Below are 119236 nucleotides of genomic sequence, written 5' to 3' on the forward strand. Positions count from 1 at the left end.
GTGTGCAAAGCACTTCAAACAGTACCTAGCCTATAGTAAATGCTCAATAATGTTAGCCATTATTATTGTTATAATACAATAATTAAATCTTAGGTGTTGCTAGCTGATGATGTCTTAATGTTTTGGTTTTTAAAAATCCTCACCCAAGGATATGTTTTTATTGATTTTTAGAGGACAGGGAAAGAGAGAGAGAGAAGCATCAATCAGCTGCCTTCCATATGCTCCCCAACCAGGGATCGAACCTGCAACCTTTTGGTATATGGGATGATGCTCCAACCAACTGAGCTACCTGGCCAGGGCAGCTTAATGTTTTCTTGTCTCATAGGTAGTATTCACATTTTCACAGGAGCCTTTAGTGCCTTAAGCAAACGAACAATGAATCTATCATGATGTGGTGAGTGGGCGAGATTATGGGAAGCCTTTTGTTAATACCCGTCAAAACAAACTGGGTTTATTTGCATGGTGATATTGTATTTTTGTATCTGCAGCCTGAATGCATTATCTAGAGCAGGGGTGGGGAACCTTTTTCAGTCTAGGGCCACTTGGGGATTTATAACATCATTCGAGGGCCATACAAAATTATCAACTTAAAAATTAGGCTGCACCCGGCCAGTATGGCCCAGTGGTTGAACATCGACCCAGAAACCAAGAGGTCACGGGTTTGATTCCAGTCAGGGCACATGCCCGGGGTTGTGGGGTTGATCCCCAGTAGGGGGCTTGCAGGAGCCGCCAATCAATGATGTTGTTTCTCTCTCATCGATGCTTCTATCTTTCTCTCTTCCTTCCTCTCTCTCTAAAATTCAGTAAAAATATTTTTTAAAAATTAGCCTGCTGCCCTGGCCAGTTTTTCTCAGTGGTTAGAGTGTTGGCATGCAGACTGAAAGGTCACAGGTTTGATTCAGTCAAGGGCATGTAACTTGGTTGCAGGTTCAATCCCTGGCCCTAGTCAGGGCATGTGTGGGAGGCATCCAGTCGATGCGTCTCTCTCACATAGATGTCTCTGTGTGTCTCTTCCCCTCTCTTCTATTCTCTCTAAAATATCAATGGAAAAAATACCCTCTGGTGAGGATTAACAACAAAAAAATTAGCCTGTTATATTTGGTCAAATATTTAATTAACTAACCCTTAATGCCTTGACAGGGCCAGACCAAATGACTTTGCAGGCCCCACCCCTGTTCTGGAGGTAGAAAGAGAAAAGTAAAGGATTATTTCAAGTGCTCCTTATGATCTAGGCAAGTCCAGCTGCAATCAAAGTGGGCAGCAAGTACCCCCACTCCCAGCTTACTCTCCTTCCTCCTTCTAGACCTAGATTCTGGTGTTGTTCAGTGTGCTCTTGAGCTAATGCCAAGGGTGAGCAGTGAGTCAGGTTCCCATGTGTTCTGTGTGTGCCTGTCACAGCCATTCTGTGTCTGTGCCAGCCCAAACAATTTCTCAGAGTGTTCCTTCTGGTCTTTCTTCTAGCCAACTCCCCACTTCAAGTCATTCAAAGTCACTTGCAAAGGACCCCTGGGGCTTTGGGCCTGGATGGTGTTGAGAAACCCTGAAAGCTGCCAGCGTTAAGACTGGGACTGAGACTCAGGGCCAGGCCTGGGTGAGGCTGGCTGGGTAGCTAAGAAATGCTCTGTTGAGGGTGTGAAGATTGAGAAGCCGGATGTGCTTTCAAAAGGCCCTTCACAAATCAAAGGCCCTTTCTGCGACTGCATGGGGGCCTGGCTGCTGCCACTTTGGCCAGGCAGGAGGGGTCACTCATGCATCTCTGAAAGCCAAACTTGGGAGAAGGGGTAGTTGGTTCCCATTTTGTTTGTTTTTTAAGAGATCAGGCCTGGTCGCTAACCTTCTACTGAAACCTGCAGCTAAAGTTTTTAAAATTTCCTCTCCAAAGAAAACACACACACACACACACACACACACACACACACACACACACATACTAGTTATTATCTGGCTGAGAGTTTCCCATAATAGTACTACTACTACTTCTAGTAATATTAATAATAATAATAATAATACTCAGTCCTTGCAGATACTTTGTAAATACTAATCCCAGGTTCTTAGCGCTGGGAAGTATTTTTTGTTCTAAATCCCAGTGCCATCAGAGTTTATAGACTTTTTAGAGACAAATTAATAAAGTTAAGCAACCAAATCCCAAAGCAGTCTGTTTCTCTCTCATACGCACACCCTGTTCTTGGAAAGAATGCTTCTCTTATCCTTTGCCCTGGCCTGGAGTTTCTAGGGCTTCAAATATACGTATGTTTGTGTAGGAGAATAGAGATGGGAGCTTTTTGACTGCTATCTGCCCATCCATCCATCCATCCATCCATCCATCCAATTTATTCATCCCACAAATATTTAGTAGGTAACCTACTGTGCTCTGTAAAGGGATATAATCCCCTCCATCCTTTTAGTGGCTTCACCCACGTCTTTCAGGGTGTTTGGAGCTCCTATTTTCTTCTCTCTAACAGGGTAATAGTGAAAAGAGTAAGGGCTAGTATGAACAGAAGGAGAAAGAGTGAGTGGGGTAATTGTTGAAGGAAAGTATGGAGGAGCTGCATTTTTTCAAATCATTCAAGGTCCATTTTGTTTCCCTCATTGTTTAGGCTTTTTCTACATGTAGCTCTAAGAGGGGGCAAGAACGTAATTTAGGGATGACTGGCAGAGCCCTGGGCCCAAGACCACACCTTGGGTACCAGGGCTGACTCTAGGACTGGATGTTTTAACCTTCAACATAAACTAACTCCTGGACTGGCTACTGAAGGGCCTTGCCAGCAGCTGGCTCTGAAGTTGGCTTTGGCTCTGAGCTAGATCTGTGGAAGTTGGGGCCCAGGCTCCTCACTCAGCAGCTTGTATTGATCTCCAGGCCTCTTTTGTCTCCCCCTCCTCCTCCTCCTCCTCCTCCTCCTCCTCCTCCTCCTCCTTCTCCTCCTCTCCCTCCTCCTCCTCCTCCTCCTCCTCCTCCTCCTCCTCCTCCTCCTCCTCCTCCTCCTCCTCCTCCTTCTCCTCCTCTCCCTCCTCCTCAGTGGAAGCCTCTCCCCCTCTCCCTGGCTGCCTCTCAGCCTCTTCCGCTTTCCTCCTCTGCTTCTAATGAATTAGAATTTCTGAGAGCCGCCAAGGCTCTGGGAGTTTGACAAAACTGTCCTTGCTCTTTCTGCATTTGCCCAGTCAAGGGTATCTTAGCCGGAGGTTGGAGTGATGCTGTTAGTCCCGGTGAGATGATTGCATAGCAACACAGAGCGACTCTGAGAGGGGAGGAGGAGAAGGAGAAGGAGGGCAGGGAGGTGGGAGAGACAGAGGGAGAGTGTGCATACAGCAGCTGTCAGCATCCCTGTCTCAGGGACTTCTTTGCTGATTCACAGAGGCAGTCCAGCCCCGGGCCTTCTAGCTCCCAGTTACCGCCTGCTCCTCAGACCTGACGGACTCAGAAGGTAGGCCACAGAGAAATTATTTTTAAGCCTCACCCTTTTTCTTCTAGCTGAGGGGAAAAGACTGAGGGAGGGGAAGCTCCAGAGGTGTGGTGTATGTGTGTGTGTGTGTGTGTGTGTGTGTGTGTGTGTGTGTGTGTACGCACATGCACGCACGCAGACACACACACACACACACACATGCCTGCCTGCTGCCTGTGTGTGCCTTTAGGGAAAAACTTGCATTAAAACATACCCACAATGAAGTGGCTACTGCTTGGATTTGTCGAGGGGGAAAAGATGCCTAGGAATAGAAACTCAAGCCAATTTGAGCAACTAATGAATTAGAAGACGGTCCAAGAGGAGGGGGGTATTATTTGTTTGTTTGCTTGTTCTCAGTGACATGCTTTTTGTCCATGGGTGGAAGGACAAAAATCGACGGGTTTGGATTTCCTGGTGGGAGGGAAGGGGTGTGGAAAGAATTGGCTGAAAAGGGAGGAGAGAAGAAATTGGTTCCCTGAACAAATGAGTGTCTTGTTCACAGATAGGACACAGGAGTGCCTCCGTGGAGTAAACTGGACTCTGACCTAGGCTCCTGGGGCAGAAGGCGCATCCTCATCTCCACATTTACTATCTGGCTCAATCTGTCTTCCCTATTGCATTTCCCCCCTTGCTTTTCCCTTGGTTTTCTTTCTACACTCTGTAATCAGGAAGCGCCTCTCTACTCTTGGGAGCACAGCTTGGAGTGCTTTGAAATCAGGCTTACCTTTCCTGAAGTCAAGCACCCCATTCCTTTTGCTCTCCTTACCCTTCTCAGGCAGCAGGCCCAATGTCCCAGCCTGGTAAGTTGACTTGAGACTGTGTGGGGAGTTAAAGCTTATCCTGTCTTTAGTAAGCAGGTGAAGCCAGGCTGCCCAGGTGTTGGGTCCAAGCAGGTTGCTGGGCTGGGATGGAGTGAAGTAGAGAAGGAGGGAAAGCAGCAGTGACAGCTGCCTGCTTCTGCTTCCATTGAGAGCATGGTGTATGCTGTCTGGGAAAGAACATACTTTTCTCTTATGTTTTCTTTTTGATAGTTCAAAAGAACAAAAGTCTTTAATAAGCCCTATATCTAGTTCACCTTAGCTCCTGACTTTTCCAAAGGAATCCTTGTTTCTAGATGAAAGGCCCTCAGGTAAATCCCCTTGGGGGCCCTGTGGGGATGCCAAACCTCAGGAGATTTTACCTCTGGGATCTGGGTGGGAGCTGGTTCCAGACAACCTTGGGGCCTTTTAGGAATACCCCTTCCCCCTCCTGAAAAGGCCATGCTACTAGTGGAAGTGATAAGTGTCCTGACCCTGAAAGAAGACTGAGCCCCTCTTTTCCTGGGTAGGCCAGCCTCCATCCTACAGTCCTGCTTCCTGCAAACTATTGCTGGGGGATGAAGGCACATGGAAAAGACTCCTCTTTCTATGAGATTTGTTCCATGGGGCATTCCTCCCTTGTAAAGTATCTCTGAGCTCTGGGCCAGAGGACCCTTTAGCTCCGCAGTCACCCAAAAGGAGGGGAGCATGGCTTGAAGCAGCAAACTTAGCAAAGACCCAAGAGCCAAATACAGAGAACACATCTGGGTTGCAGAACTTTGAACCATAGATACACAGAAGTTTCTCATGTTAAATCTGCCACAGTGACAGATAGGGTGGGCTCTCACTAACAAAACCCAAGAGATATCCTTCTAAACTTGCCATGGACACTCACTCCAAGGGAACCCACACTCAGAAATTATAATATGAAACCGCATTCCTCCTTTACCAGGGATTCTAAACACACAGCAGCAACTAAAATAGCAAGCGAGATAAATCCTCCCAGGACAGCATTTATCAAACCGATATTCCACAGAACATGGTTCTGAGAGAATGTTAATAGATTCCATTTTAAAATAAGGAGTGGTGGTGGTGGTAGTGGTGGTGGTGGTGGTGGGTGCATTCTGCGGTCCAATACTTTTTTGAAAATGCTTTAAAACAGAATTCTCCTTGGAGACTCACAATGCATATAAGCATATTAAAGGTTCTGATGACTTGGACATGTACAATAGTGTGGTGATTGTGTGGGCAGAAGTGAAGATGGAAGAGGGCATAAAGTTGATAAATGATGATGGAAAAAATAAAATAAAATAAAAATGGCTCCTAAGGGGTCAATGATAAAAAGAAAAAAAGCTGAGGAAGACTGCTCTAGTTGCATTCAAAGGCACCAATTTAAGGTAACTATTTGTAACTTCTCAGGCTGATACATAGCTGCAAAGTTGTCAATAATGTTTAGTACCACAATTATTATTATTATTGGGTTGTTATTTTACATTCTTTATGTGGTGCCTATTCTGCCAGCTTGACCTTTACTGTTTAGCTGTGATAACAGTAGTTCAAATTATCTTTCTGTAAATTTGTGTAATTATGGATTGATTTCAGAAATCTCAATTTGTTACTTAAATATCTATAACTTAATTTAAAGCTCATTTTAAAACAAAAGATAACAAAGTATGTAATATTGTACATATAAAAAAATAAATAAAGGTTCTGAGTACTGTTATAAATAAATCTGTTTAATTGTGTTTAACCCAGTATAGAGAAGGCCCTCAGGTAAATTGGCTTTTAAAGGGCCCTGATTTGCAGCACTTAATCGAAAACTGATTTGACCAGGGAACACTTTTCTACATGGGAAACACTTTAACATCTTCCAGACACAGTTTTGGGAATTGCTACTCAAAAATTAAATAAATAAATAAATAAATAAATAAATAAATAGCTGGAAGAAATTGTCAAACGAGGGGAAAAAACCTCGTTAGATAATCTAGTCCAACGCTGCATTTTTAAATGTGAAAAAGATTAAGAGGTTAATCAAATTGATCTCTTTCCCAAACCTGCTGAGTATCTGAGAGAGTGAATCCTTATCTTCTGATTGTCAGTCCACTGTGCCCAACTGCTGCTTCTCTTGCAGATTCCCTCCCATGAAACTAGTCCCAGGAAAATGAGGCAAGTTTAAAGAATAATACCATCATTTTGAGGACAGCATTTATATCTTATACATTTCTTTTAGTATTTTGTTATTTCTGAAAACTATGACTTTTCCTTTCAGTATGGGATTTGTTGCATCTTTTATTTTTATTTTTTTTATTGTTTAAAGTATTACATATAGTAGTACATATATCTCCTTTTTTTCCCATTGACCATCCCCTAGGCTTCCCTACCCCCTATCGCATGCCCTCATCCCACCCCCCAGTGCCTTGTGTCCATTGGTTGTGCTTATATACGTGCATACAAGTCCTTTGGTTGATCTCTTTCCCCCGCTCCCCAGTCTTCATGCTGTAATTTGACAGTCTGCTCGATGCTTTACTGCCTCTGTATCTATCTTTTTATTCATCAGGTTATAATGTTCTTTATTTTCCATAAATAAGTGAGATCATGTGGTATTTTTCTTTCATTGCCTGGCTTATTTCACTTAGCATAATGCTCTCCAGGTCCATCCATGCTGCTGCAAATGGTAAGAATTCCTTCTTTTTTATAGCAGCGTAGTATTCCATTGTGTAGATGTACCATAGTTTTCTAATCCACTCATCTGCTGATGGGCACCTAGGCTGTTTCCAAATCTTAGCTATGGTGAATTGTGCTGCTATGAGCATAGGGGTGCATATATCCTTTCTGATTGGTGTTTCTAGTTTCTTGGGATATAGTCCTAGAAGTGGGATTACTGGGTCAAATGGGACTTTCATTTTTAGATTTTTGAGGAAACTCCATACTGTTCTCCACAGTGGCTGCACCAGTCTGCATTCCCACCAGCAGTGAAGAAGGGTTCCTTTTTCTCCGCATGCTCGCCAGCACTTGTCGTTTGTTGATTTGTTGATGATTGCCATTCTGACAGGTGTGAGATGGTACCGCATTGTCATTTTGATTTGCATCTCTGGGATAATTAGTGACTTTGAGCATGTTTTCATATGTCTCTTGGCCTTCCTCTGTCTTCTTTTGAAAAGTATCTATTTAGGTCCGTTGCCCATTTTTTTTATTCGATCATTTATTTTCCTTTTATTAAGTTGTATGAGTTCCCTGTAACTGTTGGAGATTAAACCTTTATCAGTGATAACATTTGCAAATATGTTCTCCCATGCAGTGGGCTTTCTTGTTGTTTTGTTGATGGTTTCTTTTGCTGTGCAAAAGCTTTTTATTTTGATGTAGTCCCATTTGTTTATTTTCTCTAGTTTCCAATTCCCTAGGAGTGGAATCAGTGAAAAAATTGCTTTGGCATATGTCTGAGATTTCTCTGCCTGTGGATTCCTCTAGTATTTTTATGGTTTCCCGTCTTATGTTTAAGTCCTGTATCCATTTTGAGTTTATTTTTGTGTATGGTGTAAGTTGGTGGTCTAGTTCCATTTTTTTGCATGTAACTGTCCAATTTTCCCAACACCATTTATTGAAGAGACTGTCTTGACTCCATTGTATGTTCATGCCTCCTTTGTCAAATATTAATTGACATAGTGGTTTGGGTCGATTTCTGGGTTCTCTATTCTATTCCATTGGTCTATAGGTCTGTTCTTGTGCCAGTACCAGGCTGTTTTGAGAACAGTGGCTTTGTAATACAGCTTGATATCTGGTATTGAGATCCCACCATCTTTGTTCTTCTTTCTCAGGATTGCTGCAGCTATTCGGGGTCTTTTTTTATTCCAGATGAATTTTTAAAAAGTTCTTTCTAAGTCTGTGAAATATGCCGTTGGTATTTTAATGGGGAGTGCATTGAATCTATAGATTGCTTTGGGTAGTATGGGCATTTTAATGATGTTGATTCTACCAATCCATAAACACGGTATGTTCTTCCATCTGTTTATGTCTTCCTTTATCTCTTTCTTCAGTGTCCTGTAGTTTTCCGCGTATAGGTCTTTTACCTCCTTAGTTAAGTTTATTCCTAGGTATCTTAATTTTTTTGGTGCTATGGTAAATGGGATTGCTTTTTTAGTCTCTCTTTCTGTAAGTTCACTATTGGTATATAGAAATGCCATAGATTTCTTGGCGTTAATTTTGTATCCTGCTACATTGCCGAATTCATTTATTAAGTCTAATAATTTTTTGATGGAGTCTTTTGGGTTTTCTATGTGCAATATCATGTTATCTGCAAATAAGGACAGCTTTACTTCTTCTTTTACAATTTGGATGCCTTTTATTTCTTCTTCTTATCTAATCACAATGGCTAATACTTCCAGTACTATGTCGAACAGGAGTGTTGAGAGTGGGCATCCCTGTCTTGTTCCTGTTCTTAGGGGAAATGGTTTTAGTTTTTGCCCATTGAGTATGATGTTGGCTGTGGGTTTGTCATATATGGCTTTAATTATGTTGAGGTATGATCCTTCTATTCCCACCTTGCTGAGAGTTTTTATCCAAAATGGGTGTTGGATTTTGTCAAATGCTTTTTCTGCATCAATTGATATGACTATGTGGTTTTTATCTCTCAATTTGTTTATGTGATATATCACATTTATTGATTTGCGGATATTGTACCATCCTTGCATCCCTGGGATAAAGCCTACTTGGTCATGGTGTATGATCTTTGTGATGTACTGCTGGATCCGATTTGCTAGAATTTTGTTGATGATTTTGGTATCTATATTCATGAGGGATATTGGCCTGTAGTTCTCTTTCATTGTGTTGTCTTTATCTGGTTTTGGTATGAGGGTGATGCTGGCTTCATAGAATGAGCTTGGAAGTGTTCCTTCCTCTTGAAGTTTCTGGAATGTTCTGTGGAGGATAGGTTTTAGTTCTTCCTTGAATGTTTGGTAAAACTCCCCTGTGAAGCTGTCTGGCCCAGGGCTCTTGTTTTCTGGAAGCTTTTTGATGACTGCTTCAATTTCTTCCATAGTTATTAGCCTGTTGAACTGTTTAGATTCTTCCTGATTGAGTTTTCGAAGGTTGTATTTTTCTAGGAACATGTCCATTTCCTCCAGGTTGTCCAGTTTGTTAGAATAGAGTTGTTCATAGTATTTTTAAGAAATCCTTTGTATTTCTGGGGTCTGTTGTTATTTCTCCTCTTTTATTTCTGATTTTGTTTATTTTGGTCCTCTCTCTTTGCTTCTTGGTGAGCCTGTCTAGAGGTTCATCAATCTTGTTTATCCTTTCAAAAAACCAACTCTTGGTTTCATTGATCTTTTGTATTGTTTCTTTGGTCTCTATGTGTTTTATCTCCACTCTGATCTTTATTATTTCCTTCCTTCTTCTTACACTGGGCTTCTCTTGTTGCTCTCTTTCTAACTCTTTGAGTTGTAGGGTTAAGTAATTTATAGTGATTGTTTCTTGTTTTTTTGCAGTAGGCTTGTAGAGCTATGAACTTTCCTCTCAAGACTGCTTTCATTGTGTCCCATAGATTTTGGATTGTTGTGTTTTCATTGTTGTTTGTTGCCATGATGTTTTTTATTTCTTCTTTGATCTCTCTGGTAACCCAGTCATTGTTTAATAGCATGCTATTTAGTCTCCATGTGTTTGATTTTTTTGGATTGTTTTTTTTGTAGTTGATTTCTAGTTTTATGCCATTGTGATCTGAGAAGATGCTTGATATGATTTCTATCTTCTTGAATTTGAAGAGACTTTGCCTGTGACCCAATATGTGGTCTATCTTTGAAAATGACCCATGTGCACTTGAATGGAATGTATTTTCTGTGGCTTTGGGGTGGAATGTTCTGAAGATGTCAATTAATTCCATCTGATCTAGTGAGTCATTTAGGATTGATGTTTCTTTGCTGATTTTTTGTTTAGAGGATTTGTCCAATGGTGATAGTGGGGTATTAAAGTCCCCTACTATGATTGTATTGCTGTTAATATCTCCCTTGATATCCTCCAGGAGTTTTTTTTATGTATTTGGGTGCTCCTGTATTGGGTGTGTACATGTTTACCAGAGTTATTTCTTCTTGTTGGATTTCTCCCTTTAGTATTATAAAGTGGCCTTCCTTATCTCTTATTATGTCCTTCACTTTGAGATCTAATTTGTCAGATATAAGTATTGCTACCCTGGCTTTTTTTTTTTTTTCATTTCCATTCTCCTGAAAAACCTTTTTCCATCCCTTCACCCTCAGTCTGTGTGCGTCTTTTTTTCTGAGGTAGGTTTCCTGTAGACAGCAGATATATGGGTCATGTTTTCTTATCCAATCAGTTACCCAATATCTTTTGATTGGGGCATTTAATACATTTACATTTAAAGTTATTATTGATAGGTACTTGTTTGTCGCCACATTTTCTCTTTATGTTTCTTCTTTGCTTTCTATTTCTTCTTTTTACAGCAGACACTTTAGCATTTCTTGCATTCCTGGTTTGGTGGTAATAAATTCCCTTAGTCCTTTTTTTTCTGTGAAGCTCCTGACTTCCCCCTCAATTTTGATTGATAGCCTTGCTGGGTACAGTATTCTTGGATTCAGACCCTTCCTTTGCATGACTTTGTATATTTCATTCCATTCCCTTCTTGCCCGATATGTTTCTGTTGAGAAATCAGTCACTAGTCTGATGGGGGATCCTTTGTAGGTATCTTCTGTCTCTCTCTGGCCACTTTTAAGATTCTTACTTTGTCGTTGGTGTTTGCCAATTTAATTATAATGTGCCTTGGCATTGGTCTTTTGGGGTTCATTTTGTTTGGGACTCTGTGAGCTTCTTGGATTTGTGTGGGTTTTTTCTTCCCTATAGCAGGGAAGTTTTCTGTCATTATTTCTTCAAACAGGTTTTCTATTCCTTGCTCAGTTTCCTCTCCTTCTGGCACCCCTATTATGTGGATGTTGTTTCATTTTGTGTTGTCCCAGAGTGCCCTTAGGCTCTCCTCCTGCGCTCTAATTTTTTTTTCTAGAAGCTGCTCTAGTTGGGTATTTTTCCTACCTTGTCTTCTAGCTCACGGATGCAGTCCTCTGCTTCTTCTAGTCTACTCTTGATGGTTTCTATTGAGTTCTTTATATCAGCGATGTCATTTTTTATTTCTTCTTGGTTCTTCTTCATTTCTTCTTGGTTCTTACACATATTGTTGAATTTGTCTTCCATTCTTTTCATCCACCTTATGACCATTTCTCTGAATTCTTTCTCTGACAGGTTGCTTGCCTCCATTTCGTTTACTTCTTTTTCTGGTGATGCCTGCTTTTCTTTCATATGTGGGCTGTTTCTTTGTCTCCCCATGATCTCTCTTCTCTGGGTGTCTGGTTATGTAGTTCTCTCTCTCCTACATTGATTTAAAGGCACAAAATACAACACAACAAGGCAAAATGCACAAGGCACCGAACACAAATATGTTCACAATTAATAAAGTCAAATAAAGGTGACCACCAGAGAAAAGCGAATTAGAGGATATGAAAGAAAGTAAAAGAGAAAAAAAAAGGAGTGCAAAAATGAAACTGGGAAAAGGAAAAAAAAAGTAAGAGAGAAAAGAAAGAGAATAAGAAAGAAGAGAGGAATAAAACTATTTATGTGGGGAGAAAACTCCAATAGAACAGCCAGTAATCCCAACAAATGCCAGCAACAAATACCAAGAGATGAATGCAAACTACAAACAACAACTAATATCAAGCGAGGCGAGGGAAAACAGGAGCAACAAACAAACAAAAACGAAACAAAACGAAAAGAAAAAGTGAAACAATCTCACAAACAAGCATAAAAAAACTGATATAATCAACAATCAAGCAAACAGCAACAAAAGGACAGAGAGAAAAAAATTTGATGGTGAAGAAAGAGATGAGAGAGGTGTGTATGGACTTGGAGCAGGGGATTGGAAATTAGATATATAAGTAGGGTGAAATTTTAACAGGGGTAAAAAGAAGGAATAGGGAAAATCTAAAGCAGGAATAGGGTAAGAGAAACAGGACAGCAAAAGGGGAAAGTGAGGAAGAGAATGTTGGCATAAGGATAAAGTTGAGATAGAATAATATGATGCTAAAGGAAAGATGAAAATAAAATGTAAAACACTAATCCCAAAGTAAAATAAAGGGAAAATAAAATGACACTGTTTTTTTTTAAAGAAAAGGTAAAATAGTAGTAGTAATAATACTGATTGAAAATAAAAATGCAATAATTAAAAAGGTAAAACCAAGTGAGGAAAAAAACAAAAAAAATTAGTTTCTTAAGTAAAAGATGAAAAAAAACGTGCAGTAGTGATGGTCATTCACTTCCTGTACTGTTCTATTTGGTATGCCTGTTTCCTAGTCAGGACAGTATTGAAGTTCCCTGCGTTCCACTGCTCCTCAGTGTTGTAGGCAACAGTCATGATTTTTCAGCAGGCAGTATATCTTTATTTCTTATACTCCTTTATTTGTGTTTACACAATAGTCAATTTGTGATTCAACCCCTGGGTGGCAATGTTTCTCGATTCAGCTTTGGGTCTATAGGTCCTCTCTAGCTAGTGTTTAGATTTTGTTTTCTCTGTGGCACTTAATACTGGTTTGGGGGAATGGGCTGCCCCAGAGCTGGTTCTGTTATCATTATTCCCCGCTCTGATCCCCAGGTTCCACAAAAACAACTTTCCCCTGCAGTCTCTTAGAGTGTCCCCAATTGGGTGATCCTATGTATTGGGCTTAGTAATCAAAAGCAAGGATTTAAAGGGGAAAGAGAGAGAGAGAGCGAGCGCCAGAGTAAGTGTGTGAACTCCGGCGCTGCGGCGCAAGTCTGTGCAGTCTTTTTTCCCCTTGGGTCTAAGCAGCCGGCACACTTTTAAAATTTTTAGGCTGTCCTTTTGCGCCCAGTTCAGCTATGGGTTGCTTTTTAGAGTTCCTTTCTGTTATCAGCTCTGCGGATCCCATTCCACATTCGTGGAGCACATCAGCCCCAATGGCTGTGGATTTTTCTGGGCGCAGACTTCCCCAGGTCCTCCAGCTCCTGCAGTGCGCGTTTCTCTCTCCTGCCCGGACCACAGACCTCACCTTATCCCAGGCGAAATCTGACCTTTCCGTGAGGAGGTGCAGAGCTCTTCCTAATCTGCATGCTCGCACCACTTGGGGACCAATGTTCTCGAGTTCACAGCTGTTCGGTGGGTGCTGTAGTTGTATATTCCCAGGATTTTCAGGCTTCTGATAACATCCACTCTCCCCTTCAAGATGGCACAGTCTCCGTGTCAGAGCCGGTCGCTCCGGGAGGGATCCCAGCAGCAGTGGAGGCTGCCCGGTCAGGGGAACCCCGTCTGGCAGTCCCCCACAGTCCTCTGGAGTATAGCTGTCCCTCAACTCACCAACAAACACCCCCTGTGCAACCACACACTCTCCCTTTGTTCTCTCACTCACGCACTATCTTGCAGTCTGCCTTCCTGTTGGCAGCCATCTTCCCTCCCCTCTGTTGTATCTTTTAAACAATGTATTATGAAAATGTTTACACATTCAAAGAGGTATACTATATAATAAAGAGGTAATATGCAAATTGACCGTCACTCCAACACACAAGATGGCCGCCCCCATGTTGTCAAAGATGACTGCCCCCATGTGGACACAAGATGGCCACCACAAGATGGCCGGCAGGGGAGGGTAGTTGGGGGAGGACCAGGCCAGTAAGGGAGGGCAGTTAGGGGATACCAGGCCTGCATGGGAGGGCAGTTGGGGGCCACCAGGCCTGCAGGGGAGGACAGTTAGGGGTGACCAGGCTGGCAAGGGAGGGCAGTTAGGGTTGACCAGGCCGGCAGGGGAGGGCAGTTAGTGGCAATCGGGCTGTCAGGAGAGGGCAGTTAGGGGAGACCAGGCTGGCAAGGGAGGGCAGTTAGGGGCGACCAAGCTTGCAAGGGAAGGCAGTTAGGGGTGACCGGGCCGGCACGGGAGAGTAGTTAGGCGCAATCAGGCTGGCAGGGGAGCAGTTAGGCATCAATCAGGCTGGCAGGGGAGTGGTTAAGGGGTGATTAGGCTGGCAGGCAGAAGGGGTTAGGGGCAATCAGGCAGGCAGGCAAGCGAGCAGTTGGGAGCCAGCATTCCTGGATTGTGAGAGGGATGTCCAACTGCCCATTTAGGCCCAATCCCACCAGACAGTCAGACATCCCTCGAGGGGTCCCAGATTGGAGAGGGTGCAGGCTGGGCTGAGGGACACACCCCCACCCCGTGCACGAATTTCGTGCACCGGGCCTCTAATGCTATATAATAAAAGCCTAATATGCATATTGTCCCCTCGGGCAGTCATTCTATCAGTATTTCGACCACTCACTATAACGTACACTGACCACCAGGGGGCAGCACAGAACATGGTGTGCATCAGCGATGCAGCGCTGGTAGCGGGCGTCAGTGGAGGCTCTGCCGGCCCCGATGAGCCCCAAAGAGAACTGGACTGTGGTGGGATGGTGGAGCAGGTGAGCGGGCAGTGCCAGGGCAAAGCGGGTGCATACGGGGGCCAGATTGCCCCACCGATCACCCCGCAGATGGCAACCAGTGGCGGTGGGGGGTGGGCCCACCACCCAGCTCCCAGGTGCTGAGAGAGGCAGGGGGCCCCGGCCCAGATCAATCACCCTGCAGGTGGGATGGTGGAGCAGGTGAGGGGGTGGCACCAGGCCAATGTGGGGTGCCAGGCAGGGCTGTGGGGCTGTGAGGTTGGGGGCATGAGCTGGGGCTGTGAGGCTGGAGGTGTGAGCTGGGGCCTGATCTCCGCAGGCCACCCTGAGGGACCCCACCTGTGCATGAATTCATGCACCAGGCCTCTAGTAAAGAATAATGTAATGAAAATCAGGTTACCAACAATTCAGCTTCAGAAAAAACATTACCAGTAAAGATGAAACCCTATCTATCCTTCTGTAATTAGAGATCTCTCCTTCCCTCCCTCTCTCCAAAGTCACCCTTCTCCTGGATTTGGTGTTTATTATTCTCATGCATTTATTTAAACTTTTACTACATATGACTGTCTTTTAACAGCATATACCACTGCTTTATATGTCTTAAAAATTTATATCGATGGTCTGAATTCTTCTCCAATTTCTTTTCTATTCTGTGCTGTATTTGTGAAATTTAACCATGTTGTGCCATGTGGCTCTAGTTCATTTTTTTTTTTTTACTATTGTATAGCACTCCATTTAATGAATATGCCATGATTTATTTATCTATTCTACTGTTTATGGACAATTAGGCCATTTCCAGTTTTTGGCTCACAGTTAGGGCTTACTATAATCATTCTTGTGTAGATATTCTTATGTGACTGTTGCTATCTGGTTTGTATCTAGGAGGGAATTGTCCCATCACAGGGTCTAAAAATCTTCACCTTTGGGAGATATCATCAAATTGCTCTCCCAAGTGGTTTACTAACTTGCACTGTATAAAGATTTCAGATGTAGTTCATTAATTGACCTTTAGAATAAAATTGGAGGGAAGGGAGGGGGTGTGGAAAGCATTGGCTTAAAAGGGAGGAGAGAGGAAATGTGGGAACTTGCAGCAGGTTCTGATGTAGTGCATTAATTGGCTCTTAGAATAAAATTCTCCCCAAGGGATATGTCTCTGAGTTAGTCACTGGAAAATAAATTTTATATCTCAAAATTGCTTGACAGCTAATAACTTCTCAGGAACACATTTCATTGTTTCCATTTGTAAATGAGAGGGTTGGCCTAGATAATTTCTAAGATCCTTCCAGTTTGACAATCTGAGTTTCCATGATTTATTCATTAAGTGAGAGCATATAAAGCAGAACCTTGGTTTTTTTGCTACATTGCAGGAATTATTTTAGGAACACATAACAAGGTTTGGTACCAACGAACTATGTGTCTCGTCTCTTAGTGCCATGCGGTCAGGTAGAAAGGCAGTACTGTGAGACACAGGGCCATCATGCAGCATTACCTTGGATTGGAGAGCCCATGAGAAGGGATGTTTTCTTCCCACTGCCCTATTCTTTCCTGAGCCTCTCTGATTTAGAAGTCTTCCCTATTTATTTTTTTCTTCCAAGAATAATGAATGCTTGTTGTAAATATATATATATTCTTTGTACACACACACACAAAATGTATAAAGTCAAAAGGAGACTCCCCTTCATACAACTCTTCAGAAGTAATGTCACTAAGCAGTTTTATGTGTCCTTGCAGGCTTTCTTTCTGTGCACACAACACACAGATTTTTTTCAAAACGTTTTTTACAAAATTGGAGTTGTATCAGACATATTATTCTGACGCCTGTTTTCTTTTACCTAAAATATATAGCTTTGACATCTGTTCAAATGAGTGCATACAAATCTACCTCTTTTCAACAGCTGCATAATATTCCATTGTGTGAATGGCTATGATAATAGATAAGATTTCAGTACTTACTACATGTCAAAGCTATAAATTAGCTTCTTGCAACAAAGCTATGAAGTAGGTCTTTTTGTTATCCATGTTTTACAGATGAAGGGACTAAAAGCACAGTAAGTCAGGGAGCTTGTCCAAACCTGTGCTAATAAATGGCAGGGCCAGGATGCAAACCTGAACATCCTAGCTCAGAGTAAGCACCCTTAACTGTAATGCTGTGCTGTCTCTCAGACATAATCCACTTAACTAGTCCCCTGTGGATGGGCTTTTGAATTGATTGCAGTTTTGCTATTGCAAATAATACTGCAGCATACATACTTGCTTACTTCTGCAAGTATTTCTGTAGGCTAGGTTCTTAGACTTCTCCAGTTTATAGGTGGAAAAAGCTTATTCATTCATTCAAAAAATATTTACTGAGCTCTAAGACACTGGGGAAGCTCTGAGGTCAGATGCAGGGGTGGGCAAACTTTCTGACTCGAGGGCCACAATGGGTTCTTAAACTGGACCGGAGGGCCGGAACAAAAGCATGGATGGAGTGTTTGTGTGAACTAATATAAATTCAAAGTAAAGGAGTGGAGGGGAGAGCAAGAGAACCGGATAGAACAGCCGGATCCGGCCCGCGGGCCGTAGTTTGCCCACGGCTGGACTAGGGGAACTGACCAGAATTTTACTTCTCTGATGTCCTAGGAATGTCATTTAAATACTTTGTAGAATTTACCAGTTGGGTGATACTCTAGGTCCCAGACTCACTGCACCCTGTCTGTTCTCAATTGCTCGTGTCTTTGCATAATAAGTCAGCTCTTAGGCTCCCACCTGGTGGCCCCTAGCCAAAAGTCTTCTCTACTTGCTTGGGGTCAGTAACTACAATGCCTCACAGCCTGGGTTATAGAATTTACAGAAGTGGAACCGTGTAACAGTGAAGAACTGGTATTCTGGGACACATTTACCTAGATACAAATCCCAGTTTCTCAGCTCTTATTCACAATGCCACTTTAAACAGGTTACTTACTAACTCTGTGCCTCCATGTTCTTATGTGCACAATGAAGACAACAATAGTAGATGCTTCATAGGCTTAAATGACTTGTATGTAGACTGATCTATAATAATAAAAGTGTAATATACAAATCGACCCAATGATGGAACAGCAGAACGACTGTCCAGACAACCTTCCGGACGACCACTCTATGACACGCACTGACACCAGGCCAGCCAAGGTGGGTGCAATGTGATTGGTTGGGGGGGGGCACCATTGCCCCATGATCTCCCACAGAGGGAGGCCCAAGCCACTGGCTGGCAGGGCGATCAATCAAGGGGGAAGGGAGTGGCGGTGGATGCATGCAGCGCCAGGCCAAGGCAGGTGTGGGCAGGGGGCAGGGCTGACTGCCGGCAGCCAGGGGAAGCCCGGGTGCCAGCAGCCAGGTGCCAGCAGCCGGAGGGAAGCCTGGATGCCGATAGCCGGAGGGAAGCTGGTGCCGCCAGCCAGGGAAAGGAAGGCCTACCCTTGCACAAATTCGTGCATCGGGCCTCTAGTTAGTTAATATATATGAAACATGGAATAAAGTAAGTTTAACTGATATTATTTATTTGGCTATAGAAAAACTGCTACACCAATCCTATATAATAAAGAGGTAATATGCAAATTGGCCACCCCATGTGGACACAAGATGGCGGCCAGCAGAGGAGGGCAGTTGGGGGCGACCATACCTGCAGGGGAGGACAGTTTGGGGGGACCCAGACCTGCAGGGGAGGGCAGTTGGGGGGGTAGCCAGGCCTGCAGGGTAGGGCAGTTAGGGGGCACCAGGCCTGCATGGGAGGGCAGTTGGGGGGGACCAGGCCTGCAGGGGAGGGCAGTTGGGGGTAACCAGGCCAGGCAGGGAGGGAAGTTAGGGGTGACCAGGCCTGCAGGGGAGGGCAGTTAGGTGCAATCGGGCCGGCAGGGGAGGGCATTTGGGAGCGACCAGGCCTGCAGGGGAGGGCAGTTGGGGGTGACCAGACTAGCAGGGGAGGGCAGTTGGGAGCAACCAAGCCTGTAGGGGAGGGCAGTTGGGAGGGACAAGGACTGCAGGGGAGGGCAGTTGGGGTGACCAGGCCTGCAGGGGAGAGCAGTGGGGGGGACCAGGCCTGCAGGGGAGGGCAGTTTGGGGTGACCAGGCTGGCAAGGGAGGGCAGTTAGGGGTGACCCAGCCGGCAGGGGAGATCAGTTAGGGGTGACCAGGCCTGCAGGGGAGGGCAGTTAGGTGCAATCGGGCCAGCAGGGCAGGGCAGTAGGGAGGGACAAGGCCTGCAGGGGAGGGCAGTTGGGGGGGACCAGACCTACAGGGGAGGGCAGTTAAGTGCAATTGGGCTGGCAGGGGAGGGCGGTTAGTGTCGACCAGGCTGGCAGGGGAGGGCAGTTGGGGGTGACCAGGCCTGCAGGGGAGGACAGTTAGGGGCGACCAGGCCAGCAATGGAGGGTTGTTAGGGGTGACCAGGCTGGCAGGGGAGGGCAGTTAGGGGCAATTGGGCTGGCAGTGGAGCAGTTAGGCGTCGATCAGGCTGGCAGGGGAGTGGTTAGGGGGTGATCAGGCTGGCAGGCAGAAGTGGTTAGGGGCAATCAGAGAGGCAGGCAGGCAAGCGGTTGGGAGTCAGCAGTCCTGGATTGTGACAGGGATGTCCCACCGGGATCAGGTCTAAACGGGCAGTCGGACATCTGTTGAGGGGTCCCTGATTGGAGAGAGTGCAGGCTGGGCTGAGGGACACACCCCCCATGCACGAATTTTGTGCACCAGGCCTCTATCCATAAAAGAGTTCAAGGCATCCATGGCATTTCTGTGAGGAGTAGGGATGGAGGGAAGGAGAAAATATCTGTTAGGTAGCTAATATACTTACATGGTTCAATACTCAAAAGATACAAAAAGATATTCCATAAAAATTACCTCTCTTATTGCCAATACAGGGCTTTTGTGGGTGTGGGTAGTTATTCTAATTCTCAACCCAAGCAGTGATTATATGGGGATTTGCTTAATAATAATTCAATATATTTTATGCGCATGTTTTATGCAGTTTTTAAATTAAATATATATTTTATTAATTTTTCACAGAGAGGAAGGGAGAGGGATAGAGAGTTAGAAACATCGATGAGAGAGAAACATCGATCAGTTGCCTCCTGCACACCTCCTACTGGGGATGTGCCCGCAACCAAGGTACATGCCCTTGACCGGAATCGAACCTGGGACCCTTCAGTCCGCAGGCCGACGCTCTATCCACTGAGCCAAACCAATTAGGGCTTATGCAGTTTTTTATAACTATATTTCTTAGTTTTTAAAAAAGGGGGAAAATAGAGAAAAATTCCAAATGCAGTTAATGTTAACAGGTTCTTTTGTAATACTTTCAAAGATATATTATTGTATATATAAGCACATATTTTCATTTTTTACACATATATAAACTAACCGTCTTATTTTTTCATGTTTTCTTTTCACTTAAAAATATATCTTAAGAGATTGTTCCATATTGGCACATAAAGAGTTCTTAATTCTGTTTTTATTTTTTTCTATTGTTTAAAATATTACAAATAGTAGTACATGTCTCCTTTTTCCCCCATTGACCTTCCCCCAGCCTCCCCTACCCTCTGGCACATGCACTCACCCCCCACCCAAAGTGTCTTGTGTCCATTGGTTGTGCTTATATGCATGCATACAAGTCCTTCAGTTGATCTATTTCCCCCTCTCCCCAACACTCCCCAGCCTTCCCGCTGTAATGTGACAGTCTGTTCGATGCTTCTCTGCCTCTGTATCTTTCTTTTTGTTCATCAGGTTATAATGTTCTTTATTATCCATAAATGAGTAAGATCATGTGGTATTTGTCTTTCACTGCCTGGCTTATTACACTTAGCACAATGCTCTCCAGTTCCATCCATGGTGCTGCAAATGGTAGGAACTCTTTTTTATAGCAGCGTAGTATTCCATTGTGTAGACGTACCATAGTTTTCTCATCCACTCATCTGCTGATGGGCATTTAGGCTGTTCCCAAATCTTAGCTATTGTAAATTGTGCTGCTATGAACATAGGGGTGCATATATCCTTTCTGAATGGTGTTTCTGTTTTCTTGGGATATATTCCTAGAAGTGGTATTACTGGGTCAAATGGCAGTTCCATTTTTAAATTTTTGAGGAAACGCCATACTCTTTTCCACAATGGCTGCACCAGTCTGCATTCCCACCAGCAGTGAAGAAGTGTTCCTTTTTCCTCTCCAGCACTTGTCGTTTGTTGATTTGTTGATGATAGCCATTCTGACAGGTGTGAGGTTGTACCTCATTATTGTTTTTATTTGCATCTCTCGGATGATTAGTGACTTTGAGCATGTTTTCATGTGTCTCTTGGCTTTCTGATTGTCCTCTTTTGAAAAGTGTTTATTTAGGTCCTTTGCCCATTTTTTGATTGGGTTGTATATCTTCCTTTTATTAAGTTGTATGAGTTCCCTGTCAATTTTGGAGTGATTATATGGGGATAATATTGGCAAATTTTGGAGTGATTATATCGGAGATAACATTGGCAAATATGTTCTCCCATGCAGTGGGCTTTCTTGTTTTGTTGATGGTTTCTCTTGCTGTGCAGAAGCTTTTTATTTTGATGTAGTCCCATTTGTTTATTTTCTCCTTAGTCTCTCTTGCCCTAGGATCTGCGTCTGTAAAGATATTGCTATGACATATGTCTGCAATTTTGCTGCCTATGGAGTCTTGTAGGAGTTTATGGTTTCCCGTCTTACATTCAAGTCCTTTAGCCACTTTGAGTTTATTTTTGTGTATGGTGTAAGCTGGTGATCTAGTTTCGTTTTTTTGCATGTATCTGACCAAATTTCCCAGCACCATTTATTAAAGAGGCTGTTTTGACTCCATTATATGCTCTTGCCTCCTTTGTCAAATATTATTTGAGTATAATGGCTTGGGTCAATTTCTGGGTCCCCTATTCTGTTCCATTGATCTATATGTCTGTTCTTGTGCCAGTACCAGGCAATTTTGAGAACCGTGGCTTGGTAATATAGTTTGATGTCTGGTATTGTGATCCCTCCAACTTTGTTTTGCTCTCTCAGGATAGCTGTGGCTATTCGGGGACTTTTGTTTATTCTAGATGAATTTTTGAAGAGTTTGTTCTAGATCTTTGAAATATGCCATTGGTATTTTAATAGGTATTGCACTGAATCTATAGATTGCTTTAGGTAGTATGGACATTTTAATGATGTTTATTTTACCAATCCATGAACATGGTATGTTCTTCCATTTGTTTATGTCTTCCTCTATCTTTTTTTTCTAATAAATTTTTATTGTTCAGATTATTACAGTTGTTCCTCTTTTTCCCCCCCCCTAGCTCCCCTCCACCAGTTCCAACCACACCCTTTGCCCTTACCGCCCCCCCCCGCAATGTCCTCATCCATAGATGTAAGATTTTTGTCCAGTCTCTTGCCACACCTCCCACACCCCTTTCCCCCTGAGAATTGTCAGTACACTCCCTTTCTATGCCCCTGATCCTATTATATTCACCAGTTTATTCTGTTCATCAGACTTTTTATTCACTTGATTTTTAGATTCACTTGTTGATAGATATGTATTTGTTGTTACTTTGTTGTTCATAATTTTTATCTTTACCTTTTTCTTCTTCTTCCTCTTCTTAAAGAATACCCTTCAGTATTTCATATAATACTGGTTTGGTGGTGATGAACTCCTTTAGCTTTTTCTTATCTGTGAAGCTCTTTATCTGACCTTCAATTCTAAATGATAACTTTGCTGGGTAGAGTAATCTTGGTTGTAGGTTCTTGCTGTTCATCACTTTGAATATTTCTTGCCACTCCCTTCTGGCCTGCATCGTTTCTGTTGAGAAATCAGCTGACAGTCATATGGGTACTCCCTTGTAGGTAACTAACTTTTTTTCTTTTGCTGCTTTTAAGATTCTCTCTTTGTCTTTTGCTCTTAGCATTTTAATTATGATGTGTCTTGGTGTGGTCCTCTTTGGATTCCTCTTGTTTGGGGTTCTCTGTGCTTCCTGGACTTATAAGTCTATTTCTTTCACTAGGTGGGGGAAGTTTTCTGTCATTATTTCTTCAAATAGGTTTTCAATAATCTTGCTCTCTCTCTTCTTTTGACACCCCCATAATTCGGGTGTTGGTACACTTGAAGTTGTCCCAGAGTCTCCTTACACTATCTTCATATTTTTGAATTCTTTTTTCTTTTTGATTTCCCAGTTGGGTGTTTTTTGTTGTTGTTGTTTTGGTTTTTTTGCTTCTTCATATTTCAAATCTTTGACTTGATTCTTGAGATCCTCTAACCTACTGTTGGATCTCTGTATATTATTCTTTATTTCAGTCAGTGTATGCTTAATTTCTAGTTGGTCCTTCTTCATATCCTCGAGGGTCTCAGTAAATTTACCGGCAGTTTCTAGAAGATTCTTGAGTAACCTTATAACCATGGTTTTGAACTCTGTATCCAGTAGTTTGCTTTCCTCCATTTCTTTCATCTGTGACCTGTTTCTTTGTCTCTGCATTTTGGCTGCTTCCCTGTGTTGATAGCGTGGCTTTGTGTGCTAGGTGTCCTATAGGGCCCAGTGGCTCAGCCTCCCTAATTACCTGAGGTGGACACTCTTGGTGCACCCCTTTGTGGGCTGTTTGCACAGTCTTATTGTAGTTAAGCAATGATTGTTGTTGGCATCACTGGGAGGAGTTGACCTCCAGGCCATTTGACTGTGAGGATCAGTTGTGTCTATGATGGCAGAACTTCTGTGTTGGAGACACCCTTATGGGGCAAGACTTGCTTCAGTGGGGCTTTGGCGCTCACTCAGTCTGCCCCCTGAGTGTGTCTCTTATGGATCTGAAGAGTTGTAGTCTGGATGGTCTCTCTCTGTCCACTGGGTACACTGGCTCTTGGTTTTCCAAGGAGAGAGGCCACCCTGCAGGAGCTACAGAGAGATCTGAAGATTCCTTCTCTTTGTTTGGGGTTTGGAGGTGCCCAGATGAGGCCCAGCTGTGAAGCAATGCAAGCTGATGAGGAGCCTTGGGTCTTCTTTTGGAGGCTCTGGGGCTCTTTCACCCAGATGCAGTATGTTAGGTTTCAGATTGCAAAAGGCCAGGCCATTCATATGCAAAAGCATCTGTGCACAGCTTGGGTGCGATTGTAATTTGGGTGGGGCGGGGTCTCAGGGTATCACCATGGTGGAGCAAACAGCAATGGCTGACTGTCAGCCCTGCCTGAAAGGGGTCCTACATCTCTGTGTCCCGCGGCACCATGCAGGAACAATGATCACTGCAAGCACCTCTGAGAGAAAGCCGCCCTCAAGTTCTGCCCGATGCCAGACAGTCCAGTTTCTCCCCGTATGAGTCAGGGTCCCCAGAGTGTCTCCCGGAACTGGAGTTCAGAGCAGTGGGGAACTTGTATCTCCCGCCCAATTGAAAAAGACTACAGCGTACTTGCCAGCCCTTTCCGCGCGCCTCCGTACCTCTGCACTTCACTTCTGCACCTCCGCCCCTCCTCCGAGTCTCAGGGTGCTTTTCTCTTTCCTTCTAGTTGTATAAATTCCACTCAGCCAGCCTTCCTGTGGTTCTGGATGATACCCGTTTTGTCTTTTAGTTGTAGTTTTGAAGTGGTTGTGCGAGGCAGCAAGTTCAGGTGTTTACCTATGCCGCCATCTTGGTTTCTCCCCTCTATCTCTTTTTAATGCCCTGTAGTTTTCTGAGTACAGGTCTTTTATGTCCTTGGTTAAGTTTATTCCTAGGTATCTTAATTTTTTTGGTGCAACGGTAAATGGGATTGTTTTTTTTTTTTTCCATTTCTCTTTCTGTGACTTCATTATTGGTGTATAAAAAGGCCATATATTTCTGGGTGTTCATTTTGTATCCTGCTACATTGCCAAATTCATTTATTAGGTCTAGTAGTTTTTTGATGGAGTCTTTGGGGTTTTCTATGTATAGTATCATGACATCTGAGAATAAGGACTGTTTTACTTCTTCTTTTCCAAGTTGGATGCCTTTTATTTCTTCTTCTTGTCGGATCGCTATGGCTAGTACTTCTAATACTATGTCAAACAGGAGTGGTGAAAGTGGGCATCCTTAACTTGTTCCTGTTCTTAGAGGAAATGAGTTTAGTTTTTGCCCATTGAGTATGATGTTGGCTGTAGGTTTGTCATATAGGGCTTTTATTATTTTGAGGTATGATCCCTCTATTCCCACTTTGCTGAGAGTTTTTATCAAGAAAGGATGTTGGATTTTGTCGAATGCTTTTTCTGCATTAATTGATATGATTATGTGATTTTTGTCTCTCAGTTTGTTTATGTGATGTATCACATTTATTGATTTGCAGATATTGTACCATCCTTGCATCCCCAGATTAATCCCACTTGGTCATGGTGTATGATCTTTCTAATGTATTGCTGAATCCGATCTGCTAGAATTTTGTTGAGGATTTTACCATCTATGTTCATCAAGGATATTGGCCTGTAGTTCTCTTTTTTTGTGGTGTCTTCATCTGGTTTTGGGATTAGGGTAATGCTGGCTTCATAGAAAGAGCTTGGAAGTGTGCCTTCCTCCTGAATTTTTTGGAATAGTCTGAGGAGGATAGGTTTTAGTTCTTCTTTGAATGTTTGGTAGAACTCCCCTGTAAAGCCGTCCGGACTAAGACTTTTGTTTGCTGGAAGCTTTTTGATGACTGCTTCAATTTCTTCCATATTTATTGGCCTATTGAGATGTTTAGATTTTTCCTGATTGAGTTTTGGAAGGTTGTATTTTTTCTAGGAATATGTCCATTTCCTCCAGTTTGTCCAGTTTGTTGGAATAGATTTGTTCATAGTATTTTTTAACCATCTTTTGTATTTCTGTGGGGTGTGTTGTTATTTCTCCTCTTTTATTTCTGATTTTGTTTATTTGGGTCCTCTCTCTTTGCTTCTTGGTGAGCCCGTCTAGAGGTTCATCAATCTTGTTTATCCTTTCAAAGAACCAGCTCTTGGTTTTTTTTATCTTTTGTATTGTGTTTTGTTTTTTTATTTTTTTTTGTTTTTATTTTTTTGGTTTTTTTTGGTCTCTATGTCGTTTATCTCCGCTCTGATTTTTATTATTTCCTTCCTTCTGCTTACACTGGGCTTTCCTTGTTGCTCTCTTTCTAACTCTTTTAGTTGTATGGTTAGGTATTTTATTACCATTGTTTCTTGTTTTTTTTTTTGCTGTAGGCTTGTAGAGCTATGAATTTCCCTCTCAGGACTGCTTTCATTGTGTCCCATAGATTTTGGATTGTTGTGTTTTCATTGTCGTTTGTTGCCATGATGCTTTTTATTTCTTCTTTGATCTCTCTGGTAACCCAGTCATTGTTTAATAGCATGCTATTTAGTCTCCATGTGTTTGATTTTTTTGGATTGTTTTTTTTGTAGTTGATTTCTAGTTTTATGCCATTGTGATCTGAGAAGATGCTTGATATGATTTCTATCTTCTTGAATTTGAAGAGACTTTGCCTGTGACCCAATATGTGGTCTATCTTTGAAAATGACCCATGTGCACTTGAATGGAATGTATTTTCTGTGGCTTTGGGGTGGAATGTTCTGAAGATGTCAATTAATTCCATCTGATCTAGTGAGTCATTTAGGATTGATGTTTCTTTGCTGATTTTTTGTTTAGAGGATTTGTCCAATGGTGATAGTGGGGTATTAAAGTCCCCTACTATGATTGTATTGCTGTTAATCTCTCCCTTGTTATCCTCCAGGATATTTTTTTATGTATTTGGGTGCTCCTGTATTGGGTGCGTATATGTTTACCAGAGTTATTTCTTCTTGTTGGATTTCTCCCTTTAGTATTATGAAGTGGCCTTCCTTATCTCTTATTATGTCCTTCACTTTGAGATCTAATTTGTCAGATATAAGTATTGCTACCCCAGCTTTTTTTTTTTCCATTTCCATTCACCTGAAAAACCTTTTTCCATCCCTTCACCATCAGTCTGTGTGAGTCCTTTTTCTGAGGTGGGTTTCCTGTAGACAGCAGATATATGGGTCATGTTTTCTTATCCACTCCGCTACCCTATGTCTTTTGATTGGGGTATTTAATCCATTTACATTTAAAGTTATTATTGATAGGTACTTGTTTGTCGCCATTTTTTCTCTTTATGCCTGTCTTTCTTCTTTGCTTCCTATTTCTTCTTTTTATAACAGACCCTTTAGCATTTCTTGCATTGCTGGTTTATTGGTAATAAACTCCCTTAGTTTTGGGGGGTTTTTTTTGTTGTTTTTTTGTTTTGTCTGTGAAGCTCCTGATTTCCCCCTCAATTTTGATTCATAGCCTTGCTGGGTACAGTATTCTTGGATTCAGACCCTTCCTTTGCATGACTTTGTATATTTTATTCCATTCCCTTCTTGCCTGATATGTTTCTGTTGAGAAATCAGTCGCTAGTCTGATGGGGGATCCTTTGTAGGTAACTTTCTGTCTCTCTCTGGCCGCTTTTAAGATTCTTACTTTGTTGTTGGTGTTTGCCAATTTAATTATAATGTGCCTCGGCATTGGTCTTTTGGGGTTCATTTTGTTTGGGACTCTGTGAGCTTCTTGAATTTGTGTGAGTTAAGGGATAAGAGAAAAAGAAAAAAAGAGTGCAAAAATGATATTGAGAAAAGGAAAAAAAGTAAGAGAGAAAAGAAAGAGAATAAAAAAGAGGGGGGGAAACTATTTATATGGGGAGAAAACTCCAATAGAACAACCACTAATCCCCAAAAATGCAAACAACAAACACCCAAAGATGAATGCAAACTACAAACAACAACTAATAACAAGCGAGGAGAGGAAAAACACAGGCAAATAAACAAACAAAAACAAAAAAAGTGTAACAATCTCACAAACAAGCACAACAATAACCAATCTAATCAACAATCAAGTAAACAACCAAAATAGGACAGAGAGAAAGCAAGACAAAACAAAACAAAATAAAACAAAAAGACCTAGAACAACAAGCCAAAACAGAACAAAATAAAATAACAACAACAACAAGGGCAGAGAGAGAAAAAATTTGGATAGTGAAAATAGACAAGAGAGAGGTGTGTATGAACTTAGAGCAGGGAATCAGAAGTTAGATACATGAATAGGATGAATTTTAACAGAGGCTAAAAAGAAGCAATGGGGAAAATCTAAAGCAGGAATAGGGTAAGAGAGACAGGGCAACAAAAGGGGAAAATTGAGGAAGAAAGTGTTCCCATAAAGGTACAGTTGAAATAGAGTAAAATAATGCTAAAGGAAAAATGAAAATAAAATGTAGAACACTAATCCTAAAGTAAAATAAAGAGAAAATAAAATGACATTTTTTTAAAAAAAGGTAAAATAGTAGTAATAATACTGATTATAAATAAAAATATAATAATTAAAAAGGTAAAATCAAGTGAGGAAAAAAGAAAATAATTTAGTTTCTTAAGTAAAAGATGAAAAAATAAAAATGTGCAGTAGTGAAGGTCATTCACTTCCTCTACTATTCTGTTTGGCACTCCTGTTTCCTGTCCGGTAGTCAGAACAGTATTGAAGTTCCCTGCGTTCCACTGCTCCTCTGTGTTGTAAGCCACAGTCCTGATTTTCCAGCAGGCAGTATTTTTTGTTTCTTAGACTCCTTTGTTTGTGTTTACACAAGAGTCAGTTTGTGATTCAACCCCTGGGTGGCAGTGTTTCTGGATTGACCTCCGGGGCTATAAGTCCTCTCTATCCAGTATTTAGATTTTGTTTTCCCTGTTGCATTTAATGCTGGTTTGGGAGAATGGACTGCCCCAGAGCTGGTTCTCTAATCATTACTCTCCATTCTGATCCCCAGGTTCCACAAAAACAACTTTCCCCTGCAGTCTCTGAGAGTGTCCCCAATTGGGTGATCCTATGTACTGGGCTTAGTAATCAAAAGCAAGGATTTAAAGAGAAAAAAAAGAGCCAGAGTAAGTGCACAAACTCACGACTTTTACCCTCTGGCACTGCGTGCAATTCTGTGAACATCTCTGGCACTAAGCAGCCAGTACACTGTTAAAATTTCAGGCTGCCTGTTTGCGTCCAGTCCAGTTATGGGTTGCTTTTTAGAGTTCCCTTCTGCTAGCAGCCCTGTGGATCCCCTTCCACATTTGCGGATCACGCTAGCCTCAACCGCTGTGGATTTTGTGAGGCACTGACTTCCCTGGAACCTCTAGCTCCTGTTGTGTGCCTTTCTCTCTCCAGCCTGGATTGCAGACCTCACCTTTCCCTAGGCGAAATATGACCTTTCCGTGAGAAGGTGCAGAGCTCATCCGAGTCAGCATATTTGCGCTGCTTGAGATCCGGTGTTCCTGGGTTTGCAGCTGGTCCCTGGGTGCTGTGGGTGTAGAGTACTGGATGTATAGGCTTCTGATCACAGCCATTCTCCCCCTCAAGATGGCATGGTCTCCACGTCAGAGCCGGTTGCTCTGGGAGAGATTTCAGCAGCAGTGGAGGCTGCCCTGTCAGGGGAACCTGTTCTGGCAATCCCCAACAGTCCCTTGGAGTATAGCTGTCCCTCACTCACAAATATACACTCCCCATGCGACCACACACTCTCCTTTCGTTCTCTCACTCACACACTATCTTGCAGTCGGCCATCTTCCTCCTCTAATTCTGTTTTTAATAGTTGTATAGAATTCCGTTGTATGGACACACATTTATTTAACTAGTCCTCTATTAATGAACATTTTGGTTGTTTGCAGGTTGTTTTTGTTTTTACCATTTCAAGTCTTGCTTCAAATGCTAACATTCTGCATACATCATTTCACAGAAATGCAAGGAAATATGTATATCCCAAACCTTTCTCTTTGTGATTCCTGGGACTTGTACCTATAATGTTAAAGTCTATACATTTACCTAATTGGAGTTCAATTCAATAAATCAACCAGGAAATATTTACTGAGTGCCTGCTATGTGCCCTGCACTATGCTAAAAATATGTGGGATAGAAATAAATATCAGACATGGACTTTGTCCTCCATGAGCCAACAATCTTGCTTTCATGCTGAAATATTGGTATTTCCCATGTGTTTTTAAAGCTTTTATCTCTGCCCAAGAGGACCCATGTCTCCCCACAAGCCTCCTGGTAAGGGCCTCCTATGTGTAACTTTGAGAACCAGGAAGTGTATTCCTAGTGGAAAAAAGCCACAGCTTGATATCCATCAGGACCCTTAGAGGAGAGCTCAGAAGAGTTAGTTCCACCCCAAAAGCATCCTACACAGTACTCTGTGCATCCACATATTCTTTCTCACCTTACATCAAAAGCACCTCTTCCATAAATATACCCTAAATCCCTTCAACTTAAGGTGAACACTTCTTCCTCTGTGTCCTCTCATTGCATGCTTTCTTGTCCCACTTAAGGTGCAAATCATCTTCTCTCTTAATTTATACTTCTTTTTTGTTTATATGTCTTATTTCCTAAACTTGACCAGTTGGGGACCAAGTTGGATTCATCTCTATTTCCTCATAGCCTCTGAAAATTGGACTGAGGAATAGGAAGAGAATCAGTATGTACAGATGATAATTAGGGACAGGATGGAGATAGAGGGTCAGAAAGAATATTCTTTATGTAGAACAAAGAGTACTGGCCAGGAGTCAGGAGGCTCAGGTTCACTTGTGTCTCAGCATCTTCATCTGTCAGGTGGGATCATAATTCTGGTTGGGCCAACCTTACCAGGTTGCACTGAGGATCAAGAAAGACAGTACAGCAGGATACAAAGCGTGCTACACAAATACAGGGAATGCTAAGGTTTTAATGTGTGACAACTCTAAAACATTAACATTTTATAAATTAGCAAACCAAGGTCTGGAGACGTGAAATGACTTGAAGTCACAGTCAGTGGCAAAGTCTGAAAATACCCGAGGCTAGTCATGCTAGAACCAGAAGGAGTATATTGCTGCCTGCATTGGGATTGGAAGCTCCAAGTTCTCTAACTCCTGGGTTTGGTTCATTTTTGTTTGTGAACAATTATACATCAGGTCAGGAAGTTAATCTGTAAGTGAATCTCAAAAGAGAAAAAGAGATAGTTCGTGACATAAGAAATACACCTGGCCACAAAAAATGTAGGGGTAGAGTTAAACATCTCTAAAAAATAAGGAAATACAAAGCAATCCTCAAGATGCCATCATCACTTACAAATTTGGCAAAGATATTTTAAAAATAAGATTACAGTATTTCACTGTTGGCAAATGTGCTGGGAAACTGGCACTCTCATACATTGCTGGTGGTAGTATAAAGTGATCTTTTTTTTCTAGAGCAATTTAGAAATATGCATCACAGCTGAAATTGGTTCATACCCTTTGATCCAGGAATTCTTCCTTCTAGGAAATTATCCCAAGGAAAGAATTACAAATATTCACATGGCTGTTCATTACAGTGTGACTTATGTCTAACTGTAATGATATATCCATTCAATGAAATAGTACACAATAATGATTACAGCTGACATTTATTGAGCAGTGTACTATTTCCAGACACTATGCTAAGTTTTAGTCATTAGAACAATTTTTTTCAATTTTTTTATTGATTAAGGTATTATATGTATCCATATCTCCCCATTGCCCCCCACCCCACTCCCATACATGCCCTCACCCCCCAGTGTCTTATGTCCATTGGTTATGCTTATATGCATGCATACAAGTCCTTCGGTTGATCTCTTATTCCCCCCCACACACCTTCCCGCTGTAATTTGACAGTCTGTTTGATGCTTTACTGCCTCTGTATCTATCTTTTTGAGTCATTAGAACAATTTTAATCATTAGAACAATTCTATGAGGGAAGTATTGTTGTCATCCCAAATTTGCAGATGACACTGAAGTTCAGAGAGATGAACTTGTCCCAGACCACACTGCTATTTGGTTGAATAGTATGAATTTGACTCTAAGTTTGTCTGATGCCAAAGCCCATGGCCTCAGCAATACCACTCTATCACGTTCACTGTCACTAGGAAATTATGTTTTAGAGGAACAGTTAGTGACATTCTAAAGTGATTGTGATATAAATGGCAAATGAAAAAAGGCACAATACAAAATTATATATATACATACATATATATATATATATATATATATATATATATATATATATATATGTCTCCTATGATGACAATTTTATTTTTAATGTATATGTATATATTTTTCATAGTAAAACTATGTAAGGCTTCATACCTGCTAGTAATGGTTATTTCTGGATGGTAGTATTTATTATAGATTAGTTTTATTTGCATCCTTATAATTTTTGTGTTTTCCAGTTTTTCTATGAAAAGCATGCACTGCTTGTGTAATTGGCAAAAATGAAAATGTTAGTATAAAAAGAGGTCTGAAAACAAGCCTTTTGTAGTTTCATTCTTATAACGCATTCTTAGCAATACTTCGATTTTACCTGAGGTACTAATTCTTTTATGTTGGTGTTGGATCAGAGGGGAGCCACCTTTTAAACTATTCTTTGGGGAATCTCTTTGGGGATGAGGAGCTATGTAGCTGTGTAATATCTAGGGAATTTGACTATAAGAAAGTGTCCATAAAATTTTGCACCTTCATGATCTGTAGTAATTCCCAATGTTTGTACCATAGACCCCTGAGTGGAGGGAAGGGTATTTAATGCAAGGAGTCTACAGATCTTTAAATGAATAAGTGTTGCCCTGGCTGGTGCTCATTGGTTAGAGCATCAGCCCACAGACCGAAGGGTCTCAGGTTTGATTCCTGGCCAAGAGCACATATCTTGGTTGCAGGTTTGTCTCTGGTCCCTCTTGTGGCATGTGCAGGAGGCAACCAATTGATGTGTCTCTCTCATGCCAAAGTTTCTCTCTCTCTCCCCCTCCTCTACCTCCCTTTCCTCTCTCTAAAAAATCAATGGAAAAATATCCTTGGGTGAGGAATAATAATAATGCTATCATTTAAACAATAGATAAGTGTTTTTCTCACTCTGTATGTACTAAAAATACAGCTACTATTGTAGGTATGAGTGGGTAAAGTGCAATTTTTTTTTTTAATCTTAAGAAGGGACACTTTCTTATACCTAAAGTGTTGGGTACCACTGAAATAGAGACTAAAAATGATGGTTATTGAATCATCAGCATCAGGAATTAAAGATGCTTACTTCCTGCCATTTGCATCAGGGTTTGCATGTCTTTGCCCAGCACTTTTATCATTTGCAAACATTGGTGTATAGTCACTAAGCTATCAATTGGTTTAAACATCTAATTTTTTCACTCATATCTTCCTTTTCTAAGCTTAATGACTAACATATAAAGCTGACTGTGTCTCAAGCATAGCTTATTATGGAACACTGCTCTCACCCCCTACCACACCAGATTTGCTCCTTCTCTCTCTTACTATTGGCAACATTATCCACCCAGCTCCCAAATTAGAAACCTTTGTTTCCTTCACTTCCCTCACCCTTCACTTTACATCCAATTGATCACAAAGCCCAATGTATTTAACCTCTTCAGTATATCTCAAAGCCATGCTCTCTGTTTCATCCTCACCACAACTGCGTGCCTATTATAACAGCTTCTCAATGAGTTCATTCCTTGGCTCTAAGTCTTCAGTGCCTCCCTTTTGTCTACAAGACAAAGCCTAGAAGCCTCTGCTTGTCATTCAAGGCACGGCCCAATCTGGCCACAGCCTCATTTTCCAACCTCATCTGCTGCTTCCCAAGGCACCTGCCTTGTATTCTGATCACATCATACATTTTATTTTCATGCTGTTTAGGATGTTCTTTTTGTTTTATCTTCTCTGTCTACTGACAATCCAACTTCTATTTCGTGACTCACCTCAAGTATATTTCCTCTAGGAGAGACTGTTCCTGACCTGACCAGTAGAACTCACCTCATCTATCCCTTCACTCCATCCCATCAATACTTTTACTACTACTACTATTATTATTATTATTATTATTTTGGTCAGAATGTTTTTTAATACTTCTATTATTAATGCAAGGAACACTTTATGGCCTGATGTTCCCCACATCTGTTCTGTATGTGAACTCCTCATGGGGCAGGCACCATGTCTTTTTCATCTCTGTACCTCCTAACTCTAGCCATACTGAACTTTATAATTATAATTATACTTTGAACATGCTAAGGTTTTTTGCATGGATCCTTCTGGTGAGCCTGCCCTTCTCCCTTTCTTCCCTTCTCTGAAAAGGCAAACATCTACTCATCCTTCAAGACTCACCTCATGGAAGGACCTGGAGAGTATTATGCTAAGTGAAATAAGCCAGTCAGAGAAAGGCAAGCACCATATGATTTCACTTATTTGGGGAATCTACTGAAGCAAATAAACAAACAAACGAAATAGAAACAAACTCTAAGAAGAAAGAATGACAACTGTTATAGGGGAGGGGGTTGGGGAGCTGGGTGAAAAAGGTGAAGGGATTAAGAAAAGAAAACTCATAGACACAGATAACAGTATGGTAATTACCAGAGGAAAAGGGGGGTGGGGAGAGGTAGAAGAGGGTAAAGGGAGATAAATGCTGATGGAAGAAAACAATTTGGAATGGTGAACACACAATACAATATATAGGTGATCTATTATAGAATTGTACCCCTGAAACCTATATAATTTGATTAACCAATGTCACCCCAATAAAATCAATAAAAATATTATTTATTTATTTATTTATTTATTTAATCCTCAGCTGAGGATATTTTTCCATTGATTTTTTAGAGAGAGTGGAAGAGAGAGGGAAAGACAGAGAGAAGTACATTGATTGGTTGCCTCCTGCACGTGCCCCGACCAGGGTCCAGGCCAGGGAGGAGCCTGCAACCGAGGTATATGCCCTTGACTGGAATTGAACCTGGGACCCTTCAGTCTGCAGGCTGACAGTCTGTCCACTGGACAACACTAGCTAGGGCTACAAATATATTTTAAGGAAAGATTCCCCTCAAACACAGTCTCTCTGAAATCTTTTTTAAAATTTTCTTTATTGATTAACGTATTACATATGTGTCCTTATCCCCCCATTACCTCCTCAACCCTCCCCCATTCATGCCATCACCCCCTGTTGTCTGTGTCCATTTGTTAGGCTTATATGCATGCATACAAGTCCTTTGGTTGATCTCTCCCCCTTACCCCCATCCTCCCCTACCTTCCCTCTGAGGTTTAATGGTCTGATCGAAGTTTCTCTGTCTCTGGATCTCTTTTTGTTCATCAGTTTATGTTGTTCATTATATTCCATAAATGAGTGAGATCATGTGATATTTATCTTTCTCTGACTGCCTTATTTCACTTAGCATAATGCTCTCCAGTTCCATCCATGCTGTTGCAAATGGTAAGAATTTCTTCTTTTTTTACTGCAGCATAGTATTCCATTGTATAGATGTACCACAGTTTTTAAATCCACTCATCTGCTGATGGGCATTTAGGCTGTTTCCAAATCTTAGCTATGGTGAATTGTGCTGCTATGAACATAGGGGTGCATATATCTTTTCCGATTGGTGTTTCTAGCTTCTTGGCATATATTCCTAGAAATGGGATCACTGGGTCAAATGGGAGTTCCATTTTTAGTTTTTTGAGGAAACTCCATGCTGTTCTCCACAGTGGCTGCACCAGTCTGCATTCCCACCAGCAGTGAAGAAGGGTTCCTTTTTCTCCGCATCCTCGCCTGCACTTGTCGTTTGTTGATTTGTTGATGATAGCCATTCTGACAGGTGTGAGATGGTACTGCATTGTCGTTTTGATTTGCATCTCTCAGATGATTAGTGACTTTGAGCATGTTTTCATGTCTCTTGGCCTTCCTTCTGTCTTCTTTAAAAAAGTATCTATTTAGGTCCATTACCCATTTCTTTATTGTGTTGTTTATCTTCCTTTTATTAAGTTGTATGAGTTCCCTGTAAATGTTGGATATTAAACCCTTATCAGTGATAACATTGGCAAATATGTTCTCCCATGCAGTGGGCTTTCTTGTTGTTTTGTTGATGGTTTATTTTGCTGCGCAAAAGCTTTTTATTTTGATGTAGTCCCATTTGTTTATTTTCTCTTTGGTTTCCATTGCCCTGAGAGAGTATCAGTGAAGAAATTGCTTCGGCATATGTCTGAGATTTTGCTGTCTGGATTCCTCTAGTATTTTTATGGTTTCCCATCTTACGTTAAAGTCCTTTATCCATTTTGAGTTTATTTTTGTGTATCGTGTAAGTTGGTGGTCTAGTTTCATTTTTTTTTGCATGTATCTGTCCAATTTTCCCAATACCATTTATTGAAGAGACTGTCTTGACTCCATTGTATGTTCATGCCTCCTTTGTCAAATATTAATTGAGCATAGTGATTTGGGTTGATTTCTGGGTTCTCTATTCTATTCCATTGATTTATATGTCTGTTCTTGTGCCAGTACCAGGCTGTTTTGAGAACAGTGGCTTTGTAATACAGCTTGATATCTGGTATTGAGATCCCACCTTCTTTGTTCTTCTTTCTCAGGATTGCTGCAGCTATTTGGGGTCTTTTTTTATTCCAGATGAATTTTTGAAAAGTTCTTTCTAGGTCTGTGAAATATGCTGTTGGTATTTTAATGGGGAGTGTATTGATTCTATAGATTGCTTTGGGTAGTATGGACATTTTGATGATGTTGATTCTACCAATCCATAAACACGGTATGTTCTTCCATCTGTTTGTCTTCCTCTATCTCTTTTTTCAGTGTCTTGTAGTTTTCCGCATATAGGTCTTTTACCTCCTTAGTTAAGTTTATTCCTACGTATCTTTTTTTTTTAATATATATTTTATTGATTTTTTACAGAGAGGAAAGGAGAGGGACAGAGAGTTAGAAACATCGATGAGAGAGAAACATCGATCAGCTGCCTCCTGCACACCTCCCACTGGGGATGTGCCCGCAACCAAGGCACGTGCCCCCGACCGGAATCGAACCTGGGACCTCTCAGTCCGCAGGCCGACGCTCTATCCACTGAGCCAAACTGGTTTCGGCTATTCCTAGGTATCTTAATTTTTTTGGTGTGATGGTAAATGGGATTGCTTTTTTAGTCTCTCTTTCTGTAAGTTCATTATTGGTGTATAGAAATGCCATAGATTTATTGGTGTTAATTTTGTATCCTGCTACATTGCCCAATTCATTTATTAAGTCTGTTAGTTTTTTGATGGAGTCTTTAGGGTTTTCTATGTACAGTATTGTATCATCTGCGAATAAGGACAGTTTTACTTCTTCTTTCCTTTTATTTCTACTTCTTGTCTGATCACAATGGCTAGTATTTCCAGTACTATGTCCAGCAGGAGTGGTGAGAGTGGACATCCCTGTCTTGTTCCTGTTCTTAGGGTTCTTAGGGGAAATGGTTTTAGTTTTTGCCCATTGAGTATGATGTTGGCTGTGGGTTTGTCATATATGGCTTTTATTATGTTGAGGTGTGATCCTTCTATTCCCACCTTGCTGAGAGTTTTTATCAAGAAAGGGTGTTGGATTTTGTCAAATACTTTTTCTGCATCAATTGATAGGACTATGTGATATTTATCTCTCAACTTCTTTATGTGATGTATCACATTTATTGATTTGCAGATATTGTACCATCCTTGCATCCCTGGGATAAAGCCTACTTGGTCATGGTGTATGAACTTTCTGATGTACTGCTGAATCCGATTTGCTAGAATTTTGTTGATGATTTTGGCATCTATGTTCATGAGGGATATTGGCCTGTAGTTCTCTTTCATTGTGTTGTCTTTATCTGGTTTTGGTATGAGGGTGATGCTGGCTTCATAGATTGAGCTTGGAAGTGTTCCTTCCTCTTGAATTTTTTGGAATAGTCTGAGGAGGATAGGTTTTAGTTCTTCCTTGAATGTTTGGTAAAACTCCCCTGTGAAGCTGTCTGGACCCGGGCTTTTTGATGACTGCTTCAATTTCTTCCATAGTTATCGGCCTATTAAGTTTTGGAAGGTTGTATTTTTCTAGGAATATGTCCATTTCCTCCAGGTTGTCTAGTTTGTTAGAATAGAGTTGTTCATAGCATTTTTAACAATCCTTTGTATTTCTGTGGGAAATCCTTATTTCTCCCCTTTCATTTCTGATTTTGTTTATTTGGGTCTTCTCTCTTTGTTTCTTGGTGAGCCTGGCTAGAGGTTCATCAATCTTGTTTATCCTTTCAAAGAACCAGCTCTTGGTTTCATTGATATTTTGTATTTTTTTTTGTCTCTATGTCATTTATTTCTGCCCTGATCTTTATCTCCTTTCTTCTGCTCACTCTGGGCTTTTCTCTCTGAAATCTTTGCATGTTCTTAGATAGAATTAATTGTTTTCCACTATGTTCTCTCCTAGCCTTCTGGTCAAACTTTAATTATAGGATTTGCCACATAAGCAGTTTATTATAATTATCAGCTTACATGGCTGCCCCCTACCCTACCTCCATCTCTAGGCTATGAGATGTCAGACAGCAAATCATCTTTGTGTTTCTAGCACAAAGCATAATGGATAAACAATAAATACTTCCTTGATCAATAATTAGACAAAGTATTTTATGGTACATGGTTACCTGGGAAAAACTATTGGGTAGGTTAATAAGCTTGGAAAACTCATTAACACAACTGATGGAAGCACTTCTGGGTAAGTGCTGGATTGATGGATTGATAGGGCCTTTCTAGGTCTTGACTAAATCTTCCCTTGTTATTCTTCCAGGTGCTTATGCTCAACGGTTGGTGCACTGCCCATCCTCACCCCCTCCCCGATGAGCCTTGGTTCTGATGCAACCTATGGTCATGCAGCGATGCCCTTACACCTTCCCACGATGTCATGAGTGGCCAGCCACTGACCATTTCCATCATAGCAGCAGCCTCCGAAGCACCTGCCCCCAGCTTCAGGTAAGAAGCCAGTAGCAAAAGGAAGACTGTGGAGAAAAAGTGAACACAGTATCTGTATGTGTTCTTGTGGGTGTTCATGCTTCCTGAAGCTCAGGGGCAATCTTCATATACATGAAAGCTCTTGGATAGTACATGGCCTCCTTCTGGCCTATCCCTTCATGAGGCATTTTATGGGGGGAGGGGGGACATGGGGCATGGAAATATATTAGGCTGGGCAAGCCAAAGCCCACAATGGCTGAGGGGGCTGGTTCCATGTTAACTACCAAGGAGCGTTCCAGAAGACCATATTCCTACAGGGCACAGCCTAGGACAAGGCAGGACCTTCCTTTGCCTTGGCTTCTCTGTGGCATACCTCATATTCTGCACCTCCTTCCATTTGTTCCTCTCAAGTACCTAGCCTTACTTGAAGCTCCTGGCTCAGCCCCACTAAAAATCCCCTGTGCCTGATACATGCCTCTCCTCTCTCCTCCCCTAGGAGTGTAGTTTGTAGTACTGTGTGTGCCTGCTTGTGTATGTTGGTAGGTAGGCACACAATGTGTGAGAGGCAGTAATCCTGAAGAGGGAAGCCAGGGATGCCATGGGAAAATTGAATTGACAAGGGAGAAGCATAGGCATATTTTGTCTTGCCCTACAGTGCTTTGGGGTCCAGAGGCCAAGGGGGTGTAAGAAAATACTATGTCTCCTAGTTTCTCACAGGTGGGCTGTTGTGCTAAAACATTGCTGGGGGTACAGACAGCAGATGAATATACAGGGAGAAGGAAGGGAGGAAGGTGGTAGAAATGGAGAATGTGAGTGCTGGGGAGCCCATTTTGGGGGAGAATAGAGAGGGAGAGTCAAAGTCCAGAGAGGCATAAGTTCAAGGTTCTCCTGAGCTATTTTCTCCACATCTAGCTAGAGAGAAAGTGCTAAATCTAACATGTTCTCAAAGTCAGTGTCAACTTAGAGTCCCTCAGTACACCTACCTCTTCCCCAGAGTGGGACTTTCATAGTATCAAAGGATTTAGAAGCCTGGGCCCTTTCAAAAGATTTGCCCTGTTCATTGTCTGCCCCCTTCAAGCTTCACATCCTAGGCACAGGGACCTGAGGGCTTCATTTTATGATTCAGAATGGTGAGACCACCTCTTCTCCTCTACCACTGTCCAGTCACTTCTCTTCCTTCACGATGGCCCTGACTTTGTCTTAAAGTTTCAAGAGATGAGGAAAGAGCCCTGTGGAGCGTGTGGGTGAGAAGCAAATATCTTGGCCAGTTGTAGAAGGCCATTGATAGGGAAAGAAAACAATTATTGTTCATTGTTTATCTATTGTTTGCCTGTCTCTGCTAGGTGGACTTGTGAGTATAAGGGGGAACTAGGAGGGGAGGACAGGGTGAAGGAACATAGTAAGGGAGCCAAGTAGGGGGTTAGGAAACTAAGAAGAAGGCTAGAGGGAATGAAAGGCTAACATGGGTGGAGCCAGCTCATTGTAGGCACTTCCTACAGTACCAGGAGAAGTTGGTTGTAGCTGGGTCACAAGGGACCATTTCTAACTCTGGGGCATTTCCAGTCCAGGAGAATCTGCAAGACTGGATTGAGATTATCCAGTATAAGCAAAGCTGTGACCTGGAGCGAGAGCCATGCTCCATGCTTAGCCTACCATCCATTGCCATCCCACATCCACCCCTGATGGCTCCATCCCAGACTCTCAGAAAGGGTCAGGCAGCTGCTCCAAGTATTCCTGTAGGTGGGCCTCAGCATGGAAACAATGTAGGACTGTGGAAAGCCCAGAAGACTCTGTGGGAGATAAATAAGGATGGGAACAGAACCCTTTTGGGTAAAAATGAAGTGTTTCCCTTAGTGCTGAGGGGTGGGAGTCCAGCTTGGGAATGTTAACCTTTCCCCAGGCAAGTCTGCTGGAAAAGGAGGGTGTCCACATACAGAAGGGACCCTGCTTGTCAGGACAGTGACCCAGGGCAGCACTGGCAGGGCACAAGAGACTCTCTAGAACTAGATCCCTACATAGAGCTGTTCACTGCCATTTTGCCCTTTCCTTCCCCTGCAGAGGTTCAAGGCTGTCCATAGACCATTTCCCTCTGGCCTTAGAGTGTGGTGGGATGTCTGGGTGTGGTGGTATGACTTTCCTCCCACCCATCTCTGCCTTCCAAAGGCAGGGCAGAGCACCACTGTGTTTTCACAGTGGGCTCGGATGAATCCTCTGCTCCCCAACAATCTGATCCTGCTACCCCACGGTTCTGTCCCCAGTTGTAACACACGTATTCCTCACTGCCTCTAAGGACACTTACTTCATCAAAGACAAGGCTTATTTCCAAGCCTATCCTCCTGGCAGGCCTTTGGGAAATTGCTTATCAGAGAGGTTTGTCACCAAAGTGGTCTGATCCTTTCCTCCACATCAGGAGAGAGATGGGCCTGGAAGCAGAGTGAATCCTTTGTGTCTTCCACAGCAAAGGAAAATAAGTCAGCAAGCGCTACTCTCTGCATGCCCCTCCTCAGCACCATGGAATGCCCAGTCCCACTCCTGCCATCCTTGCCAGCTTGGGAGGGCCCTCCTGGCCCCGGTGTGGCGGGCCCAGTTGGGAGTGAGCTGGAATTCCCTAGAGACAAAGCTCTGATTCACCGACTGAGCCCTTACATAGCCGCCCCCTCAAGATTCCTGGGGGGTCAGTAAACAAACAGGGTGACAGCTCCCACCTCTGGCCTGGCGAAGCTCTGCCTGCCCTCTCTGCAGGAGCCTGCTCAGAGCCTGTCAAGACTGCCTGTGGCTCACCAGGCATTGGGTCTGGATTCGTGCTGAGGGATAATCATGGAGCTGCTCCATCCTGCAACGGAGTCCCTGCAGCACAGGTAGTGTCAGCTCTTTGGGATGCAGGGTGACTGAGTTAAGAGTTTTGCCCCAGAACCTGGCTGCTCCCTCAGTTCCCTGTTAGTATGTGGCTGCAAGCTGTTATTTTAATGGTATGGTTGGTTTTCTAAATTGCCTGGAGAGTCTTGTGTGGGGAAGAAGTCTTGGGGAGAAGGAAACTAGACAATCTCAGCCACAAGCAGGACTGTGTTCTTTCCAGAGAAGGCAAGCAGGTGGACAGGCAGACAGTGTGTTTCCAGGGGCTTGGGTGAAGAGGCTAAGCTGAGATTTCCTCCTCCACACCCCCCCTTCCTCCACCCCCATTGCCCCTCTGGTTGAGCAGTCTTGACATTGTGCTGGAGGCAGCTAACTTCTTAGGGCTATTTGACATAACCCCATTCATCCAAACCCTACATTACCCCAAAGGGAAAGCAAGTGATGGGCTGTGGGCTTGGGTGCCCAAGATTTTGGCAGGCTCCATGGCTGGTCCTCTTAGCTGCCCACTCTGGTCAGAGTCGTTTGGAGGTCAGGATCCAAAATGCTTCTTTAGCCCTTTATAATTCCATGGGAGGTAAACAGTGCTCTTTAGGATGATTTCTATCCAGATTTCCTGACTATGGTGGGAAATGCAAGTGGGGAAGAAGGAGAGGGGCAGCCCCTGAGCTTTCTTTTCCAGAGGTTGGCTAAACGATGGGACCCTGAAATAGGAGCTTACAGTTCATCTTTATTTCTGTGGTTGCCAGCATTTGGGGAAATTCTGAACAGCTCTTACCTAATGCAAGGACTTCCAGGATCACACTTGGGCAGTAGTCTTGGCAGAATTTACAATAATAAGAGTAATACTGTAGTATTTAGCAGTCATATGTGACCGATCTATAACAAGAGTGGACCTTGCAATGAACAGAGCCACCGAGTCTTCCTTTATCTCACCCCAAAACATACCCTGGAATAAGCCCTTATCTTTCCTTGTTCACACCTGTCCCACCCTTGTCTTTCTACAGACCAGGGTGAGGCACACTCCAGGGATCATAGGATGTCTGTGTTTCTGCCCAGGTTAGAGCTGCTGCCATCTCCCCTGTACCTCCTCAGGATGGTGCTGGGGTTTTCTGCCTAAACACAAAGCTATTCAATGGGTCTGTTGGTACCTCTGGACCCCTGGAACCATCAGCCATGAATCTGTGTTGGAATGAAATCAAGAAGAAGTCTCACAACCTCCGGTAAGGCCTGTCCCCTACAAACAGGGGCCGTAGGAACCTGGCTCGGACAGTGTTGGGCTCCTTTTACTGCTGCAGCCTGTCATTCTCCTCTCAGCCTGTGTCTCACCCTTTCATTAGCCTAACTGTCCCCTTCTCTCCCCTTTCCTTCTCTGGCGCTGGAGGAAAAAACCTGGGTCGGAAATCAGGAGATTTGGATTTCAGCCTCAGGTTTAAGTAGCTGTGTCATCTTGGCTAAGTGGTTTGAGTTATCTGAATTTTAGCTTCCATTTATTTGGATTATTTTTAAGGAAAAAAATGGGTGGAGGAATAATACCTGTCCTACAATACCTCACAGTGTTGTCATGAGAATTCAAATAAGATATGAAAATGCTTGCTAAACCTAAAAGCACTGATATATAAATGAAAGATATGATTATTCCCTCCTCCTCCTCATTGCATAACTGTTCTCCATCTTGGTAGATCTCATCTTCTGTCTCTCCCATTCTTTCATCCCTCTTTTCCGAGGGTAGGGAACCTTTTTTCTGCCAAGGGCTATTTGAATATTTATTTGTGGGCCATACAAAATTATCAACTTAAAAAATTAGCCTGCTATATTTGGCCAGACTTTTAATTAACTCACCCCTAATGCCATGGCAGGACCAGACCAAATTATTTTGAGGGCCTTATATGGCCCTCGGGCCGGATGTTCCCCACCCCTGCTCTATTCCCATCCATTCGTTATTAACCCACCTAGTGCTCCGCAAACTGAGGACAATTCAGTAAGAGCTGGAAGGCAATTTCTATATCAGTTGTTCCTTTTTACCCTACCCCTAGTGTATCCCCCACCCTACACTTTTCTTCTCCACACTATATCATCAAAGTCCAAACCTGTAGTTTCTGGTAAGCTTTAGTGGGGATGAGACAGTGTGGAGAAATTGAAAAAATGCAGGCTTTGAAGTCAGATAAAACTAAATTCAAATTAAAACCCTATTAGTTACTTAACTATGTGATCTTGGGTAAATTACTTAACCTCTCTGGGCAATAGTAGTGCTTACCTAATAAAGTTGCTCCGAGAATTAGTGGAAACAAAAATGTAGGGAAAGGGCTTGACCCAGGTAATAGGGAGGCAATGCATCATTATTGTTGCCACCTAAGGGGTATGGACTCAATGACTGTGCACAGCCTAGGCTGGCCTCCAGCTTCCTACCACCTGGACCTCAGCTCATTGTTCATTTGTGGGGGAAGGCTGATAGAGATGATTATACAGTACACATTTTTAATATGCCATATGTTAAACCTCTAGCCTATGTTGCTATTATTTTTGGGACCCTTGGACCTCTTTTATTTGTATGCATCCTTGCACATGTGAGTGCCTACACTCAACCCCCTGACTTGCCCTTCCCACTTATTGCATCCTCCCCTGCTCAGAGGGCAGGCTCTGAGAAGCCTCTGTGCATGAGCAGTTGGCATGAGTTGAGTTCCTCTAGGGCAAGAGGGCAAGAAGACAGCTGTCACCTCTAATGCCCTTGATCAATTTTCTGCCTTTCATAGCCTGATGCTGGGCATGAGACTGATTTAACTGATGTCCACAAAGTGACAAGTTAAACCACTTAAGTTTGGGATACGTCTCCACACATGTTCCTACCCACTGGTTTTAGCAGTGAGCTCCATGTGGAGCTGCCTCTGTGGGTGAGTAAGAGATGGTCCAGTGGGTTTGGACTCTTCTAATCTGATGTAATTACTTTACCAGGCTCTGGACCTCCTCCTACTTCAACCAGAGTAACTCCCCTTTAATCTGTTTATATATATTAATGTTTCACATAAGTGTTTGGGAAAAAATGTTTTGCCACTTAAAAATAAGACTGAAAATCATTGGTCTTACCCATTGTGTGTAGTGCTCGCCTAGAGGCCTTCTCAGACCACAGTGGAAAGCTTCAACTCCCTCTCCAAGAGATTATTGACTGGCTCAGCCAAAAGGATGAGGAATTGTCAGCTCAGCTGCCCCTACAAGGGGATGTGGCCCTGGTGCAACAAGAAAAGGAGACACATGCGGTAGGTTCAAATTATGGAGGCCATGGTATGTGCCTCTCAGTCGTGAAGGGATTGCTTCTACAATACCCTGATAGAAGGACACTCGATCTCTGCTTACATACTTAAAGTAACAGGAAGCTGCATGTGGTCTTAAAGACCTATGGATAGCACTCCACAGAAAAACTCAAATCTTTCCTCTTTATATCTCCAATCAAATATTGATCTTTATATCTCCCTTAAAATCGTGCCATGATTTTTAATGGAGCCGTGGAAAATAAACCTAATATAACATAAAATGAAAAAAACACAGGATACAAAAACATATACAGGTGGATCTCAATTGTATAAAAATATATATATAGACGTTTGTACATGTATGCACACATATAAAAATATAAGAAGGAAATATATAAAAATATCCATAATGGTTAACAACTCTAGATTATGAAATTGGAGTTCTTTTTAGTTTTTTATACTTTTCTGAAACTTCTAAGATTTCTGTGACATATATTACCTTTATAATCAGAAAATAGCAACAGATTTCTAAAACTATATACAGATGCACTGAAAGAAATGATAATTATGTGACATGACAGAGATGTTAGCTAATGCTACAATGGCAACATATTGTAATATAAATGTATCAAATAAATATGTTGTATACCTTAAACTTACACAATATCATATGTCAATTATACTGCAATTAAAGTACATACAAAATGGAATATAACACAGCAAGAAAATAAACTATAATTTTGTTTCACAACATGGATGAATGTTAAAGACAGTATGTTGATTGAAACAAAAGATACAAAAGAGGATATACTGTATGATTCCATTTATATAAAGTTCAAAAGTGGAAAAACTAATCGGTGGTATTACAAGACAAAATAGTGGTTACCCAACGGGACCGGGGGGGGGGGGGTGTGGGGGGGGAGGGAGTATAAGATAGTGACCAGAAGAGGCCATGAGGGGCTCTTCTGGGCTGCTAGTGTAGTTCTGTTTCTTGATCTCAGTACTAGTTATAGAGATGGAATCACTTAATGGAAATTCATTGAGATGTGCACTTTTGATTTTTTTACTTTTCTCTGTATATTTCAATAAAAAGTTAATTAAAACCAATGTAATATTGCTCATTCTGGTTTTGATTTATCTAAGCCCCTTACAGGGGACTTTCTCAGTCTTCTGAAGAACCAAAATTCCCAGCCCCAAGTCCCCACAATTCTCTCTACCCTGTGGCATAGAGACACATTTCATACTACATAGATGTTCCAGTGTCACAGTTACTCTTTCTTCTGCCTGTAGGGAGGACTTTTTGTCAGGGTAGGCCAAAGGTACATGACAATGCCACAGGATCAAGTTACACTGAGAAGAAAGGTTGTCAATTGTAGAATGGAATGTAAAGTGATTGATTGACAGACTTTACTTCCCTTCCCTGTTGACTGTGTTGCTAAACTTCACAGGCATTTATGGAAGATGTGAAGTCTCGGGGCCCCTATATCTACTCTGTACTAGAGTCAGCTCAGGCCTTCCTGTCCCAGCACCCATTTGAGGAATTAGAGGAGCCTCGTTTGGAGAGCAAAGGTGGGTGGTCTTCCTCTCTCCCCGCTTCTTCTTGAACTATGAACACTAAACGCCTTCCTGCCTTCCCCAAACTCATTTTCTCAGCTGTTACTTAGGAGAATAGCTTTCTCTTAGGAGTCCAAAATTGGAAAGGAGAGAGTCATACTGCAAGAAAAAACAAAGAGAACAGGGCCTGAAGCAGGATACACCTACATTTGCCCCAAAGCTGTATGTGGCTCTGGAGTATCATATGAGGCCTTCTAATGAGGCATGAAAAAGAAAAAACAAAAGACTCAAATGCATTGAACTGACCCAGTTAATCCAAGTAGTAGTAGTGTCCTTTTAAAATATACTACTTTATTCCAACATAGAGAGAGACATGTGGCAATGCTCTAAGCAACCAACAAGTAAAAAGTTCTTTTTAAAATCTAAAAAGTTAGGTGATGACATTTGAGGAGAAATTTGATTATGACTTTTTGATACTGACCCTAGTGACTTCCGGCCCCTTTCCTCAATAGAGTGGGCCACTCTACATCTTCATATAAGACTACTGGGATCTGTGGTGATTAGGTCTGAGTGGTTGCCTGGAAGGACCCTTCATTAGTTGAGCCCTTTGCCAATGCCATTGACCCTCTAATTTCCTTGAACCCCTCAGTAGGAGGTTAGTACTCAATTTACTGTCCAATGGGCTTTAGATAGGACAAACTCAAGAGAGAACAGGACAGTTTCAGTTAGCCTAGAGTTTAGAAATATGAATTTACTTTTGAGGGGAGGTCTGAAGGAGGAAGAAGAAACCTACAGTTGGGCAAGTTACACTAACTTCTCTGGGGTTGGTCTTTCATGAAATGCATCCCTTCTTTGGATGAAAGTGGGCAGCAGACACTAATGCAAAATCACATTCCAGGGTTATGTAAATAGGACTCTGGATGGTTTGCCTTACTATGCCTCTTAAAATATTTTACTCACTATTTACCATGCCCATTTTTAAAGAATATGAGGAAATCCTCATGATATAATAGACGGAAAACAACATTATCTCTTGACTATGTTAGTGGATCCATGAACCTACACATGTGATAAAATCGCATAGATCTAAATGCACACATGCACACACACACAGTAGTAAAACTGGGGAATGCTGAAAAAAAATTGGTGGATTGCATTAATGTTAATATCCTGGTTGTGATAATGTACTATAGTTTTTCAAGATGTTATTGTTTGGGTAAACTGGGTAAAGGGTACATGAGATCTCTGTATTATTTCTTACAACTGCATGTGAATCTATAATGATTTCAAAATAAAAAGTTTAATTTTTATTTTTTAAAAATTTATTTTTATTGATTTCAGAGAGGAAGCGAGAGGGAAAGAGATAGAAACATCAATGATAAGAGAGAATCATTGACTGGTTGCCTCCTGCATGCCCCACACAGGGGATTGAGCCCGCAACCTGGGCATGTGCCCTGACCGGGAATCGAACCGTGACTTCCTGGTTCATAGATCAATGTTCAAACACTAAGCCATGCCGGCTGGGCAAAAGTTTAATTTTTAAAAAATCTGAATGTACAAAAGGAGCACAATCATGGGAAAATATGTATTTGAATGATTACAGATTTGTTTATGCAAAATGCATTTGTATAAATACATGCACAAATGCATGCCCATGGGTATACATGCATGCACATCTTACAAAGGGCTGTCTTTGTCTCTGTCTTTCTATGGGCTTCCCCTGACTGGTTCGCCTCACCTGTCTTCCTGCCTGCCTTTGCAGATACCTCTCCCAGACAGCGGATCCAGAATCTTAGCCGCTTTGTATGGAAGCAGGCGACAGTGGCTAGTGAACTATGGGAGAAGCTGACAGCCCGCTGTGTGGACCAACACCGCCACATTGAACGCACTCTGGAGCAGCTGTTGGAGATCCAAGGGGCAATGGAGGAATTAAGCACTACTCTGACTCAGGCTGAGGGAGTCCGAGCCACTTGGGAGCCCATTGGGGATCTCTTCATTGATTCACTCCCTGACCACATCCAGGCTCTTAAGGTATATAGGCCCCCTCGCCTGGCTACAGTCCACCCTGATACCTGACATTCCTCCCAGACCCTGACAATGTTCCTGCTCCTGAGAGGCCATTGTTGACCAGTACTACAACTGAGCCTACCAATTTATGTGCTGGATTTGGGGGCTGGTTTTGCTGGAGTCTCCTCTGTCATCTACTATCTTCTCTTTCTCTAATGTTTTCTGTGAGTAGGAAAGGAAGAGGATAAGGACAGTGGCCACCTACATCTTAGTCCTGTTACCCTAATAGGGAAGCACCTAGGTTGTGCTGTTGGATTAAAATCTTAGAGTGAAGATGGAGGAGTTGAGGTGAATGACTAATGGTTTATCTTTCCCACTATCTGTCCACTGTGGGACTTGGGCTCTGATTCCACAGCTATTCAAAGAAGAATTCTCCCCCATGAAAGATGGAGTGAAGTTGGTGAATGATCTGGCCCATCAGCTCGCCATTTCTGATGTGCACTTGTCAATGGAGAACTCCCGGGTCCTGGAGCAGATCAACATCCGGTGGAAACAGCTGCAGGTAGAGAACTCTTGAGTGAGCCATGGGGAAGAGCCTCAATATAACTAGGCTTGGGAGGAACTTCTCTAGGCCCAAAGGAAGTGAAGGTGCATTGAAATGGGACCTACATAGGAGAAAAAATGGTAGATAATTTGGGGCCAGGTAACAGGCTTTTCAACCTCTAAGCTACAGGGAGTACTTGAAATGAGGATCTGAGAGGAACCTGTCTAAATATGGATACTTAGAGTATACAGTGACAGACAAATAGTGATTGTGACCCTAGCTGTTTTGCTCAGTGGTTAGAGCTTCAGCCCATGGACTGAAGGGTCACGGGTTTGATTCTGGTCAAGGGCACATACCTCGGTTGCAGGCTCAATCCCTGGCCCCAGTTGGGAGTGCGCAGGAGGCAATCTATGTGTCTCACATTGATGTTTCTCTCTCACTCTGTCTCTCCCCTCCCCCCTTCCACTTTCTCTAAGAATCAATGGAAAAAAATATGCTCATGTGAGGATTAACAAAACAACAAAAAAAGAATGACTGTGGTCTGGAATTAGGGATGCTCATCTCTGACCCTTGGGAATGCTGTGGGAGAGCTAGCAGTTGGGTGATGGTGGGAAGAGCTGGAACCAGAGAAGAATCAGCCTATGAGGGAGTTCACAAAGATTTTCAGAGGCACCTGGAAATCCCACACTAAATACCTGGAATAAATCCACTCACTTTCTACCTGTTATTTCCATAGGTGTCAGTTGGTGAGAGGCTTAAGCAGCTCCAGGATGCCCACAGGGACTTTGGACCTGGGTCACAGCACTTCCTCTCCTGTACGTGAGACAAACTGGACTTTACTTAGTAGAGCCTCAGCCACCTTCCAGGAGATTCTACTGTTGTCCTTTAGGGACCTAGTGGGATCCCAGTACCTTGACATTCTAGGCACAGTAAGGATAAAGCAGTGTAGCATAGTGGTTAAAAGGATAAGCTCTCAAATCAGAGAGACCTAGGTCTGAGTCATAGTTCCTTGACTTAATAGCTGTGCAAGCTTGAAAAAATAGTTTAACCTTTCTGAACCTCAGTTTTCCCATTTATAGAAGGAAGTAAATACATTACCTAGCTCACAGGGTTATGGGAATTAAATGACTTTATTTTTTAACAATATTCATTGAGGGCCTACTGTGGACCAGGTACTCTTCTAGGCACTGGGACTACATCAGTGAATAAAACATAGGAAAGTCTTTAAACCTATAGAACTTAAATTCTAGTGAGAGAAGCCAGACCATAAATAAATAAGTAAAAACAGATATGAGGCAAATTGGTGACAAGTGCTATGGAAAAAAGTAAAGCAGCTAAGGGATGAATAGGAAGTGATGAACTTAAAGGGGGGAGGCATTGCAATTCTAAATAGAGTGGTCAGGAAAGGCCTCACTGAGAGTATGGCGATGAAGAGAAAACCTCAGGGAGGTGAGGGAATGAGCCATGTGGATGTCTAAAGGAAGAGCATACCAGGGAAAGGGAACAACAACTGCCAGGACCTTAAGGCAGGGGCATGCCTAAGTACCAGCAAGGAAGCTGGTATAGAAGTGAACAAGGAAGGGAGAGAGTGGGAGGTCAGAGTGGTGGCAAGAGGCCAGAGTACAGAGGGCCTTGTAGATTAGGGTAAGAACTTGGGATTTTATTCTAAATGGAATGCAGAACCTTGGAGGAGTTTGAGCAGAAGGATGACATGATCTGACTTATGTTTCAACAGAGTCAGAGTGTTGGGGATTGAGAATGGGAACAGGGAGAACTGTTAAGAAACATGTTGCAATAATCCAGTGAGGGATTATGGTGACTCAGATCAGGGTGGTAGCAGTGGAGATGTTGACAATATACAGATATGAAAATTAGATATGTACACAAAGCATTTAGAAGAGTATCTAGCACATAGTAGGAACTCAATAAATTTCAATGGCAGAACTATTGCTATTACAATCACTTGTATGTAGTTATACCTGCAGAGGGCTATTGTACTCAGGGAAATAGCAATGAGGAGGTTGGTCAGGTAACTTAGCCTCTCCAACCAGAAGATAAAGACATGGAGCAGAGAGGGACATCCTTTAAAGAGTTCCTCACCATAAAGAAATGGACAGTACCATTCCCCATTGTTCCACAGGACTAAGTAACTTGACCTTCTTGGGGAAGGGCTTTGAGCCCCAGGAGGAATGTAGGTTCCACTTCATATCCATAGGAGCATGCCAGCTGCCTATAGCTGAATGGATAGAAATGCCAGTCTGGTCGGGGAGAAGATTTTTAGGGTAACCAAAGTCAAGTATTCCTGTTCATGCCCTTGCCTTGCCTTTGGCATGTGAGGATATCAGTGACAACCTCTTCTCCTTTTGTTGCCCCAAGATCAAGGAGAGAAGTGTGTTTATTAGTTGCCCCACCCTTAGGGGCTGTTAAGATCTGGCAATGAGAGTCAAGCGTTCCCTTTGGGGTTTGACCTCTCCTTGGGATGACAGAGCAGGGGAGTCTCTAGGGGCCTGAAGAGCATTGGTGGCCAGCTTCTTTCTCTTTCTCTTCTTCCTTACCAGCCTCTGTCCAGGTTCCCTGGGAAAGAGCAATTTCACCCAATAAAGTTCCCTACTACATCAAGTGAGTGACCGTCTGAATCAGAAGTGGCTCAGTTACCTGCCCACCCCCTCCCTTGCCTGTCTTTTTCTCTACTTGTCCCTGTCACTCCTTATCTGTTTGAATTCCTTTATCCAGTCCAGTTTTTTCTCCTGCTCATCTCAAGAGCTCAAGATTCTACCTGGGTAAAGGTGATCCCTTGTGCTTTGGGATCTTCAGGGTTCAACCCTGGATCCTGCAGCTCCTTGCATCCAACCTATCGCTGAGTGGTGTGCGCATGTGTGAGGGGGGTGAGGGGTGGTGTGGCCCCTGGTGCTATTGATGCTTTTGTTTGTAGCCACCAGGCTCAGACCACATGCTGGGACCATCCCAAGATGACCGAGTTATACCAAACCCTGGGTAAGAATTCAGGGATCCTGTATAGGGTGGATATTCAGCTGTCTTTGCTCTATAAGAACAGAAGGGAATCCCATTCAACAAGCAGGTGGGGATGGAAGTGAGTGCCTTGTCCTTTCTCTAGCAGCCTCCTTTCATTTCCCCTATGCACCTCCCTCAACTGGAGGCTCTACATTCACCCTGGACCATTTTATTATCACATTAAAGAATTATGCTTATAGATGTAAACCAGATTTCCTTTGAAAGATACTGCCCAGGATGTAATGAATGTGACTCTCATGTGCCTTATCTTTGGCTACTAACAGACTCACCATGAGGTTGCAAATTTTATTCATGTTGATGTATGTGAATTTAGTTCATTTATTTAACTGCTAGACTGTCCCATTGTATATGCCACAGTTTCTTCATCTAGTCTATTGTTGATAGACATTTGGCTTGTTTCCAGTTTGGAGTTAATAAGAACAGTGCTGCTGAAGAGCTCTTGTGAATGTCTTCTGGTACACATATGTGTGTTTTTCAGACTACAGGTTTAATATTGTTTCACTGTTATGACAAGCATTTTAAAAATTGAAACAGATTAGGAAATATGAAAGAAAGTGCTACAAAACTTTAACAAGAGTCATATCTGATATTAATTTTATGTTTTTACTTTGTAAAATCTAGTAAGGTATTGTTTCCTGAAATGTTTGGTTCAGTTATTTATACATGCTCACATGAGTGTATATATATTGGATCATGATGTAAAATGAATTTCTCACCATGTGCCTTGGGCAAAAATCATTTGAAAATCACTGATCTGGATATATAACTGGCTGGGTTGTAGGAGACCTGAACGTTCAATTTTACTGGCTAATACCACATTGTATTCAGTTTACACTTCTACCAGCAGTTATTCATCCATATCTTTGATAACACTTGTTATTGTCAGACTTTTATCTTTTGCCAATCTGGTGGGTGTATAACGGTATCTTGTTGTGGTTTTAATTTGCATTTCCCTGATCTGAGTGGGTCTCTTTCCATTCTCTGCAGCTGATCTGAACAACATTAAGTTCTCAGCTTACCGTACTGCCATGAAGCTACGCAGAGTTCAAAAGGCACTACGCTGTAAGTCTCCCATAACACTTCCTTTATGGCCTTCCCACTCTATTTCTTCCTTTCTTCATTTGTGGGCTGTTTCCCACTTTCATCCTACCTTGGGCAGGGTTGTTGATTGACTTGGTGGGATACCCTAAGGCTGGGATATCCTGGCTGTTGACACCTGCTCTTCCAGGGCCCTTCTATTCTCCCAAAGTCCCAGACTTGTTTCCAAATTAACCCACAGCTATCCTCTTCCTTGTCTCTTCTTCCCCATCTAACATGGATAATCAAGTAATTGTTTTATGGCAGGAAGTATCCCAGATGATGGTTTGGAGCCACTGAGGGCTTGTGTTCTTTTTAAAAAATATATGCTTTTATTGGTTTTAGAGAGAGAGAATGAGAGAGGGAGAGAGAGGGAGAGAGAGGGGGAGAGAAGAGGGGAGAGAGAGAGAGAGAGAGAGGCTAGAAAGAATCATTGATGGTCTTTCTCCTTCACACCCCCTACTGGAGATTGAGCCAGCAACTTGGCATGTGCCCTGACCAGCATTCGAACCTGTGAACTCTCAGTGCATGGAATAATGCTCAACCAACTGAGCCACACTGGCCAGGGTGGGGCTTGTATTCTTTTGTCATCTTGGGGTGATTGGATGTAGTAGCAGATCTGTTGAAGCATATGCCAGTGGTTAGGGGACAACATAGTTGCAGATATAGTGTGCTTTCTGGCCTTTCTCAGAAACACTATTTATTCAATCTTCCTGGCACGTCTGGCTAGGCTGCTTCCAACATTGGGGGTAATTATAAAGTTCTCCTCAGGTATGTTACACTTACCCAGGCACACTTGAGCCTTCATAACTGGTGACTAGGTTATCAGGACAAAATCTATGGATAAACCTATTTATAGTTAAAATATGTATAAAGACAGAGAAATTTAAAATGGATTTGTCCAACAAAGGAAGTGAGTTTATTCATATCATACCATCTTGAAACTGATGTCAAAGAACATATGGGTATAGAAAAATTTTGGGTTAATTTAAGGGGCCTTTTGCTGCTTTCCCCTTCCTTCTAATGAGTGTCTTGGTAAAGAGCAAGCTTGTGTCATACTCACAAATGGTTTGTCTGGAAATTGAGTTAAATTTGGTGAAGCTGGTAGCCTTACCTCCTTGTCTAGCCCCTGGGGTTCTTCTTTTGGCTATATTTTCTCCCCCTCTCCTTTTTTTCTTAGTGGACCTGGTCACTTTAACCACAGCTTTGGAGATCTTTAATGAGCATGATCTTCAGGCCAGTGAGCATGTGATGGATGTGGTGGAGGTCATTCACTGCCTGACTGCCTTATATGAACGGCTGGAGGAGGAAAGAGGCATCCTGGTCAACGTGCCACTCTGTGTGGACATGAGCCTCAATTGGCTCCTCAATGTTTTTGATAGGTAAGGGCTTGAAACCCTGGCAGCCTCCAGGATGAAATTAAATAGGACATCTGGAGTGGACCTGGTGGGAAGGGGTTGCTCCCATGGTGGACTTGGACCCAATTCAGCTTGGGACATGGTTAGCACAGAGCCCTACTGAAGTCAACTCTGTGAGGGAAATGACTGCCAAGACATTAACCCTTTACATATATTCATGTTCTCAGTCTCTTCTTTTAAACCTAGTGGTCGCAGTGGAAAGATGCGGGCATTGTCCTTTAAGACTGGCATTGCATGCCTGTGTGGCACAGAAGTGAAGGAAAAACTGGAGTGTGAGTACAACTCCAAATTCTGGAAGTGGAGTAGGGTGGAGGGAGAGGTGTGGCGGGAGGAAAGATGGTATAAGACAAGCAGAAGGTAGGTCTTATGACTCAGCAGAGGACTACTCAGGGTCCCTTGTGATACTTTTTGGTCCAGGCTGTTACGAAGAACCTATAATAGCCAAAGGCCAAGATGGGCTTAAGGCCTATTTTTATTGCCAGTATCACTCCAGTGGGTTTGGACTCTTCTAATCAGATGTAATTACTTTACCAGGATCTGAGTTAGCATCCTGGGGTACTCAGAGCCCATATTTTATAGTTCTATTTCCCTATAGCCTATAAGGCTTAGCCCTCTCCAGTCTGGAGCTCAAGCCATGTCACACATTCTACTGGAGACTTCCCACGTGGATTACATGGGCAGGGTGCAATAATCCCCATTATTGGGCAGTGCACAGTATGTAATTCTGTATTTTTTAACCTCTCTGGTATATAGTACCTTTGTTTCCCGCTCCATCTTTTATCTTTTGTACAACATTTTTATACTTTTCTACAGCAGCATCCTTAGTTGTCAAGTGCTTATGGTTTATTAACCACTGTACTAACTGTGGTGAGCGCTAGGTTCAATTAAACATGGTCCCTGCTTCAAGTGGTTTACAGTCCAGAGGAGGAGGCAGAAGTACACAGAAAGCAATTTTACAGTGTTAATTAGACTTATCAGAACGGTAAAGGATATGTGCTATATCAGGTCACAGAGGAGAAATGACAGCAGTCTGGGAAAAGGTTACAAGGAAGGAAACCTTTCAGAGCATGTCCATAGCTATATTACTTAGTTCTCCCAACATTCCTTTGAGTTGGGTGGACAATGATTATTTATCTTCATTTTACAAGTAAGGAAACTACAGTGTAGAGTCTCATGACTTACCTAAGGTTCTGCAAGCTAGTCAGTAATGGACCCATTATGAAAATCCAGGCCCTCTGTCTTCCATGTTTGTGTGTTTTCTAAGACTTAGGTGAGGAATGAAGCAGACAGACAGTAATCTTTGGAGGGGGTTTTCTAAGGGAGAGTTCCCACAAGAGAAGATATAGCTCATATTCAAATATAAGTACCACCATCTATTCCACAATCACTTAGAGATAATTCTTAGATGATCAAATGCTTTGAATTAGTTCCCCTTTTTATTTTTTTAAAAATATTTTTATTGATTTCAGAGAGGGAGGGAGAGAGAAACATCAATGATGAGACAGAATCATTGATTGGCTGCCTCCTGCAGACCCCCTACTGGGGATCGAACCTGCAACTCAGGCATATGCCCTTGACCAGAATCAAACCCGTGACCCTTCAGTCCAGGAGGCCTACGCTCTATCCACTGAGCCAAGCCGGCTAGGGCTAGCTCCTCTTTTTAGATGATCCATGCCAGTGTTTCTTCCCATTTGTGTGGATAATTGAGAGAATACTGGAGTATCAGACTACATAAGCTAGGGCAGACTAGCTGTAACTCATGTGCAGGCACACCTGAGCCCCATACATTCTCATCTTGCTTCTTAAGAATCTGTTTTCCCAACAGTATTATATCTGTGTCTGGCACTGCTCTCACACAGCTTGCTCTCTGTCTTCATCTTTCTACCCTCTCTTTCTGATGTACTCTCTCTTTTGCCTGTCTCACTTTTACTCTCTGAACTCATAGAATGCTATTTTCAGAACTCTTGAGCTTCTAAAAGGTCAGGGATGGGCCTCTAGGTATTCCAGTTTCAAAAGTCATTAGCTAAGTCTATGTGCTCTTTCCCTGTCTTCTTTTTCTACTCTCCCCTTGCTCATTCTCTGGCCATTTCTGCATTGGGGTTGGCCATGACTTATGGTGGGGCCAGCAGACCTCTTCAGCCAAGTAGCCAACTCAGGCAGCCAGTGTGACCAACGCCACCTTGGTGTCCTGCTTCATGAGGCCATTCAGGTGCCCCGTCAGCTGGGGGAAGTGGCAGCCTTTGGGGGCAGCAATGTGGAGCCCAGTGTCCGTAGCTGCTTCCGTTTTGTGAGTATGGAACTTGGGAGGATGGAAGGGAGGGTTTATGGGAGGGAGGGTGGGGAGAAGGGAGGGAGGACTAAGAGCTAGGCTTTTGATCTGAACTACTCAGATGTAAGGGAGTTTTTTTGGGATGGAACAACAGGGCAGAGGGTTCTCTGGGCTTTTAGGGTCAAAGTCCTGCCAGAAAGGGTGTCAGCTCTACTAGGACAGGACAGAAGTAGTCACCTCTGGAGAACAGACCAATCCAGGTCTTGCTAGTTATCCTGCTCCTCTGAGGACTGCCATTCTAGGGACACTTTGGGCCTTAGTCATTGCCATTGGACTTCTTGTTTCTCTAGAGCACTGGGAAGCCAGTCATTGAAGCTTCGCAGTTCTTGGAATGGGTCAACTTAGAGCCCCAATCTATGGTGTGGCTGGCTGTTCTGCATCGGGTCACCATTGCTGAGCAAGTGAAGCATCAGACCAAGTGCTCTATCTGTAGACAGTGCCCCATCAAGGGCTTCAGGTAAGGAAAACAGTACCTGATGGAATGATAATAATTGTAAATAGGCCATGTTGCAAATAAGTCATATATTTTAAAAATGTAATGCATAATTATATAATTACAGCTAATCTAGTGTACATTGGTATGTATTGTAATTCTATTGCACAACATTTAACATTTTTAAAAATCGGAAATATTTTCTTTAGTTTTAGTTGTATTGTGAAATATTCCAGACCTACAAAAATGTATAGAGAAGCCAAAGGGGGTGGGTGAGGGAACAGCGCAGAAAGGGAAGTAATTTGCTTGTGGTTTCCCAGGGAGCATTAAGTAGAACTCAGAAGCCCCAGCATCCTGACATAAGAATATCTATGTACCAAATGGTATGCTGGCAAATGGTTCACAACTGACTCTCCAGAAAGCAAGAAAGGAACCTAATTTTTAGCATTTGCTAATTTCCATGATGTAAATACTCCCATTGTGGCCGATGTCTAGCTACCCACAGGAAACTGAGGAGAGATGCACAGTTGCACACTATTTATAGTATTTCCACCATGCAGATCCAATAGACATAAACAACCTCATGAGTTTTGAGTATTTATTACTTCAGTTTTTAATATCATTTACTTAATTGTGAGTTTATAGAATTTATTTTTTTAATAATGGCTGTATTTAACAACCAGCTTAGAAACTCCCTGAAATTTTAACAGTTGGCTCTTGTGAGCTGTTGTGAACCAGCTCCAGCATCCCACAGCGCTTACCCACCACCAAGTGTAAGAAATAAAAAATTATTGCAGTACATTTTAAGTTCTCCTGATTACATTCTCATTCCCCTTCCACAAAAATAGCCACTATCCTGAAATTGATTTTCATCATACAATGCTCAGTTTTTTGACTTTTCAAAGCACTAACACACACTCTCTTTATAAGCACCCAATCTTTTTATAAGTAAATGAGGCAAAGAGGTAGAATGTTACTTGCCCAAGTTCACACAGCTGGTTAGTATAAATCTAGGACCAGATGTTGGATCCTCTGACTTCTCAAAGTCTAGGCATTTCACCATTCTATATACTACTAGGTCTGGGCAGCTCAGCCAGGCTTTGGAACTGGATCTGAAGGGCTAGTCTACATTGGATAATAATAGAGTTTATTATTAAAAAAAAAACTTTTGGAAATAACTTTTAGCTAACTTACCCAGGGCTGGTAGAATAAGCGGCCTTCATATGGGAAGAGTGACTTCTCCAATGTAGGTGGTGAGACTGGAAAGCTATTTGCTATTGTGAGCAATTTATACCTGCACCTCCCTTCCCTTTAAAAAGGATGGTGAGACAGTGCTATTTCCCACACTTCCTAGGAGTCTGAGCATGTAGTTTTATGGAGACTTATGTTCTCTAGAATAAGGCTAGTCATTTAGTAAGGACTCAGCCACTGCTATGTATAGGAGGTTGAGCATATTATGGCTCCATATCCTACGCCCTTCTGATGTGTGTGTATATTTGTATGTTAGGGGAATGGGGAGGTCACTATAGTCCACTGGATACTCTGTCCTACAACCTCTCATCTCCCCAAGGTACCGGAGTCTGAAACAGTTTAATGTGGACATCTGCCAGACCTGCTTCTTGACAGGCAAGGCCAGCAAAGGCAACAAGCTGCACTACCCCATCATGGAGTATTACACCCCGGTATGGAGCCTCGGGGCTGAGTGGGAGGGGGAGACAGTTCTCAGATTCTGGGCCCTTGATTTACTTGGCCAAGCACTGACTAACTGTATTCTGCTCTCCTCTGGGAAACATTCTCCCAACAGTCCTAATGATTTACCAGTTTGGGGGATTCAGGCCTCTATGTTCTTCCAGCAGAGCTTCTCCATCACCAGGGCCACAGCTGGGTATAAGAGCCCAGGACACTCTCACCTATTTAAAAGGCACTCACTGTTTTCCTGCAGAGAGAAGTTTCAGTAAAAATAGTGTAAGAAAGTTCCAGGCAACAAGCTTCTGTTGCTCACTTTAGTTTTTCCTGCCTAGTTTCCTATATTGCTCCTGTCACCTGGTCTTCACCTGCTACTTTATCATTGCTTCCATCTCTCTAGTTAATACCAAAGTTTGTCCTCAAATTAATTACTCAGTCTCTTGGAGGGAGAAGGGGGTATGTTCTTTACCTGGGTCCCCAATTCCACTTGGTTTTCATTGGGAACTGTGCCGTTCATAGCCACTTGAGTCCAAATTGGTCAACATCCTTGGACTCCAGCCACACAATTTCTCCTCCGCTGTGCTCAGGATCCACAGCTCCAGACTTAGCTGCTTGAGCTGACTCTGCTCCCTCAACTCCTTTATTTCATTCTATTTCATAGATACTCCCAAAGCCCCAAGCATATGTCTGGGCTGCTTATATTCCCCCACTGCTCTCTCCCACCATACCTCCCACTTTTCAACCTGTTTTTCCATAATCCATCTCTCCAAGCTATCATCTCTTCTCCAAATTTTGTTGGCACAGAAACATGTACAACTCAGTAGGAGCAGGGACATTGCCCTTTATTTTTCTTTTGTTATCATTTTAAGGTAAATATTATAAAAGTTATACATGGAAAACTGGCTCAAGATGGTATACTGGTAATCCTCTACCTCCTGTTCATCTATGTCCCTAGAATTTATGCAAATGATATTTTTAAAATTAATGAATATATGCTAATTGTAAAAGATTCAAATTATATAGAGGTGTTTAAAGTATAAAATGAAGGTCTTTCTCTCTCCTCAGCCTGATCCCCACCCCTACGGTCCAAATTCTCAGAGACAACCAGTATTCACAGTTTGGCATGTGTCTTTCTAGACCTTTTTCTAGGAGTGGGGTGTGGTAGGCATGAACAAGAGTGGAGGACCAGTCACCTTCCCTGCTCTAGGGGAGCAGCCACACCTACCCCATCATATCCCAAAGCCTTTAAGGTAAGTCCCTCTCCCCTTTTTCCCCTCAGACCACATCCAGTGAGAACATGAGAGACTTTGCCACAACCTTAAAGAACAAATTCCGCTCAAAGCATTATTTCAGCAAACACCCTCAGCGAGGTTATCTGCCTGTGCAATCAGTGCTGGAGGCCGAGTACAGTGAGACGTGAGTACCAGTGGCTGGTGGGAACTGTGGACAGCCTCACTGAGCCTGGGTATAAGAAGGAGCAGAGTGCCACGTGGGCTAGGGGAGTGCTCCAGGGCAAAACCCAACTAGTGATAGAGCAGTTCAACTTGTGCCTGACTAGGAATCCTGCCTAAGAACTAGACCCTATAAATCCAGTCTCTATATCCTGTTCCCATCATCTCTTTCCCATCTCACTAATTGGGGGAGGGGGTGAAGAAACAGGTTGCCCAGCTGCCCAGTCTTTGGTCCTCTGAGTCTTTGCTGCTTTCTTCTAGGCCGGCTTCTTCCCCGAGGTTGCCACATGCTGACACACACTCCCGCATTGAGCATTTCGCCAGCAGGTACCACCAGGTTTGGGGGATAGGGATTATAAGGAATCTCATGGGGAAGGGGTTTTTGGTTAGGGCAAAGAGAAAGGAGTGAGGGCCGGGGGGTATGTGCACGGTGGGGTATATGGCAGCCAGCGAGGCCCAACACTTAGGTGTGGTTGGGACAGCCCCCAAAACTAATATTCTGTTGTGGGATTAGAATCCTTGAGATGAAAGCAGGCCCACATCTTGTTTTCCCTTCTGTTCCTGCTCTTTTTTCCCAGGCTTGCTGAGATGGAAAATCAAAATTGCTCCTTCTTTAATGACAGCCTGTCCCCAGATGACAGCATGTGAGTTTTCACAGCTGCTCCTTTTCCAGGAATAGCTAGCTCTCTTTAAGATCCTTCTGCCACCATTTACTTGGGAAGGGTTATATCCTGCAGGGGAGGTAGTATGGTGGTTAGGGTATTTGATACCCTAAGGAAGGAAGACTGCTTTCTGGGCACAGAGTTTAGTAAGAGAAGCAGTCTACCCTCTATTAACTGAGTGGGGGGAATGAATGATACACTACCTCCCTGCCAACTGCCCAGATCCCTTTCTGTTGCACGATCCCACCCTTTTATGCCCAGCTTTGAGGAAGAAAACTATGTTCTCATCTAACTTTGCAGAAATGAGCCACTACCTTATGCTCAGGATGCCAAAGGCCCAGATAGTGCCTCAGCAACCCTGAGAGACACCAGGGAAGTGACTGAAGTGTGGCCAGAGATACTCCCTGGCTCTATAGCCCCAAGAACAGGCCCTGCATCTCTAGGGAGGTACCTGGCCTGCTCAGAGGGCCTAGGAGCTGCTAACTACATGGATCAATCTGGCCCTGACCAGGACTAAGGCAGGCAGTGATCCTTCTGGGGATGGGGAAGTGAAGGGAAGGTGGGGTGGAAGAATAGCACAGACAGGGAATCATTTCCCACAGGGTTTTAAGAATCCACAAGCCTCAGCATACTGAAAACACTCTGTCCTAGTATATACCCAACCATGACCTCTGCCACCTTTGAATACTTCCATTCCTTGTAAGCCTAAATACATAGTCTTTTCCCTTCTATGTGACTTAGAATTGAATCCTTCAGCATGCGTTTCCTGAGGCCTGAACTGGGACCTGAGAACTCATGCCCTGAGCTGTTTCTTGGTTCAGTGCCCAGCCATCTCCTTTCCTCTCCCCACACCCATGCAGAGACGAGGATCAGTACCTGCTGCGGCACTCCAGCCCCATTACAGACCGGGAGCCAGGCTTCGGACAGCAGGTTCCATGCAGCATGGCCACAGAAAGCAAGGGGGAGCTAGAGAAGGTCCTGGCCCACTTAGAGGATGAGAACCGGTGGGTGTGGCAATGACACAGATCTATGTGGATTCTAGAGTCAGGCAGCTTGCAAGTCCTGGCACTTCCACATCCTACCTATATGGCCTCAAACAAATTATATTCTGTGACCTTCCATTTCCTCATTTGTAAAATGGGGCTATTGGTAATAATACCTCCCTCCTAGGGGCACTTGGGAAGATCAAATGATCAGGCATATAATGTGTTAGCCAGTGCCTAGCTTAGAGTAAGTATTCAATAAGTGCTAGCTAGTCTAGTAATTATTTTAACCCTTTGTACGCCATAAGCATCTATAGACGCAAACGAGATAAAAGCGTCTTTGGATGCGTGTCAGTTAACTGGTTAACCCCTTTAACTCAACCCAAATATTTTCAAGTACCCACTAGATGCAAGCAGAAAGAATACAAACCCAGAGAGTATACATGTCTCTGCCCTCAGGGAATTTTCAGGGTTGTAATGGAAAAATACTTAGCACTAAGTGAAAGTAATAAAAGAAGAGGAAAGTGACACAGCATAGCACATTTGAGAACTGGAAGAGTGAAAGTGAAGAAAATGACAGGAATGGCATTAACTCCATAAAGTATTTATGGCAGCAGGGGCCAGAGGATGGTCCAAGCCACTTGGGGGGCATGCAGTAGAATCCATAGAACAGTGCTTCTCAAACAACAGTGAGCATACAAGTTATTTAGGGAGCTCGGTAAGGTGCAGATTTTGATTTATAGGTCTCGGTAGGGGCCTGAGTTCCTCTATTTCTAACCAGCTCCCAGGTGTGCCCATGTCACTGGTCCAAAGACTGTACTTGGAGTAGCAAGTCCTTAGAACAGGGCCAGTCTGCAAGGTGTTTGTTACTGGTTCAAAACAAGGTAAATATAGAAATAGAGAGTAAATTTTTAGAAATGCTTATTGACATTGCCATGACTTCCCAGCACATAATTAGTGGATTTATCTTCATTGAATAGGGTATAGATCACTTTGTTGTTGAACTTGTGTGGCAAGCCATGTGTGGTGTGAGCTGTGTACTAGCCATGCACATTCAGACCACATATTGGTCCACAGTGGATTGAAAAATCCCTCTGGTGTTTCACTATGGATAGTTATTTTTTGTTTAATTTTTTTTCAATTACAGTTGACAAAATATTATATTAGTTCCAGGTATATGACATAGTGATTAGGAATTTATGTAACTGACAAAGTGATCTCCCCATAAGTCTTCACTATGGATAGTTTGAGAAGCACTGCATAAGAGCAGCAGTTAGTAAGAATGGGGAGAGAATAATTCTGTTGCCAGAAACAAAGTAATGTCCTGCAAAGCAGATGATCTCTTTGGAATCTGTGTTCTTGATGACTCAACATGGGTGTTCAAAGTAGGCCAGAGAGGAGGGTAGTTGACAAAAGAGGGAAGATGGGTGATATTTTGTTTATGTTATGTCTTCTAAATATCTAAAAATGCAGAAGGTGAGTCAGTGGCTATAATGCCTCATTTTTTGCAGACTGTATTTCTGCCTGATTTTAAGGTTAGAATTAATAATCTAAGCAGCACATTAAAGCCCTGAGACATTTGTTATATGAAATAATAGCTCTCTCTGCTTTGAGGCCCAAGGATGGCAGAATAAATGGCATATGTGCTGGAAAGGAAGTGGATATAACCATTCAAGCAAGAACATGGCTGGGGTGGTGGTGGGGATGGGAGAGCCAAAGTATTGCTCACATCCAGATATGGGGGATCATTTGGGACCGGGATAGTCAACAACTCATCAGGACCATAGATCTTGGCTTCTTTGTCCATGGCAGGATTCTCCAGGGAGAGCTGAAGCGCCTGAAGTGGCAGCATGAGGAGGCTGCTGAGGCACCCACCCTGGCTGAGGGCTCTGCTGAGGTGGCACAGGACCACCGCAATGAGGAGCTTCTGGCTGAGGCCCGGATCCTTCGGCAGCACAAGAGCCGCCTGGAGACACGCATGCAGATCCTTGAAGACCACAACAAGCAGCTAGAGTCCCAGCTGCAGCGCTTAAGGGAACTGCTCCTGCAGGTGAGGCTGAAGCCAGGGGAAGGGCCAATGCGACCCCTTCAGGGGGTAGAGATGGGGAGCAGTGGAGTAGATATGTGACAACAGGGAGTAAAGAAAGAACTCCTTGGTCATGGCTATTAGATGGCCTTCTGAAGAGAACTGCACTGGAAATTGGGGAAGGGAAGGGAAGGGAAGGGAGAGAAGGGGAGGAGAGGGGAGGGGAGGGAGGGAGGGGAGGGGAGGTCTGGTATGTTGCATTACTTGGCCAATTCTCTTCCCTCTAGCTTTCACTCCATCCTTGTGTGTTACTCTCAAGCCACTGTGGGGTCTGGGGCAGAGAGAGGACTTCTGAGAGCTCACTTCCCTATAACCTATTTGAACCCAGTATTGAAAGAACAAAGTTCAAAGAATCATCCAAAACTGATTTTTCTCATATGTTTGCTGGAAATAATCAAGTTTGAACATACTTGGCAAGAGAAAGATTTTTTTCTGTGAAGGGGGCTCTTTTTATTTTTTATCCCTTTCTTCTTTGAGAGATAGTGTATATGATATAGTGTAGCTCTAGAGTCACAATGCCCTGTGTTTGAATGTGGCTCTGCCAATTAGTGACTGTGGGGTGTTAGGAAAGTCACTTAGCTTCACTAAGCCCTAGTACCCTCATCTGCCAGATAGGGATAATAATATACCAACTTCATGGAACTGTGGTGAACATAAAATGAGATAATGCATTTAAAGAATTTAGTACAATGCCAGTAATATAGTAAACACTTGATAAATGTTACTTATTGTCATTATACATACCAGGTGATACCACCCCCTGCCTCTTCCCCAGATCCTCCAAGGGATGGCCTCTAGATGCCTGGAGGTCTCTAATATATGATATGTTATTAATTGAGGATCAGGTGTGCAACTCTACATTTCTAGAGAGAATTGGGTTCTGAACAGCTTAATTATAGCTGACATAACAGCAAGAGACCTTTAGGTGCAATGCCATTCTTACAAGAACTGGGGGACTTTGATACATCTTGTTGAAGGAGGAAGGTAATTGGTAATTGGATATTCTAAGAAGTTTCTGCAAAGGGTAGGCCACTGTTTGGGGCACTATCAAAGTTTCTTGAAGTCCAAGGGCAAAGGGATGTACATGGGTCTCTAAGGCCCCTTCTAAGTTCAGGAGTCTGTCAAAGGTCAGGAAGGCAAAGCCACTTAAGTCATGCATTACCTCTTCCTAGCCACAGAATGAATCAAATGGCAATGGCTCTGCAGGCTCGTCTCTAGCTTCCTCTCCACAGCAGTCAGAAGGCAGTCACCCCCAGGAGAAGGGACAGACTACTCCAGACACTGAGACTGCAGGTGAGTTCCCCCAGCCCCTTCCTCCATGCTTTGTCCTGCCATAGATCTCCTACTTAAAGTTCTGCTAGGGCTGGTTCTGGTTTCTCCTCATGGCTTTGAGCCTAGCATCAGGGATGATTGGCTTATTGACAATTCATTCATTTTTTTAATTCTACATATGTATATTGATCACCACCCATGTAGCTGTGGGTTTGCCCTTCAGCTGGTGGTGTCCTACCGCAGCAGCCCCTTTGCTTCATTAGGGAATCTCTAGTTTCCTTTCCAAATTTCTCTTTTCCAACACAGATGATGTGGGTTCAAAGAGCCAAAATGTCAGCCTGTGCTTGGAGGACATTATGGAGAAGCTTCGCCATGCCTTCCCCAGTGTGCGAAGCTCTGATGTGACTGCCAACACACTGCTGGCCTCTTGATGGAGCCATATCCCCATCCTATAGTGCATAGTCCTCTCCTAGTTCTGTCAAAGCCTTTCCTCAGTTTTCACCCAACCTTTCCAGTCCCCACTGGCCCCACATTTCTCAGCCAGAGTTATTTGGGCTCTAGGCAGCAGCACAGATCTGGTGGTATGTGAGGTGGGTGTAGGGGGGCCGGGGGTGGGAAAGGAATGATTCCTATGACTCCAGAAATGTGCCCTTTAATCTTCAAGTTTGAGACTGGTCCCTTAAGTAGATTTATATTGCAGCCCAGGCAAATAGTACTTGGAGGCCACTCAGATGGGGAGCAAAAAAACTGCCTTGCAGAGCTAAGCAATACTTGCTGTTTCCTTTTCTTCTCCATGGAATTATGGAGATAGGGAAGCCTAATGACCCCAGGGTTCCAACATTATGAATCCACAGGAGTTAGCCCCACTTTCTGGACCAACTCAGAAAGGTAAAAGGGTATCCCTGAGACAAACCCTCTCCATCAAAGTGCCCCTGAAAAAATTCTGGGGGCAGCATGTGTCATATTACTTCAGCTCAAGAGCATACCTCTAGCCATCCTGATGCTACCTAGATGTTGTTTCCTTCTCAAATATATTCAGTTCCTCTGCCTCAGACCTCTGCTGGCAGACCTTTCTCATGGGGAAGGGAACAGTTCATTCTGGGTCCTATTTCCACCTTACATTTGGAAAGATTAAAGAAATATTTATGGACTCAGATTCCACCCCCACCCCCTATGCTCCTCTTTCCTGAAGGCCTCAGCATCATGAGAGACCAGCTGAGTTTCTTTGGAAATCCAAGTGAAGCCACCCTTGGCTCTTCTGAATCTACCCTCACAGCCCTGGGGGAGGGGAAGCAGCTTACTCAGCAAGGGGGTCTTGCTCTCTTTGGGTGAGAAGGGGAAGCCACCAGCTAGCCTGGAAGAGTGTGACTGCCCAACAACATTTCTTCTTTTACACTGAATTGGATGAGGTGGCTAATTGTCCCCAGCTAATCCTAAGGCAGATGCAATGGGCCACCCTGAATAGTGGCCTGTTCCTAGGAGCCACTGACCATTTTCCATCCAGGCAACAGCATGGCCTTCCTTTGCATAAAACTATTCTCTCTGGAAGGTAAACCCAAATCTCAAACTGAACTAACTCTTACTAGGCAATGTATACCATGATCCCTTTATCCCTTAGTGGGCATTAAGTCAGAGTAGATAGTGGGGGAGGGAATTTTGAACAGAGTCAGAGCCCACTGAGGCAGCTTTCTTTCAAAGGGAGCTTTATGACCTAGAGCCCTAAAATTGACTTCATTTGCCTAAATTTATATACATACATATCTATCCTACATATCTACTGTATATTAGTACTCCCCTGGCCTCACTCACACATTAAATTCTAATACCTCTTGAAGTATTAATGTTCTGCCTTGCTTTTTGTTAGCCCAAGCCTCTGGTTGAACAGATAGATATATCCTGGCTGCTCCCCCAGGATGTCTCTCTATTTATGTTTGGGGTGAGCTCTCTTTAATACCAAAGCAACAGAAGCCTGTGGCCATAGAGGAATCTAACAGGAAGAGTCAGTCTCTTCTCTTTACTCAATGCAAATCTTGTTCCCTTGAGACCAGGGCCTTGGATGAATTTTCCAGGGCTCCTCTAAATGATGCTTCAGGTACCAAAATAGAGCAAATCTAAGCTTTACCTACCCCATGCAGAAAAGAAGTAACAAATAGGCTTTTAGTAGCCTTTTTGTAAAAGGCTAAGACACAGAATACATTATGTAGCCCTTTCCAGTTCTTGAGTCTGGCTCAGGTCCATGAAGAAAGCTGTGGTTGCCACTGAGGTCAGGAGGGTATGAGATGCTTGGGGTGCTGTGTTATAATCAAGCAGTGTGCCAGTGGATACAGCTCCTGGGAAGCTAGATTTATCTGCTGTATAGGAGGGAAGGCAGCAGCTTAGATCCAAAAGCCTATGATTGCCTCCTTCTAGAATCACCACGGGGCATTAAGCCAGAGGCCCACAGTGTCAGACCTCATCACAACGTTTACCTTATTGCTCAAGAGGTCTCTGGGCAGAAGGACTTGGGTATCCGGATATATGATGAGCAGGTGGTAGGTGGGCATTAAACACAGAGCCTAGGCATATGTCCATGAGTGGGGGGAAGCTATATTTGTAGTGGCCTAGATTGTGGGCAAGAATGGGATAGAAGAAATTTGCTGTAAAACAGAGAGCTCGGGGTCTTTGAGGCTTATGGCTGCCTAAGCCTTAGGAGGGTAGATGTTATAAAATAATCTTTTACCAGGGAAATCCTGAAAAATCCTTTCTGTAACCCTCATGCCACTAAAGAGATCCAGGGCTGCTGAGGGCCTGTGGCAACTGCAGAGGGCCTGGCATAGTAGAGAGATGTAGATTTTGTTATGTAGGATTTGTGCTGTTAGGTGGACAGAAACAACAGGTGAAGTGTTGAATTCTCACTAACAGGATTACTGACACTTTGTGGTCCTGTGTTTACCTTAATGCCCGAGGTAAGTACAGGCATACCTCCTTTTATTATACTTTGTTTTGTTGAGCTTCACAGATGTTGCATTGTTTTTACAAATTGAACGCAAGACCCTCTATCAGCAAAAAGATTACAACTCACTTTATTGTGACACTCACTTTATTGTGGTGGTCTAGAACTGAACCCAAAATATCTCTAAGGTATGCCTGTTTATCTCTCAAAGCTCCAGTGACGGTCACTACCTCTTGTGTGGGCAGTTTTCCTGTAGTGAGGTAAATGAATCCTTGGGCACTATGAATCCACATTAAGGTGACATTTACTGAGATGTGGTGTATGTCATTAGGCATCTGTCATGTATGTTTCCTAGAGGTATCGTGTGTGATGTTGCATAGTTTATGGCCCTGAACTGAAAGTGTCGTGAAGGGAGTTGCTGGGTAGGCAGCCTGAGGAAAACGTCTGACTTGAAGAGTTAGGATCTGTGATAAGAAATGTGTTTGCTGAGGTTGTTGTCAAATAGTATCAATAAACAGTTAGGATTGATAGGCGATTTATTCTTGACAGAATCTGATATAGGCCAAAAAGCCATTTTGAGGGTGCCTCTGCTTGTAGTGAGAGCATAGTGAGGTAATGTTGACTGGGAAATTGTTAGAGAAGGCTGACTGGCTGGAGGACATGTGGTTGTTTGTTGTATGGAACCCTAGGGAGGGCCCTACCCAGGAAGACATGTGCCCTTCCCTCCAGAATGGAAAGGCTGAAATCAAGGCTTTCAAGTACCCATTTCCTTCAAGGCCCAAAGTTTGGAAATATTTTCTTGCAGAGAAACCTGTTTGAGTTTATCTTTTCCAGGAACTGGGCTGTTAGGTTAGTAATAAGAAACCCTGAGGACAGGCAAAGGCCAAAGATGGTTTGCCTCCAGATTCATTTTAAGGAATACTCATATTGTCTGAGGTGGTGTGTTTGGGACCTGGGCTCCATTTCCAGCTTCAGGCTAGGGTGTTCCTTCAATACACATTCTCAATGATAGACTTGTGGCTTCTGAAACCATTTCAGGCCAAGAATTTCATCAAAGTTTCTTTGACATAGGTGACAGATAACCAAGAAAGTAGCTGCCTTAAGATAAACAGTCCTGGAAGAGAAAACTGGAGTCCCTGCCCTAGAGCTGTGGAGACTTAGTTGCTCAGTAGGGCACCTCTATCTCTGGAACTCCCTGCCAAAATCTGGCCCTAAAAACAAAGGAATATTTCAGTTCCTTCTTACTCTTTTAACACCCATGGCTGTGGGAGAGGGAAAGGCTCAAGGCCAGGGCTCAGCTCCCAGCCTCCATCTCCTCCCACAGCTGCTGCATTTGGCTGAGGGGCCTGCTGAATGTCCTTGTTGTCCCCAGGGCAGTATTGAGGCCAGACTAAAGCCTGCTATGCTGCTTTCTGGCTGCAAGAACTGGTCACGATGATGGGAGTTGGGGAAGAGATTCGGAGGAGATGACAAGGGTGACACATAAGTCTAGAAACATTTGAGACAAAGAGACAGGGCTGGGAACAAATTGGTTAACTTTGATTGCCACTCACTGTGGTGCTTTTCTCCTTTCCCTTGAAGTCTTCTTTGAAAAGAATAAATTTGTATTTGTTTACCTTGGTTCCTCTGGTTATATATATATACTCTTTGACTCTGATATTCCACACCCTTCTCTTATTTGTGTGTGGGAAGAGAAGGTGGGCCAAGAAGCTATAGCAGCACTGCAAAAAATAGGTTACCAGATGAGTCCAATACCTACAGTACCAAAAAGACACCCCCACTAACTATATCCACCACAGTTACCTGAAATGGTTGCTTCTTAAGGCCCTACACACACTAGCTAGTTACACCATCACCAAATGAGCTCTTATGGCAATGGTTCTTCAATACCATTCTCATCAATCTGAGGAATTTTTTTACCAGCCTGAAACAATATACAAAAAAGAACAATGCAGTAAGTGGCCATAAAGTTACATTTATTCAATTATTCTCTAGAGTATATGTATAATGTCCTTGTAAATAATCGGTGGTGATAGTTTTTTATAAATGCCATTTTCTGCCAAAATAAAACTCTGCTAGTCCCTCTTTGCTACCACAGTTTTTCTTTTTTCACTAATCTATAACAGCACTGTACAATAGAAATATAATGTGAGCCACATATGCAATTTAATGTTTTCTAGCAGCCATATTAAAAAGTAAAAATAAACAGGTGAGGCAAATTTGGCTAATATATTTTATTTAACACAGTATATCTAAAATATTATTATTTCAACATGTAATCAGTATAAGATGATTCTTAACGGTATTTTAGATTCCTTTTTTTTAAAAAAAAGAAGTATTAGAAATTGTGAAACAGGCTTATAAAGAAATAAGAAACCCACAGAGATCCAGACTATTTATTACTTAGAGAGACAGCAAAAGCAAGAACAGCAATGGTACTAGGTCCCTGCACCTCTTGTCCCACAGGACAACAATGAAACAAAAGGAGCCTTATGACATGTAACATGGATGCTGGGGCACCTTGCTGCTGAGTAGCCAATTCCAAACTGTAGCTAAGCAGTTTTATGGCCTGCAGATGTCCCCTTTGGTGCTGGGGGGGCAGGCATAAAGTCCCATGCCTCACCAGAATGAAGGAGACAGATGAGAAACTGCCTCATGGCAGCCTCCCTCAAGATAAGGAGGTGAGTGAGAATGATCTTGTAGGAGCTCCTTGTGAGACTGCCTATCTTCCCATGTTCCTGTAGAATTACAGGGCATTGGCCAAGGCCCAGGGCAGCCTGCAGTTGATCCTTGCCTATGTGACCTATGAGGATAGTGTGAGGTTGCTAGGCCATTGGCACAGAGAAGTCCCCCCACAGAAACCCCGTATATATTTTCTGCTTACTACACATCTCAATTCAGGCTAGATAAGTGTTCAAAAGCCACAGGTGGCTAGTGGATACCATATTGGCCACTGCAGGGCTGTAATATACAAAAGTCAGAATCACTAGGCTATTTAAAAAAAATAAAACTTTGTGAGGTATCATATGTGTGTATGTTGGGTGGGGTGGAGAGTCAGGGTGGCAATAAGCCTTGGGGGACTGGAGTGCAATGGTAAAGCAGTTGCCCAGGGTTACAATGAGATATGGTATTAGAAGGAATGAAAGGCACTGCAGACACATGAATTTGACCTTGTCCCCTCCTGTTACTTTCCCTTCCCCCTTGCCTCTCAGCAGCGCTCTGGCTGCTCTTGGGCTGCAGTATCAAGCAGAGGCTGGATAGGGCTCTTTTACCTCTCTCACCCTTGGATGGCATGTGTGGCATATGTGCCACCCTCACTGACCTCAGTCTCTCCAGCCATGTGCCCTGGGTACTTTTTATCCGTTTCTGTTCCAGTCCCCTGCCTTCCTTCATCTGAAAAGGCCTATCTTCTTTTCAAACCCTGCCTCTTCTCCCACCTTCTGCCTCTGACAATTCCTTTTCCCCATTCTCTTTCTTCTTATCTTTTAAATTCTAAGTTTCTGTGGGGGGGTGGTGGTAATGTTTTTATATCATTTTGGTTTTCAAGCTGTCCTATAACTTCTCACCTAATCTTGGCTTCATTTAGTTTACCCTTAACATGTCTATCTCCCTTAATTCCACTTCTTCCCTGCATTAGTTAGCCCCCAGCATTCCTTCTGTCTTTATCCCTCCTCCATAGGCCCTTCCATACATATTGACCTCCCCTTCTCTGCCCTTGGCTTACTAACCAATTTGGAATTGGAGCACCTGAAGTGGCAGAGAAAATTTGTGAGTACATTTCCAACTTCATCAATTGGGACCAGACCTGGGTCTAGCTGGACTACTTCCAGAAAACCTTCAGCTGATTCTTGGTAATAAGCATTATCACCCTTGATTTCCAGATGAGGAAATGGAGGCTCTAAGAGGTATAGAAACATGTCCAAGGTGAGTAGTAGACCTGGGATTTCAATCATATGTTCATTCTACTAAAACATAAATCAATAAAAATGTTGGAGCTCTATGGTTAATATGAGATGATTTGCTTAGTTCTTTAGGAGTTATCCTAAGAGCTCTTTAGAAAGAGCTCCAGTACTGACAGCATCTTGTGACATTTCCTAATCATAGTTAACTGCTTATCTCTCCAGTTTCCTTTTGGAAGTGGTTTAATAAAGTGACAGCAATCCATTTAAAATGAAGAATTTATTTATTGCTTAAAGAATACATAGTGGAAAACCTTAACAATGCAGCTAAAAAAACATATGCATCCATGGTTTTTAAGGGAATCTTCACAGTCATCACAAGTATCTGGTCTTTCCTAACCTTTTCTGATGGGGGTTAAGATGAAGAGGCTCAGAATAAGGGGAACCCTTAGAATTTCATCTCTGCTCTATTCCCTTAGCTAACAAATAACAACCAGACACAGTCCTAAAAACACAACATCAGAACAAAGATTGTAGTGGCAAGAAATCATTCCTGACTCTTCCCATAAATGGCCTGAGGTGACCTCTGAAAATGGTTCCCTACTCAGAAAACTTCACAAAATTATTCAGATCAAGAGGTTCAAATCTTTGTTTTCACTTTAAGAGCACTCATGAGACCTAGCTGGTCTGACTCAGTGGGTAGAGCGTTGGCCTGCAGACTGAAGGGTCCCGGTTTTGATTCCGGTCAAGGGCACATGGCCTGGTTGCGGGCCTGATCCCCAGGAGGCAGCCGATCAATGATTCTCTCTCATCATTGATGTTTCTATTTCTCTCTTCCTCTCCCTTCCTCTCTGAAATCAACAATATATGAAAAAAATAAAATTTTAAAAAGAGCTCTCATAAAATTACCCAGGCCATCAAGGGTATGCATATTTGAAAAGCCACCAAGTACGTGAAGGGTGCCAGTTTACAGAAGCAATGTGTGCCATTCCATTGTTATAATGGGGGTGTTTGTAGGTGTGTCCAGGCCAAACAGTGGGGTTGGACACAGGGTCGGTGGCCCAAAAGGTGTGCTGAATTTTTGCTGCACATGCTTACAAATGCAGAGAGTAATGCTGAACTTAAGGGTTTAGATGTAGGTTCTCTAGTCATTAAGAGCATCCAGGTGAACAAAGCTCCAAAGATGCTACACAGAACTTACAGAGCTCATGGGCGGATTAATTCATACATGAGCTCTCCCTGCCACATGGAGATGCTCCTTACTGAAGAAGAGCAGATTGTTCCTAAACCAGAAGAAGAGGTTGCACAGAAGGAAAAGATATCCCAGACAAAACTGAAGAAACAAAACTTATGGCCCAGGAATAAATTCAGCATGAAATAAATACTAATAAAGTTTAAAAAAAAAATCATCCCTGAGCAGGAAAGCAGCCCCTATTACATGAACAGAGACAGGACATAACCTACTATTAGCTGCCATGAAGTAAGCACTTAAATTCACTGTAGCCAGTCCTAGCCTTTGGTAGAAATGACTCAATTTATTCAATGTTTTAGAAAATATATAAAGCAAACAGAAGAAAAGGCTAAAACATATGCAAACCAGCTGCATAGCCTTCAAGGTTAGACTGTCTTTGGCAAGCATGACTGAATCATCTGATGGCACCATAGAACAGAGCAATATAAATAATTCTCAAATTCATAAAGAGAAGCAAAGTCCCATAGTTGAGTTGGGTCCTTAGGTCTACTACTTTTTTATATTCTGGCCCTTTCTACACTCCATTTCTACACTACTAGAAATTTCAAATATAGTTAGCAAAAAAAAAAAAAAAGGCTCAGAGAAACAAATACAAATGATTCAACATAAAGCAATGAAACAAACAGAAACATGCACAGTTTCATGCAGTCTTCAATCTGGATGTGTAAGGCTGAAGGCTCTCCTCACTTCTCCAGAAAAAAATTTCAGTTTTTCCTGTAGGGAAATTATCTGTAGGGAGAGGCAGAAAAACATGAAAATTTCATCAAGTTCCACTACTTGATCTAGAATTTACTTATATGAAACAAAAAAAGAACTGTAATTTGACATTTATATGGTATGGTAATCTTGTGATATTCCAAAGAACAATGCCACAGTCAAGAATGCCTACAGCCCTAGCCGGGTTCACTCAGTGGGTAGAGCGTTGGCCTGCAGACCAAAAGGTCCCGGGTTTGATTCTGTCAAGGGCACATACCTTGGTTGCAGGCTCCTCCCAGCTTGGGCCCTGGTTGGGGCGCATGCAGGAGGCAACCAATCCATGTGTTTCTCTCACATTGATGCTTCTCTCTGTCTTTCCCTATCTCTTCCACTCTTCAAAAAATCAATGGAAAAATATACTGTAACTCAGGTGAGGATTAATAAACAAACAAACAAACAAAAAAAGAGAGAATGCATACAGAACCCTGGTTGGTGTTTCTCAGTGGTTAGGGTGTTGACCTGGGCACCGAAGGGTTGCAGGTTTGATTCCAAGTCAAGAGCACATACCTGGGTTTCAAGGGCGTGTACCTGGGTTGCAGGTTGGATCCCTGGGTGCATGCAGGAGGCAACCAATTATGTCACTCTCACATTGATATTTCTTCCTTTCTTCCTTCCTTCCTCCTTCCCTCCCTCCCTCCCTCCCTCCCTCCCTCCCTCCCTCCCTCCCTTCCTTCCTCCTATCCTCCCTTTACCCACTCTAAAAATTAAAAAATATATATCCTCCAGTGAGGATTAACAAACAAACAAAAAGAATACGTACACAATGCTGCAGCCATGATATTGTCCTTTATTTTGACAAACTTATAAAAGGAAGCTTTAAAATGGAATATACTGAAAAATTAAATATGCTTGCTGTTAAGAATTTATACTTCTGGGAAGAGTATACAGAGGTCATAGCTCAGTGTAGGAATAATGGAGATGGGATTACTGTAGCCATATTCAAAGAGTCAGAAGGTAAGGCAGTTGGGAGAGCCTCTTGACTCATTGAACACAGTAGGTCTTATACCAGGTCTTAGCTGCTGCTTCTTGTCACATTAAGAGACACTTGAAAACTGGTTCAGGGTCCTGACCAATCAGGAGCTTGTGATGTTCTACTTATCCTAATGCGTTCTAAGTCAGAAGTCCTGAACCTTTTGTGATGTAGGATTTAATTTTTTTTTTACTTGAAATGGCAAAGTGACTAATAACATTCAGAAATATACTGTCTGTGAGACAAAGATGGTTTTTGAATATTATTCAATTTAGTTCACTACATACCAATGTGGCTTTTCATTCTGTGAAATGAAAATAATGGAGCATTGCAAAATGATCCTATGCTGCATACCATCTACTGAAACTACTATAATTGCCATCTGCAGTAACTTAGAGGCTTTTTTCACTCAGATGCTGGCCGTGATTACAACCACTGACTGGTCCAATTTTCTCTTTTGTGGGCTCTTTCTTCCCCCACCACCTCCTAAAGGTAGCTTTCCCCATAGGTTCAGACATCTTGCTGAGCAGTCAACCTGGCTAACTCATCTATCCCCACAGCTTCAGTGGTCATTTCTATGCATGAGCCACTCTCCACTCTACCATTTTAGAGTGCTTCCAACTCAACTAATCATCTTCTCCATCCTCCACCCACAATAATATCTTCCTGTTGTCTTCATTTGTGTTAGTGGCACACCATTTTCTGGTTACCCAGGCTTTGAATTCCTCTTTCTTCTCCTTTTTGTCCTTTAAGTCTAATCAGTTGTTGAGTTCTGATTCCTTCTATCTCTTACATCTTCCTCTAATCTTTCCCCACTCTAATTTCTCACCTATATTACTGGCAGAGAAATCCTCCTGAATTACTACTCCCCAGGTTAAAAAAAAAAAAAAAAGCTTTGGTGGCTCATTATGACCTACATCAAAAATCTAAACTCTTTAGCCTGGCATCAATACCCATGAGCCATTTTGTGCATGCTACTTTCTATACAGAATGCCTTCCTTTCTCTATCTCCTTATTAAAATGCTACCCACATTTTAAGGCCCCAGTCCAACACCACCTCTCCATAAAGTCTTCCCTAATCTCAGTTGACAAAAGTGAGCTCTCAGTCGTTTAAATTCCTATCCTTCTCATGATTACTCCCCCACTGGAGGCAGAGACTGTGTTGTAATCATTTTGTAGTTCTCTGCAGAATCTAGCTTAAATAAGCACCAAATAAATCTACATTAAATAAATGAATTAACATAAAGGGCTCTGGGTGAATAAAGTTTACAGCTATCTTTCTATGTTGAAAATAGCACTCCCCAATACTAACTACTTACATTGATGAAAACAAAGATGTTTAGGGGGTGCTAAAGCAATCTTGGCATTAACCGTTCATATGATTGTTTATAAGCAGTACTTGGATAAGTGATTTGCTGAGGGGAAGGGAAGATAGAGAATATAAGAATTCCCCTGGCCTTGTTGGATGCGGATGGGGGACAGCATCATCTCTACCTTAAGAGTCCCATGTTAAGCCTATTCTCATAATATGACCTCCAATCTCTCTAAAATTGTGACCCTCAAAAGTATAGGGCTGGAGTCAGCATATATTTTCTATATAGCTACTTGACCCTCACTTATCACACACTGCCCTGATATTTCCACTCTGCTCACTCTCTTATGGCTTTAAATAATAGTCATTCAAGTTAGCTATCTGGCATGCATCCTTAATACTTCTCCTTCAACACCCAGTAATTGGCCTAGTCCCATCAATTCTACCTTTAAAAAAGTATTCACCCATATATGAATGTTCATAGCAGCATTATTAGTGGTAGCTAATATGTGGAAACAACCCAAATGTCCATTGATAGATAAATGGATAAACAAAATGTGGTACAGTATATCCATACAATAGAGTATTATTCAGCCATAAAATGAAATAAAGTACTGATACATGCTGCAGCATGCATTAACTTTCAAAACATTATGCTAAATGAAATAAATGAGACATAAAAGAATATATATGTTTCTTCTTATATGAAATAGCCAGAATAGGCAAAGTAGACTAGTAGGAAATAGATTAGTGGTTGCTTAGAGGTGGAACATAGGCGTGATTCAGAAGAAATGAGAAGTGAATGCTAATAGATACAGGTTTCTTTTGAGGATAATGAAAATGTTCTAAGATTGATTGTGGTGATGGTTGCACAATTCTGTGAATGTACTAAAAGCCATCGAATTGTACAATTTAAATTGGTGAATTAAAAAAATAACATGGATGTATTTCTACTGCTGCCAAATAAGAAAGTGATGGTATACTCTTACAGTCAAGAGAATGATAATGTTTAATTTTACTCCATTTTTATGCTACAACATAGTCAGATACTTAAATTCATTTATGTAGTTAAAATTTTCCTCTATGTAGTTTGCAGGGCAAAGGACTTATGTGGTAAAGGGCCTTATCAAGCACTGAGTTAAATACAGGGGGATCTGTGTATCTGTAGTGTGTATTTATACATGATGCCAATTTCTTGAAGCCTCTAAGCAGCAGTACTTTTTATCTGACTCCTATAAAGTATTCGTTTTGAGTTCCATTTAAAAAAAAGTGATGGTAAAAATAAATAAAATAAATGGGTGAATTGTATGGTATATGAATTATATCTCAATAAAGCTGTTATAAAACATTTATATGGCAGTTAAAATTTTATATATATATTTTTTCTTTCCATCTCCATTGCCAACACCTTAGTCCAGTTACCATCATCTTATTATACTACCACACAGCCTCTTACTGGCCTCCTTCTTCTAGTCCTGCCCTCCTATAATACATTCTCCATGTAAGAATCAGAGTGATCTTTTAAATTAAATGTTAGTCTCCTGCTTAAAACTCTTCAAGGGCTTCTAATTGCACTTAGGACTAAAATCCATCCTCATTATCATGGCCTGCAAGGGACCAGACAATATGGCATCAGCCTATTTCTCCAACCTTATGTTGTCACTCTCTTCCTTGTTTTGAATACTCCAGAGGTCCTCAAAGAAGCTAAGTTCTTTCCAAATATAGGACCTGGCATGTGTTCCACCCAAGAAGCTCTTCATCCCCTCTTAGCCTGGACTTATCCATCAGATCTCAACCTAAATATAACTTCCTCAGAAAGGCTGATCATTACACACACACCCCAATTAAATCAGGACTCTCTTTATTCAAAGAGCACCATTGACTTTTTTTCCTTCACAGCACTTCTTCACGATTTGCACCCTCCTCTTTTTTCGTTGTTTGTTTTGTTTTGTTAATCCTCACCCAAAGATATTTTTTCCATTGATTTTTTTAGAGAGAGTGATGGGGAAGGGATGGGGAGAGACAGAGAGAGAGAGACATCAATGTGAGAGAGGTACATTGATTGGTTGCCTTCAGCATGCGCCCTGACCCAGGGCCAGGGATCAAGCCTACAACTGAGGTACATACCCTTAACCAGAATTGAACCTGGGACCCTTCAGTCCTCAGGCTGGTGCTATATCCACTGAGCCAAACTAGTTAGGGTATGATTTGCACCTTTAAGTTTGTATAATTTGTTTACTGTCAACCTTCCCTGCTACACTGTTAGCTCCATGAGGACAACTATTATATATATCTTATTAAAGGTGAAGGGATTAAGAAGTACAGATTGGTAGTTACAAAATACCCATGGGGATGTAAAGTAAAGCATAGGGAATGTAGTCAGTAATATTCTAATAACTCTGTATGGTGCCAGATGGGTACTGGAAATATCAAGGGGAACACTTTGTAAATTATTTAATTGTCTAACCACTATGATGTACACCTGAAACTAATACAAAATACTATTGAATGTAAACTGTAATTGAAGAATAAAATTTTAAAAAACACTGTGTGTACATCCAGAACATTTCACTTAATAGACATTTCACTTAATATCTGCTGAATGAGTGAATTTTCACAAAAACCTTATTCCAACCTGCTACCCTCATTCAGAAGATTTGACCACTACTGTTCCTATAAAGAACAGCCAAGCCCTGGCTGGTGTGGCTCAGTTGGTTAGAGTCGTTCCATGCACCAAAGGGTCTTGGGTTCATTCTGGTCAGGACACATACCCAGTTTGGGTTCAATCCCCAGATGGGGCATGTACAGGAGGCAGCCAATGTTTCTCTCTCACATGGATGTTTCTCTCTCTCTCTCTCTCTCTCTCTCTCTCTCTCTCTCTCTCTCTCTCTCCCCTCCTCCTCCTCCTCCTCCTCCTCCTCCTCCTCCTCCCTTCCTCCCACCCTTCCTCCCTCCCACCCTCTCTAAAATCAATGAAGGCATACTCTCAGGTGAGGATTAAAAATAAGAAAAGAGCCCTGGCCAGTGTGGTTCAGTGATTAGAGTGTTGGCTCTCCCAAAGAAGGGTTTTGGATTTGATTCCCAGTCAAGGGCACATACTCGAGTTGCAGATTCCATCCCCAGGGTGCATGCATGAGGCAACCAATCGATGTGTCTCTCTCACATCGATGTTTCTCTCTCCTCTCTCTCTCTCTCCCCCTCCCTCCCTCCCACTCTCTAGAAAATCAATGGAAAAAATATCCTCCCTGAGGATTAACAACAACAACAAAAAAGAACAGTAAGAAATGAGATTGAGGCTGGGGTGGGATATTATTTGTATCAAATATTTTCTGATTGATTTGAAAACACATTTCTTACCTGCTCATTTTTTTGTTTTTTCTGTAACTCAAGCTGCTCCAGCACAGAGCGTAAATGATTCTGAAAAACAAATTGTGTAAATAATGCATGCTGAGTCTCAAAAGAAGAAGAAGAAGAAGAAGACGAACCAAGAGAGGCAAACAGTTTGGCAAATAATTTTATAAGTAAGGAAACTGTCAGTCATAACAAAAGAGCACTCTTTTTAAAAGATTTAGAGTATAAAAACTACACCCCCTAACTACAAGACCATCAATTTGATTTTATATACCCTACATAGCATTTTTTTCCTTGTCCTGAAATAAAGGTTTGACATGCCTCATGTTACATTTTTCTAGTTAGCACAAATCCTTTGATTGTGGTGAACTATTTTTAAAAAGCTGGCTTGGAATTTGGTGTTAATGAATGCCTCCATTTCCCTGCACTAGGGCAGAATATTACTATTCTTAACTAGTACTGCATGCAACAACAATACCACATATCTGTATCTTTCAAAGAGTGTTCACATCTATTATCTCACTTGGTCATTCAATATAGTTCTCCAGATGCTTCAGAATTTCCCTCACTATAAAAAGGAAAGCAAACATGGCATAAACATACATTTTCTTTTAGTTGAAATGTGTATTAATAAAAATAAATCAAGATATTGATTCTTATTCAAGGATGCATAATAAAATTTAAAAACAAATTTAGTTAATTCTCTTTCACTTCAATGAATACATTTTAGTACAAACAACAGGGTTCATCCTATGTCCTACCACTTTCTGTGGTCCTTGGAAAGTTATTTAACCACTTTGAATTTGAATTCCTTATCTATAAAATGGGAATAGTAACAGTACCTATATTTCAGGGATGTAAGGATGAAATGAGATGATACATGTAAAATGCTAAGCTCTTTCTGTGCCTTTCACATAGGAAATGCTCAGTATTGGAAATTATTATCTCAACTCTCCTGGTCCCTTCCAAAAAATGCTTATATGAGATTATCAAAATTACTCAGATAAAAGGAAGTAGAGCTATCTATTATTAGGGGGTTCTAAGAGGTTGTTTAACTTCATGAGTGAACAAGAATGCTGCTCAGAGAGAACATGAGTGGAAACACAAGATGGGATTTTAAAAGTAAGATACCAAGATATCTTTATACCAGCCAACAAGAATTTACCTTCAGTGTTAGGTTTTCCACTTTCTTGATGAGATCCTTTTGTCTTTGTGCTCTACACTGAACCTCTTGGAGCTTTTTCTCCATGTAATGAATATGCTTCCGAATTTCCATGACTAACAGAGATAGACAGAAACTTTATGTATCTAAACACAGCCTAAACTAATGGACTGAAATCCAAATCAACTAAAAGTCCACTATGCATCTGAGCAATAACTTTTCAAACTTAACCTTGCAACTAATGTATGTTTAGAGTCAATCTTAGGCACTGCCACCCATTCTGTCTCACCCCTTTGTTTTTTCTTCTAACTTACCTATTGAACTGATTCCTTCTTTTGTCTTACACTGGCCAAATTCAATTAACTTTGCCTGTAGCTCCCTTTGCAGATTCTCTTCATAATACTGTTCTGCCTCTTCATTCTCATCATCATAGTAAAATTCTTCATCATCATCATCATCATCGTCGTCCTCCTCTTCCTCTTCTTCCTCCTCCTCCTCCTCGTCGTCCTCATCCTTTTCCTCCTCATCATCACTGCTATTGCTAGAATCACTGAGTATCTTCCAAAGCATATGATACTCTATTGGTTTTAAGCAAGAAGGTGAAACTAACAAACTTTTCAAGTGACTCCTATTCCAGCTGCCATTGTACAATGTAAAAATATTTTTATTGCTTTCAGAGAGGAAAGGAGACAGGAAGAGAGATAGAAACATCAATGATGAAAGAGACTCATTGATTGGCTGCCTCTTGCACACCCCCTACTGGGGATCAAGTCTGAAACCCAGGCATATGGCCTAACCAGGAATCAAACCGTGACCTCCTGGTTCATAGGTCAATGCTCAAGACAGAGCCACGCCAGCTGGGCTAACCAATGAATTTTATAAGTAATTTTTCTTGTAGGAAGATTAATCCCTTCAAAAAACAAGGACAGGAAATATAAAACAATGTAGCATTCATTAATGTATTAAATGATCAAGATATTTAGAGAATCTAAGGTCCCATAGAAATTTATAATACCATAGATTGATAAGAAATTAGAACTGCAATGAAAAACCCACAAAGTACTGAGTGACCAATAAACAGAAAGAAGGGCCTGTAATTGGCCTGTAAGTTTATGGAGAATATTCTTGCATAGCATCAATACCTACCCTCTCTGAAGCTCCTGTTTTTTGCCTTTTTTAAAATACCTGGTGATCTATCACCCTGCTTATAGCCACTTGTTCCTGGGGACATCTCAAAGCTTGGAATGGAGCCTTGACTTTCAATTTCCTTGGCTTCACCTTCAGCAATTACTTCCCATCCTGAAAGGGGCGGTCAAGGAGAAAAGCAGAAAGAAAGGAGAAGACACCATTGAAAGAGAAAATGCTCTCTGCTGAAAGTGCTATTTATTTTAATCCAACTTTAGGCCTTTCTATCTTGATTCCTAGTATGGAGAAGTGCATTATATTGAATTACACAAGTAAATAAATTTTTATTTTATGAATTCACTGTTCCTAGCTAGAAAGTAACATTTCCAAAAATCTTAAGTTCTATACATCAAAATCATCACATAAGTACCAGAAGTGAGGACTTGTCAGCAAGTACATATGGAATGGAACAGATTACACAGAACATATCTATCTATATATATAAAACCCTAATATGCAAATAGACTGAACGACAGAACAACCGAACAACCCGTCGCTATGATGTTTGCTGACCACCAGGGGGCACGTGCAGAAAATGGCAGGCATCAGCAACAGACGGCAGAGCATGGAACATGGCAGGCAGCAGCCATGGTGGAGCAGGTGAGTGGGAGTGCCAGACCAAGGCAGGGCACCAGTCGCTGTCATCTGGGCGAGCCTCTGGTGGTTACTGAAAATTCTTTGCTCCCATATGCTGTGGTCTTGCTGGGCGCTTACACCTGCTGCCAACACCAGCCCCACTCGCACCTGCTGCCAGCACCGGAGCCGCCATCCACTGCCGGCGCCCGGCACTGGTCCCTATCACGTGGCGCCATCAGCGGGTGCAAGTGGCAACTGCCAGCCCTGATCACCCCTGAAGGCTTCTCCACTCCCCCCTGCTCCTGAGGGGCAATAGGGGCGGCAGCCGCCGCTTGCACCTACTTACGGCGTTGGCCCCACTCACACCCGCTGCTGGCGCCAAATCCAATCGCTTTGCACCAGCAGCGTGTGCGAGTGGGGCCGGCGCCCTCAGGGCATGGGAGTGGCAGCAGCAGGAGCGGGGCTGCTGGCAGACAAGGGACTGGGGGCCACAGTGGGAGGGGCCAGGTGGGGGCTCGGAGGATGGGCCGAGACCCGCACCTGTGCCCACCGCAGCCTCCTGGCCCACAGTTCCTTTCAAGATGCACGAATTCATGCACTGGGCCCCTCATTTAATATAAAAGGATACGGACACTGAAAGCTTCAGCATCAGAGCACAGCAATCTTTTCACTTCCTTTTCTGAATCGGGAGAGTCAGTGCACTGGACCAAAGTGGGGGGTGGGAGGAATATTAGTAATGTCATTTAACAACCTGTGTTTTCCAGGAAAGCCCTTTTCCTATATACAAATTCAAATAATTAACCCTCTTTAAGATATCCATCCAAATTTATACTTTAAGTAATGCTATTCATGAAGGAATCTTTTAAATATATTTTTATTGATTTTAGAGAGGAAGGGAGAGGGAGAGATAGGAATATCAATGATGAGAGAGAATCATTGATCGGCTGTCTCCTGCACACCTGCATGTGCCCTTGACTGGAATAAAAACCGGACCCTTCAGTCTGCAGGCTGACACTCTACCCACTGAGCCAAACAAGCTAGGGCTACGAAGGAATCTTGACCAGGTTCTAGATTTGTGTATGTTAAGCTTATTCTTTTTCCCAAATTTCTTGAGACATTTAATCTTTTTAACCTGCAACTCTATGTTAAAGACCTGTCTCAGAGGTGCAACCCTTAGGCCTCAATTTTAATTACTTGCCCTGACCCACATTGGCAAATAACTATAATTCCTTATTTGTTATTTAGAAGTAATTTAGTTTAAGATCCAAATTCCCAGATTCCACTTCCCCACATCTTTATTATTTAGGTATTTTCCTATTAAAAGATGGATCTTAGCTATATGTTCTTCCTTAAACCAGTTTTAGATAATCATCTCCACAGCAACCGATTCATTATGCCACAGATAGAAATTAGAACTTTGAGGGAGGAAAGCGATTGCAAAAAAACTGCTGTTAAAAAGTGAACCCTGACTTCTAAGAAATGGCTTTTTAAATAAATATCAGAGTAAAAAGGCAGATTAGAATACAAGGGGTCACTGGCCAAACTATATCTTTTCCTCAAGGAGTTATCAGATATTAAACAATGAATTCATTTTTCAGTGAATAAATTCAGTGTATGTGTGGGAGTGAGGATTAGTGGTGAGAAGAAAGGCTTGAAAGTGACTTTTATGATTTCTTTTATCTGTTTGAAATTAATAAGCTATGAAATAAAACATACTAAGGGCAAACAATAAGGTTATATTATGACTGCTCTACCTCAGTAAAGCTGACTTCTTTGACTTGTTTGAAATCAACCAGCTATAAAATAAAACATAATAAACAATGAAGTTATAGTACGATTGTCGTACTTCACTAAGGCTTAAAGAGTTCTAAAACTATTCTTAACTTAGGTTTACATTTAGTAGGCATTCAATGAATGCTATAGACCAGGCGTCCTCAAACTACGGCCCGCGGGCCACATGCGGCCCGCTGAGGACATTTATCCGGCCCGCCGGGTGCCGCTGCCTGTCCTGCTTAGCAGCCAACTCGTCCCGGACCTGCAGTGCGCATAGGAATTTGTTCATAGTTTTTTTTTTTAACTATAGTCCGGCCCTCCAACGGTCTAAGGGACAGTGAACTGGCCCCCTGTTTAAAAAGTTTGAGAACCCCTGCATAGACTGACAATATAAAAGGCAACTATGTTCACAGATTGAAAGACTAGTAAAGATGTAAAGTCTCCTCAGATTAATCTATAGGTTTGATGCAATTCCTTATCAAAATTCTAACAAGATTTTTCTATAGACATAGACAAACTTCTTCTAAAATTTAATATGTAATCTTTTTAAATATGTTTTTAAATTGATTTTAGAGAGATAAGAAGGAAAGGAGGGAGGGAGGGGGGAGAGAGAGAGAGAGAGAGAGAGAGGGAGAGAGAGAGAGAGAGAGAGAGAGAGAGGGAGAGGGAGAGAGAGAAACATTAATGAGAGAGAAACATTAATTGGCTTCCTCCTGCACACCACCCCCACTGGGATCCAGCCCAAAACCTTGGCATGTGCCCTGACTGGGAATTGAACCAGTAACCTTTGGTGCATGGGATGACACTCAACCAAATGAGCCACACTGGCTGGGCTTATTCTAAAATTTATATGGAAAGGTACAGGCTGTCTAAAAGGTTAAAACAATCTTGACAAAGAAAAATAAAGTGAGAACAGTCATCTTGATTTTACGACATTATATAGCTACATATGATGTCAATGGAAGGATCAACACATTGATTAATGGACCAGAACAAGGAACCCAGAAAAAGACTCACACAAATATACCCAACCAATTTTTGACAATGGTATAAAAGAAATACAATAGAGGAAGGATAGGCTTTTTAACAAATGGTGCTGGAGCAATTGGACATGTAAAGGCAAAAAATAATAATAATAATAACCTTGAACTAAACCTTATACCTTTTATAAAAATTAACTCCAAAACAAATTGTAGAATTAAATGTAAAATCTAAAATTTTTAGAAAAAAAGATATAGAAAAAAATCTTGAGAATCTGGACTGGACAAAGAGTTTTTTGGCTTGACACAAAAAGCAAGACCTTTAACGAGAAAAAATCAATAAATTGGACCTCATAAAAAAAACTGGGAAAAATATTGCAAACCAGATATCTGACCAAAAAACCCTAATATTTAGATCATAACTCTCAAAACTCAACAATTTAAAAAATCAATTTAGAAAATGGGTGAAAGGCATGAACAGATATTTGACTAAAGTGGATTAAACAGATGGCAAATACGCAAACAAGATGTTCAACATCATTAGTTATCAGGGAAATGCAAATTAATACTACAAGGAGATAACTACACATCTGTCAGGATGGCTAAAATAAAAAATAGTGACAACCCCTAATGCAGGTGAGGATATAGAGAAGGTAGTTCACACATACATTGCTGGTGGGAATGTAAAATGGTACAGCCACTCTGGAAAACAGTCTGGCAGTTTCTTATACAATTAAACATGCAACTACCATATGACCCAACAATTGCACTCCTGGTCATTGATCCCCAAGTAACGGATATTCATGTTCACACAAAAACCTGCTCACAGCTTTACTTATAATAATCAAAAACTGGAAACAACCCAGATGTTCTTCAATGGGTGAACAGTTAAACAAACTGTGGTACATTCATACTATGAAATTACTCAGCAATAAAAGGGAACGAACTATTGATACATGCAACAACTTGCACAGATATTAAGAAAACTATGCTAAGTGGAAAAATGCCAATCTTAAATGTTATATATTGTAGGTTTCCATTTATATAACATTCTCAAAATGACAAAATTATAGAACATGTTAGTGATTGCCAGGGGTTAGAGACTAGGGGTGTAGAGTAGGTGGGAGGTGAGTGTGACTATAAAACGGCTAGATGAGGGATTCTTGTGGTGTCAGAACTCTTTATTATCTTGACTGTGTAGGTGAAGCATGAACATACATATAGTATAAAACTGCACACAACTAAACACACACACAGAGGAGTAGAAGTAAAACTGGAGAAATCTAAATAAGATTGGTGAATTGCAATAATGTCAATTTCCTCTTTGTGATATTGTACTATAATTTTGCAAAAAGTTACAATGGGGAAAACTGGGTAAAGGGTACATGGTAACTCCCTTTTTTTCTAACAACTGCACGCAACTCTACAATAATTTAAAAATTAAAAGAAGTTTAATTAAAAAAAATAAAGCCAAACTACAACACTCCAGTAGCTTGCCCATGTTTCTGAAAATCTGAGGTAAGGTTAGGAATATAACCACAATTCCCAATTCTCAGGTTCTGCATGGGTTCACTTTAAAACTAAATCTTGTAATTGAAAACTAAAAGCATTAGCAGAAGTTTCAAATTCAAGACACAACCAGATCCTTAAAGGACTAGCCTATAACCTCAAGGATCAGGTTGGTTTTTTTGTTCACTATATATTTCCAACTGCTAGCACACAGTGCCTGGCATTTAGCTCACACTCAATAAATGTTTATTGAACATATAAATGAATGAACAAATTAATCCCCAATGAACTATCTTTCCCTCCCCCCACCATATAATCCTCTTCCAATCCACCCAGTAGGCACAGAAATAGCATGAAACTAACCTTTTTTGTTGTTTTGCGGAACCTTTTCTTTCTGACATTCTTAAGTGGTGGAGTAACTAAAATAAATTTAACATAGTGAAACGTATATAGTATTGATGGTAGTCACACATCTATCTGAATTTTATAAGGAGAAATGTCATGTTATAAACTACTGGCTCATGACATGACTCATTCCTTAAAGAATGTCTGGATGCCTAATCAACCAAACACCCAAGTGTGGTAAAATGGGTCTCTGGTTCACAAGTAATTAGGAGTCAACAGATAAATGTAGTCAGCCATAATGAGCAAAAGGGCTGGTGACTTACTGCCATGCTTCCAGACATATTTTTTCCGTCTCCCCTTTTCCTTTTTCTTGATTACTTTAAGATCAGTAGAGGTAACAGGTTCTTCCGGAGAAGAGTGGAGACCACCATCAGCAGTGCACACAAGCATCTGCATTTAACAAAAATAAAGACGTTGACTATGGACACAAATCTTGGGTTAGTAATGAATCATGATCATTCTTACCACCAGAAGTCCTAGAGCATAGAAGTAAGGACAATGTTACTTGGCATTTCCAGAAAACCAAGTATTACATACATTCTGATTCATTCTCTCTGTGTCTTGGCATGTGGACTCTGTATGTGGACTCTGAGTGGGTATTTTTTTTAGCTTGAGTGTTTAACACTGTAGAAGGAATATGTTTAAAACAGATATATCCTAGCATTTTGATTTAGAAAGAAAACAAAAAATCAAGAGAAGAGATTATAAGAACCAGTGTAAATCTCAACAGTTAAAAGCATACTGTTTTATCAGAGAGTTCAGAAGAAAATCCCAGATGTTCATATATTTCAAATAATTAAAGTCACTAGAAATGGCAAACAGGGGGCTCTAAAAGCTACTTGGATAAAATAAAATAGTGAAAAGTTATGAATAAAACACTAAACCAGAACATGACATTGTATTTCTGTGCAGTTGAGCTGGGAATTAGAAATGACAAGCAGCTATTCACCAAGTGTAAAGGAGCACTGAAAGAAATAGAAAAGGGCCCTGGCTGGGCAGCTCAGTTGGGTAGAGTGTCATCCCGATATGCCAAAGTTGTAGGTTCAATCCTTGTTCAGTGCACATACAAGAATCAATCAATGGATGCATGCATAAATATGTGGAACAACAAATTAATGTTTCTCTCTCAAATCAATAAATAGAAACAGAGAAAAGGATGGAGAAAGGGATTCCTGGAAGGATGTGAGAGCTAGGAGATTAAGAAAACTCATCCATACTTGGGAAATATCTGCCGTTTTATAAAACATTTTATTGTCGAGAGTCTTCAGACTTCCAATAACGCAAGGCAAGTCAACCACCTTAGCAGTTAGTGAGACATCTTTCACCTCAACAGTTGCATGACGTCCATCAGCTAAAGAGAAGCAGGAAAGATTAAAGTTGACATCTTCCCAATGTACTCTTAAACTTCCTAGGGTTTGAATACTGAGACAATGTGTGGGATAAACTAGTCTTTCAGTGAAATCTACTATTTCTCATAGTGCTAGAATTATATATGCACTTAGTAACTCCCCAGAGGAAAGAAGGCAGAGTAAATGGAATACATTTTCCCCCAGTTTGTGTCACTTGATCAAAAGTATCGAATTTTCTTAGTAATGGCTGTGAACAAATATGGATAAAGTAGTAAATGTTTCATTCTCATCCTGAAAGGCAAACGCCATTCATTCAAACCCATTCATTTTGATACCATAAGAAGCATTCAGTCATGTCATTATGCATGGATGTTTTCAAAGGGTTGGGTGAAGGAAGGGTTGATCCTAGAATCTTGCTAGTAAGTCTCAATTTATAACCTCTAGTTAGCTTCACAAATATAAAATTCTATATAAGCATCAAACACTGAAAAAAATATGTAGCCCTGGCCAGGTGGCCCAGTTGATTGGAACATTGTCCCATACACCAAAAGGTTGCCGATTTGATTCCAGGTCTGGGCGAGTATGGAAGGCAACTGATTGATGTTTCTCTCTCACATCAATGTTTCTCTCTCCCCCCCCCACCCTTCCTCTCTCTACAATCAATAAACATATCCTCAGGTGAGGATTAAAAACTTTTTAAAATAAAAAGTATGTATATTATTAATATACTACAGTTCCGGTGCACAACATTCATGCACTGGGGAGGGGGGGCCTCAACCCAGCCTGTGCCCTCTTGCAGTCCAGGACCCCCCAGGGGGATGTCCACCTACTGCCTTAGGCCTGCTCCCTCCTAAGCCGGCATGTGGACATCCCCCCCGAGGGGTCCTTAGCACTGCCGCGGAGGCAGGAGAGGCTCCCGCTACCACCACTGTGCTCCCCAGCCATGAGCCCGGCTTCTGGCTGAGTGGCGCTCCCTCTGTGGGAGTGCACTGACCACCAGGGGACGGCTCCTGCATTGTCTGCCCCCTGGTGGTCAGTGCACATCATAGCGACCGGTCATTCCACTGGTCGGTCTATTTGCATATTAACCTTTTATTATATAGGATATACATATACATCATATACTGACAACTCTGAATCCTGCCCAGATGTCTCAAATATGGATATCTTTTGAGGATTCAAGTATAATCTTCTAATGGTAAGTGAAAAAAAAAAGATGCAGAACTATATTTGACATGATCCTTTTTGTGTAAATTAACTTTAAAAACAGAGATTATTTAAATGATGATATTATGCATAAAAGTTTTGTCTGTAAGGAAATACAAGGAGAAATGTTTAATATTAGTTATCTTTGGCACTGACTTTGGGGCACTGTGAAAGAGAGTTTTGCTCCTCCTTTTGAACTTTTTTGTTTTATTTGAATTTTCTAGCCACAAACTTGTATTGCCCTTTCTAAAAATGTCAATAGAGTTACTAGAGTGTGGGCTTATGGGCCATTTTATATTTCCTTCTTTATATACTCATCTGCATTTATTTTCTTTTTAACATAAAAGTTTTATTGAATAAATGCCATGTATTGTCATGTAAAATTAGCTGAACAAAAGGACATTCTATAATTTAAAAAAACAAACCCTCTGCAGCTTTTGATTTGCAATAGGTGATCCAGCTAGAATTAAAGTCAAAGTGACAATCACAGTTTAAATGCACATACACACAGATTTTCAGGGCATAGTTTCTGCTTCTCTATATTTATAAAACCTAATAAATGTTGTTTAAAAGAGAGAAAGGTGTGTCACCTTTGTAAACAAAGAACAGTACATTCATTTGTTATAGTCAGAAATCCCAAAGCTTGTATGTAGGAGACATCAGCAGTATGCAAATCCCACAGTTGACCCCCAAGTTCTTTCTTATACACATTTTGATAATTACCTCAAGTTGCATAATATCTACTTCCTTTCCTCTTAAAAGAAGAGATGGGAGTGATTTAAGCCTCTCTTAGAGTCCATCAAGACAGAGATCACTTCTATTCTTTTCAAATCCTTAATATGGAGTAGTGCACCTGGCACAGAGCAATCTCTTAATAAGTTACTGTTCAATGTATGGTGAATGGATATTAACTACTTACAAGACAAGTCAATTTTTAGTTTATCTTTTATGGCGACACTTCCGGATTGCATAATTTCCCTGACAGTAGCAGCATGTTCCTAAAAAGGAGATAAATTGACAAATTAGAAGGATTGTCTACTTGGCAGCTAATAGAACAGATATGTCAGAGACAGTCTTTCTTAAAAAAACAAAAAACAAAAAAACAACACACGTTAAGCCTCCCAAACATTAGCAACAATGCCATGTACCATTAGATACCATGCATTGTGCAGGTCAATTTAGGATGAGGTGAACTCTAATATCATTGTTGACTTTAGTAGCTACAGTAAATGCCTTCTCCTAGTTCTATATTCCTGCCTTTCACTGCTGCCCTTCAGTTATAGTTGCTAAAGAAAGGTTTAGCTGCAGTTTACTGAGTACATTAATTAACCCTAATGGGGGGAATAACTTTCTGAAGCCCATCTTAATATAGTCTTGTAGACTAAATAATACTTGAATATAGGTCTCAATGGGGGAAAAGAACCTAACACAATGTTGAGAGGAGATTCAACAGCCTTGCATGGTGATCAGTTTGAAGAACATAGTGCTGGTCCTTCTCACTAGCCCTTTTTAGGTGACAGAAAGGATTTCAGAATAGTCTTATCTTGGCTGTCCAATGAGCTGTTGATACTGAATCCATCATTGTCACAGCTGTTTGCCAGGAAATCAACCCACACGATAGGTGGTATGTACAGGACAAAAGAATGCTGCTAAATGAGTACAAACTGGGATATAGAACATAATTCCTGGGAAACAAATGTTCTCAGTTTTTATAGCCTACCTTAAGTAGAAATGGTACAGAATCCAAGCAGAGCTGATACTTATGCACTGAAGATATTTGCTCTGAGATACAAGGGTTTCTTACCGGAGGCAGACGCAATATAAACTGGTTCTCAATTTCGTAAGGAGGTTCATGCTGGTTTTTACTCATCTCTGGTTTTTGAGTTCCTGAAAACAAAAACAAAACCAACAGAAAGTCACCGAAAACTCCTCTTGTTCCCTCTGCTGATCACTTCTGGTAGTACTGGTTAAATTATACAAGGTCTGGCCCATAATCCTTACTGGAATGTTGTGTGTGTACAATTCTGAAATACCTTATTTGAAATAACTTCATTATTTTTAAAAATTCTTTATCTTCCCTACAATACTTGAAGATTTTCAAAAATCAATCCAAATAGCATAACAAATAAAGTCAGAGCTGTTATAAAACATGATTTATGGACACAGACACTGGGGCAGTGGGGGCTTGCCTGGGGTGGGAATGGCTGGGGGGGTGTCAATTGGGGGAAAAGGAGACATATGTAAAACTTTAGACAATAAAAAAATAAATAAATAAAATTTAAAAACATGATTTAGTCTTTTTAATGATATTTTTAGACTCTCAGATAAAGGACTACAATTTCACCAATTGTAAGTGAAGGGGTAAGTGAAGGGTAAGTGAAGCAAACTGCATTCCTCTGCAGGGAGGATGCCAACCAAAGTCAGAAAACAACCCCCAAACCACTGGCAGAAATTGTCTGTGATTATTAGAAAGAAATAAGAGCTAAAATTTCAATATTTCATTCACTATAATCGATTGGTAAGAACTAAACAAGCCCATAGGAGAGCAGGCAGCTTTTATGACTCTAGAGCAGCCGTGGGCAAACTACAGCCCACGGGCCGGATCCGGCCCCGTCGGCTGTTCTATCCGGCTGGCCCGCGGAGCCGAAAGAGCGGAGGGTTCTCTTGCTCTCCCCACCGCTCCTTCACCAGCAGCAGTGTTAACATGGCAACGTTGGGAAACACGGCCGCAGCTCCTTCTTCTGAGTGGGCGGATTTATATCTGCCCATTCAGTAGAAGGAACAACCTCTCAATCTTCCAGAGGCTCCTTGTAATGCCCGCGGACGCGTCCCCCGACATCACCCTGGGAATGCGTAGACACGTTATCGTGGTGATGTAGGGAGACACGCCCCTGGAGAGCACAGTATCAACACTGTTCCCACTGAAGCTGATGTTTTAAAGACCAAAAACCTTTCAACCCAGTCTACATTGCCATCTACATCTACGTCCCGGGCATAATTTGGAAGTTGCACTAAAGAAAATGTTTAATTTACTGTTTACACATTTTATTCTTTTCTATTTGTTTTAGTTTTAAATTATTTTATTATATTTAAGTTTAATTTGAAAGGCTTTTGTACCTTTCCTTTGTTAGGCAATTTTATTTTGCCTTTGCCATCTTCAATATAAGGTATGTTATGTGCTATGATTCCTCCATTTTTTGAAGTTTCAAATTATAATAATTAGTGTTTACATTCTTCTTGTTAAAATGTTTGAAATGAATAAAACTATTGAAATGAAAAAAAAAAAGACCGTACCCTTTTATGTAATGATGTTTACTTTGAATTTATATTAGTTCACACAAACACTCCATCCATGCTTTTGTTCCGGCCCTCCGGTCCAGTTTAAGAACCCATTGTGGCCCTCGAGTCAAAAAGTTTGCCCACCCCTGCTCTAAAGCCAGCATAAATAGCTCAGAGCTACCTTTCAAAAAGTCCAGTTCTTATGGATAAGCTATCTATATGAGTACACCTAACTTCATTGAATAGACATTCCTGAAAGGTAATATGAAAGACTGTAAAATCCAATTTCATTTATTCATTGCTAGCATTTACTACGTGCATTCTATGTGTAGACACTACATTGAGTGTGTTAGGTCTATTATTTCGTATAAGCCTCAGAACCACCACTTACTTGAAATACTTCTAAAAGCTATTTAAAAGAATCCTAAGACAGATCCATTTATATTAAAAAAATACACCTTCTGTAAAGTGTAATCAATTAATCCTAAATTAATCTTTATTTTTCATCTTATTTTCCATCTATTTTAGGTATATTTTAAGTAGCTTGCATTTTGGGTTTTAGGGCTCTCATTTCTTCTGAGGAAACTTTTCTCAAAAGTGGAAAGAAAGCAATATACATATATGAAACCTGACGAAGTTTTATTAGGTTCTAAGAACATTATACTATACATCAAGTTATAAAATCTTATACCTTAAGTTAGATTAATGTACAGCTCCTAATTCTCTGAAAACCATTAACTGGGCTCTGAGTTTTGAACTTGAGTATCACTTAAAAGCACTGGAACCTTTTTTTAAAAAAAAATAATCACATAGTCTGAGACCCTATTATGGTGAAATCACTCACCAGTTATGATTTCAATCCTTTAGTATGACTTCGGAAACTATCAGAAAGCCATAGAAAGCACAAGAGAAGCCAGCAGTGGAAAAGCAGGCAGCCAGGATGAGAGCGAGAAAAGGGCAGGGAAAGAGAGACATTGCTTATTTGTGATAATCATTTTTTTCTTCCCGCTTCATACAGTTATACACATACAATGTAAAATAAGGGGGGGTGTTAATTAAAATATAGCAAATTAAATTAAAAATCTTGGGGCTGAGAACATTGCATAACAGAACAAAAAGTAATAAACACTTAAGATTGGGAGCAGAAATACAGATATTTGAAGAACTGGCTGCTAAGCAAGATTTTATCAGATCAGTAGGAAGTTTTAGAGTTCTCAGCAGAACTAAGACTAGGACATTTTGTTCATTTCAACGCCTTTATTTTGTGAAAGAAAGAATGTAAAAAGGGAAACATTCAGAGAAGGTGGGAAAACAGGGTTGAAATGAGTTTTTAATATGTTTTAAAATTTGTTACCTGCATTTAACCAATGAACTGTGGTTGTTTCGTATTTAAGAAAAGGCATCCACTTTTTTCTGGCAAGCATTCTTTGATACATAATTAAATTAATGGGACCTCTCTCCACCATTCACCACCCCCAAGATCCATCTAGCTTCAGTGAAATTAGATTTGGAATTAGAATTATAGCTAGGTGGAAGGCACCAGACAGCATGCTCCAGGCAGCCTAAGTCAGCATCAGCCAAAATTTGCATTTTCTCAAGTTCATAGCCGCTGGCTGCAGTTTGGAGGCAATGACCCTCCATCCTTATTCCAGGGACACAAAGCTTCCAAGGGAAGAGCCCAGCTCATAGACTTTGAGGTTCCAGCCTTCGAGCCTCGCCGTCCAGGCTAGCAGGGGAGGGAAGCACCTTGCGTGCACTGACACACAGTTTTAACCAGCCCCAGAAACCTCCGCCTGGCCAACTCACCTGCTCCTCCTCTGACTCGCAATGGCACCCGAAAGGCCGCGGGGGGAAGACCCCCCTCTCTGCCCTGGCGGTTCCGAAGGGGGCGTGAATGGGCTCCAGGAAAGCAAGCCATGGAATCCGATGGCAGGCGACGGGTGGACTGTGCAGCGACAGGTAGCAGCAGAGTGCATAGCCCCTTCCCACCTCGCCACGCCTCCGCGGCCGCCTGCTTGAGCTGACAGACCAGTGGCCTCGAGGTGGCGGCCAGATCGTCGCGTGCCCGGGTGAGGGTGGGGTTGGGGGAAAACGCTCAAGGGGCGCAGGCTGCTCTGGGATCTCGAAGAACAAGGCTTCAGAACAAATTCTCTTGGTACGGGGCAACCTTCAGAGTGGCCACAGGGCTTTTACTAGTGCACAGCGATATTTGTAAAAGGGGTGGCACATTTGGTTGCTGCTCGCCGGATGACAAATATGCCACCACGCAAACCCATTAAATAATTAGAATCCTGCCCAAACTACTCTAACATATCAGTCGCCACCTCTCCTCCACAGAGTCATTATTTTACATATTTGGACAGGAACACAAGTTACACCAATTTCTCCTCAAGGGGGTCACACAGTTCAAATAAACTCCCAAAAATATCCTTAATATTTTTTGGGCGGGGGTGGAACATAAAGCCACTTACCTTGCCTTTCCATTAAGTTTTCCAGAGGAGGTCTGGCAGCATCCTGGGCATCACCTTGGGCGCCGATGTAGGCATCAGTTTGGGCGCTATGGTCGACAAGAGTTGAGGTGCCTTGTTCACTCGCAATTTGGGTGCTGTAATCATCGGCAGTTTCAGTTCCAGCATCGACAACAATTTGGGGATCTTGGAAACTTATAGTTTCTGATATTGAAGTTGTTGGTATTGAATCACTTTCCAACAGTTGGGAGAGCTGTCCCTCGGGGTACTCCATGGTCTACCTACTTGAGGTACTAAAATGGCTCCCTGCTCAGTCATGTGACCTGAACCGTTCTAGTACTTTCATAAAATGATGTCAAAGGCATCCTCCTTAAAGGCATAGGGATAATATTACAGATATTGTGGGTTCCTGTTAGACATTATAGCCACGAAGTCTCTACTGCCTAACACTTATCCAAACTTAATTATAATATTTTTGGAACACTAATTATTGTGCAATCATTTCTTTTGAATAAGTGATTTTTTTTTTCATTTAGTGAAACTAAATTACCAGAGCTTCAGACCTGGACAAAATTGCTTTTGGTCCTTTTTAGAATTCATCCACCTGGCCTTGAGGCTACTACATCAAGGGTTATAATACAAAATATACCAATGAAATTTGGCTTTCATTTACTGTATAATATTCGTGAAGGCATATATTACATCAAAATATAATTCTAAAATAACTCAAAGGAAAAAATTATATTTTTGGTAACTGAGTTGAGTGTGTGTTTTGAGTCATATGGGCAATGTGAATTGAGTAATTAACTTTCCTTGTGATGGCTGCTATGATGCTCAGAACCCATTTTGCAACACACCTCTAAAAACTGTAAACTTTATTGGCATATGTTGATATTTCTTTTATCTTAAACAGACTCCCCCAATTCCCTAATTATTTTTATTTTGTGTGATAAGTAACACTGAAAGCTGCTTCAAAACCTTTTTAAAAGAGAATTTGATATAAATATTAGATAATTTAAAAATAGAGCTCTTGCAAAATTGTCACAGGGAGCATCTCTATGGGTGGAGGTGGGGAGCATAGTCAGCTCACTTATAAATTCAATCACCTGACAAATGTTAATTAAGAATCTAATGTGCCAGGCTTGATTTTTTTTAAAGTTAGTTAACTGACCCATGTCACACATCTAGTAAATGCTTTAAATATGTTAAAAGTTTCATGGAAGGAGGTAAAACTTAAAATACAGGCATACACATTATGTAATTTTCCCCTTACTGCCAGATTTCCCACCCCTTTTTAAGGAAGAAGGGAATAAAAAGTGCCCAAAAGGAAAAAAGTCATGAATTATTATTTCTCTTGGTAGGGGAGAACTGATCCCAGAAGTAGCACCGATATACAAATAACCTGTCATATACATACTATCGTGTTGTCAAATATATACAGAATATATTTCTAGGTTCTGTTCTGTTCTGTTGCTGCCTTTCCAATAAGTTCTTCTGGATGCATCTACTCCAAAGCCCTCCTCTCCACCCCCAACTAAACTTCAATCAGTTTCATCCTTATAGCAAATACTAGTGTCCTGGTGCACCAAATTCATGCACGGGGGAGGGGTATCCCTCAGCCCGGCCTGCACCCTAGCCAATCTGGGACCCCTTGGGGGATGTCCAACTGCCAGCAGTTGGACAGCCCTCTTGCAACCCGGGACTGCTGGCTCTTAACTGCTCACCTGCCTGATCGCCCCTAACCACTCTGCCTGCCAGCCTGATTGCCCCCAACTGCCTCCCATGCTGGCCTGCTTGCCCCCAACTTCCCCCCTCTGCTGGCCTGCTCTCCCCCAACGGCCCTTCCCTGCCAGCCTGATTGCCCCCAACTGCCCTCCCTTGCCGGCCTGTTCACCCCTAACTACCTCTGCCTTGGCCCCACGCTGTGGCTTTGTCCAGAAGGACGTCCTGAAGGTCTCCCGGTCTAATTAGAATATTACCCTTTTATCAGTATAGATGTACTTGCATATATTCCAACAGAAATTTATTGCATTATATGCCAGAAACTTATCAAAGGTTAATAATAGCTAACATTCATTGAATGCTTATTAGGTGCTCAACTCTTTGCTAAGTACTCTATATATGTTATATTATTTAACCCTCATAATTGCTCTGTGAGTTTGGTGTGACTATGATCCTGGGTTTGTTTTTTTAGATGAGTAAACTGAGATTTTAAAAAGTTAATTAACTGACCCATGTCACACATCTAGTAAATGGACTTAATTTAAATCCAGTCTTATTTGACTCTATGTCTATGTCTACATTCTCAGACCTTCTCTATATAATTACATGTGCAGTTATTCTCCATTCCCCACTCCCCAGAGTCTTCTTTCTGTCTATGAATTTGCCTATTCTAGGTACCTCGTATAAAGCGGAATTATACAATATTTGTCCTTTTGTATCTGGCTTCTTCACTTAGCATAATGTTTTCAAGTTTATCCATGTTGTAGCATTATCAGAATTTCATTTCTTTTAAAGGCTGAATAACATTCCATTATATGGATATACCACATTTCGTTTATCCATTCATCTATCAATGGACATTTGGGGTGTTTCCATCTTTTGGATATTATGAATATTGATGTACAAGTATGAACACTGGTGTACAAGTATCTGTTTGAGTCCTTGAGGTATATATGCAGAAGTGGAATTGTTGGATCATATGGTAAATCTGTTGAACTTTTTGAGGAACCACCAAACCATTTTCCATAGTGGCTGCACCATTTTACATCCCACTAACAATGCACAAGATTTCAGTTTCTCTACATCCTCACCAACACTTACTATTTTCCACTGAAAAATAAAAATAGCTATCCTAATGGGTATTTAGTGGTATCTCATTGTGTTTTTTTAACACTCATATCCATCTTTATTATTTATATATACAAAAGCCTAATTTGCAATTTGCCCCCTTGGGAGTTCGACTGGGAGTTCAATCGCTCACTATGACATGTGCTGACCACCAGGGGGGCAGCGTGGAACAAAGGAAGGCCCCGGCTGGCAGTCAGCAGCTGGGGAAGGGAGGCCCCAGCTGGCAGCTGGAAGGCCCCAATCGGCCCTGATCGCCGGCCAGGCCTAGGGACACTACCCATGCACGAATTTTGTGCACCAGGCCTCTAGTATGTATTTTTAAACAAATCCCTAAAACATTACAGAAGAACAATCACATTCATTCCTGAAATAACACTCTTGTCAAAGTAGCTTACACAGAACACTCATATAGCCATCATTACCATTATGGTTTTGATTTGCATTTTCATAATAGCTAGTGATGTTGAGCATCTCTTCATGTGATAATTGACCATTTGTATATGTTCTTTGGAGAAATGTCTATTCAGGTCCTTTGCCCATATTTAAATTGAGTTGGCTGATTTATTATTTTATTATTATTATTATTATTATTATTGCTGTCATTGACTTCTAGGAATTCTTTATATATTCTGGAAACTAACCCCTTATCAGATATTGTTTGGAAATATTTTCTCCCAGTCTGTGGATTGGTTGGTGTTGTTTTTTTTCATAATTTTGATAGTATCTTTTAATGCACAAAAACTTGAATTTTGATGGCATCCAATTTATCTTTTTTCTTTTCTTGCCTGTAATTTTGATGTCATATGCAAGAAATCATTACCAAAACCAATACCATGAAGATTTTCCTCATTTTCTTCTAAGCATTTTACAGTTTTAGGTCTTATGTTTACATCTTTAATCCATTTTGAGTCAGTTTTGTATATAGTGTAAGGTCAGAGTTCAATTTCATTCTTTTGGATGTGGATATCCTCTCCAGTTTTCCTAAAACCAATTTTTGAATAGATTGTCTAAGTTTCTACTTCATTTTTTAATATGTTTTTATTTTATTTATTTATTTACTACTTACTCAGTATTTATTTATTTTTTAATATATTTTTATTGATTTCAGAGAGGAAGGGAGAGGGGGAGATAGAAACATCAATGATGAAAGAGAATCATTGATCGGCTGCCTCCTGCATGCCCCTACTGAGAATTGAGCCCACAACCCAGGCATGTGCCCTAGACTGGAATTGAACTGGAGACCCTTCAGTCCTCGGGCCAATGCTCTATCCACTGAGCCAAACCAGCTAGAGCTAAAAATGTTTTTATTTATTTATTTATTTACTTATTTATTTAGAGAGAGGGATAGAGAGAGAGAGAAATATTGATAAGAGACAAACATTGATCGGCAATCTCCTGCATGTCCTCCTACTGGGAATGCAGCCTGCAACCTGGGCATGTGACCTGACTGGGAATCCAACCAGTAACCTCTTTTTTCTTTGCATGCCTTACAATTTTTGTTTAAAGCTAGTTATTTTTAGTGTTATAATATGATAATTCTTGATATACAATTCCCCCCCTCCCCAGGGTTTGTTTTCTTTCCTATTGTGGGTTGTTTGTTTAATGACTTTTCAAAAATATTTTGTAAAGTCTCTATTCTGTAATGTGGTCAGTAAAGTTTGTATTCCATTAGCTTAGTAATCAACTAGTGTTTCTTTTTTTAAAAAAATCTTCACCAGAAGACATTTTTTCCATTGATTTTTAGAGAAAGTGGAAGGGAGGGGGAGACACAGAGAAAGAGAAACACCAATGTGAGAGAGACACATCAATTAGTTGCCTTCTGCACGTGCCTGACCGGAATCAAAACCGGGACCCTTCAGTCCATGGGCCAATGCTCTAACCACTGAGCAACTGGTTAGGGCTCAACTAGTATTTTGACAGAATTGTCTTAAATGCCTGGAACCAAGAAAAGAAAAAGAGAAAACAATGCTCTTCCATTTTTTGCAGATCACCTCTGTGCTGTGAGACTCCTTCAATGCTTAGCCAATCCATTTACAACTCCACCTTAGCCTTCAGTTCTGACTTTTTTACTGCAATGTAGCTGCTTCTTTCTCCATTAAGCTTTCCTCTGGTTGTTGTACGTTTATTTTTAGTATATTCCAGAGTTCTACATAAGTTGACAGTTTTTGCCAGCATATTAGTTGTTTTTGTGGAGAGACAGAACCCTGGAATTACCTACTCTGCCATTTTTTTGGTGCTGTCCTTCAATAAATATAATTGATGTAAACTTTTTAAAATCTTTTTTTTAATTTAAATTCTTTATTGTTTAAAGTATTACATGAGTCTCCTTTTTTTCTCCATTGACATCTCCCCAGCCGCTCCCACCCCCCAGCACATGCCCTCACTCCCCTAGTGTCTGTGTCCATTGGCTATGCTCATATGCATGCATACACGTCCTTTGGCTGATCTCTTTCTCCCTCACCCCCGCCCCCCGCCTTTCCTCATAGGTTGGATAGTCTGTTCAATGCTGCTATGTCTCTGGTTCTATTTTTGTTCATCAGTTTATGTTGTTCATTACATTCCACAAATGAGTGAGATCATTGGCTATTTATCCTCTCTGACTGGCTTATTTCGCTTAGCATAATGCTTTCCAGTTCCATCAATGCTGTTGCAAAGGGTAAGATTCCTTCCTTTTTTACAGCAGCATAGTATTCCATTGGGTAGATGTACCACAGTTCTCTAATCTACTCATCTGCTTATGGGCACTTAGGCTGTTTCCAAATCTTAGCTATTGTAAATTGTGCTGCTATGAACATAAGGGTGCATATATCCTTTCTGATTGGTGTTTCTAGTTTCTTGGGATATAGTACTAGAAGTGGGATTACTGGGTCAAATGGGAATTCCATTTTTAATTTTTTGAGAAAACTCCATACTGTTTTCCACAGTGGCTGTACCTGATGTAAACTTTTGATTAGTTTCCAGAGTTCTTATAAAGTTGATTTTGACTTGACCAGTTTACTTGCTGCTTTTGTGAAGAGAAAGACTTTTGGTGTTTCCTACTCTGACATTTTCTCTGATATCACAGAAACATAATAATTTAAAATCTGGGCAAAAAAAATGAAACTAGATCACCAACTTACACCATACACAAAAACAAACCTGTCTAAAGAACTTAATTGTAAGATGGGAAACCATAAAAATCCTACAAGACTCCCTAGGCAGCAAAATAGCAGACAGATGTTGTAGCAATATCTTTACAACACAGCTCCTAGGGCAATGGAGACTAAGAAGAAAATAAACAAAAGGGACTACATCAAAATAAAAACCTTCTGCACAGCAAAATAAACTATCAACAAAACAACAAGAAATCCCACTGAATGGGAGAACATATTTGCCAATGATATTTCCGATAAGGGTTTAATCTCCAAAATTTACAGAGAACTCATACAACTTAACAAAATGAAGATAAACAATCCAATCAAAAAATGAACAAAGGATCTAAATAGACACTTTTTGAAAGAGGACATACAAAAGGCCCAGACACATATGAAAACATGCTCAAAGTCACTAATCATCTGAGAGATGCAAATCAAAACAACAATGAGATATCATCTCACACCTGTCAGAATGGCTATCATAAACAAATCAACAAAGGACAAGTGCTGGCGAGGATGCGGAGAGAAAGGAACCCTCCTGCACTACTGGTGGGAATGCAGACTGGTGCAGCCACTGTGGAAGACAGTATGGAGTTTCCTCATAAATTTAAAAGTGGAACTTCCATTTGATCCAGTAATCCCACTCCTAGGACTATATCCCAAGAAACCAGAAACACCAATCAGAAAAGATATATGCACCCCTATGTTCATAGCAGCACAATTTACAATAGCTAAAATTTGGAAACAGCCTAAGTGCCCATCAGCAGATGAGTGAATTAAAAAACTGTGGTACAGATGAGGAACCAAGATGGCAGCATAGGTAAACACCTGTACTTGCTGCCTCTCACAGCCACATCAAAACTACAACTAAAAGACAAAACAACAATCATCCAAAACCACGGGAAAACTGGCTGAGTGGAAGTTCTACAACTAGAAGGAAAGAAAAAAGTGCATTGAGACTGGTAGGAGGTGCGGAGGTGCGGAGGCGCTTGTGAAATGGGCTGGCAACTGGGTGCGCTGTTGTTTTTTTCAATTGGGAGGGAGATACAAGCTCCGAATTGCTCTGAACTCCAGTTCCAGGTGAGACTCTGCGGACCCAGACTCATACCGGGAGAAACTAGACTGTCTGGCAATGGGCCGGAACGAGAGGGCGGCTTTCTCTCAGAGGTGCTCCCAGCAATCATTGTTCCAGCATGGGGGCGTGGGATGTGGAGATGTGGGGACCTCTCCAGTGCAGGGATGACTGGTGTTTGCTCCGCCCTGGTGATTCCCTGAGAACCCACCCCACCCAATTTACAACCCCACCCAAGCTGTGTGCAGAGACTTTTGCATATGAATGGCCTGGCCTTTTGCAGCTTAAAACCTAACAAACTGCAGCTGGGTCAGAGAGCCCCAGAGCTTCCAAAAAAAGGCCCAAGGCCTGGCAGCAGCAGCCTGCCTTGCTTCACAGCTGGGCCTCATCTGGGCACTTCCAAACCCCAAACAAAGAGGAGGAATCTGCAGATCTCTTTGTAGCTCCTGTTTGGTGGCCTCAGGCACTGGCTGACTTTGCATCTCCTTGGAGATCCAAGAGCCAGTGTACCCAGTGGTCAGTGTGAGACCATACCAGATTACAACTCTTCACATCCATAAGCGACACACTCAAGGGGCAGACTCAGTGAGCACCAAAGCCCCACTGAAGCAAGTCCTTCCCCATAAGGGTGTCTCCAGCACAGCAGTTCTTCCATTGTAGACACAGATGGTCCTCACAGTCAATTGGCCTGAAGGTAAATTCCTCCCAGTGAACCAACAGCAATCAAGGCTTAACTACAACAGGAATGTGCACCCATCCCACAAAGGGGTGCACCAAGACTGTCCACCTCAGGTGATTGGGGAGGCTGAGCACTGTGCCCTATAGGACACGTACCACACAAGGCCACTCGATCAACACAGGGAAGCAGCCAAAATGCGGAGACAAAGAAACAGGTCACAAATGAAAGAAATGGAGGAAAGCAAACTACTGGATATAGAGTTCAAAACCACAGTTATAAAGTTACTCAAGAATCTTCTAGAAACCTCCGAGGAATTTAGTGAGACCTTCAAGGATCTTAGTGAGAATGCCAAAAAAAAAAATGGAAAAGGACCAGTCAGAAATTAAGCATACACTGACTGAAATAAAGAATAATATACAGAGATCCAACAGTAGGTTAGAGGATCCCAAGAATCAAGTCAAAGATTTGAAATACAAGCTAGTAAAAAACACCCAACCGGAAAAGCAAAAAGAAAAAAGTATCCAAAAATATGAAGATAGTGTAAGGAGCCTCTGGGTCAACTTCAAGTATACCAACATCTGAATTATGGGGGTTCCAGAAGATAGAGAGCAAGATATTGAAAACTTAGTTGAAGAAATAATGACTGAAAAGTTCCCCCACCTGGTGAAAGAAATAGACTTACAAGTCCAGGAAGCGCACAGAACCCCAAACAAGAGGAATCCAAAGAGGACCACACCAAGACACATCATAATTAAAATGCCAAGAGCAAAAGACAAAGAGACAATATTAAAAGCAGCAAGAGAAAAAAGTTAGTTACCTACAAGGGAGTACCCATACGACTGTCAGCTGATTTCTCAACAGAAACAATGCAGGCCAGAAGGGAGTGGCAAGGAATATTCAAAGTGATGAACAGCAAGAACCTACAACCAAGATTACTCTACCCAGCAAAGCTATCATTTAGAATTGAAGGTCAGATAAAGAGCTTCACAGATAAGAAAAAGTTAAAGGAGTTCATCACCACCAAACCAGTATTATATGAAATGCTGAAGGGTATTCTTTAAGAAGAGAAAGAAGAAGAAAAAGGTAATGATAACACTTATGAAGAACAAATACATATCTATCAACAAGTGAATCTAAAAATTAAGTGAATAAAAAATCTGAGGAACAGAATAAACTGGTGAATATAATAGAATCAGGGGCATAGAAAGGGAGTGTACTGACAATTCTCAGGGGAAAGGGGTGTGGGGAGTGTGGGAAGAGATTGGACAAAAATCTTACACCTATGGATGAGGACAGTGGGGGGTGGTTAAGGGCATGGGGTGGGGTGGGAACCAGGTGGAGGGGAGCTATGGGGAAAAATAAGAGGAGCATCTGTAATAATCTGAACAATAAAGATTTATTTTTAAAAAAAGAAATGCAAACACACACACACACACACACAAAAAAAAACAACAACAACAAACTGTGGTACTATGCCACTATAAAAAAAAGAAGGAACTTTTACCATTTGTAACATCATGGATGGAACTGGCGAGCATTATGCTAAGTGAAATAAGCCAGTCGGAGAAAGATAAATATCACATGATCTCACTCATATGTCGGATATAATGATCAACATAATTTGATGAACTAGAATAGATCCAGAGAGAAATGGTAGGGGAGGGGGGTTAGACAGCAACTGAAGGACTTGTATGCATGCATATTAGTGTAACCAATGGACACAGACACTGGGGCGGAGGGGGATTGCCCGGGGTGGGAACAGCTGCGGGGGGGGGGGGTCAATTGGGGTAAAAGAAGACATATGTAAAACTTTAGACAATAATATATATATACTAGAGGTCCGGTGCATGAAAATTCGTGCACTCGGGAGGGGGGGTCCCTCAGCCCAGCCTGCACCCTCTCACAATCCAGGACCCCTCAGATAGGATCCCTAGGCCTGGCCTGAGATCAAGGCCTATCAGGGCTTTCCTTCCCTGGGCTGCAGGCAGCTGGCCCCACCCTCGCTGCTGCCACTGGTGGCCTCCCTCTGCAGGCAACAGGCTGGGGTGCAATGGCTGGCTTGGGCCTCCCTCTTTCTTTGCTGGGGGGCGGGGCCAGCCCAGGGAGGGGCCATCTGCCTACCTGATCTCCTCTAACCACTTGCCTACCTACTTGATCACCCCTAACCACTGGCCTGCCTACCTGATCTCCCCTAACCACTTGCCTGCCTACCTGATCACCCCTACCTACCTGATCACCCCTAACCATTCTGCCTGCCTGCCTGATTGCCCCTAATGTTTGCCTGCGGGGGGGCAGGGTGGCCCAGCCCGGCCAGTGGCCAACTGCCTACCTGATCTCCCCTAACCACTTGCCTGCCTACCTGATCACCCCTGACCGCTGGTCTGCCTACCTGATCACCCCTAACCACTCTCCCTGCCTGCCTGATTTGCCCTATCCGCTTGCTTGGGGGTAGTGCCAGCCCGGCGAGGGGCCGTCTGCCTACCTGATCACCCCTAATCACTGGTATGCCTACCTGATCACCCCTAACTGCTGGTCTACCTACCTGATTACCCCTAACTGGTGGTCTGCCTACTTGATCACCTCTAACCCCTATGCCTGCCTGCCTGATTGCCCCTAACCATTTGCTTGGGGGCAGGGCCAGCCCAGTGAGGGGCTGTCTGCCTACCTGATCACTCCTAACTTCTGGTCTACCTACCTGATCACCCCTAACGCCTCTGCCTGCCTGCCTGATTGATCCTTACCACTTGCTTGGGGGCAGGGCCAGCACTGACTTCTGGTTGGTCAGCCTCCAGTGGTTACGGGTCACTACAACCCAGGGTTTTTATATATTAGGATGTGTGTGTGTGTGTATGTGTGTGTGTGCACATACACACACACACACATACACACACACACACACTAGGGGCCCAGTGCATGAATTTATGAACCTTGAAAGGAACTGTGGGCCACGAAGCTGCAGTGGGCGCAGGGGTGGGTCTTGGCCCATCCTCCGTGCCCCTGCCCAGCCCCTCTCACCACGGCCCCCCACTGCTCCCAGGCACTGACAGCACCGGCCCCGTTTGCACCCACTGATGGTGCAGAGTAATTGGGGCCGGCTTCAGCAGCAGATGTGAGCAGGGCTGGCGCCATCAACGGGTGCAAGTGGCGGCTGCCGGCCCCGATTGCCCCTCAGGAGCAGGAAGAGGTGGAGAAGCCCTCAGGGGCGATTTGGGCCAGCAGCCGCCACTCACACCCACTGACAGTGCAGAGCAATCACCCACTGACAGTGCAGAGCAATCGGGGCCGGCAGCAGGTGCGAGCGCTGGCAGGACCATGGCACGCAGTAGCCAAGAATTTTCAGTAACCACCAGAGGCTCGCCCCGATGACTGTGACCAGTGCTCTGCCTTGGTCTGATGCCCCCGCACACCTGTTCCACCATCCCGCTGCAGCCTATGCCCACCATGTTCCGTGCTCTGCCACTTGCTTCCGATGCCCGCCATGTTCTGCATGCGCCCCCTAGTGGTCAGTGCACATCGTAGCGACTGGTTTTTTAGTTGTTTGGTTGTTCCGGCATTCAGTCTATTTGCATATTAGGGATATATATATATATATATATACACACACACACACACACACACACACACATATGGAAAAAAAGAGAGAGAGAGGGAGAGAGAGAGAGAATCATCAGTGTGAGAAACAATGAACAATTGGTTGCCTCCTGTACATGCCCTGACCAGGGGTTGAACCTGCAACATGCCCCAACCAGGGTTTGAACCTGCAACCTAGACATGTGCCTGACCAGGAATCAAACTCACAACCTTGTGGTGTATGGGATGATGCTCCAACCAGCTGAGCCACTTGGCCAGGGCCCCATCTTAGTATTTTATTCAACCGGAGAATCATTGCTGGAAGGAGACAATGTCTGGTCACTTTGACTTCTACTTCTACATTGGCCTATTCTAGGCTCTCAGCTACAGCATTTTCTTGGAGGAAGCTGTATCTTAAGAAGATAGGCTTTGCCAGATCAGCCGGCATGGCTCAGTGGATTGAGTGTCCCCATGCACCAAGAGGTTGCTGCCTCCATTCCTGGGTCAATATTAAAAAATTAAGCCTTTTCTAAAATGGGTTTTTAGCCCGGCCAGTGTGGCTCAGTGGTTGAGTGTAGACCTATGAACCAGAAAGTCACAGTTCAATTCCAGGTCAGGGCACATGCCCAGGTTGTGGGCTTGATCCCCAGTGTGGGGCTGCAGGAGGCAGCCGATCAATGATTATCTTTCATCATTCATGTTTCTATCTCTCTCTCTCCCTTCCTCTCGAAATCAATAAAAATATATTTAAATAAATAAATAAATAAATAAATAAATAAATAAATAAATAGGTTTTTAAAAAGTGAGAGGGAAAAGATTCAAGCTTATATAGAACAGTTACATTTTTCAATTGTCTTTTTACCTGGAGATAATATAAATAATTTTAGTATTGCTTTATTTTATTGCAGAGTTCTAGAATTGATAGATTAATAATTTTTCTGCCATTCTTTAGGTCATGGTGGTCATACATACCTGAAAGAATGATTCTGGTGGGTTGGACTAATATTCAGTAAGTGCTTTTCAATTTACAATCTATTGAAGTTATATTTAACCCAATGATATATTTTTTTAAAGTTTGTTTTTTCATGGATCACAGTCAGGTTTAGAATAAGCCAACAAGATTCAGGGTATTTTTCCTTTTCCCAGATATTTTCAGTAAAATCTATTTCCTCCCATAATTACATGCACACTCACATACACAAACATAGTCATATAAGCATACTTTTCTATAATGAAAAATTATCTGAAGAATATATTTCTGTCTTTGCTCTACATTCAGGTCCATTTCTTTGTGACTAAGTCAAAAGCAAATTTAACTTCAGCTTCCGTTGCCTTGGCCGAGAGTTACAGTTGGATTTTACTGCTGAAAGCCTGCACTGTAGAGAGGCAACATTCCTAAGAAAATTATCCTAATGAGAGAGGCATCCTAGGAACAAATAACAGAAAGTGATAAGGATAAAGTTGATATCAATTTCTAGAAATTGAGACTGTTTCAATAAAAATCTTGCCTTTTTGTTCTTTTCTTCTGGCAGAAGTAGAGCTTTCTTAATCATACTAAAATAGAAATTAAATGCTTTCCGCTGTTCTTTGCTCTGGAAAACATGATGAATTTGTTCCTTATTAACCACCCATTTGTGCACATTTACTGATACTTTGATTAGTGTGTCATAACATATTAGAAACTATCAACCTAAAAAAAACTATCAATCTTTTTAAAAATTTATCTTTATTGTTGAAAGTATTACAGATGTCACCCCTTCCCCCCCCCATTGACCCCTTCCCCCCACGGTTCCTGCCCCCCAGGCCTTCACCATACTATTGTCTGTGTCCATGGATTATGCATATATGCATATAAATTCTTTGATAAATCTCTTCCCATCCCCTCTCCCTGAAACTATCAATCTTGACTCACTAGAATAATGATAAAGTCTACTTGGGCATCAGTAAGAACTATCCTGTTTTATAGCTGCTGGGATTTATTTAAAGGGAAAAATATATTGCTAAATTGGAATTCAATAGAAGTTCAGAGTTTATGCAGCACAAGTGTATGCTTTAGATTCTTTACATGGGCTGGACTTAACTTTAAGAAGTGTAGTATATGTAAAAATTGGACAAATATGCCAAGTTTTGTGTATAGCCATGTTCTCTCTCTTAACCATGAATGTTGTGACCCTTTGCAGTGGGAATTGGAGAAACTGCCAATTTTGTAGGCTGTGCCTTTGCCCTAGCAACTCCTGGGTGCACTAAGTATATGTCAGACAAGCATAAGATGTTTTATCTGGTACTTCTGTTAGCATCATCATAGTTTTTACTCCAGCTTTCTCATTCTTATTTTTTAAATATATATTTTTATTTATTTCAGAGGGAGGAAGGGAGAGAGAGAGAGAAACATCAATGATGAGAGAGAATCATTGATTGGCTGCCTCCTGAATGCCCCCTACTGGGGAACAAGCCTGCAGCCTGAGCAAGTGCCCAGACCAGGAATCAAACCTTGACCTCCTGCTGGACCAGATGGCTTCACAGGGGAGTTTTACCAAACATTCAAAGAATAACTAAAACTTATCCTCCTCAGACTATTCCAAAAAATTCAAGAGGAAGGCACACTTCCAAACTCTTTCTATGAAGGCAGCATTACCCTAATCCCAAAACCAGATAAAGACACCACAAAGAAAGAATTACAGGACAATATCTCTGATGAACATAGATGCTAAAATCCTCAAAAAAATTCTAGCAAACCAGATCCAGCATTACATTAGAAAGATCATACACCATGACCAAGTGGGATTTATTCCAGGAATGCAAGGCTGGCAAATCAATAAATGTGATAGATCACATTAAAAAACTGAGAGACAAAAATCACATAATCATATCAATTGATGCAGAAAAGACATTTGACAAAATCCAACACCCTTTTCTGATAAAAACGCTCAGAAAAGTGGGAATATAGGGATCATACCTCAACATAATAAAAGCCTTATATGACAAACCTACAGCCAACATCATACTCAATGGGCAAAAACTAAAACTATTTCCCCTAAGAACAGGAAAAAGACAGGGATGCCCACTCTCACCACTCCTGTTCGACGTAGTATTGGAAGTATTAGCCATTGCAATTAGACAAGAGGAAGAAATAAAAGGCATCCAAATTGGAAAAGAAGAATTAAAACTGTCCTTATTCGCAGATGACATGATACTGTACATAGAAAACCCTAAAGACTCCATCAAAAAATTATTAGACTTAATAAATGAATTTGGCAATCTAGCAGGATACAAAATTAACACCAAGAAATCTATGGCATTTCTATACACCAACAGTGAACTTACAGAAAGAGAGACTAAGAAAACAATCCTATTTACCATTACACCAAAAAAATTAAGATACCTAGGAATAGACTTAGCTAAGGAGGTAAAAGACCTCTACTCAGAAAACTACAGGACACTGAAAAAAGAGATAGAGGGAGACATAAATAGATGGAAGAACATACCATGTTCATGGATTGGTAGAATCAACATCATTAAAATGTCCATACTACCCAAAGCAATCTATAGATTCAATGCACTCCCCATTAAAATACCAACGGCATACATAAAAAAGAAGGAATTCTTACCATTTGTAGCAACCTGGATGGAATTAGAGAACATTATGCTAAGTGAAATAAGCCAGTCAATGAAAGAAAAATACCACATGATCTCACTCATTTGTGGATAATAAAAAACGTTATAAACTGATGAACAAAAAGATAGATACAGAGGCAGTAAAGCATCAAACAGACTGTCAAACTACAGCGGTAAGGTTAGGGAGAGGTGGGGGAAATAAGAGCTCAACCGAAGGACTTACATGCATGCATATAAGAATAACCAACGGATGCAAAACATTGGGGGGTGAGGGCATGTATGGGAGTGGGGTGGGGGGGGGCAATGGTAAGATATGTACACATATAATACCTTAATTTAAAAAAATTTAAAAAAATAAAATAAAATACCAATGGCATATTTCACAGACCGAGAACGAACTCTCCAAAAATTCATCTGGAATTTAAAAAAAAAGACCCCGAATAGCTGCAGCAATCCTGAGAAAGAAGAACAAAGTTGGAGGGATCTCAATACCAGATATCAAGCTGTATTACAAAGCCACTGTTCTCAAAACTGCCTGGTACTGGCACAAGAACAGGCATATAGATCAATGGAATAGAATAGAGAACCCAGAAATCGACCCAAACCACTATGCTCAATTAATATTTGACAAAGAAGGCAAGAGCATACAATGGAGTCAAGACAGTCTCTTCAATAAATGGTATTGGGAAAATTGGACAGATACATGCAAAAAAATAAAACTGGACCACCAACTTACACCATACACAAAAATAAACTCAAAATCGATAAAGGACTTAAATGTAAGACGGGAAACCATAAAAATATTAGAGGAATCCACAGGCAGCAAAATCTCGGACATATGCCAATGCAATTTCTTCACTGATACTGCTCCTAGGCAGTGGTTGGCAAACCGCGGTTTGCGAGCCACATGCGGCTCGCGAGCCGCAGTTTGCCACTCCGTTGACTAATGAGTTTGCTGACCACTGGACTAGACTAAATGTTACCGTGTAGTTGGAAGCTGTGAGGATTAGGCAATTGTGGCATATTGTGTGCAAAGAGGTAAAGGGTAGTATATGACAGTGGTCGGCAAACTCATTAGTCAACAGAGCGGCAAAACACGGCTCGCGAGCCGCATGTGGCTCATGAGATGCGGTTTGCCGACCACTGTCCTAGGGCAATGGAAACTAAAGAGAAAATAAACAAATGGGACTACATCAAAATAAAAAGCTTCTGCACAGCAAAATAAACCATCAACAAAACAAGAAAGCCCACTGCATGGGAGAACATATTTGCCAATGTTATCTCCGATAAGGGTTTAATCTCCAACATTTACAGAGAACTCATACAACTTAACAAAATGAAGATAAACAACCCAATAAAAAAATGGGCAACGGACCTAAATAGATACTTTTCGAAAGAGGACATAAGGAAGGCCAAGAGACATATGAATACATACTCAAAGTCACTAATCATCTGAGAGATGCAAATCAAAATGACAATGAGGTACCATCTCACACCTGTCAGAATGGCTATCATCAACTAATCAACAAATGACAAGTGCTGGCGAGAATGCAGAGAAAAAGTCACCCTCGTGCACTGCTGGTGGGAATGCAGACTGGTGCAACCACTGTGGAGAACAGTATGGAGTTTCCTCAAAAAACTAAAAATGGAACTCCTATTTGACCCAGTGATTCCACTTCTAGGAATATATCCCAAGAAACTAGAAACACCAATCAGAAAGGATATATGCATCCCTATGTTCATAGCAGCACAATTCACCATAGCTAAGATTTGGAAACAGCCCAAATGCCCATCAGCAGATGAGTGGATTAGAAAACTATGGTACATCTACACAATGGAATACTACACTGCTTTACAAAAGAAGGAATTCTCACCATTTGCAGCAGCATGGATGGAACTGGAGAGCATTATGCTAAGCGAAATAAGCCAGTCAGTGAAAGAGAAACACCACATGATCTCACTCATTTATGGAAAATAAAGAACATTATAACCTGATGAACAAAAAAGAAAGATACAGAGGCAGAGAAGCATTGAACAGACTGTCAAATTACAGCGGGAAGGCTAGGGAGGGGGGAGGGAGGTAAGATATCAATCGAAGGACTTGTATGCATGCATATAAGCATAACAAATGGATGCAAGACACAGGAGGGTAAGGGCATGTATGGGAGTGGAGTGGGGGGCTGTGGAGGTATATGGACACATGTAATACCTTAATCAATAAAAAAATTAAAAAAAACCCTTGACCTCCTGGTTCATAGGTCAATGCTTAACCACTGAGTCATACCGGCCAGGCATCTCATTCTTATCTTAATTCTTATACTATTAGTTCTGATAGTATTTTACTTCTGCCAAGAATGATCTTTTATTTTCCTTATATCTTTCTTTACTTAGGAGAACATTTAATTTTTAGAGTGTTCAAAAGATACTATATATTTCAGTGAATATTTGCCCATGTATAAAGCCCACCAACTATAACATTGCTTTAATTGTTGCTTCTGCAATAATTTTTCTTTAGTTTAATTTGTCTGCCTTATATGCCCTTTGCTGCTTCTTTGTTCCTAGGAGCTTCACAGTAAATTAAATTAACAACCATTTCTTATTCCTATTGAAACACTAAAAAAAAAAAAAAAAACTATGTGGTGTAAGAAATTTGTAATGAACTGGTCATTTTTTTTTGTGACATTTTTATTTTTTTTTTCAAATTTTTTATTAAGGTATTATATGTGTACATATCTTACCATTGCCCCCCCCACCCCACTCCCATACCTGCCCTCACCCCCCAATGTTTTGCATCCGTTGGTTACTCTTATATGCATGCATACAAGTCCTTCAGTTGATCTCTTATTTCCCCCACCTCTCCCTAACCTTACCGCTGTAATTAGACACTCTGTTTGATGCTTTACTGCCTCTGTAACTATCTTTTGGTTCATCAGTTTATAATGTTTTTCATTATCCCTAAATGAGTGAGATCATGTGGTATTTTTCTTTCATTGACTGGCTTATTTCACTTAGCATAATGTTCTCTAATTCCATCCAAGTGTCTACAAATGGTAGTAATTCCTTCTTTTTTATGGCAGCATAGTATTCCATTGTGTAGATGTACCATAGTTTTCTGATCCAGTCATCTGCTGACGGGCACCTAGGCTGTTTCCAAATCTTAGCTATTGTAAATTGTGCTGCTATGAACATAGGGGTGCATATATCCTTTCTGATTGGTGTTTCTGGTTTCTTAGGATATATTCCTAGGAGTGGGATTACTGGGTCAAATGGGAGTTCCATTTTCAGTTTTTTGAGGAAACTCCATACTGTTCTCCACAGTGGCTGCACCAGTCTGCATTCCCACCAGCAGTGCACGAGGGTTCCTTTTTCTCCGCATCCTCGCCAACACTTGTCGTTTGTTGATTTGTTGATGATAGCCATTCTGACAGGTGTGAGATGGTATCGCATTGTCGTTTTGATTTGCATCTCTCGGATAATAAGTGACTTTGAGCATGTTTTCATGTGTCTCTTGGCCTTCCTTCTGTCTTCTTTCGAAAAGATTCTATTTAGGTCCGTTGCCCATTTTTTTATTGGATCATTTATCTTCCTTTTATTAAGTTGTATAAGCTGCCTGTAGATGTTGGAAATTAAACCTTTATCAGTGATACCATTTGCAAATATTGAACTGGTCATTTTTACCACTTTTCCAAGAACTGTCTAGCTTAATTATTGAGAAAGTTTTTCCATAATTCAGTGTTATGTTCTTAATATTTGAATGGATAATTCAATATGAATGGGAACATGGACTTCATCCTAATTATTCAGGGCTCTGTAGTAATCGTGGTCTATACCCAACAGGGGGAGCAGAGTTCTACCTTGTTGCAGATGGCAGAGAAAAGAGATATCCAGGTACTGATTTAAAAACTAGAACATAATTTCTGGTTAAAAATTACTTTTTGATTTTTATTTTAAAATCACATAATAACAAGTTAGACTATGACCAAATATGGTTTATTCCAGGGATGAGGGTGATTAGATGTAAGAAAATTTATCATCATAATCTATTATATCACTAAATTAAAGGAGAAAGTCCTATGATCACATAGATAAATAGTGAAAAGGAATTTGAAAAATAAGTTAGCAGGAATTCCTAATAAAAACTCTTAAGTAAAATAAGAATAGGAAAAAAAAAACCTAAATACAAAAATTAACTCAAATGGATAAAAGACTGAAAGAATAAATTACATAGAAGAAAACAGATACTAAACTTATGGACCTTGTTGCTGCTACTGCTTAAAGATCTGGGAAAATTCTGTTGTGTGTTGCTTCTGCCAAGTCGTTTGACCGCTATCAACAGCTAGGAACCACTTTATGCTATTTTTTGTTTTTACCTGGAGGATTCCTGGACTTTACAGGAGGTATACATTTTGAATCCCAAGCTCATGTGAAAGCAGGCTTGAAGTTACAAATCTTCCCAGGGAAACCCTTTTTCTGCCTTCCCAGATCCCAGGTCATCTCCCTATGCTAGTGAATTTTTGTCCAGATTTTTGTTTAGTTCATCCTTATCTATGGTGTAGTCCTTTGAAAGTCTCAACTTTCTATAGGTATCTCAGTTCCAAAACCTCTGCCATACTTAGTCCCAAGGCTCTGTCTCTTGCCTCTACATGGCAATCAAACCTAAGCACCTGCCCTAGCCGGTTTGCTCAGTGGATAGAGCATCGGCCTGTGGACTAAAGGGTCCCAGGTTCGATTTTGGCCAAGGGCACATGCCACCCCGCCCCCGTAAGGGGCGTGCAGGAGGCAGCCAATCAATGATTCTCTCTCATCATTGATGTTTCTATCTCCCTTCATCTTTGAAATCAATGAAAAAAAAATATTTAAAAAAAAAACAAAAAACCTAAGCACCTTACTTAGTAGATAATCAAGCCACCTGGACCCCACCATCAGAGCAGCTAAGACTTCTAACTCTGACTAAATGCTCTGGTTTTCTGCTTTTCATTTTGTGTTTGGACTCATTGTGATTTCATTTACTTACCTGAAAACTCAGCTGTACATTTAAAAGGACATTATATTTTATTCCAAATTTCTAAGTGTTTTGTACTGTGGGAGGACTTTTAAGTTATGTTGACCACTAAATTACAGGAAATAAACATCATATATTATTTTTAATGGAAAATAATCTTAGGATGGCAGGCAGCATTGGCTTAGATGTTAATTCTTTATTTAAAAGACCATCTCCCTTTCTTTCATAGAAGAATATAAATGGATTTTTTCTGCCCTATTTCATCATCTTTAACTATTTTTGCTTGTCTAAAAAAGGAAACAAAATTGTCAACTTACCAGTTACCTGAGGTCTGCTGCCTCTTTTACTTTTTTTTAATCCTAATCTTGGCACATTTGGCAGAATACCAGCTTTGGTGCTAGGTTTCTTGAAAAGGACTTTTTTTTTTAAAGGACTATGGTGAGTGTGAGGAGAAGGATGCACCTTATATATGGTGATATATATATATATATAATGGTGGGTCATTTTTAATATGATAAAATTGATGAGATTAATGATTCTCAACTTTTTTGGTGAGCTTTTCTACAAAAATAAAAGTTGCTTGGCATGCTTCTTGGAAAGAAGAGAGTAATTTACTTCCTTTCACACATTTCAGGAACAAATGTGTAATATAATCTGGATACAGAACAGGTTGTAAATGGGTGAAGCTTCAATGGCTGGTCATCCTCATATTTTCCCTCTTACTCCTCTTATTTAGTCATCAAAATCTAGCCCTGACCGGTTTGGCTCAGTGGATAGAGTGTCGGCCTGCGGACTGAAGGGTCCCGGGTTCGATTCCAGTCAAAGGCATGTACCTTGGTTCTTGGTTGCAGGCACATCCCCCATAGGGGGTGTGCAGGAGGCAGCTGATCGATGTTTCTCTCTCATTGATGTTTCTAACTCTCTGTCCCTCTCCCTTCCTCTGTAAAAAATCAATAAAATATATTTTTTTAAAAACCTAGCCTATCAACCTTGGAATTACATTTCTACCTTAAAAGTCTATCAGGTCTTTACTTCCAGTCTTCTCCTTTTTCAGTCCTGGGCACTGATGTGATTGTAATCTTCCTAAAACACAGGCTTAAAATACTTTAGAGGTACCCCACCACCTTTAAAATAAAATCCAAAGTCCTTAGCATGGCATAACTAAAAAAACCATGTCTACTTTGTGATTCTCATTTCCAGAGATTCTTCAGCATCTACTTGCATTTAAATTCCACCAGATTTGCTAAAACCGGTTTGGCTCAGTGGATAGAGCGTCGGCCTGCGGACTGAAAGGTCCCAGGTTCAATTCCGGTCAAGGGCATGTACCTTGGTTGTGGGCACATCCCCAGTAGGAGGTGTGCAGGATGCAGCTGATCGATGTTTCTCTCTCATCGATGTTTCTGACTATCTATCCCTCTTCCTTCTTCTCTGTAAAAAATCAATAAAATATATTTAAAAAATAAAATAAATAAATAAATAAATAAATTCCACCAGATTATAAGTAATCTATTTGATTCTGCAAGTATTATAGTTAAAATATGGGGCTTTTATTTCTGGAAGTGGTTTCCATCACACCTTTCCACTTTTAGTACAGAGTTTAGAGTTCTGAAGTGGGGAGAATTTTTATTTTTAAAAGAATATTTAATTTTTGAATAGGTAATATATCCATGATTCAAAAATCAAAAGGCATAAAGAAAAGATATGTAGTAAAATAAAAAGTCTCCCTCCCTCCCCTTCCCCTGGATCAGTGGTCGGCAAACTGCGGCTCGCGAGCCACATGCTGCTCTTTGGCCCCTTGAGTGTGGCTCTTCCACGAAATACCACGGCCTGGGCGAGTCTATTTTGAAGAAGTGGCGTTAGAAGAAGTTTAAGTTTAAAAAATTTGGCTCTCAAAAGAAATTTCAATCGTTGTACTGTTGATATTTGGCTCTGTTGACTAATGAGTTTGCCGACCACTGCCCTGGATCATCCAGTTCCTCTCCCCGGAGGAACTAATGCTAACAATATCCTTCAAGAAATAATGTATGGCCCTAGCTGGTTTGGCTCCATGGATAGAGTGTTGGCCTGCAGACTGAAGGGTCCTGGGTTTGATTCCAGTCAAGGGCACCTGCCTGGGTTGTGGGATCGATCCAAAATAGGGGGCATGTAGGAGGCGGCCAATCAATGATTCTCTCTTATCATTGATGTTTCTATCTCTCTCCCTCTCCCTTCCTCTCTAAAATAAATAAAAATTAAAAAATAAAAAGAGATAATGTATGCTTATTCAAGCAAATGTGTACATATATTTTAATCCCCCCATATATGTCTTGAATCTTGCTGTTTTATTTTACCAATTTGTATTGGAACTCATCCAATATCAGTATATAAAGAGGCTTCTAATTCTTTTCTGTTGTTTCTTGGTATCTCATTGTAGTAACATTATCTAACCAATATTTTATTGAGAGGCAGTTGTTTCCAGTTCCTTTCTACTACAAACAATGCTGCAGTGAATAACCTTGTTTATATGTCATTTTGTCCATGTGAGTATATCTGTAGGATGAATTCCTAGAAGTCAATTTCTGGAATAGAAGTTTTGTACATCTATATTTTGGTAGATATTGATAAACTTCTGTCTGTAATGGTGGTACCAATTTACACTCCCATCAGTAATGTAATAGTGTCTCTTTCCTTACAGCCACACACAACAGTATCATATTTTTGCTTTGTCAGTCTAATACATGAGATGATATCTCAGTGTAGGTTTCCTTTTTATTTTTATTTATTGCTTTGAAAGAGACAGAAACATTGACTTGTTGTTCCACTTATTTATGCATTCATTGGTTGATATCTGTGAATTGAACCCAAAACCTTGGTGTTCTTGATGTATCGGAACGAATCTCCAACCAACTGACCTACTCAGCCAGAGCCATTTTTTTCCTTTAATCCTCACTGTGGATATGTTTTTATTTGTTTCTTTTTAGAGAGAGAGAGAGAGAGAGAGAGAGAGGGAGGCAGGGAGAAGAGAGAGCAAGAAAGAGAGAGATGAGAGAGACAGAGAAAGACAGAGGCAAGAGAGAAGCATCGAGTGTTGCCTCCAGTGAGTGCCCGACGAAGGATGAGTGGAGATCAGATCCGCAACCTGCTGGTGTTCAGGGCTATGCTCCAACCAACTGAGCCACAGGGCTAGGGCTCAGTGTAGGGATTTTTTTCTTCTTCTGTTAAACATAAACATCTTTTCACATGTTCAAGATCCATTTGTATTTTCATTTCTTTGAACTGCCTTCTCTGTATCGGTTGCCTATTTTTCTATTGAATGATTGGTCTTTTATTGTTGATTTGTAGGAGGCCTTTATATAATGAGGAAATTAGTCATTTATAGAAGTTTCAAATATGTGTTCCCATTTGTTGTTTTTATTTTAACTTTGCTTATGGAAGTTTTTGCTGTTAGGATTTTTTTTTAAAATAAATCTTTATTCAGATTATTACAATTATTTCTCCTTTTTCCCCCCATAGCTCCCCTCCACCCAGTTCCCACCCCACCTTCTGCCCTTACCTCCCCCACACTGTCCTCATCCATAGGTGTATGATTTTTGTCCAGTCACTTCATGAACCCCCCCATACCCCTTTCCCCCTGAGAATTATCAGTCCACTCCCTTTCTATGCCCCTGATTCTATTATATTCACCAGATTATTCTGTTCCTCAGGTTTTTAATTCACTTGATTTTTAGGTTCACTTGTTGATAGATATGTATTTGTTGTTCATAATTTTTCTCTTTACTTTTTTCTTCTTCCTCTTCTTTAAGAATACCTTTCAGCATTTCATATAATACTGGTTTGGTGGTGATGAACTCCTTTAGCTTTTTCTTATCTGTGAAGCTCTTTATCTTCCCTTCAATTCTGAATGATAGCTTTGCTAGGTAGAGTAATCTTGGTTGTAGGTTCTTGCTATTCATCACATTGAAAATTTCTTGCCACTCCCGTCTGGCCTGCATAGTT

General features: G+C 41.6%; 3 protein-coding genes across 11 annotated transcripts; 2 read left to right on the top strand and 1 right to left on the bottom strand.

Annotated features, from left to right (window-relative positions):
• Nucleotides 1-3070: 3070 nt before the first annotated feature.
• On the top strand, nucleotides 3071-70011 carry DRP2 (dystrophin related protein 2). 9 transcript variants are annotated; one of them, XM_080651901.1, is made up of 24 exons: nucleotides 3071-3204; nucleotides 3354-3422; nucleotides 38182-38363; nucleotides 42252-42415; nucleotides 44290-44446; nucleotides 45889-46009; nucleotides 47757-48025; nucleotides 48417-48563; nucleotides 49282-49360; nucleotides 51104-51164; nucleotides 51478-51539; nucleotides 52566-52640; nucleotides 53836-54037; nucleotides 54260-54345; nucleotides 56203-56360; nucleotides 56693-56859; nucleotides 58406-58517; nucleotides 59801-59937; nucleotides 60234-60299; nucleotides 60551-60616; nucleotides 61495-61638; nucleotides 63430-63667; nucleotides 64876-64996; nucleotides 65282-70011. In XM_080651901.1, exons 3-24 carry the CDS (start codon nucleotides 38247-38249, stop codon nucleotides 65404-65406), a joined length of 2874 nt encoding a protein of 957 aa, XP_080508027.1. In that variant the 5' UTR covers nucleotides 3071-3204; nucleotides 3354-3422; nucleotides 38182-38246; the 3' UTR covers nucleotides 65407-70011. The 9 variants fall into 9 exon arrangements, with proteins under 9 accessions (XP_080508027.1, XP_080508030.1, XP_080508033.1 ...); XM_080651904.1 differs by having other exon boundaries at nucleotides 42288-42415; XM_080651907.1 differs by lacking the exon at nucleotides 61495-61638 and having other exon boundaries at nucleotides 65282-65498.
• Nucleotides 70012-70534: 523 nt separating this feature from the next.
• On the top strand, nucleotides 70535-74140 carry LOC308240169 (large ribosomal subunit protein uL22-like; the record flags this gene model as incomplete). The annotated part of the gene is made up of 3 exons (XM_080653100.1): nucleotides 70535-70588; nucleotides 70652-70721; nucleotides 72748-74140. The coding sequence occupies 3 exons, from the start codon at nucleotides 70535-70537 to the stop codon at nucleotides 73185-73187; spliced, it is 564 nt and encodes a 187-aa protein (XP_080509226.1). The 3' UTR covers nucleotides 73188-74140.
• TAF7L (TATA-box binding protein associated factor 7 like) lies at nucleotides 73325-91462 on the bottom strand (the record flags this gene model as incomplete). The annotated part of the gene is given in 13 exon segments (XM_080653101.1): nucleotides 73325-73787; nucleotides 79454-79513; nucleotides 80613-80725; nucleotides 80924-81187; nucleotides 81756-81908; nucleotides 82999-83095; nucleotides 83097-83147; nucleotides 84125-84166; nucleotides 86996-87051; nucleotides 87301-87427; nucleotides 88255-88388; nucleotides 90512-90590; nucleotides 91397-91462. Coding segments are annotated over 13 exon segments (1320 nt in total). The 3' UTR covers nucleotides 73325-73709.
• Nucleotides 91463-119236: the final 27774 nt, after the last annotated feature.

The sequence above is a fragment of the Plecotus auritus genome (genome assembly GCF_963455305.1).
Source record: "Plecotus auritus genome assembly, chromosome: X".
NCBI lineage: Eukaryota > Metazoa > Chordata > Mammalia > Chiroptera > Vespertilionidae > Plecotus > Plecotus auritus.

Excerpts from the sequence above, each read along its gene's own strand:
- DRP2 (XM_080651901.1), top strand. The coding sequence starts at position 38,247 with ATGCAACCTATGGTCATGCAGCGATGCCCTTACACCTTCCCACGATGT. Across the intron at positions 59,938-60,233 it reads GAGGCCGAGTACAGTGAGAC|GCCGGCTTCTTCCCCGAGGT; the intron begins GTGAGTACCAGT and ends GCTTTCTTCTAG. Across the intron at positions 64,997-65,281 it reads TCCAGACACTGAGACTGCAG|ATGATGTGGGTTCAAAGAGC; the intron begins GTGAGTTCCCCC and ends TTTCCAACACAG.